The sequence below is a fragment of the Thunnus thynnus genome, chromosome 6 (genome assembly GCF_963924715.1).
Source record: "Thunnus thynnus chromosome 6, fThuThy2.1, whole genome shotgun sequence".
NCBI classification, from domain to species: Eukaryota; Metazoa; Chordata; class Actinopteri; order Scombriformes; family Scombridae; genus Thunnus; species Thunnus thynnus.
In genome coordinates this window covers 17850865-17960443 of record NC_089522.1, presented here as the reverse complement: position 1 = coordinate 17960443, position 109579 = coordinate 17850865, and the positions used below count along the sequence as shown (strand labels likewise).

The 109579-nt window shown below is 40.3% G+C and overlaps 1 protein-coding gene across 1 annotated transcript; it reads left to right on the top strand.

Moving 5' to 3' along the window:
* Positions 1-15330: 15330 nt before the first annotated feature.
* LOC137184524 (chemokine-like protein TAFA-2) lies at positions 15331-88008 on the top strand. Its single transcript, XM_067592288.1, has 5 exons — positions 15331-15883; positions 48748-48848; positions 78810-78959; positions 83307-83431; positions 87067-88008. Exons 2-5 carry the CDS (start codon positions 48749-48751, stop codon positions 87076-87078), a joined length of 387 nt encoding a protein of 128 aa, XP_067448389.1. The 5' UTR covers positions 15331-15883; position 48748; the 3' UTR covers positions 87079-88008.
* Positions 88009-109579: the final 21571 nt, after the last annotated feature.

Genomic DNA, 109579 nt, shown 5'->3' with positions numbered 1-109579 from the left:
CCTTTGAAGGACCAGAGAAACCAGTGAATATAGAGAGAAAAATATCATATTAACTGTGACACATCCTCCAATTTAAAATACTTTCCTCTGCCAGAGTGTAAACTGCTCCACAACAGAGATGTGGCATAGTTTGCAGTCAATCATGAGACAGGAGTAGATGGTACCAATACATTCCTTTGAATTAGACTAACTATGGTAACTTGATGTCTGATTAGCAACCTGGGAGCACAAGTTGTGTCAACATCAAGCTTCCAGTATCACTTATTTCACATAGGAACTGCCACTTTCTGATGTAACCGTGCACTTAACCCTTAAATTTGTGGGGATTTTTTTCTGTTAAGATTATTTTTTGGGGGAGGGTTTGCCTTTATTTGACATTGAAGAGAGACAGGAAACACAGGGTCTGCTGGCAAAGAGTCAAACTGCGGACGTTGTGGTTATGTTGTATGGACCTTAACTGTTAAGCACACACCTTTAATTTCATGCTTTGTGCTGCTGGACAACACAGAAGAGCTGTTACAACAAAACTTATAGCTTTAAAAAACATCTCTATTCACATCTAACCACTGTTATTTCTTTATACTTAAATTATAATCTGAAATGGATGATTGATGATGAGCTGACACTGTTATTCTGAATCATTTAAATAAACAAAAAGACCCAAAATTCTTCATCTGTTATATCCAGTATCACCAGCATGTGTTGTGAGGGGTTGATTTTCTAGTGTGGGCTAAGGAATACTTAACTGTTGCAACACCCGAGAATGTAGCGGAAGTACTGAAATGATCAGCATCCGCAGTGACATCTGCATGTGAGTAAAGTCGAGTACACAGATTTGTCTGTAATAATGAACGGTCTCAGCGGCTACAGTAAGCCTCAAGGGGAATACTTGTCACCACCCACACTGCTAAAAGTAAGCTAGACTTTGTCACAGGAAGAGAGTGAGTTGGTGTTTTTTTAATTCGATGAAAATCTGATGTGAGAATCAATGCACAGATTGATAGAAATGATTATTAAACCACTACAGATTAGATGGTAGTAAATCATCAGAGTGTCAAGTGTTTTATGTGTGTCTTTCTAAATCTTCTAAATCTAAAACACTGGTGCTTTTCAAGGGAAGTTAGCTACTAGTTGTTTTTTTTTTAAGTATGAAGACACCCACACAAAATGAGATGAGAGATTAACATACCACAAGTACCACTGTGAAAGGACCGCTTGTGCATCAAAAGTTGAACACACAATGACCTAAGCCTCTTATCGATTTATCAGTGTTTATGTAACTCAGTGTTGTGGTCGTACACCCTCACTCACCCTCAGGACAAAACATCAAAATATCAATAATATCTCTGTGAAACCCAGACTTGGCATTTCTCATCATTTTCCCCATGCCGGTCATCATTGTGGATCAGTGAACACAGAAAAAACAAGAGAACAGGCTTAAAGTTGTTGTGAGCTACTGAGTCACCCATCATGTCCCAGTGGAAGTTTACTCAAGAGAGAGGAGGTGGACTAGATGTCCTCACTTCACCTTTACGCCACCAACACAGCTGAAATATAAGCACACAGTGACACTTAGTGGTGTTACTTAGTCAGTACAACCTGCGTGAACATTATTATCTCTGCATGCTCAATGAATAGAAAGAGAGTGGACATTGAGGAATGCTGAAGGAACCGAAGGAAATCAGCTTATCAACCTCTGTTTGATGCCGCTCTCAGTCTTTTGTTTGATGGTTGATGAAATCATTAGACAACCATCTGATGTGGTCTGGTTAAAAGAATAGAGATGGCCATCTGGGCTCCTTTTCATGAGAAAAAGTTGAATTCCCCCATATTGCTGGTGAGTTTATTAAAGACAAAACAAATCAGAATTCAAAATGTGAAACAAAAAATGTTTATACTAAAATTACAGGCTGTAACAACCAATCAGAGAGGGGAGCCAAACACCTGAGACAAATAACAGAAGCCAAAAAAATACATATCAAAGAATGTGAATGAAAATAGACAAAAGAAAAGAAAAATAAGAAATATTTTTTTTGGATAAAATATAAGACTAGACTGGCAAGGTAAATTAATGACTTTTATCAACATAAAAAGTTTAAAAGGGCGATATGATAACCAGACAACATGTCTCATATTCAGACTGGGAATATCTTCACAGCCTTGAAGAAAAACAGATCATACATTAAATACATACTTTTCATTAGGACAGGGACAATGGAATAGTTAGGAGATATGAAGCAAATACTCTACGAAACAATATATAAATAATTCAATTGATAACTTTCTAACACAACAAAAAAATCAATTATTGATGTCTTAATTGTCTCAGGAGTTTAAGATATGGCTCCACTTTTTGATTGGTTGTTACAGCCTTTGGCTTTAGTATAAAAATGTGTTGTTTCACACTGTGAATATGATGCCTGATGAAAGTCCATGACTGAAACTTTGAGTCTGTCATAAACTTTTTCTTTCACATTATTTCATATGCTTGTTCACCCCTGCAGAAGATAAGTTTGGGATTTTTTAAACTAGGCCAAAACCAAATAATAAGATATTTCTCCACAAGATGACATTTATAACCACCGCCCTCGTCTACCTCCTCCTACTCGTGCTTGGAGCAGATTTTTCTTCAAAATAGTGCTATTAGTAGCAGAGAATGTGGGCTCACTGTTTGCGTCTTTCATCTTGGCTCCCTCTGCTGTCTTTTTCCTCAGTACGCTGGAGTCAGTTGAGTAAAAGATACTACTGGGAACAGAGAAAGAGGGAGTTAATATTCCCCCTGCTGCCTCTCATATAAAATGCTCCCGAATCGCAGCCGATGGCCAGCATGGATTATCATTAATCATGTGTAGGTGTTGTCATCAGAGGGGAAATGAGGAGGTCGCAGGAGAGCAGCGAGGGGAAAGGGAGAAGCAGGTGGAAAAGGAAGGGTGAGGGAGGGGTGAGGCGGATGAATGAATGCAGTGTGGTCCCACTGGCAGCGTACACAAACGGACTGAATTGCTTTCAGTGGCCGTGCTTTGCACAGTGATGTCTCTGCGGGTTATAGACACACATTTGTATGGGCGGGATGTTGTTTGAGTATCAGGCAATTTAAACCTGTGTGAGTATGATCCAGGCTGAGCAGACTTTTTGTTTGGCGGACTGTGTTCACAAGGACTTTAAAAACAATTGCCTCCTTCATTTAAGGCTTTACAGGGATGAGCGAGCCACGTGGACATGAAAGAAAACAACAACAAAGAAAACAAGAATTGAGGAGACAGTAAAAGTTTTATCACTTGGGCCACATAGCCAGCTGTGCTGCTCAAATATGTAAAGCTAAAGGCGTGCATCCATGCTTGTGTTTGTGTCAGACCTTCTAATCCAGCTTATGTACACTGAGCCATAGTGAGGCAGGGTGTTGGATGCAGGGATGGGTTGAGGGCATATAAAGTAGTAGCACAATTTTCTTCATTTCCTCCTTAGAGACAAAATACATGGCACATTTGATGTGTTTATCAAAGTCAGGCTGCTGCCTGGGATGAACCTGTATGTGTGTGTATGTGTGTGTTGAGAAGAGGATTCACGGTTACGTTAAGATAACTGAACTTAAGAAAACAGTTTCTCATACCATTTATTATATTGTTAAATATGATTTGTTTTAAACTCTAAAGCATGTTTAAAGCTGCACTAATCAATATTCTTATTGCAGCAACAGACAACAGACCTTGTGTATTGTGATAAGTGTGGCTCGTAGTGATGAACCCACATCTCCACAGAGTGTTTTAATGTCTTTCAGCTCATTGTCTTGATTTTTGGTTTAGTCCATTGTTGCTGTCATCATCCTAGTTCCCAGCAGGCAGCTGTTTTCAGCAGCTAATAAACCCACTATATGCTACCTGTTCAGCACCAAACAGCTGGCAGACAAAGTTAGCAAAAAGGTCAAAACAAAAGCCTTGTTGTTGAGAGGTTGGAGCCGCAAGCTTTCACAACAAACTGAATGTATTTGACTTCTCTGCATCCTGGCACTTTGACAGTAATTTGGACAGTTCTCTGCAGTTTCCATGGTAATAACCACATACTGTAGTTTGAGATAAAACGGTGCACAGTGGCACCTCCCAGTCCCATAGAATACTGATGCTATTTCTGTAAGCTGCCGGGGAAGCGGGAGCTGCCGGCTGATGTGTGTTGACTGGAGAAAGATGAGTGTTTGAAGTGGAGCCAGAGTTCAGAGGGAACGTAACCCTGCATATGGATTTACAACTCTCCAATACTCTCTCTAACCCTCTATAGACAAGGTGCCTCTGCTTATTTCTGTTTATTTGAGAGACAGTCCAGTTGCATTAATTACAGAGAAATCAGTGCAGTGCTTTTAGGTAGAGTTCAACTTTAGCAAGATGTGAATTTGTGTCATGTCAACCAGTTGTAGTTCACCTTGACAGTACTGACCTTTGAAGGACCAGAGAAACCAGTGAATATAGAGAGAAAAATATCATATTAACTGTGACACATCCTCCAATTTAAAATACTTTCCTCTGCCAGAGTGTAAACTGCTCCACAACAGAGATGTGGCATAGTTTGCAGTCAATCATGAGACAGGAGTAGATGGTACCAATACATTCCTTTGAATTAGACTAACTATGGTAACTTGATGTCTGATTAGCAACCTGGGAGCACAAGTTGTGTCAACATCAAGCTTCCAGTATCACTTATTTCACATAGGAACTGCCACTTTCTGATGTAACCGTGCACTTAACCCTTAAATTTGTGGGGATTTTTTTCTGTTAAGATTATTTTTTGGGGGAGGGTTTGCCTTTATTTGACATTGAAGAGAGACAGGAAACACAGGGTCTGCTGGCAAAGAGTCAAACTGCGGACGTTGTGGTTATGTTGTATGGACCTTAACTGTTAAGCACACACCTTTAATTTCATGCTTTGTGCTGCTGGACAACACAGAAGAGCTGTTACAACAAAACTTATAGCTTTAAAAAACATCTCTATTCACATCTAACCACTGTTATTTCTTTATACTTAAATTATAATCTGAAATGGATGATTGATGATGAGCTGACACTGTTATTCTGAATCATTTAAATAAACAAAAAGACCCAAAATTCTTCATCTGTTATATCCAGTATCACCAGCATGTGTTGTGAGGGGTTGATTTTCTAGTGTGGGCTAAGGAATACTTAACTGTTGCAACACCCGAGAATGTAGCGGAAGTACTGAAATGATCAGCATCCGCAGTGACATCTGCATGTGAGTAAAGTCGAGTACACAGATTTGTCTGTAATAATGAACGGTCTCAGCGGCTACAGTAAGCCTCAAGGGGAATACTTGTCACCACCCACACTGCTAAAAGTAAGCTAGACTTTGTCACAGGAAGAGAGTGAGTTGGTGTTTTTTTAATTCGATGAAAATCTGATGTGAGAATCAATGCACAGATTGATAGAAATGATTATTAAACCACTACAGATTAGATGGTAGTAAATCATCAGAGTGTCAAGTGTTTTATGTGTGTCTTTCTAAATCTTCTAAATCTAAAACACTGGTGCTTTTCAAGGGAAGTTAGCTACTAGTTGTTTTTTTTTTAAGTATGAAGACACCCACACAAAATGAGATGAGAGATTAACATACCACAAGTACCACTGTGAAAGGACCGCTTGTGCATCAAAAGTTGAACACACAATGACCTAAGCCTCTTATCGATTTATCAGTGTTTATGTAACTCAGTGTTGTGGTCGTACACCCTCACTCACCCTCAGGACAAAACATCAAAATATCAATAATATCTCTGTGAAACCCAGACTTGGCATTTCTCATCATTTTCCCCATGCCGGTCATCATTGTGGATCAGTGAACACAGAAAAAACAAGAGAACAGGCTTAAAGTTGTTGTGAGCTACTGAGTCACCCATCATGTCCCAGTGGAAGTTTACTCAAGAGAGAGGAGGTGGACTAGATGTCCTCACTTCACCTTTACGCCACCAACACAGCTGAAATATAAGCACACAGTGACACTTAGTGGTGTTACTTAGTCAGTACAACCTGCGTGAACATTATTATCTCTGCATGCTCAATGAATAGAAAGAGAGTGGACATTGAGGAATGCTGAAGGAACCGAAGGAAATCAGCTTATCAACCTCTGTTTGATGCCGCTCTCAGTCTTTTGTTTGATGGTTGATGAAATCATTAGACAACCATCTGATGTGGTCTGGTTAAAAGAATAGAGATGGCCATCTGGGCTCCTTTTCATGAGAAAAAGTTGAATTCCCCCATATTGCTGGTGAGTTTATTAAAGACAAAACAAATCAGAATTCAAAATGTGAAACAAAAAATGTTTATACTAAAATTACAGGCTGTAACAACCAATCAGAGAGGGGAGCCAAACACCTGAGACAAATAACAGAAGCCAAAAAAATACATATCAAAGAATGTGAATGAAAATAGACAAAAGAAAAGAAAAATAAGAAATATTTTTTTTGGATAAAATATAAGACTAGACTGGCAAGGTAAATTAATGACTTTTATCAACATAAAAAGTTTAAAAGGGCGATATGATAACCAGACAACATGTCTCATATTCAGACTGGGAATATCTTCACAGCCTTGAAGAAAAACAGATCATACATTAAATACATACTTTTCATTAGGACAGGGACAATGGAATAGTTAGGAGATATGAAGCAAATACTCTACGAAACAATATATAAATAATTCAATTGATAACTTTCTAACACAACAAAAAAATCAATTATTGATGTCTTAATTGTCTCAGGAGTTTAAGATATGGCTCCACTTTTTGATTGGTTGTTACAGCCTTTGGCTTTAGTATAAAAATGTGTTGTTTCACACTGTGAATATGATGCCTGATGAAAGTCCATGACTGAAACTTTGAGTCTGTCATAAACTTTTTCTTTCACATTATTTCATATGCTTGTTCACCCCTGCAGAAGATAAGTTTGGGATTTTTTAAACTAGGCCAAAACCAAATAATAAGATATTTCTCCACAAGATGACATTTATAACCACCGCCCTCGTCTACCTCCTCCTACTCGTGCTTGGAGCAGATTTTTCTTCAAAATAGTGCTATTAGTAGCAGAGAATGTGGGCTCACTGTTTGCGTCTTTCATCTTGGCTCCCTCTGCTGTCTTTTTCCTCAGTACGCTGGAGTCAGTTGAGTAAAAGATACTACTGGGAACAGAGAAAGAGGGAGTTAATATTCCCCCTGCTGCCTCTCATATAAAATGCTCCCGAATCGCAGCCGATGGCCAGCATGGATTATCATTAATCATGTGTAGGTGTTGTCATCAGAGGGGAAATGAGGAGGTCGCAGGAGAGCAGCGAGGGGAAAGGGAGAAGCAGGTGGAAAAGGAAGGGTGAGGGAGGGGTGAGGCGGATGAATGAATGCAGTGTGGTCCCACTGGCAGCGTACACAAACGGACTGAATTGCTTTCAGTGGCCGTGCTTTGCACAGTGATGTCTCTGCGGGTTATAGACACACATTTGTATGGGCGGGATGTTGTTTGAGTATCAGGCAATTTAAACCTGTGTGAGTATGATCCAGGCTGAGCAGACTTTTTGTTTGGCGGACTGTGTTCACAAGGACTTTAAAAACAATTGCCTCCTTCATTTAAGGCTTTACAGGGATGAGCGAGCCACGTGGACATGAAAGAAAACAACAACAAAGAAAACAAGAATTGAGGAGACAGTAAAAGTTTTATCACTTGGGCCACATAGCCAGCTGTGCTGCTCAAATATGTAAAGCTAAAGGCGTGCATCCATGCTTGTGTTTGTGTCAGACCTTCTAATCCAGCTTATGTACACTGAGCCATAGTGAGGCAGGGTGTTGGATGCAGGGATGGGTTGAGGGCATAGTATCTACTAATACTTTTCAATGCAAGAGGAAGAACAGTCTCTAAACCCTCAGAAACTATATGCTCTCTGCCTCTCTCTCTCTGTGTGAGTCTCTCCTAACTGTACTGTTAGTACAGTATAAACCTGACAAATGCATTTACAGAAAACTTTTCTCTTCAGTCCCCAAATAGAGCCTTTTCTGTCTGATCCCATCCTGATAAGAACTAAAGCCGTTTATGAGATTTAGAAAAGGAGGGAGAGAAAAGCTGTAAGAGAGAAAGACAAAAAAAAAACTGAGAGTGAGAGAGGATTTAAAAAAGAAAGACAGAAGGAACGACAGATATTCCTGTCCCCGAACCAGCAGTGCGGAACAACATAATCCCGGATTTTTATGGGCGTTGTTTTTCCTGAAAGGCTTTTGGATTATGAGTGGCTGTTGCATTATAGCGCCTGTATCTCATTGTGCTCAGCAGATTATAAACATGACCCCACGGCCCTGTTGTTCAGATGAGTGGAGCTGAGAAGTCAAGGCAAAAGAATCGGAGACTGGGAGAAAAGATGAAGAGGAGAAAGGAGGAGGAGCTTTGAGTGTTCCTAAAGATTTGGTCTAAAAATGATAAGATGACTTCAATAAAAAGAAAATTCTCTCTCTTCCCTTTTCTCTTTATTGGTCCCCGATAACTGTAAAAGAAATTGGCTGTCAGACTGCGGTACAAAGAAATACTACTTTTATTTGCGCTATCTAAGCCAGAGTGCCTCACAAACCTGTACCATCATCTTCACCTTCACCACTGAATATTTTAAAAAGCCATGGAAACAAGTCTCTCTGCACCCTCTCCTGTTGCACTCAGAGAGGTATCCGGCTGGTGTGCATATCATCCTACATGTATGGGATAACTGACTCCCAGCCACACATGGATATCTGATAAGTTAAAGGATCATCACTCTGGGCACTGTTTTTGTTGTGAGACAGCAGATGACTCTTTCAACAAGCTCATAACTACATTAATGAAAGAAAAAAATGGTCTTTGTGTTTTCCTAAACAACACATATGAGCATTTCCCATCTACTACCCACATCAGTTAATGTATGATCAAATAAAACACCAGCTTAAGTAAAAAGACACCAACATTAACAAGGTAAGTGCCAAAGGTCAAACCCTTTGAAAATGTCACTAGTTCCAAGTTTGGCACCGAATCAGCACATAAGGACCTAAAAAACCTTTTTTTCTTTCTGTAAAGGACAGTTTGTTCCTGCAGAGGTGTCCCTGTTGCACCCCTGTAGGGTCACTGACAACATTAATGAACAACCCGCTGAGTGGGAAGATGGCGTAAAGATGTGACATTTTGAGAACAGAAGAGAAATCATAAAGTAGTAGCACAATTTTCTTCATTTCCTCCTTAGAGACAAAATACATGGCACATTTGATGTGTTTATCAAAGTCAGGCTGCTGCCTGGGATGAACCTGTATGTGTGTGTATGTGTGTGTTGAGAAGAGGATTCACGGTTACGTTAAGATAACTGAACTTAAGAAAACAGTTTCTCATACCATTTATTATATTGTTAAATATGATTTGTTTTAAACTCTAAAGCATGTTTAAAGCTGCACTAATCAATATTCTTATTGCAGCAACAGACAACAGACCTTGTGTATTGTGATAAGTGTGGCTCGTAGTGATGAACCCACATCTCCACAGAGTGTTTTAATGTCTTTCAGCTCATTGTCTTGATTTTTGGTTTAGTCCATTGTTGCTGTCATCATCCTAGTTCCCAGCAGGCAGCTGTTTTCAGCAGCTAATAAACCCACTATATGCTACCTGTTCAGCACCAAACAGCTGGCAGACAAAGTTAGCAAGTAGCTGGTGCACATAATGGAACATTTAGCAGCAAAAGAACCCAAAATTTCCCTCAGGAGATGCTCAAGACTAAGCAGCTTAAAGGTGAGTGAAAAAACTGGATTTATATTAACCAGATGGCCAGAAACACAGCTTCAAATGAATGTTAATTATGCTCTGTATCTGCTGGCTGTGAAAATAAACTCTTTGCTAAAGCATCTGCCATAACTTTATATAGTCAACACTGACAACATGTGTCAAAGTTGTATTTATGTATTGTTCTGCTGTGCCCAGTGGCAAAATAATGAATTACTCCTCATAAGAGAAAGTTTCTTTACTTTTACAGCTTCATCTGCATTTATCTGTCTATTTTCCAGCGGTTCCTTCAGGTTAAGGGTGCAGTGGCAACAGAGGGCAAGCGCAGCATCAAAGACATCCTCCAGCTCTCTCTGGAGGATCTCCAGGTGCTGCCATACCAGCTGGGAAATGTTGTCAGTCACTCTGTCATGTCGCTGTTGTGTCTGAGGTTCAACAACTGCCTAGAGCCAAAATCTAGCATCTACCAGATTTCCCAGGGGAAAGGCACAATCTGAAAAAGAAGAAGCATGCTCTTTTGATTCGACCAGTCACGAGACAGTAAAGAGCTGTGCTTGATGCTTATGTTGGACAAAATGCAGATGTCGAAGAGAGTAAATATTTTTTTTTGTTTGAAACCTCCTTCATGATCAGAGCATATTTCTTTTATCACACAACCTTCTTCTATTTATTAAGAGCGTGTCTTTACTGTTATGTAAATGTAAAATTAGTGAGACCATATGAAAAACAGTGGGGACATCCTTCCATTTTAAGCACAATAGGATCATTTAGCTTGCTTGCATGTGCTGTAAATGACATTTAAAGTGAATGAATAAGACTGAAAGGAGATCACTATAAGGTGTGTCCAGGATGTCTGTAATGTAATTTTAATGGAGCTAACTGTAGTGTAGTTACCACTAATGAGAGTCTCAAGCAAGGCTCATCTAGCTTTCATGCTGAGATGCAAGGCCATCAATTAGCAATGAGGGCGGAGACTGGTCTTTCATGCTCATCGTTGCTTTGAAGGAATTAGTCCGTTTGAACATTTACATCTTTGAGTGAAAGAGAGAGACAGAGAAACAGACACGAGAAGAGAGTGTTGAGTCGGTAGGTTGCACCCTGCTGTTATCTGAGATAAAGTGTTCTTTGCTGAGGGCAGCTCTGTCTTTCAACTCAACTTACAGCCTGTGATAAGTGATCTACTGTAACTTCTTTTTTACACCGTAACTCGCATTATTCGGGGGTTCTGAGGAATCGCTGCTCAAGTAAAAAATGATTTCTTCAGCAGTTTCAATTTAATAAATGAACGCACCAATTTCTAGATTAGAGGGAAAAACTTTTAGGAAATAACTTTTGGGATTTCCTGAAAGTCAGTATTGTGACAGAAAGATTACACAAAATATACAAAGCAAAGCCTGTTTACACCATATTTGTCAGATCTGTCTGTAATGAGTGTCCACTCTTTATACATACTGTACTGTATGTCCCTTACGTTCCCCGAGGGATGTGATCAGTCATATAGTCAGAAAAAAAGGAGCATGACTGACACACAGAAAGATAGGAGGTAGTGCAACAGTGAACGTTAGTAAGACGAGGGGATAGCAAGAACAGAGGATCTGCCGTCCAAATGGATAACACAAGCAACAACAACAACAACAGTGACAGCTACACCTTCCAGCTGCTTGCTTTCATATGCTAATACTGGTATTACTGCCTGCCAGTGCAACACAGAAGACAATGTGTGTGCGTGTGTGTGTGTGTGTGTGTGTGTATTCCATAGTGATGTGCTCAGCACTCTTGTGCCACATGGTATTGATAATAAGAGTCATCTGGCAAAGGCTTTGAAACATGCACATGTGCTCACGTTATGCTGCAGCCTTCATCTTTACTTTGATGTTTTACATGAAATTAAATGTTACACAGAATTGTACTGGGAAAGTTTTGTGATGTGAGTTAGAATATGTTGTAACAGGTGGCAGCCATGGTAAAGTATGGATGAAGCGATACTAACATGCTCCTTCAATGTGAAGATCATGGGCACTGTATTTTAGTTTGATACCACACACACTGTCTGGCTGCTGTAAATAGTAGGGATGTGCAGAGAGCCCAGTATTTGTATCTGTATTTGTTGAGGCAGCAAAAATATTTGTATTTGTATTTGCATAAAAGTGGAAAGAGGCTTAAAAATCCTGTTTTTGTTTTTATTACACTTTTAATTTTAGAAAATTAAAGTGTTACAATAAGTGTTCATGAATAAACTACCTTATGAAGGAGGTCCCCACACTGGGTCTCGAACTGGAGTCTCCCAGATCATAGACCACTACGCTGACTACTGAGCTAAAACTTTTCTCATCACCTCATGGCAGACAGACCTCTACCTACCTTTGTGGAAAGAAGAAGGGGAACAAAAGGTTATGGAGAGTCCCTTGGGGGCACTTCATGTGTGTCAGTAGCTCGGCTTTATCTCTGGGGAACACCCCCAACTCCTAGAGTGATGTTCAAATAAGTAAATGTTTGTCATGTAGCAGGTGGATGTGACTCCCCTCATTGAGACCCGCTGGTGGACGGGTTTTTTTTTCTTCCCGGAAAGAATTTTTAAAAAATATTTGCATGGAACAAATATTTGTAAAAGACCCATTATATGCTTTGCTGAATAACGTTTTTGTACTCGGACACACCCCTAATAAATACTCACTAGTGTACCAAATCTGTGGCTGAAAATAGTCTCTAACAAAGTGCCCAGCTGTTTATGGGAAATTACTTAAACCTGCATTAACTGTTTTTGGCCACTTGTGAACACAACACTGACTATTACCAACTTTTAAGTTGATGTGTTGAACTTGTTAGCAAACTGTTGCTTATTTACACATCAAGCACTTACAGAGCAACATCATCATTCATTTGGAACCGTATTTCTTTTCCAGAATATAAGTCTAATATTAACTCCCCTTTAGCTGTTTTACCATCTCTTGAAGGGAACATCTGGCTATTTAGCTGCTAAATGTCACACTGTGTTCACCAGCTAGTTGCTAAATGTGTCTGTTTGCAGTTTGGTGCTGAGCAGGTTGTGTATAGTCAGGTTTTAGAGATTTTTCTCTAAAAACAGCTGCCTACTGTGATTGAAAACGACACTAAGAGTGAACCAGCCAGACAGCTAAACAATGAGCTGAAATTTACCATTAAGCTCCGTAAAGCTGAGGGAAGCTGCAGATTCAGGTGATAATTTTCTGTAGGTTCATCACTACAAGCCACACCTCTGACATTACATATTGTCATTTGATTCAGTTTATTATGGAAAATATTGATTATAGCTGCTTTAAACTTTAAAAAAAAATGAATGTATATACACTTGTTTTTAAAGATGTACGTCCTCAGTGGGAAGGAGTGCCACAGACAGGCTGGAGGAGTCTTGTGGAGGAGTATTGTGTTTTTTCATGGGATTTGTGGACAATAAAGACATGGAATGGCAGCCTTGTCGTTTAAAACCTTTTCATGATGAGGTTTTCATGTAACAGCTGCCACATGGTACATTGTCCACGCTCATTAATAGCTCTGATTATTATGAATATGAGCCATGTGGCAAACTCCTCATGTTCGTAAGGATTATCTCATGGTCCAGCAGCATTTGTCTCCATTTCAGCTATTTTGTTGAGCTGATTTATCGTTCAGTCCAGCGACTAAAAGAAATGTCTGACAAATGAATGTGATTAGACTATTCTGATCTGCTCTATTCATAAGTCCATGTGGCTGTGGTTGTGTGTGTGTGCTACTCAATGTACACACAACATGCTTCTTTGAGGCTGTCATGTGGTCTGAAAAGCTTCTCTCTATGGGAATTGACTATCTTTTCCGTGACAGAAATGCACCAGAGTCTCTGATTGGCACATTTTAAATCCCTCGCTGTGGCATTGGGAGGCCACCAACTGGAGTGTGTATGTGTGTGTCCAAATGTGTGGGTGAGGATGTTTGTGTGCAAAAGCCACACATCCCAAAGGAATGAGGTTTAGTTTTGAGGGCTTCCAAAAGGCCCTGGGACCTTTACATGTGTGTGTGTCTACTTGTTATCTTGCTGTCCACACACTGAGTTCAAGTGTGCTGCAAGAGAGCGATGCAGAAGACAAATCCCATGGCTAGGTTACCCATGATTCACCTGTGAGAGAGAGAGAGAGAGAGAGAGAGAGAGAGAGAAAGAGGGAGGGAGAGAGAGAGAGAGACAGAGAGAGAGAGAGAGAGAGAGAGAGAGAGAAAGAGAGAGAGAGAGAGAGAGAGAGAGAGAGAGAGAGAAGGAGTATGCTTTGGTTTATTAAGAAGATGATATGAATGGATCAGAAGATGAAAAATGCAAACACAGAGGTAGGCAAAAGGTGAAAAAAGAGAGGAGAGGAGTGTTGAAGGCTGAAGGAGGACAGAAAGCAGAGGAGAGATCAGTAATCTGAACTCTTTGTCAGAGTAACAGATTAGCTCACTGGGTGAAATGATATATGACTGGCACTGGGCCTCCTCACATGCACACGCGCACAATCACACCCCCACTATGGATCAATTACCCTGTCATCCATGTGTGCAACCATACATCATCACCTCGATTACATCTCACACACACACAAGCACACACACAAAAACTCTGACACTTGTATGCTGACTCCTATATATACTATACACACACACTGCTGGAACTTCAGCTGTACTTTGTTTCATTGACTAGGCTGTGTGTTTGTGTGTGTGTAGTGTTTTTTAGACCAAGTTTCTCCACTGCCTGGCTTCTGTGACCTTAATACCTACTGCTGTCGATCTGTTTCTCTTGCCACCAGAGGAGAAAACTGCACACGCCCCATGCATGCACACACAGACACACACACAAACACACACACACACATATACATGCACAGTCAAACATTGTTACACCCCTGGAGCCTGCAGGGCTGCTTCCTTAAATGAACTGCACTGGCCAGAGTGACTGAGTCTGGACAAAGTCATTTGTTGTGAGTAAACTTCTTTGGGCAGCTCAGGTCATTTCATGCAGTGGAGAGACCGGGACCACACACACACACACACACACGCACACACTCAGGTCAGTTTGGTTGGGCATGGTGTCGATCACCCCTCCGTGTTGGTGTAGTCTACTGGGAAATGCCCATAGCTCAGCTAAAGTGAGTTCAATTTAATTTGAACTTCACACAGTCCAGAGAGAGAGATATAGAGCGGGGGGGTTGAGAGATAGAGGGGGGGAAAGAGTGTGAGAGCCAATATTGTTTTGTCCTTCTTGAAGTGACACAAACATTTCAGACTTTTTCAGTGTCCAGCATCCAGCCCCTTGAGAGGCATTGCTGACGCATCTTGAGTTGTGTGTGTGTGTGTGTGTATGTTAGTGATGTTAGTGCCTGCCTGCCTGTGTGTCTGTGTTGATACATTTATTCTCTATTTGTCTGCCAGTCTAGGCTGACAAGAGAAGACTAATATCATATATCCAACAGGTCCTGGCACAGTCCATACAGCCTTCTTCACATTACTGTACGGTATCATTTACATTTATTGCATGCGCCTCTCTAGTCAGCTGATCCCTCATCGGGCCGCTGGGGAGCGCTGCTCCACTTCGGAGCTGACAGTCAAGCAGCGCTCTTCGTCTTCCAGGCGGACAGACAGGAGCGCAACAACAGTCTGCCTGACTCCCCGACAGCATCGCACCTCTGTCCCGCCACGCAGGGCTACTTTCTCATCACCTCCATTAAAGAGGATAAAGAAAGGACAACAACAACAACAAAAAAAAAAAAGCCTGATGAGGGGGAGTTAAGTTGGATGTTTCCTCCATGTCGGTATGGCCAAATAACTAAGTTTCCTGTGCAGAAGAGGAGGAGAAGAGCGGAACTTTCAGAGGACCTTTTTCTTGCTGGTTTTTATCACAGGAGGTCACATCTGCCACCGGCTCCGTTTCTCTACTGCCCGGGTCCGGAGGTGGATGGTATGGTATAACTTTTCCGCTCCAGTGGAACCTGAGCGGCCGGTGTGAGAGAGGAGCCGTTTTGACGGTGTTAGGAAGGGGATGCGAGCCTCTCCTCCGTCTCGGATAACGGAGCGGCTATGAGGAGAGAAGTCTACCTGCTGGGCTAACAGAACAAGACCACACCGACATACCAACAGGTATGGATCTCTGGATAGCTTTTACACCTGCACAGAACATCCTGGTGCACATCATGGGTATAATGCGCTTTTTGTTAACTGTATGAAAAGTGTGCGTGATAAAGACAAAAGTAAATTAATGATTGTATAACGGGCTGCTGGTTATCTCGTCTTTGAAAACCATTTCCGCACAGAATGGATTACTCTTCATCTGTTTGATTCAAGGGAATAGACAAAGATTTGGTTTTATGAAGGCATGACAGTTATGCAAAAAGATTGCTCATGGGAATATCCCATCAGCCTGCTCTGATACGGTAGCCTATTAGTTTTATTTATCACGGTTGTGGTTTTAGAGCAAAGACAAATGATTGCGGTTGTTTCAAGTGTTGCACAGCCTATATGTGCTTCTCTCTCTCTCTCTCTCTCTCTCTCTCTCTCTCTCTCTCTCTCTCTCTCTCTCTCTCAAACACACACACACCGCAGGTCTTAGTTGTGCGTATATATGGGCATATGGCGCAGGGTTCAGTGCGCTTTAGGCAGAGCTGGTGTTCAGCGGTGGCAAACAGCTGTCTTGCCTCGTGTTGATTGATTTTGGGAGCTCTGGTATCTCCAGAGGTGCTAAATGCTTTAGTATCTAGATCCCGACCGATATATCGGTCAGCCGATATTATCGGCTGATATTGGCCTATTACAGATACATCGGTATCAGCGTATATGTTATCCGATATGTGCCGATATATATTTTTTATTTTTTGAAGTTACATAGGCAGCATTTTATGTATATTTGATCCTTTTTCTTAATATATACTACATATGTTTTTTGTTCTGTTTTTTTTATCTACAGTTATTTATAATAATTAAATTCCCAGTGAAGTTTACTGTTTCAGTGCACTGATGTCATTTTATACAATAATGTTTATTGTTAAACTGTAAAATATCATGCCTCCATTATATATCCTTGTCAAAAGTGTTTCATAACCATATTCAAGGGATCTTTGCAAAAAATGGGCGTTTATATATATGTGTTCTGTATATATAAGGTTATCAGCCGATATATATTAGAATTATTTTACTTTCTAATATTGGTATTGGCATCGGCGCTAAAATCCAGTATCAGTCGGGCCCTAGTTGTCACCTTATTTCACAGGGAAAGACCAGATAACGAATGTTTCCCTTCGCTGTGACGCACTGCTACTTGTCTGCCATTTAGAAATAGTTGCACTCAACAGTGGTTTATATTCTTTAGATGAAGGGAACATGAAAAGATTAAAATTGTGAATATGTGAGTTGAGCATATAGAAAAACTCATCACCCTGATAGCAGTGGCACATCTGCGGGCGTTATTTGCGCAGCATGGATCACCTTGTGTAAATGGCGATTCATATATGATCATCTTTATTGGTGACTTAGTTCGGTGGCAGAGTAGAGGCTGCAAGGTGTTGGGGGTGTTAGTGGCTGCTTTTTTAGCTCTGGATGTGTTAACAGACAATGAGAAAGGTGACAAGTAACATTTGCATCTCCTGATCATGTTCATTTGTGGCCCATGATGGTTTTATCATGACCTTGAGCTGTTTATAAAGCTCCGCAAGCTGGTTTGATTTAAACAAAGATGGTCATTCCAACTGTGAATATATCTTTGATATCCTCCCGCTCCATCTGTCTCTCACCCTCCCTCTGTTTTCACAAGCCTGTGTGAAGAACAGAGAGGAGACGGGGCAGAGAAACAGAGTGAGGAAGTTACAAAATAAGGAGGAAGGGAGCTGACAGTGAGACGCGATTGACAGGAGAGAGAGAGAGAGATGCAGGGAGGTGGAGAGTGGAGCAAGCAGGAAGATTGGATGTTGCAGATACGGGAATAGATTGAGAGAAACAAATATGTGGTCACTGATTAGTTGCTCCAAGAAGTGGATGTATGTATTTTTAATGTGGCCACAGGCAGATGAATACCGTTGTGAAATATAACATCACCAGTTTATTCAATAAACACTTTCTGCACAGATTACTCTACAGATCTTTGCTTTTGCGTGGCGTCTGCAGATGTTTAGGCTGTATCTAACTTCCTGGAACATATTTTTCATAGATGGATAGATTAAACAGCGAGGAGAGAGGGACACTGACAAAAGAGGAAACATTAGGCCATGAAGAGGGAAGAATAGGAATAAAAATCAGCATGAGATAATGACATTATTGGTATCTTTTTATAAAGCAGCAGTACACACACACACACACACACACACACACACACACAATCAAAAATACTTCTTTATGTCTCCCAGTACAATTTTAGCACACTCTCTCCCTTCTCCCTGCACATTTCTCACTTACTTCCTTTATCCTCTTCTTCTAGCAATAAGCCCTCTGGGCCATGGGACTAATGTTAAAGTCCAGAGAGAGAGAGAGAGAGAAAGAGAGAGAGAGAGTGAGAGTGAGTGAGCAAGAAAGAGAGAGAAAGAGACAAAGACAAAGAGAGCAACCAGCAGAAATGACAAGTACAGTATGTGTCCTATAAAAAGGTGATCTCTTTTTTATTTGCCACCTCCTGTAGCTGTGCATGATGAGAAGAGAAAAGGAGAGAAGTGAAAAAAGGACAAGGAATGAGAGAGATGAAGACCTCAACTGAAAGAGAGAGAGAGAGAGAGAGAGAGAGAGAGAGAGAGAGAAGCAGAGGGGAAAAAAGAGAAAGCTACAGGGGATAAATAAAAATAAATAAAAAGCATGTGTCCTATAAAAGGTGTTCTGTATTTCATTGGCCATCTCCTGTAGCTGTGTGTGGTGTGCTGAGGCCCAGGGGGGACGAGTAGCCACTCTAAATGTGTGTAACCCACATAAAGAAATTGTTTCTGGGAGATCGGGCCCTGTAAATTCATTCCTAGCCGCCAGCCCCGTTCTTATCCCACCTCCCAAAGGTGAACTATAACATCCAAACACATATATTTTTTAGATTCTTTCTACACACACATACACACACACACACACACACACACACAGACCCAGACTTGTTCCACCAAACATGCACACATCCAGACACCAGACCCTCCCCCACAGACACACATCTTTCAGCAGAATCTCATTTATCTGACACATACACAATACACACGCATATATTTTATGAAATACACACTTTTTTTTTCTTTTTCAGAAAATACACATTCTCTTACACAAACACACACACACACACACACACACACACACACACACACACATTTCTTTGCTCCCAAATGGCTTGTGTGAGACAGTAACAGTGACAGCTACAACAGCATCAGTACCTGCTGTGGAACAGAGCAGCGTCAGAGAGAAACAGCAGCAGATGCTGCGCTCACAGCTCCAGGATTACCTTAGCCTGAACAAACTCCATTACTGCCTCTATTACCCAGGTATACACACCCCGGGAAAAAGCACTTTGCAGAGCCACTGTTTACCCAGCACCTCGGTGCCCCACACACTGTTTCCCATGACTACAGAGCAAAGAAGGGGTGAAGACCAAAGGGTGAGGAGAAAGGGGAAAGTTGCACGGGAGGAAAACATGAAGCGTGACTGTCTTTGTCTCTGCCAGAGGAGTGTAACACTAAAAGTTGGTTAATCCAAATGAGAGAAAATAATTGATTCTGTCGATTAGATGGAAAATTAATCGTCAACTACTACAACTGTGATAATCGACTAATGGTTTGTCCTTTTTTGTAGCAAAAATTCCAAACCTCAATTGTTTCCATGTTTCAGGTTTGCTCCATTTTATTTGTGTCTTCGTAGTTTCAATAATTACGTAACTTAAATTTGCAGCACTGAAGTACAATATCAACTATGACAGGTCCTCTATCCTTCATCTTGTGGTCCTGCTCTTGAAGAGGGACTAGATTTTGACTAATTGTTTTAGTTTATACTGCATTAATTTGTTGTTGTTGTGTTTTATCAAACTGAGGGTAAGGTACAATTATTCCATCATAGCAGTACTGTAATGCAGCAACCAACAATTATTTTCATTATCAGTAGGTCTGACAATTATTTTCTCTAATAATCAATTGATTATTCAGTGTATAAAAAGTCAGAAAACAGTGATTGATTATTCCCTGAAGCCCAAGTTAACAGATGACTTGTTTTGTGACCAACAGTTGAAAACCCAAATGATGGTGAGTTTACTATCATGTCAAACTGGGAAAACTATCAAATATTTACATTTGAGGAGGTGGCTTTAGTGAATTTTGACAATTTTTGCAATATAACATGAATGAATGAATGAAAAATGACTTGAATGATTAATCGGTTATCAAAGTTGTTGCCAATTAATTTTCTGTAACTTGACTAATTGATAAATCATCTATCAGTTTCAGCTCTAGGGGCCCAACAACAAACTTTTGCCCAGGGGCCCCGTAGAGGGTGAATCCTGCCATGTGTCTTGCTGCTTTTTGGTGTCATACATAATATGAAATATGAATATTTTGGGGTTTTACACTGATCGATGAATCAAGAAAATAATCAACAGATTAAATGATAATGAAAATAATCTTTAGTTGCAGCCCTGGATTAATCAACTAGTAGATCAAAAGAAAATGAATGCCAATAATTTTGATAATCAATTAATCTTTTAAATAATTTAACAAACAAACATGCCAAATATTTTCTGGTTATTCAGCTTCTCATATGTGAGGATTTGCTGCTTTTTCTGTTTACTCTACTTTTATATAACTATATAGCATTTTATATATACTGGTATATAGTAATTGACAATTATAAAATCATTAAATTATATTAAAGTAATTAGTCATTCATCAAGTTTAAATACCAAACCTTTGCTGGTTGCTTTACTTGGGGATTATTTTTTACTATTGGTCACAAAAACAAGACATTTTAGAACATCACATACAAGTCTGTTAATCTGTGACTGTTATTTTCTGACATTTTGTAGCAATTCTCTACAAGATTCATCAATTTACTGAAAATAATAAGCAATAGCTATTAGATAATAATGACAATAACAGAGAGACAGACAGAGATGACAAGGGAATACTATGTGGCAGTGCTCTCCCTCTTTGACTAATGAGGGTATGTGATAGGGCAATGGGGTGTGTGTGTGTGTGTGTGTGTGTGTGTTTGTGTGTGCATGTATACATGAGTGTTTTCCAAGGCTATAGATGTGATTGCAGTATAATGCTGAATGACTTGTGCAAAACACCGTACAGTAAGTGGATGTGCAGAAGGTTAATAATGTGAGAGAGCATGAGTGAGTGTGTGTGAGAATATGCAGTGTAAGAAAATGTGTGTGTGTGTGTGTGTTTTTGTCTGAGGTGAGTGATGAACTGCCATGTATTTGAGTCGAAAGCCATCCATCACCCTCATCAGTGACTCTATGTTTCCCTTCATTTACACTGTTAATCTCATCTCTCTCTTGACCAAACTCTCCTGTGCTCTCTCACATTTTTCTCTCTTAAATTCAAGTATTGGTGCAAATCAAACATCACTTTGCTGATTTTTCTTCATGTTGTCCAGTTTAGTTCAAAGATTTGTAGTCACTGATGTAGCTTTTCTTCTAAGCTAAGCAAACACATCACTGTAAATGCACTTCAGTATTTACAACATTAAGTGAACTCATCACTCCTCACACTGCCGTGACGTGACCAGTCTGTTGCTGGTTTAAAACTAAGTCTGTTAAGAAGGTTCAGCAGCCAACTATTAGCAACAGTTACCACATCATGACTGTTTATGTGACTTTCACGGTCTTCCAGTAATCTTTTAACGACAAAGTAACGTTCTGTGAATCACACAGCTGACAACAGTGCTGACAACCAGTAAGAAGAGCTGCTAAAAGCTAGTGATCTGGTCAGTAACAGTGATGATTCAGTACTGTCTAAGATTTGTTTGTGCATGTACTGAACTCCTCTATGTTCAGACTTACCTTACTGGCACAACTGTAATCAAGTATTTCCAGAGCATTTTGTACAAGATTTATGATTATAACAATTCTGAATTTTTCAGAAAAGTATGCTATAATAAAAGAAGAATAGTTGAAAATAAGTAATTAATGTAACAAAATGAGAACTATAACATAAACTGCATTACGGCCTTGCTGTGTAGTTTCTCTACACCATTGTCTCTTCACTCACTACTACATCCTGATGTAGGCTGGATTTGACCTTTTCCCCCTGCCTGGACATGTTCTATTTTCTACCTCGATTGAGCTCAGAATATTTGGAAACCATCCTAAATATCAATAAATTGCATAGTGTAGTGTTACTAGGTAAAGCCATGTTTTACTCTGAATGGAAAGCAAATGATTTGCCTCGTAATCAATGGTGCGATTGACACCAGTGTTGTGTTGCAGAACTGTAAAAGCTACAGGCTCACTGATCAGAAACATTAGATTGTGGAGGATGCCATGGCAGGTAAATTGATGGTGTGTAAGTGAGCTGCAACTATGGTTGCTGCTACTGTAGCACCCAACTTGCTGTGACATGTTGCAACTTGTTAAGAAAGCAATTTGATTAGTTGATTTTAGCTCAGCTTTAGCTTCTGCTAATGAGTGTGCAGTGACAGGACTCTCCACCATTGTGTGGGCTGGGAGGTGGTATCACATTCAGCAGCGGTTATAAACGGACCAACACAGACACTGTAGCTTTGGCGGTGTCAGGGCTGACTCATTATGGCTGATGGCAAAGAGGAGCTGTTAGCCAGAAGTCAGAGCTACACCACACATACAACCCTCCGGCTGCGGCAGCTTTCTTCATCAACAACAACTAGACAGCAATCACTGTGGTCATTAGCCCAGCATAATTAGGCCTGGCCTCGTGTGTATTTGTGTGTGTTGTGTGTGTCTGTCGGTGTGTGTCCTATCTCTGCTCTCTTGAGGCCTGTGTGAGTCTGATTGGAGCTTGGCTTGGTCATTCCTCTGGCAATGATGAAGAGTAAGGAAAGGTAGGGAGCAAATGACGTCCCAAAGGCTGTGACATAGGAACCGCAGACACACTCACAGTCATGGCAGACTGTTGACAGAGTATAATGAGAGCAGTAAACTCACTAACTCACTCTGTCTTTTCTTTCCTTTAATAATTTCTTTTCTTTTTTTTGCCTGTGTGTAGCTCTGGGCCTGTCCTACCGCCTGCCTGTGTTTGTCTGTGTATGCCCTTTTATCTTGTAGTCTTTGATTATGTTCTTGTAAGTGGAACCCTTAGCTATTTTATGGCTGCCTCATTAGGTTGTCAGGCAAGCTCACAGCACACACAATTATACCTAATTATGCAATTATGCATTATGGAGCTTTATAGACTGTAGATTCTTATGTTTGAGCACAAACACAACAGTAATTAGTGCAGTTTTGCGGGTGGTTGTGGTGTGTTTGAGGTTTACAAGAAGCTGAAGCTCATTGTTGTTAGAGATGAAAAAGGTGATAGAGGAACACACACATATTTTAAAGGGGACATATCACACACATTACCAGGTCCATATTTTTTTTTTCTGAGCTCAAATATGTTTGAATGATTTAAAAAACTCCTTATTTATCTTATACTGGACCTTTACACAGGCCCTCAGTTCAGCTTCTGTCTGAAACTTTTTGCTACTGTCTCTTTAAGGCCTCCCTACCGAGGAGCCCACTCTGTTCTGATTGGCCAGCTCCCGGAAGCAGCCCCCTGTCAGACATCCGCTGGCTCTGTAGGCTATGTAAGCAAACAATAGCAGTCTTTTCGTTCTTTACTCAAAATGTCAACTTCTGTACATATTCAAGCCTGATCTGGACAATGCGAACAGCCCATGAAACAACCATGTAGCCTTGCAAATGAAGGTTCAGAGCAGGCTGAAGCCCTGGGTTTTGACTTTCAGGGAGCATTTTTACATATGTTCACCTCATGTTTTGGAAGTTTGACCATGTTTAATGTAGAGAACCGACATTATAAAGGTATATAAATGACAGAAAATCAGAAATGAATACTTTTATGTCCACATATCAACACCACATATTCAGGAGCATACTGTATCGTATATGTGCTTGCTTGAGCCACCAACCAATTTGTCACTTTGTCACACCATAAATGACACGGCCTCCCCGGGTAAGAGGGAACACCTTGTTAAGAAGCTTGAGAGTGCATAGGACTGCTTCTCCTAATCCGTATGCTTCACCTTCCAACACAGCTAGAGCATTTCTGTTTTTCTACGAGACATGTTTCACACCAGCACTTCAATAGATGAGATACAAAAACACAGTGGAAGAGGGGAATGAGCTACAGTAGGTGGTGCGCTTCAGTATGTCATGTTTCTCTACAGATCCTATTGAGGAAAGCAGGCGAGGCTGCTAGGCTCCCAGTGTGTGTGCGAGACAGGGCTGACAGTAATACAAGCAATATCTGGCACCCCCTCCCAGGGATCACATCCTTAAGACGGTTTCTGTTACTAATCCCCTCCTAATATGACTAATATTATGACACTGCCATTAGCCACAGCACTCTGAGGGCACATACAGGGAGAAAACTATAGCCGTACTCATGTGCACGCACACAAACAGCGTCAGCGGTGTTTGGGCAGGTTTTAAGTTTTAATCCTCAACATTTTCATATAAATAAAAACAGCAGTTTTAATGCCCTCTGTATCTGACTGAAACAACACAACAGCGATCTAGCTGTTGGTTTGGTCATTTCTGGAGAAAAAAGAAATGTGGTGGACAGATAACAATGCAGCAGTTGTTCATTACAGGAACATGTTGCTGAGCTGGACTCATGATAGCCCCCAAAGCTGAAGAGAAAAAAAGATACGTGTCAGTGCCTACAGAAAACAAGACTTAATCAACAAATGGCGTTAGGAAAAAGCAGCAGTGACTGCAAAAAGATGCTATCTAGGAAATGGAACAATGGGAGTGCAGTGTCCATTTAGCACCAAAGATTGTGTTACAGTTAAAAAAAAAGAAAAAAAAAGAAAAAAAATGTTTTTAAGTGTTTACGCTTTTGTATGATTAAAGGCAAAAAAAATGCCTCGCACGTCCTTCTTGTCAGTAGATAACACAGCATTCTTTCAGTTCGAGGTAGGATAAGACTTGGGCTGTGTGGGAGAGACAGAGAGAGGCTCTGAATGCAGAACAAGAATTCTAATTTTAAAGCCATGAATTACCAAAAGACTGCTTTCAATTTGATTGAATCCAACTTTATTAGCATTCCGCCTGCCTTTATGTGATGAGGCTGAGTCGGCCTTGTGTCCTCTCCCAGGCTGCAGCTGTGGCAGAGAAGGGCACAAAGAGGACCTTAATTTGTGATGCCACTGGCTTTATGGGCCTTCAGTCACAAGGAATTACATTGACAATTATTTTGTCAATATGTTTACTACATGTTTTCTCCTCTTATGCCACATAGGAATACCTTGGATTTGACTTATTTAGCATGTCAGTCATATTGTGTAAATTTAAACAGTAGCAAAGTTATATTTTTATTTCATGTATCATCATCTACAATCTATTAAAGATCCCTGATTTCATTTTGACTTTTTGAGCAACATAAAAGTTGATGACTGTGATATACATTTTACATAAAAGAGATTACAGCAGTGGATTAGCGAGAGAGTCAGAGTTAAGAGTATGACAATAAAGTTTTTAAATCTCATCACCATGAGTATGCCATGTACTGTCCTGTATACTTGTTTTACACTTTAATCCTGTTGGATAGGCTCATTAATCTTTCTTGAATTTCCTCAACTGGAAAGGTGGTAATGGAGGAGGTGATAGTGATTTTTTATAAGGTGAGACATCAGATAAGATTTACCATCCATGTTGTATGCTGGAGGCATTAGTGTCTGACTGAGTTGAATACTCTGCACAATCTGCATACCCCTGACTATACTAAAAAGGCCTCTAAAGGTCCTTGGACCCCTATTTGAGAATTGCTGTCCAGTGTCAGGACTGCTAGACTGGGGAGCTGTCTGTGGTGCTGATCAGTGCAACGCAACTCGCTGACTTCTCCTCTGAGGGAGCTGTCTGTGGTGCTGCAGGAATGATGTGCAGCTAGGAAGCAAGCAGCAACTACCATGGCTTGAGGCTGAAGCGCCTGCGGAAACACCATGAAGTGCAATGCCACCGACAGCCGCTAGATGCTCCAACTGACTCCAATTCAGAAAGTGTCAACTTCTCTTGCTAGAAATACTAAGTCATAAATGTACTGGTGGTAATTTTGGAAATAATTTCCCTGTTAATAAATTTATAGTAGGCTTTGATGTCTGCCGTGATTGACAACTCGCTCACCTGCTGCTCTCCTGGACTCTCTGACTGACTTTTGGAGCTTTTGTTTAAAGAATAAACAGTGATGTCTCTCCAAACACACAGTCCTACTGTGTTTGTGGTGAAGGTGTTACACTAACAAGACCCTAACAGGATGCTGTCATGCAATATTTCGGTAACTTTAATGTTATTTGACAACGATACCTGCTCCGTTAGCACAGTTTAGCTGAAGTAGCTAATGTTATTCCAAGTGTGCACCGGTTGGTGTTGCCAGCAAGCTGGTGTTTGCTTTGGTCCAAGGTAGTGGTGTGTGTTTCCAGAGCGTGAAAGGCAACACCCTGCACTCCTTATTTGGAAAATAAGGGAAATAAAGACTTTACCAGTGGTCATTGCAAACCACTTGGTATGCATCACAGCAGTTCATCAGATCACAACCATTTCTTGCTGTGAATGTGTCATTCTCAGAGTTCTGGCCACCCACATGATGATGACAGTGCTGCCCTCTGGTTACCTCTCCAGGGCAGAGGTGGGAGAGAGATTTGTTCACAGTTGAGACTTCTCTGCATGTGGATGGTGATCTTAAGAATCTCCTTGACATGGCACGACCCCCAAAGGTGTTTGTAAAAGAGGAGATAATGCAATGAGGCATGGTGTAGGGAAAATCCATCTGACGCAGAGTTGTTTATTCATGGGGAGAGAGAGGTGAGCGGAGGGCAATGGGTCGCTGCGAAAGAAGAACAGCTGCCTAAAAAAAACAAAAAGGAATGCCCGAAAGCGAGCAGACAGAGGATAAACAAAAGATGGAGATTTGTGACGGAAGCATTGTGTGGTTTCCCTCTGAGTTTCATGCAGTATAAATATCTGCAGAATGCAGAAGGTTTTAGTTTTTTTAAAGGGAACTCTTAGCATCTCCCAGTGCCACCCTAATTCAATTTCAACTTTAAAGCATCCTGTTTAAATATTAAACCCCTCTCCAACTCTCTCTCTTCTTCTCTTGAATGTGTGTGTGCTTGCTAGTGCAACTGAGTGCATATGTGCATACTGTATACACGCATGCATGTATGAACTTGTGTCTTGCATCTCATTAATAGATTATAACCGTGGCTGGACAGAGCTGTTCTAATGCACTTGTTGTCCATCCGTCTTTTTCCTCGACTCTCTCAAATTAACCGCAACTACTTTGGACTTGGGAGAACTGTGAAGGCTTGAAATGGGAGTTGGGGATAGGGTTGATGTGAGGCTCCTGTGTGTAAGTATATGTGTGTGTGGGTGTGTGCGTGCAGGGTAAGCCTAGGGGTAAGCTTTTAGAGGTCTGAGCAGAAGGGTGTGAGTGAGAAGGAGAGGACAGATTTGAGCAGTTATCTCTCCCTGCAGACCTCCTGTCCTGCCTGCCCACATATCCGCACACACACACCACACACATCACACAGACACACACAAATATACACCATTCCCATCTGTAATCATGTTTAGCATGGCTCTCTCTCTCTCTCACACACACACACGCACACACACACACACACACACACAGAGTCCAGCCGGAATGGGCTATCACATCCTGCTAGAACAGAATGCCTATGCAGACTGAGTCTGGCTGTTCTGTATTTGTTGTGCAGCAGCAGCACAAAATCTCTCCACTGTACCTCCTATTGCTCACTAGAAACAAGTCCTGAGCTGAAAGCAGACAGAAGATTGCCTGGGATTGTGGGGTTGATGCTATTTTTACAGCCAGTGTGATGAGGGGTGTGCTGAAAGAAAGCTGGGCTCTCTCTTCAACTCCCAGATACTTTAATTAGAACACTTGCAGTCCCTGCTGTCTCACCTGTCTCTTTGTTACCAGGAGTGAATGCATGTTTGGAAGATACAGGTAAATGGATAAATAGATAGATAAATTGACTGAGAATACAATTTGCACTTGCTTTGTTTCCTGTGAAGGCAGATTTGCAAAGAAGTGGCGCTTCCAGGGCGACTGTGCATGCATGCGTGTAGGTGTGTGTGCATGCGTGGCACAGAGCATTGCAGTCGGAGTGGAAATCAATGCAGAGAATATAGTGGCAATTACTACAGCAGCCTGCAAGTGAACCTAGTGGAACAAACTAACTAATACATGAATAAATAAGCATAGTGAAATGGAGATGTGAGTGTGTGTGTGTATATGTGTGTGTGTGTGTGTGTGTGTGTGTGTGTGTGTGTGGCAGACTGGTCTGTAGATGTTGGACAGTCCTTTGCTGTGCCAGCCAATTAACGAAGTGTGTAAACCGAGCTCATTAAAGAAACACAGCTTTGGCCACACACTAGCACACACTTTCATACACACAGAGTCTCAGTATCAAGACAGACTCTCTATCCTTCAGACTGTATGCATAGGAAGTGAAAAGCTTTTGTTCCACAACACAGGTCTACTACAAAGTGTCTGGTTATTTGTGGTTGCTATTGTGTGTATGTGTATGTGTCTGTGTGAGTCTGTTTGGACAAGCTGTAAAAGATTGATTCAGAGTCTGTTGCTTTGAACCAACTGCCAATTGCTGTCTCACTAACCCTCCATGTTCGGAGAACAAAAGCTTTTCAAGGTCCCCACCTACTAACCATTCCTCTCTCTTCCTCTGTGTCTCTCTGTCTGTCTGTCTTTCTCTCTACATGACTCCGTGCCTCTTGGCTTCTTTTCTTGTCTTACACTCATCTATTTCAGTCTGGGTCCTCCGTTTCTCTGACTCTATCCGTTTGCTTTCAAGTGGTGGACTTGTGCCATGCAAATATAACCTCTTCATTTGCTTCTCTGTGTAATAATGCTGAGTCATAGAGATGCTTTTTTTTTTGTTGGTGAGTGAGTGTTTGGTGCCTGTGTCTCTTAACTTTTTCTGCTTAATAAGATCATGAAATATAAGCAGAGCGGAGATGTATGTAGGTGAAATTATTTTCTCTTACTGCACTTTATAAGCGTGATTACATAGAACAGTGTGGACTATTATTAGTCCCTCAAATGAGGGATACATAATACAGTGGGAAAACAGAAGTGTGACTAGATCAGGCGGTGCGGTTTGTGTTATTCCTTCAGGGTCTGAGAGGTGAAAGCGTGTTTCTCCTGTTTCTGCACCACACTCTGTGTCTTAATTTAAATCGACTCGATTTAGTTTAATTCAATTCGGTGAGATGTTAATGGAATATTTAATCATCTATTTAGTTAGTTAGTTAGTTATGTTAGGAAAAAATCATAAAAAAACAAAAATTGTTTTGGTTTTGGCTTCCGAAATGTAAAGATTTGTTTCGTTTTCTCTGTTTCATATCATTATAAGTTGAATGCCTTTGGGGGTATTGGTTGTTGGGCTAGGATAATTTAATTTACAACTTTAAATTGGGTTCACTGGTAACTCTGGTAATGGGCATTTGTCTTTGTTTTTAACAGTAAATAATTATTTGATTAATTAAAAAATAAGTAGGTTGATCAATAATGAAACTGGTGATTAATTGCAGTCCTATGTAATATCCCTGCTCTTTTGTGCATGCGTGTGTCTCAGTGTGTTGACAGGAGCTTGATTTGATTTTTCTTTGTTCTTACAGCAACTCAACAGATGCAGCTTATTTGATGAATTCATGTTATCTGTTTGCTCGACTGCATGCAGCGTTGCTTCTTGTGTTAGCAGAAATGTGAAGTGTTGACATGCATATAGACACACACAAGTTTCTAAAGAGTACAGATTCAGCCTTTAGTTAAATCTCCTGCAAAGTGACGTGTGTACTGTATCTCTGTGTGGGTGTTGGGGAATGGAAGAAGAGTGCGTGTCTGTGTGCATATCTTTGGTTTTTTCATATGTGTACAAAGGCTGATAATGTGCTGAGCAAAGGATTTGGAGGATAGAGAAATGAAGCTGCTGTGTCCAAATTTTGTCACAGATTCCAGTTTCTTATGCAACCCAGTGCAGCCAGTTACACTTCTAAATTACTGGCAATACGAAATGTGATCATCTTTACTATTCCACAAAACCAAGAAAAGCGTCTCTTTTCTTTTCACCAGCCTCCTTTCACAGTAAAGCCATAAATGGTTAATCTCACACCCCATTCAAAGACATAAAACAATTGTGCAGCAAACGCTCACAACAAAGACAAGAACAGCCAAGTCAAAATGCTAAGTCCTCATCCAACAGATGGGGGATTTAACCACGAGCTACATGCTATATTGCTGAAGGGGAATCTAAGAATTGTGTCATTTTGAAAAGCCTGACTGCGAAGTGGTAATCAAAGACCCAAGAGCAAATCCTCCCCTGAGGCAAAACATTCATGTATTCACATACACTGGTGCAGCAGTATAGCCTGCAGGCCACCCATGGCGCCAACTGTACCCAGCACACAGCAGGACTTATCAGAGAATGCAGTAGATGTGTTCAAACTATTTTCTTTAAGAGTTGGAGGTTCAAAAATAGGCTGCACGGCCAAGCATACACCCATTCATGAGTCCCTCCACCCATTTCCAGTTGAGTGCCTGTTGAACCCTTTGTAATATGACAGTAGGAGTTGCCAGATTGGAGGGCTGCAGGGCCTGGTATGATGCCAGTAAATCCAGGTGGTGGGAATCTGTTGGAGATTAAACTGCTTGGTAACCAGTTACCCGGCTCACCCTGGCCCTGACAGACGTTGCACCCCTGGCTGATTGACCCGCATGGCAGGTGTCAAGGGTATGGGAGTCAGGTCAAAGCCTGGCCTTATCTCTCCTCTCTTGGCTGGAGAGAAATGTGAATGTGGGAGATTGTCTGGTGGGGCTGCCTGATGATTAACACTCATCATGTTGCCATGCAACGTCAAAGCAACTTTCCCAAACTAGAAGATGTCTTATTTCAATCCGGTAACCAGACAGGACGGGATGATATTGGAGAATTTGGCAAAATCCTGGTTAATGTTCAGTCATGTTTTAAAATGTTCAGTGTGAAAGATTTTAAAATGATTCATTTCTACTCAATATCCACAAATGGCAAATACAGTTTGGTTAATTTATAGTTATGGTTAAGGAAAAATTGATGGAATATTTGCTTGACCTTACCTTAACCATGCCTTTGGTCAATGTGAGTGAAGCTTTATACTTTCAACAAAAGTGTAGAGATTCTGTAGCTAAACTATTTCTTATGATGAGTATTTTGTAGCTTCACTAGCTACATTTTCAGAGAAGCCAGAAGAAGTAGACAGAATAGTCCAGTGAATACACTGATACTCAGAAAGTGTCATACCATTTCAAGCTTTTGCTAATGTCGTCTCATGGGCACAAATCTCTATTGAGAAAAATCTGAATCTGAATGAGTGATCTTGAAAGGAAAGAGGAAGGAACATATTTCCCTTTGTAGCAAGGACTCTCCGTTTGTTCCAGTGTGCTCTCTCTCTCTCTCTCTGTCTCTTGCTTTTGCTGTTGTGTGTGCAGTATCAAACCTATGCAAGTCACTGGGGAGCTGTAGACCTTTACCTGCTCCGGTCTGGCTGTGTTAAAGGTCAGATATGAGAAGATCCCATACACTGGTCTCAGATGTCAACACCACCCACCTCACACAGCTTGGATTAAGAGGCAAGGAGACGATGGCTGCCAGGAAATCACTTGTCCTCCAGCCTGTCAGTAACAGTCTGTATCTCTGTCAGGGGTAGAGTGTGTGTGTGTGTGAGTGAGAGAGAGAGAGAGACAGAGCGAAAGTGAGAGAGAGCAGGTGTATTCATGTGTGTTTGTATCAATACCCTGCTGATCCCCTTCTCCCTGCTGTGTGTGTCTCTGCACATCTCTGATTGCCAAATGTGTTTATAGAGTGTGTATGTGTGGATTTATGTTTGTCTATGTGTGTGTGACAACCAGGTGTGTGTCTGAGTCTCTCTTGCACGCGGTGAGAGATCTCTGTGTTGACAGGGCTGATGCTGTTTATTTTGGCAATATGTTGTCAGCGGCGGTGGGACACTGGCTGTGTGTGTGTGTGTGTGTGCTGAAGGGGGTGTGCTGCTGGAGGGTTGGTGTGTGCGCGGAGTTGTACATCTAAATTGCTGTCACACCCTGAAGACAGCAGTCTGTAATCAGGCATAATCAAGTGGTGTGTATGGTTGTGCATGCTTGCGCTGTATGTGTATGTGTGTAGTTCTGGAAAAGCTCAACAGGAATCAGGTGTAATTATGGACCCACCCACGCACACACGCGCCCACAAACTCTTGACAGCTGTGTAAAAAGCCTCTAAACTGCATCTAGTAGTTTGCATTAGTGCTGCATGACTTTCCAAACTTGTAATTTTTATATCTCCTTGATCACTTAATTGTTTGTCTGCTATTATGTTTGATGTAGTTTTGTCTGTGAGATAGCACCCTACAGCTAACTGCAGCTGCTAGATAGTAAAACCAGTGAGGGGGCAAATGCAACACTATAATTTATTGGAACCATGTGGAATACCTTTCGGTGTCTAACATGGGTCTTGGGCACAAGTACACAAACACAATACTTAGGGTGTTATTTAAACCTGCAGTGCAGAACTTTTACGCATAAATGAACGTCCGTTACATTCAAGCTCTTGCCAAACGAGTTCACACAATGCTGAATAATTACTGCCAGATAACTCCCTCTGTATTTCACAGTATACCAAAGTTTTTAATCTGGTTGAATGCATAGTATGCATGCTCTATGGGCAGAGCACACTCACTATTTTGGTGAAAGTCTATGCAAATGAAAACAAATGGGCAGGATTTGATCATTAGACCCTTGCAATAATGCTGATAACAAAATAAATAAACAAGTCTTTTCTACTTCTGTTTTTCTGGGGGGAGTTTGTTATGTGCCTGTTCTGCAGCTATATGTACTGCTTCCAGGAAATAGCCAGTGCCTCGCACTCTGAGCCTGAAAATTCAGAAAAGCTCTCAACTTCTGCTACCCACTCAGTTTTTATTATATATTACCAAAGTAACTCCCAGACTGTTACAAATTGTCTTGAAAAAATAATACACAAGCACAGTGAATGGGAAATGGAGCGAATATTTGTTGACCTGAAATGAAATGTGACCGCATCTTAACACTCCAAAAACTGAAAAACTTGAAAGTTTGATATCTTTAGAGGTCTTGACCTATACTGATAACCTGATGCGCCAGATTGTTTATTACACAGAACCATCTGAGAAGTTGTCAATGGAAACTATTTGGAAAAGGACAAGCACTTTCAAAAAATACTTGGCAGGTGATTGGATGAACCATCTGTCTGTCACCGTCTTACCGTGCGACGCAGCTGGATTCGCAAGATCACACGATCATGCGAGAAATCTCATAGGACGCTGATTGGTCCTATAAGCGCATAACTTGAAGCCTGACAAGATGGATTCTCGCGTGATCTTGTGATGTCATGATCCGGGACCTGAGTACCTAATTTCATTCCCTTCATGTACCAACATGATCTGGAATGACAATAAAACTTCCTTGAATCCTTGAATCTTGCGAATCCAGCTGTCTCACAAGGTAACTATACTGAAGCAACATAACACCTACTGGCACTACCTTGCAGTGAATTTGGAGATAGTGTCAAAGCATTTATTACATGGTTGGACTGCCAGACTGCTTTGAAGGTAGGGGGACATCATATTTTTAAGGTTTCTGTTGTATACTCTGCCATGCATTGAACGTGACTTATTTTTACGACATGGCTCTCTTTTTGAAAATGACCACAGTGACCTACGAGATCCTGCAAAGTCCCGCAAGCAGAGCCATGGGTGGTAAAAATCATTCTCTCTTTTATATATCACATGATTCTCCATGTTAGAGATTCAGTTTAAGAAGTGGTTTCAGACGGCCACGTTGGCTCATGTTTTTACTTTGTGTTTCCTGTTAACTGACACCAGCAATGATGATCCATTCTCTCCTTCCATTTCTCTTCCTCCCTTTTCTCTATTTCTGTGACACAACTGCATGCACCAGATAATTTTCAAAGGTTTTTCGACCTGGCTTGAACAAACCATTGCCTTCCGCCTCAGAGTAAAACGGCTAATACGACTGACTAAAAATGAACTGTTTGAAGTCTGCCTCAAAATGTGGGGCTGTTTGACACTGAGGCTCACAGCTGTAAGTCTTTGATGAAACATTACTGTGACCCGCAACAAAAGCAGGGAAATAACTAGTTGCTTCAATTACCACACATATCACACAATACAACGTTAAACTATGAAGTGTATCTCTCAGTCTTCAAACGGATTGCCGAGCTATCTATAGGCAAGAGACTCAATGGTTTAAACATTCTGAAAATTAATCCATGCAAATTTGATTAAAAGGATGTGAAAACAAGTATTGGAATAAGAGGGGTTGTGTATGGCAAGCGTGAAGATGAATAACATGAATACATTACGGATCGGAGGGGTTGACGCATTACAAATAGCCTGTGATGTTTGAGAATTATAGATTTATTTGTTCGCCCAATTTGCTAATGCAGAGGTGCCACTTACGAGAGGTGTCATAGTGACTTGTGCTCCTGTATTCACTGACTGAGGACTAGCTCAGATCACAGGTGTGTGTGTGTGTGTGTGTGAGAGAGAGAGAGAGAGAGAGCACAAGGAGTATGTCATTACTATTTCATTATATTTGTGTTTTCTTGTTTCGGGGAAAGGTGCTTTGTCATTCTGGGTGTTATTTACATACAAGGGTGTGTGTGTGGGTTCACAACTTGCAGGTCTGAGTGACACACGTCAAATATCTAAACCCTGGAGAGAAGGAGCTGTCATGGGAAGGCAGAAGGAGGGAGGGATGTGGTAAAGGTAGAGAGAAAGACACATATAAGGAGAGAAATCCCAAGTGAGAAAGCAGCCTGTTCATTAGCAGTGTCTGTGTGTGTACACTAGGGTGCTAACTAGGACATATTTCCCAGAGTGAAGCAAAGCCAGATTTTGAACAAGATTCTTCTTATCTAAGTATTTTTCTAGTCACTTTTTTACCTCTGCATGAACTGCTGCTGTGTGCGATGCATTCCTCAGCATATCAGCATGCAGATCTGCCTCACTGCTACTGAAGTGCTGAGTTGCTTTAATGTGAGTACACAGCTTATGTACTTTGAGTTACTACACTACATCACTGGCTTGTCAATTAGACCGTTTCTTGATAAAAAGGGAGCACACACAAAGAGTGTTTGCATCTCAGGAATGAAACTGCAGGGTGAAAGAGGCAAACTCATGTACATCCTGGCAGCCATTTGCTTTTTTTTTTTCACCCCACCTTTACCCCAGCAACCAATCCTCAAAATGTCGACCTCTTTACTTTTCCCACTGAATATTACATGTCCTCTTTTCCTTGGTACTTTGTATTTGCTGCAGCATTTTTTTTTCTCTTTGTTTTCAGTTTTTCTAAGCCAGCAATTGTTTTATCCATCCCCAGGCTGAACACCTCTGCCGGTTCTGAGCAGGTCTTCCAAAGGAAAAAACTCTTATATATTCATAAGATAGACACACTCACCTCAGATTGTTCCAAATTGCATTCATGTTCTTGGTTGCACGAGTGTTTCGGCGTCGGGTTATAAGTTTAGGATTGAATTAGACTCAAGGAAGGGAATCACAAACAAAAACACAGCGATGGCTGCGTGTCTGTCTGTCCTTGTGTTTGTGCATGAGTGTGCGTGTGTCTTTGTGTGTGTCCCTGATAGTGCGAGGGAGGGATGTGTTCTATTTGAGGAGACCAGTTTTCTGTGATCACAACTCTGATAAGAACTGTGGGAAACCACACTCACCACAAGCCACCCTGGAATACCAACCAGACACGCACACACATACACTCTCTCTCTGTCTGTCTCTCTTTCTGACACACACATACAGATGCATACACATGCAGACACATACTCACGCGTACACACACGTGACAGGAATGTGTATCCATGTTTACTCTTCCTCTAGATGTAGCTCTGAATTGGATTAGGTGGTGCCTTGCCATGGCGAAAATGTCTTCTTGTGCATATGATGCATCCATGGAAACAGATGCTGGCATGTGGATATCTGAGTGTGTGTTGGTCTTGCAGGCACATGGGTGCATGAGGCCAAGCAGTATAAATTATTTACTCAATTTACATTGACAGTGAGGGAAAATGTCTGCCCAGATTAACAGGATGTGGAAAACAGAATCACTCACAAACTCAGATGCAGAAACAGTCAAACCACACACGTACCGGCAGCAAGTTCAAGAAAGACCCTCTATTAGTGGATAAAAGCCATACATTAGTCTGAGACCTAAGCTTTGACTTATGTAAATAAATGTTAATTCAACAATGCTGAGAGTATATTGGCTCAGTTTCAAGAGCATCTTGTTTGACTGTTTTCTTTCTTTCTTTCTTTCTTTCTTTCTCTCCGAGAGTGAGACAGAACAAAAAGAGAAACAACTTCGCCCTCCGGAAAAACGAAAGTCTCTGCTTGTCCGTCTGTCTGCCTCTGATTCTTGCCAGCCCAGCTGCTGATCTGCCTGCCCCAGTGGCTTCAGCTCTCCATTATTATGTCTGGTGCAGTGGATGTGTGTAAAAGTCAATAGCTCACCCTGATCTGTTGGCATAACTTGTGATGGGAATTCTGGTGTGTGTGTGTGCCAAAAGCTACACATCTGCCAGACTTATTGGCACTGTTAAGCGGTTCCTGCTGAGTTGAATTTGCTATGACAAGATGCATTATGGTTACGTGTTTAGATACTAACCTGCTTGTGTCATGAGTCTGTACACTTATGTTATAATTAGGATGAAGACAGAAGCTCCGTTGCTGCACACGAACAGCACATACGGTTAAAAATATTCTAATGGGACATGCTGTTATTTTTCGTTACTTCCTACTATGATAAATGATACATGAGACAGAGGTTTTGCATGCATGTGTGTGTAACCGGAGCCCATCTGTTGTTGTGTATGCTGATATTGCAACTGCATCTGTGGGGAGCTGACTTGCACATTAGGAAGGAACACACACACACATGTGCACACCCAACCTGCACATAGTGGACAGCCAACAGTTCATTTGACACTGTAATTACAGCCAGTGATCATAGATCCATTCATCAGCTGTTCTCCTCAGGGTGTCGGCTGACCTCCAACAATATTACCATGAGAGATGGAGGGGAGGAGGGGTGGGTGAAGGGTGGAGGGAAGAGAAGAAGAAAAATAACAGGAGAAAAAATAATGGGAGACAGTGGATGGGGAGTGATATAGAGATGGGCAGGGCACATGTTTATGGGCCTGGAGGTGTGTGTGTGTGTGTTCGTGTGGGATTCATTTATTCATAAGTCTGTCCGTGTGTGTTCATGTGTGTGTGTGTGTGTTTGGCGGTTCACCCTCTGTCACATCCTCTCGTATTGACCTTACCTGCTGCTTTTACTGTTGCATCATTAGGATGAGTTATACACCATTACTGCTCTGCTGCTATCTACGATTGCTAGTTGCAAACACAACATACACACACACACACACACACACACACACACACACACACACACACACAATGGACATACACAAAAGCACAAACCAAAACATGGCAACCTGTATGAAAACAGCATGCATAAGTTATGTGCACCAAGCAGTGAGTTGAAATAGGGATGCAAGGAGGAATGATGTGGGGAGGAGAGACAAAAGCTTTGTGTGCTGCATGTGCAGTTAGTTTATATTATTATTTTTATCCTTTTTCTTGATTTTTGTCATCAAGAGACCCACTGATCACCCCTATACGACTTAATTATAATCCATTAGTAGACCTAAATAGATTTGTTTGCTGTCACGTCAATACACCAGTTATATTATTAAAGTAACACTGACAGCGATTTTGTACAGATAAATAATGACAACTATTTGTTAGCTTTTCTCTGCAGTTTTTCCAGTGTATTATTTATCTGTATGGCACCACATCCAGACTTGCACGGAATAAATGTGCTCTTAATACGGGCCTGTCCTAATTTAGGCAAAAACCTAAATACAGACTTTGCTTCAGTTCACAAAGCAACCCACCTTCTCAGTGTTATGATTAATCATTGTAACAGTTACAAGCATATGTTATTATCAAACTCTCTTTGCAAACATCCCTCTTCTCATTATTATTGCTCCAAACTTGAAACATTAACATATGAATCTCTGTCGTTTGCTCCTAACAGAATAGGTGCTGCAATTTTTTGGGGAAAGTTAGCAAAACTATTTTTGAGTGATAGTGTGTGTGTCTGTCAGCCTCAGCCGGATACACACGGATCTACAGGGACCACCCAAGCAGATGCTTCATTTACAAAATTATGCATTTAGGGCAGAGAAATAGGTCTGAACTGGGGGAGTTTAAGAGAGTTACAAAATGAGACCAGAATGGACTGAAGCCATCAGCAAAGTCCCCTGTTGTGATCTTTACGTTTGTTCTTAAGAAACTCCTGCCCTGTGTGTCAGGGAGAGAAAGAGAGACAAAGAAAGGAGAAAAAAAAGTAAGGAAGGGAGAGAAAGAAGATACACCAATGCCCTTTCGCCATCTCTTGGGCTCTTTTCCCCCTCTTTAAGTATTCATTAAACTGAGGCAGAAGTTTCTAAGGGCAGCTTGGACACTAATCATTACCTCCTGCCTCTCATCTACTCACATCACTGATCATTAGACTCTCTCTCTCTCTCCCCCGCCCACACTTTCTCTCTAAAATGGAAAAAAACAACAGGGAAAGTAGATTGTTGACTCCTCTAATATACTTTTATCCTGCCTATCTCTTTCGCTCTCATTTTTTTTCCTACATAAACTGTAACCAGCAGTGTTGGCAGCGTTCTCCTCTGCTGACACACATGGATGAATCCAGTTCTAGATGAAGTTTTTCACGCTCGGTTTGAACATTCTTTCAGGTTCCCAAATGGCAGCAGGCTTTCTTATAACTCGACGTGACTGATTTTAAACAGAGTATTGCCAGTGCAGCGTGTCCCTCAGTGGCAGGTGTTGGTTTCAAAGTGTTTGAGACTGTTTTCCTGTAGGGACAACCTCTTAATGTGTGTGGGTGGTCCTTATAGGCCACTTCAGTTTTGAATCTCTACTGAGAAACACGAGAGGCTTCCTCTAAGCAGGACATAAAGTGGTTTAACAGCTAAGATAATGTTTTTGTGTGTTTAACAATTGGCACCCGATTGAAGTAATTTCCATAAAACAATCACATCCTTTTGAAGTCATAACTCAGTTAAATAGAAACAGGACTAACTCAGTGGCATCTTTTCCCGTGCAGCATGAGCAAAACATATTCATGAAGAGATAAACAGAGATAAACAGAAAATACAACCGGGAGCAGAAAAATCCATGAAAATTGGCTTTGTCAAAATTTATAATTGGACAGAAAATTTGATATCACAAAACATTACCACATACAACGTCCCATCAACATGTTTCCTGTACTCGAGGAACACTGACAGTCTAATTTATCCATTCATATGCATGTATTTGTCATGTGTTGAAAAACTTTAAATATACTGTACAGCTGTTAAACTTTATGCAACTTTTTATTCACATGCCTAATATGGTATTTTTGTGTAGCCTAACTTATTTTGAAAGCCCCTGAAACCTTGGCTTTGAGTATCTCTCTATAATATTAAGTAATCATGACTAGATAAACAGTGAAAGGTCGGTTTGGTGTCTGTGCATTCAGTGGACGGACTGGTCTGGTACATGCTGGTTACGTGTGGGTTCTGAAGGTGTGGGGATGCGGTTATACGGGTTATGTGGGATATTGGGCTAACATTAACCTAGCTGCTGATGTTAAATAAATACTTCTAAACTGTAGACTGGCTGCTTGTTAAACCACATTGTCTCATTTTCTTTGTCTACTTGTGTTAAGCACAGAAGATGTAACATGTGGATGTGGAGGCTTTAAAGTTGTTTAGTAGGCACCTTTGAGGGAGCTGTCGGCTGAGAAATGAAAGTAAAGTAATGAGTGATGTAACTAATTACTTTCGCTGTTGAGTAATTAGTAAGGTGATGTGATAACATTGTTAAGGCGTAATACATACTACGTAAGCAACAACATGCCCAACACTGGTGTCTGTGCATGCAAAGATACATGTTGTGGAAGTGAAGTGGAAGTGTTCATGTTAATGATAAAGAAATCAATGAGTGTTAAGGAAGCAGATGAGTGAGGTAAAGGAGGAAGGAGAGACACAATCTAAATATACCAGCTGAGGGCGGCGGAGAGAAGAAAATACACTGGCCCTCTGAAAACCACAGTACGATGAAAAATTAAGTTGGGAGGCACAAGTGAGAGGAGAGAATAGAGAGAACAAGAGAGGAGTAGAGGGGAGAGAGGGCTTTTACTGCAGCTCACTTTCACCTGTCTGTCTGGGAGATGGACGGATGAAATCAGACTCCTATTAAATGAGTTGGAAAAGTAGAAGCTGCATTCTTCCTCTGTCAGTGAGTCCAGAAACAAGGGCACAGCTGCACTCTCTTTCAGCCTCCGGCATCTTCACAGTGCTAGTGGTAATTATCCTGAAGCATCTGAGGCTCAGTGGTTCCTTATCGGATGAGACTCTTAAAAGCGCAAAACACACTGCTGCTGCAGTGCCACGGCGCGTCATATGATGTGCGTCAAGTGCCGCCCTGAGCACCAATAGGAAGCGTTGCACCGCAAGGTGTCAACAGGAAGACCAAACACAGTGCGGGACAACGAATTGCCATGGGTGAGTTGCCTGTTGTAGTGGGGGTGTGAATCTTTGGGAATCTCATGATTCGATTCCGATTCTTTGGTGTCCGATTCGATTCAGAATCGACTCTCGATTGAATGAATAGAAAAGGAGGCACAATTTTCGGTCTCTTGCTCAAGTATACTGTGTGTGAAACCATTCACTGGTGTCCTTAGTCCACTGAAATACAATATGAAACATAACTGGCAGATGAGATAAATGGTCTGCAGCTGATTTATTTTAAAAAGTTAACTGCATTAATTAATTAATTAATTTGAAAGCATCTTACAGTCTCCTGCTGTCCAACCCGCTGAGTGGGTGCACGGTTTTTGAGGTGAAACAGACTGAGCACCGAGTTATTTTCTTCACCTCAGAGTTGGTTTAAGTTGTTTAATGCTACAGTGTGTGTTGGTCAGCTGTTCTTGTTTGTTACTGCTGGAGTTTGCTGCTCTGCTAACGTTAGTTTCTGAGTGACGGTGTAGAGAATTGGTTTTTGACATTTGTGAGTTGATGCAGAATCATCCGCATCACGCTGCATCTAAGAATCGATTTTTCCCCCTAATTGTAGTTGTCTATTTTTTGATTAATAACTTGAAAAATGAATAATCTGAACATTGTGATTATGTTTTGAAAGCAGCAGATAAACCAACATAGTTAATAGGCTACCATATACCAGTTGTAGAGGAAGTCAAGCTGCTACTGGAGCTGGGATGTGCAAGCAGAGAGTAAGTGGAGTTTATTTATTTATTTTTTAAATTTTTGCCTTAGAAGATACAGGCTGAATTGAAAGTATAGTGAAAAGCAAGCAACAAACTAGTAAATAAAATGCGTTTTTTCAGGATCAGTGAGGCTGGAAATAGGTGGTGTGAAGTGTCGCGCATAGCCGCCGCTGCCGCCACTACCAGTGTGGAGTTGTACATAGACAATAATAGGGGTGGCTGTTTCGATGTGGACCGTTGGGCGGCAGTGTATTTTGGCCTTTATTGAACTGCCCAATTTCTTAAAAATGCTCGTTCAGCAACATCATCAGTTCTTTGGAGTCAGTGTTGTTCTTCTTCTGCTGTTCTTCCTACTCTGCACTACATTTGTCAACAAAGGCTTATAGTATTGGATAGATTTTCACTTTGCTCATCTAGTGCTTTAATAATCCCAGCCAAGAGGCTACAAAAGTCAAGAAACCTGGATAGAAATTGAATTAAAGAAGCCATTTCTTCCCTCTGGATTATTTTTTACGTCCGTGTTCTCCCATGCCTGACGCTCTCCTCTCTCCCTCGCGTCAGGGACCACACAGTGCAGGCCATTTGCATTTCGCTTTAATGTATTTCCTAAATTCCAAAGCTTCAAGAGATCCCTACTTTGCATTTGTTTATTTAGTTCAAAGTGGTTTTTTTCTGTTATTGCCCAAGAACCTTGCAGAAAATTGAAGTGAAGTCAAAATGTGATAGATAAATATGAAAGTGGTGCGCTGTGCATTCTATGAAGAGAGGGACTTTGATGTTATTTTTGCAGTGTTAAGCCAGCTTATAGCTATGGTGTAGCTTGCGCCTGTAGGTGAAGGCTGGCAATTCCCTTTTTCTTTTATTGTCTGATGCTGTTGGACTTGTGGGTGATAGAAAGGCTCAGACAACATAACTGCGTTTACCACCTGGATCTGCACTGTCAGCAGACTCACCGCAGTGGTGTGTTGTTTCTGTATGTGTGTGTGTGTGCATGCTCACATCTTCGTGTGTGTTTGACCTGAGGATGTTTTAGGGGTGGCTCTGTCGTGTGTGGACGATGGATTTGTAGTGACATCAGGATTGTACCTCACGGTGCAACGAGTTCTCCAGGCGAGCGACAGACAGAGACAGAGCAAAAAAAGAGAGACAGAGACAGAGAGGAGGGAGATAGATGGAGTGTGACACCCTTGGGTCGAATCGAGCTTTAGGGATGTGTTAGGGACACACATGTTGCAGCAGCAGTAGGCAAAAGCTGATTTGAAAGATGGGAATGTCAAGTCTGTGATGTGCACTCTGCTGACGTCATACTGTTAACTAGTGAGAGAGGGATAAGAAGCTGAGGAATGGAGGAGGAAAGGACCAAAAGCTTCCCACTCCTCATTTTCTCTCCCATCTTTCTCCCTATTTCCCCCCTACACACACACACACACACACACACACACACACACACACACACACACACACACACAGTATTGAGTTACCGCAATGCTTGTTAAATTGGAGGCTTAATTTGGAGCCGCTGGCTTTCTCCACAGGTCACATGGAGTGAATTTATCCACAAAGGCCAAACTGTGGATTTCATTAATGAAACGCACATGAAACACACACTCATGTACACACACACACACACACACACACACACACACACACACTCCTGGCAGGATCAGGAAGTCCTAATCAAGCTGAAATCTCCCGAGGTTGCAATTAGGTTTGGAGAACCACAGTCCTAACTCCGGCTACAAATCAAACCCTTCCATTAAGTCAGAAGAATACACAGATCTGCTCTGACGAATCATCATGCTATTGTGTTCCATCCATTCACAACCAGCTTTTTCTGTGTGCTAACTTAGCCGCTACACATTTACAGACCATTGGAGAAATAAAGTACAGGTGACACACACACACACCTGCAACTTTTCATGGCTTATTTTCTTCTGGTATTGCAATAATGTCTTCTCGTTCAAGTTACCCAAGGTTTTGACCTGAATAACCTTTCCTGTTTGGCACAACTTTGGACTATGTGTGTACAATGTGAGCTTGCATCATGGGCAGAAATATGTTTCATTTGAATCATTTATATTTGAATTTGAATTGTTTAACTTGAATAATTGCATTTAAAAACTCAATCTGAATGGCATAATTTGAAATTGTATTCCACTAATCTTGAAACTGAATGTAATATACATGTCACTGACAATTCAACTCTATATACTTTCACATTCAGTTCATGCAATTCAATTTCAGTTCACTAAGACACGCATCCGGTCGTGGAGGAAAAGGAGCAATCGAGTGCAGATTCACAGAACTCCTTTCCACTTACTGTGGATCAATGGGAGTGAAGGAAATGGTCAAAAACATAAGTGCTGATTGGCTGAAAAGGAGTTCTGTGAATCTACACTCGATTGCTCCTCTTCCTCCACGACTGGATGTGTGTCTCATTCAACTGAAATTGAATTGCAAGAACTGAATTTGAATTGCAAGTTTTAGAGAATCATCAATTGTACATAGATTGAAAAAGTCAAAATCTTTAATATCATCAGTATATGTCATCATCATTCTTCCTTCATGTCCTATAGTGGGAACCTATGTTTCCTTCCCTCTTCCTCATCCTTTCTCTTCTTCACTTCCCTTATACGATATGCACTCGCTTCCCTTCCTTTCATCTTCAACTTTCTGTCTTTCTATCATCTCTGTGTCCTTTTCGTTCCTCTTTGCTGCCTCTTGACAATCTCAGACAATATCTTCCATTTTCTTTTGACACAGTGACTTTGAATGGAACAGCAAGCTACTGCGAGTATCCTGATGACCTTAACCGCAGTGCAGCTCCACAGGAGACTGAGATAGTCATCTCTCTTAAGTTCTCTGTTGAATAAGATCCATATCTATGGCTCCTAATTCAGTCATACAAATGCTAGTTAACTTTGTGTGGGAGAGGGGGAGACGAAGGCACACCTCCTGCACAAAGACAGAAGAACATACACAAACATGGCAACAGCTTGTAGGAATCACTGATTTCACCACTAATTGGTGTTTTGCGGTGCAGAAATCTTCTCTCATATTAATACAATTTGACACAATATATCACTGGGGACATTTTAAAGTGTTTTACAGTGTAGTGGTGTAACCTGCTGCCTCAAAACGATTTATTCTCACGCAAATTTTATTTCACTGACACAGATTAAACTCATTCCTCAGTATTAAAAACCACCAATTCAGTTTTTCGGGACAAGGAGTAATGTAGTGGCGCTCTATATCTTCTGATAGCAAAATCACTTCCTGTTAATTGCCGCTGTGACTGATGTAGAGAGTAAAGGCATCCCATTTTCCAAATGGCGAATATCTCAGGGAATGGAAACTCTTTGAATATTAATGTATTTCTTCTCAACCGTTGGGAGCTCAACCAGAGCTCCTATGCCCGTGAGATGTCTGTCCGGCTTTAGCTAAGATGCATACAAACACACACACACACACATCCACGTGCGCATACACACAAACACGGACTGGGGATATAGAGGGGAAGCTGATCAGCCGCATGGAGCGGGGAGGGCATTCCAATGGGACTAATTAAAGGGATGGAACAGACTGCAGAACTCATCGGAGACCACCACTCTTTTCTCCAACTCTACCTCTTTCTCCTCTCTCTCTTTCTCTCTCTTTTGCTCCTCTGCGTTTAGTTAATAATAGCTACATCATCCAGGGTTACAGGACCCAATGCTGCTATCTTACCACTATTCACGCCGGCTGATATAATCAGAGGAGTTTAGGAATTTCTATCTGACGTCTGCAGTACCTCAAGGGACTGCTGGAAACATTTTCTTAATGCTTGTGCACTGGAGCAATAAACAAAGAGATGTAAACAAGTGGAAACATGATCGTTTACAGGCAGTTAGTATACAATCAGTTTTAAAAATTTAAAACTCCTTAACTCGCACCATGCAAGCTTTGGGTTTATCAGTGCATAAAAGCTGCTGTTGTTTGTGAGTTTGTGTATGTGACTGTGCTCAGATCTGTGTGTGTGTGTGCACATGAGTCACCGTCGGCTGCTGAGCTTGATACTGATGGAGAGTCAAGCTGTTTAGATGCTATTGATCAGAACCCCGTGTTCAAGAGCAGTCAGGCACACGCACAAACCCCCCCACCCCTACCCACCCCCCCTTTTCTCTCACTCTCTCTTTTCCTGCTCCTTTCTGAATCCATTTCTACATCACACACCCACTCATTCTGCAGCAGACACACCAAACAACCAGCCGTAATGAAGTGGCACTGCATCATCACAAACACTGTGTGTCTAAATGAGCTGGAGAGGAAGCAGGCAGCGTCTCTGCAGAGCACAGGTGAGGACAGGAGGAAGGGGGGAAAGAGGAGGAGGGGGAGGTAGAGAGGCGAGGATATAGGATATAGGAAGAGTACTGTAAAGGAGATGAGAGGTGATGAATGAGACAAGAGATGAAGTGCGAAAATAAAGCATATATGTGTATGATTGTGTGTGTGTGTGTGTGTGATGCCCTCTAACCAGAAAAAGCCTTGGCTCAGCCTGTCTGGCTTTGCAGCTTCACCCAGCTTTAGAGATGCCTGGCTACGTAGCCAGATGACTCACACACCCAGCTCAGGACTCAAGCCAGGGCTTAACACACACACTTCCTCATGGCAAAAGTGCTCACACACATGCACACAGACATATGCCCAAATACATGCGCACAAAATAAACACATCAATCAGCACATACCCAGGCCTGCTCAGGTGTGCGTGTATAATCGTGTCTGCACTGAGCTCATCTGCACAAACTCTCACGCAAACCTGGAGCCTGGAAGCAAGTTCAACATATGCAGGATATCTTTCCATTAGCTGGCTTCACTGAGCCTAACACTGGCCGTCCAGTACCTCTATGAAGCTGGTTATCAACCAGCTCAGTCAACTCTGGGTTTTCCTATCCACCTACGAGCGCGTTCATGTGAAAGAGGCGGGGTTGTTTATTACGATTGACATCATCATCGATTTTCTGTTGATTATTTTCTCGATTAAAACTCTGAAAAACACCTGTTACCATTTTGTAGAGCTCATGATGATGTCTTCAAATGTCTTGTTTTGTCCGATCAATAGTCCAAAATCCGAAGATATTCAGTTTACTATCATGTATGACACAGAAATGTATCAAATCTTCACATTTTAGAAGCTGCAACCAGCAGATGTTTGGTATTTTTGCTTTGAAAAACACTAATAAGATTGTTTAATTATCAAAATAGTTGCAGATTAATTTTCTGTTGACTGATTAATTGACTAATACAGCTCTGGTTCAAATTGCAGTTCTTGGCTTTTTTCCCCTTTTTTCTTGGCTTTATGCAGAGAAAATTGGATAATACTAGTTATAATGCGCTCTAGACCAAAAGAAAAAGTCTGTGTGATGTTGCCTTGCACTCCATGCACTGTAGAAATACAAGAAAACGACATGTTCACTTCAATCTGGACTCCCCTTTCAAGACATTATAAAACAGAAAGCAACTCTCGGTGGTGTGGAGAGTTTAGAGTTGCAAAGAGATCAAAAATGTGCAACCAAGAGTAGAAGCAGTAGTTCACAGTGTTCAAGGCAAATCTACATCTTTTCAACCACTCAGATACATCCACTTACTGTGGAACCAAAAAAAAAAAAAAAAAAAGTAAACAGGCTGCGTTCAAGCTAAAATGGGTTGTCCTCATACATTTGCTTTCGCTTTGCTAGCCTCCTGCCGTTATGCATTCACAGACCTACATACACAAACACACACACAAGCATACTCAAAAAACACAGTTTCCCTGGTGGAGAAAATGAGTTTGTCTGTTTTCATCCTTCTCAGTGCTCAGAATATAAAGTGCTTTAATCATATGCATCCCCGCTCAGCACTTCAATGTAAACACCTGGCATCATTTGGACACAGAGGAAGACACAGAACAAGAGTTTCTGCATGTTTACTCATAATTGTTTACATCCTCCCCCGGAATAATTATTACAAGGAAAGATGATCCATTATTAATAATACAACATTGCTGATAAGACACAATTGGTTTATGTAGTTTTTTATTTAATGTTTTTTTTATTATTATTATTATAAGGTTTTCCCAACAGACGTAAGGTTGTAAAAGCTTCGGACTGCTTTGGTTTGGATTAAATACTCTTCACTCAGCAGATGCCATCTGTTTGCAACCATCCAAATATACAAACACATACATAGACATGACAATGTAGTCTGTATCAACAGCACTTGGCTCATGTCTGTTTGACATTGTTTGCCTTTTGCATGACAACATGGGAAATTGAACTAATCTACATGTAATGTTGGTCTCCTAACATCTTTTTCTGTCCTTCATCCCTTTGTTTCTCTCCCTCTCTCTCTCTGTCCTCTCACCATCTCCCCTTGTATGGAGTTACTTTTGTGTCTTTATTACGCAATCAAACAGAATAGGGTTGCAATCAAAAAATAGATTTGAGAGTAAAACTATGAGCACTGCAATCAAAAAATGTTTCATTGCAAGTAAAATAAATTTGTGATTAAAATGTAAATCTAAAACTTTTCTTTGCGAATCCAAAAGTTTTGTTTGCTGTTGGGCTGAATTTCGTGGGTGGGACCTATGCTGAAACATGTAAGACATGCCTCTATTGGCCAGTCTCGAACAGAGTGACAGCTTGGCAACATCCACATTAGTAAATGAGAGACGGAGTTTTGAAGTCCATGGAGAAGACAGAGCGGGAGTGGAGGCAGAAAATCACAATAATATATATCTTTTAACCCATTACAACATCACAGATTGTTAAAAAAAAAGCAATCTACATGCACCAGCTCAAACATAACATTACTAAGATGGAAGTTATGTTTAAACATACCTGTGCATTGATTATCTGTCCTCTCCAGTCTGCGACTGGCCAGTACATCTTTCAGTGTAGGTCCCGCTCATGAAATTAAGCTCAACAACGAGCAAAAGTTTTTGATTCGCATTTTTCACAAATTTATTTGATTTGCATTAAAACTTTTGGATTGTAGTGTTGATAGTTTTTACTCTTAAATCTATTTTTTGATGGCAATCCTATTCTGTTTGATTGCATAATAAAGACATAGAAGTAACTCCATACTCTTCTGTTTGAATGTGCTTGCAGTAAACAATAGTTTTCCATGTGTAAACACTTTCTTTCTTTGGCAAGGCAAAGGTACCACTCTGTGAATGTCTTCTCTGTCTATATGTTTTACAGTTATCCTACATTTATGCATGTGTGCTTTAAAAAGGCAGAAAGGGAGAATACTGTATCTGCTACCAACAGTTAGTAAAAAAAAAAAAAAAGACGTTAAAAGACACTGTGTTTGTGTGTGTTCTCTAATGTGTGTTTTTGTTTCTATCTGGCAGAATGCGGGAACGGGGTCCTTGCATTTGCGGAGTAGGTGTGTGGAGTCTACTGCTGTCCCTCTGTCTGGCTTCCCTCACACATGCACACAGGAGCCACACAGGTAGGTGAATGCACATATGTGTGTGTGTACAGTACATATTACTGTGTACAGCAGTGTATTGCATCTAACCTAGATTATCACTGCAGCAGACTCTGCAGCCAATTTCTTTTCACATGTTGTAAAGTTTGAGTGAATAAGCCCCTGTGCCACCCGAGGCGACGAAGAGGTCAGATTCACAATGAAATACGAGACCACAGAGGCGTGTTGCCAGGAAGAACACACAAAAAAAGTTCTTTAATAAAAGGAAGAGGGAAACGAGTAACTCAACAAAAAAGGTCTTCGCAGTTCAGAGGCTTTCACGTCTTTGCAGTCCCATCAGGGTGAGGCGACTCCTGAAATTGCCTGTAGGTTACAGCGCAGACAGTGAGCAGGGAGCCTTATGGATTAGAATTCCCTGGTTGTGTGATATCCCTCCCATGTGGGCCAAGTGGCTGAGTCGCTAGCATGATTGAGCCCAGAGGCCTCTTACTACTTTACAGTTCATTTCTTGTGTGAGGGTTGGGTATCTTCGCCTCTCTGGTTCACAATGATTACCTGTGTGTGACTGAAAATTACCTCTGGGAGAAAAAGTCTTAATGGACAGAACATTGTACCTGCTACCTGTGTATGGATAAGAGTTTTTTATGTGCCTGAGGTCATGCTGCTCAGGGATGGAAATATGAATATGAACAACTTTGTGTATCATTGTAAAGCTCTTAATATTTTGTTGAGAATGTGTCGGAGATACTGATTGTATATAAAGATGGGCATCATGACAGCTCTCGAACATCTCAATCGCCCCCTGGTGGCTGGCTGCAGTATAGGTCATAAGTCCCGCCCCCTCCACATTAGCGGATGGGACATGAGCTAAACTAAAAAAAATCAAAGCTCATGTCAAAATCAAATGTTAAATTCATTTTTTCCCAAAGATGGTTTCTTATCAACATCGCTGATGTTTGTCCAAGTGCTCATTTTTCTGATAAGTTTATTTTTAATTAGTTATTTGACGATATAAAAAGGGGGTGTGACGTCATGATTGACAGCTGTGACAGCCGCTCTCAAAGCTCTGTCAGGCAGCGGGACAGCAGACACGGACACACAGACTCTGGCTCCAAATGACATCACACAAGCAAGATGGCAAAGGAGATATTTTGGTTTCACTTTTGCATAGCAGCAGGAAGTGGGGATGCATCGTCCATATTTATACACATTCAATGGTCAGAAATGTAAAACTACAGATTTAGGTTATCCGATTTGGAAGATGTTCCAAATAATTTTCCCTCCCTGTATGTGTGAATGTTAATATGCACACTAAGTTGCCAGTTTAATAGCTACACCTAACCAATACACAAATCAAAATAAATGCTAGCTTTGTGAAACTGAGACTTTTAGGGAGGTGTTGGCATTGGATTACTTTTTTAAAAACATTTTATTTATGGAGCACTATTTTAGTTACTCAAGATACTTTACATGACAAAATTGTCAATTCAAACAAGGAACAGCAGTTCTTTGAGCTAAATGTGAACATCAGGAGTTGTGCAACATTTAAATAAGCTACCATTGACTGCCACCAATAGAGAAAAAGCATTTCCCATCCACCCACTGACTGTGATGGTGCTAGATGGAAAGTTAAATGTTGGTGATAACTCAATTCATCCTCTAGGGATCATGAATGTTTGTACAAAATGTCATGGCAATCCATCCAATAGTTGTTGAGATATTTAAGTCTGGACCAAACTGATGGACCGACCAACCAACCGACTGACTTTACCAAACAAGGAGCAGGTATAAATGTTGGGGACGGGAGATTGGTGCTGGAAGAAGGCTGGTGAGGTAGGAGGGGGCCTGGTTATGAAGACCTTTAAGAAGTGAAGAGAAGGAGTTTGAAATGAATTGGTTGTGGGACAGTGAGCCAGTGGAGGTGTGATTATATTATACTGAAATGTATTTCAAATAGATAACGTCAATGGGGGTGGATAAAATCACTCTGATATAGATTAATGAAAAAATAATCCCAAACATAGCCTCAGGTGCCATTTGGGGCCTGTGTAGTCAAAATAGGCCACAAATGGGACCTGAGACTAGGTGATCCTCCTCCAAGTCCACACAGTGATAGTGTCAAAGATGCAGATTGTTGGTGTCAGGTGTTGCAAGATATCAAGCTGAAAGTTTTAAAGTGTCATGCCTGTGCTACAGACATGATTATTTAGCCAGCAAATTCAATTTCAACACTGCTCCTCCAGACTTGTGGAGAAAAAGGAAGACCAAAGCAGGGATGTGACTAATACATTAAAAAACAAATCTGACCAAAATAAGTAATTGGCAATGATAAAATCACCTCAGGATAAAATCAAGAAGTGATGATAGCGGATTTTAAGTTTGGTTTGGCTGCATATGAAAGACAGTGATGGCTTGAAAATGTTAAGCTCTGCCTTTGGCTTTCATGTAGTGATAAAGTGGTGTGCACCAGCTGCCCTTCATCTGAACTGCTTGTCTTTGTTTGTCATTGTTGTGACTGTCTAACGTCACTGATGCTGCTGCAGTCGGTGTATTGTATGACTCAATATCTGCCTCACATAGATGTTCCATTAGCAGATAACTGGACGGAAAAATGATTGATGAGTGTTTTTCTTTTCAAAGGATGCAAAATCTTAGACAGATAGTGTACTTGTCCTTTGGCCTTCTGTACAGAAATGGAAAATTGTGCATATGCTATTATTTCTTGGAGACTACAAGGTTCTTTGTGTGATATTATGTGTGTGTACAGAAAAATGTGTGTCCTCGCTGGAATGCGAGTACCTATAACGATGGATTTGTGAGTGTGTGTGGTTGTGTGAGTCTGTTTGTGTGTAAGATTGACTCTGCTGTTCTCTTGCTGCTAGGCATTATCTCCTCCTCTCACACAGAGATTCTTGACAAGGCAAGGGCAAACATTTTCATAAATGGAAGGATGGTGAAAAGACATGGAGAGAGGACGTAGGCGCACTCTTATTGTGGTGCAGCACCAGGTTTTCAGTGAAGTGCTGAGGTCTGCACAAAGCAATGAAAACACTGAAAACACAGGTTGAGAGAGATGGATAGCAAAGTCACAAGATACAAAAAAGTTTAGCAGTCGTACCTTTGTGTCACTAAGGATTCTGTCTTTTTTTTTTTAAATGTCAGACTATCCTTTACTATCTTGTAGTAGCAATAATGTGGTGGTGGTGTTTTAGCTTGTGTGTGTATGTGTGTTTGAGAAGGGGGGGGGGGTTATGTGTTCCGTCTGTGTGTTCCTGTTAATGGGTGATTGATTGTAGAGTAAGTTGTAATCAGGGAGTTACAGTGTTATCCAGTTGCAGGTTGTCTGAGTGGGGAAAAAACAGACGGGTAATCAGATAATTACTGAATAGAATCCCTTAGGTCACATCAAGCTTGACGCTCGCATACATGTAATACACATACACTGTCTCTTTCACTTACACGCACACACACAAACATGCTGGCTGGCTTGCAAAGAAAATTTGATTGTAATGTTGTTGGGTGGAGGGAGTGACTGAAGTCATTCAGTTCAGCTCTTATGAAGAAGGTGCCCCAGTGCATGATGGTTGCAATGATTACATCCTCTTCTCCTCTCTGCCTCATGGATGTATAGAGACAACTGGATATGGCGTCAGAGGTGGGGCCCTGTTCATTCCTATGAGAGTTGCTCAATGGCGCATGAAGCCAAAAAGTCACTTTCTGCTGTAAAGAAATTTTGAACATACTGCAAATGCTCTGTGGGCCCAATGTGCCCATAGAACATGCTCACTAGAGACTTCCGCCGGCCGAGACGGCTAACATCTGGTTTAGCCCTCTGGCTAATTTGAATGGGGGTAAAGCGATTCGATCGTGCAGCTCTTTTAGACTTTTGAAATGTGATCAGACTGAATGGAGGGTGTGGTGCAGAGATGGTATGCGTCATGTAGACACAAGTGTGTTATTACTTATTTCTGTATTCGTACAGTTGCAGGTGGTAAGTCAAGTACTGCAATATGTACATTATAACAGAGTAAATGTAGTGAAAGGACACAGAAAAATTGTAACATAGTCTGGGCCCTGGGAGAGAGAGAGACAGAGACAGACAGACAGACAGACAGACATCTGCCTTCAGGCTTGGTGGTGCCTTCAGTGGAGCAGCTCCCGCCATGTTTTTTGATTCAACTGAGGTTTACTAGTCTCTCACGTGGCCAGATCTTGTTGCGCTAAGAACCAAAGGCTGGCCACTGGTGAGACTAACGGGGTTAAAGCTTCATGCATCCACAGAATATATGAAAAGATCAATCTTAATGTCAATATCGGATCATTCAAATGGAGATTGATTTGAATCAGAATCTTTTTTTACTTTTTTAAACCCAGCTTTAGTGCTGGATACACCAGGCCAGCAGCATCGAGAGGCTCAGGAAGAGCTTCTACCCTCAGACCACTGGGATCCTAAATGAGGTCATGTATGAGACTGCCCCTCAATTTTTAATGCACAAATTGAAGGAACTGGCAGGATTAAATTTCACTGTGAGTGTACCTTATATGATTACATGTGACAAATCATCTTGATTGATTGATTGATTGATTGAAAAGGCTTGTGCTGACAAGACAACTGTAACGACCTAAGAAGGGAAGTCGATTGGGCTGAGAAGTGGCATAAAAAGTCTCAACGTGTGTGTGTGTGTTAGCCTAGTTTGTATTCAGCTTTTATTGTCCAGATTCGTATCTCTCAGAGAGGTGGAGGGCCAGAACAAAAAAATCATGCCTCTCCTTTGCTATTGGTGCAACTCCATCTGTTAAACCATCTATCCTCCTGTCTTCTTCTGTTATTCACACGCTTTATTATACACATCACTGCAGAAATGTGTGGAAATTACAGGCTTTATACCCAGACCACAGAGCTCTAACACTTTTAATGGACTGCGGATCTCCTGCAGTGAAGAGATCGTATTTGTCGACAAAGTCTAGGCCGTGGTGAAATGTCTCAGTGGCTTTGCCAATAGTCTGGGCGAAACAGCTTGGCTTGGATTTTGAAGTCAAGCGGAACAGCGATTATGCTGATCACTTCACCACACACTGTCGAGTCATTGATTCTCAGTCTATAGGCTGCAATCTCCATACATCGCCACTGATTAGAGGCTACTAAGAACTTCACTTACTCTGAAAAGCATTCTGTCTGCCAACAAGGGGAAATAGAGGTATAAGGACAAAGATATATAAGGGACGCTAAGATATATGTGCTTAACCTCTCTCACACACGCTCAGAGGGACATGTGCATTCAGTCAGGCACGCAGTACACGGTAAGACACACACAAACACATGCACACACACTCTTACATGCATGCACACTCATTGAGGCTCTCTAATGTGATGTGTGGAGGCAGGCTGTCTGCCCTCCGTAGAGGCTGCTCCACAGTAAAGCTACACTCTATGCTCTCTACAACTCAGTTCCATATGGCTTGTGAAAAATTCAAGCTGCTTCAAATTCAAAAGCTTCAAATTACAAATGTGAAATTTTTCATGCTGACAAACATCCCGGCATTCCGTACCACTTAGAATTCACTGGTCAAGAGACAGAAAAAGTGTGTTTATGTGTATATTTGTGAGAGAGAGATATAGAAAGACCAAGTTAATGAAATTATTAGTAGTGGGACAAATAATCAAGATTACAATTTATGATTCAGCCACATGCAATACCTTGTGGATAAATGAGCTCAGTATTCCTTGGAATTATGTTTATATTGGACAGTTCTGCACCTCATGATTTATGTCCAATGCCAATGTTCAGTGCCGAGGTAGAAAGTAGTGTTTCCTTTATTTAGTTTGTGGGGATCAGGGTGGTTGGATGCGTACAGATGCATCATCTCATCACAGACTTTTAACCACAATCTTTCCCTAACTGTAATCATTACCATAGGTGCCATGTGCAGATATTGACAAATGAAATTTGCATAAATGTTGGCATTAGCCATAAATAAACCTTGAATGTAATCCAGGGTTTTGCAGAATCTTCCAATATTGTTCTTGTCTGGTGATAGGTAAGGAATAGAGTGGCGCTGTAATTGTGTTCCGCTCTCTTGTGGTACTGCTGCAGAGGTATTTCCTTCTTTTCTTGCAGAAATTTGAACCGTGCTGCTTTCTGGCAGTTCATCCTTTCGCCAGCTCATGACTGTTTGACATTTTAGTGATTACACATATGTTAATCTTGCTGTGTGTGTGTGTGTGTTTGTTAAAAAGGCTCAGACTGTGTGCACTTTACCCACTGTTCTATGTCAACTAGGTATATAAACTGTGAAAATAAAAGCTGTAATGCACTGAATACATACAGTATGTGATTGATTCCTGCTTTAAAAAAATATAAAATGTGCTTCACTAAAATTGAGTATATGTTGCATTATGACAATATAAATATTGTCATAGTGATTGTCATACAGACAATATCATATAAAGAAATAGACCAGAAATTGCCTTCATTGAGTGATGTCATAACACCCCCCACACAGCAGACACATTTCCAAAAATAAGTAGAATATGAGAGCAGGTTGTTAATTCGACAGGGATTTGATTTGATCACTCAAAAGTGGATGTGACATAGTGAGCATGGAGTTTCACCCCTAAGAAGTGGGATACAACCGACTACACAGCTATAAAAGACTGTTCACCTCCACCCACACCTCCCTTAGATCAGGATGTAAATAAAGTGTTCGCCAATTAATTCAAACACATACCTTTGGCCCTATGATGTTGTTGTGCTAGTTTCTTATACAATCCACGAGCGAACAAAGTCAAATTTTTACAAGAGGATTTCTACTCTTGTATATATTTTTTGACATAAACTTGACATATTCCAAGAAAGGAGAATTAACGCAGGGATATAAGATAAAAACTTGGAAAAAGTAATCTTTATTCCTGTCTTCAGGATGAGTTGTATATTTTAAGGTTCATAATAATTCATCTTTCACAGTTTTATTCACATACCTCTCAAAACAGACCTTAACCCTGTGATGAAATTCTTATGTATAGAGCGGTTAAGCCTCTCACTTGCTGTTGCACTGGATGAATTTGAATTTTGAAGGCAACAGAGCCGTGTCAAAAATTGAGAGTAATATTAGACGAGATTATTGTGGCTGAGGAGGAGAAAAGGGAGGCTAGTAAGGGGATACGCCGCTGTGTGGGATGGGAAAAAAATGTAAAAAAATATAGATAAATGGTACTTTTAATGCCTTTTTCAGTCTTAACAGGTCATGGCATGTTTAAAAATTACCATATTCTTGCTCATAGGATTATCAAATACAATTTGTGATACTTGTTCCTCCTGAAGATGTCATGATCTTTGTCCTATTGCCTTACAGCAACTGAGATACTGTATCTGTTAATGGTAATCTCTCCATTTGTTCATCATTATGTGTGTTATATAGCCCCTGGCTCTTTTTTTCTCCCTCGCTCCACTTCAATCGGTGTTGTCGACAAATTCCAAGGAACTACATTTGCATATGCTCACCTTCACCAATCAGTGTGTCCTTGGTAACGCACGTGTTGTTTTAACCATGATGTATTCAGTTATTAAGGTGCCAGGAGTGTATCTGATAACTGGCTACAAGCACTTTGGCCTTTTGTGGTCTATCACAGGATAATCTTCTGTGTTTATTCCTGCTCAGACATGATTCCATCACATATTCAAGGGACAGGGAGATGAGAAATATATTTTCAAATGTCTGTCAGGCAGACTGCTGAAATATTGAACAGGGAGATCACAAAGCAGCCAAAATGGGTTTTTCTACCAGGGGGAGGTGTGTTTATAGCGGTTATTTTCTACCAAGTGCTGAAAATGAATATCTATGAAAGTAGAGAGGTGATGACAGACAGTGAGATGCACTCAGCTAGGAGGCACTATGATTCATGGCATATACCTTAAGAACCAAGTCGACAGATAAACCAAAGTGCCATCTGCTGTGCACATATCTAACAATGTATTTATGTCTTCTCCAAATATCTATTATGTGTGTGTGTTTCACAGCGTAACGGAAGTGATTCTACATGAAACGCGGGTTCATGTTCACCATCTTAGTTTAGCATGTTAGCATGCTAACATTTGCTAATTAGTACTAAACACACCTGAGGCCGATGGTAATGTCATTATAGCTTTGCAGGTATTTGGTCATAAACCAAAGTACTGGACAAATTAAAAATTTGACCTGATGATCACAGTAGATGAAAAGTTAAAAGATCATCAGAGTTATTAAACTGCATCATGAGGGGAACATGAATATCATCATCTATATTTCTCACATTTATCTCCTTACATATATTTCATTCTTATAGGCCTACATCCTAAACAACTTTATTACTTTTTGTTTCTTTCTTCGATACAGCCTCTTATGAGAAATATTATTCATGTCTCTGTCCAGTTACCACAGTTACAGTACAATCAAGCGCACCTGCAGAGCAGCTACCTCACACTAAACTGTTATAACAGCCTACATGAGTCTCATATTTTACCTGTAAGACTCACATTTTATTGCTGTTGTTCATCATTTGTTGTGTGAAAATGTCAGATTTCCACATAGTCAGAGAAATAAGAAGTGTGCATCCTGGTATTAGTTCAGTTATAGGACTGTAAGATTGAGCATCTCTCCTGCTGGTTGCTGACAGCGCTGTCAGCCGAAGAGTCGATCACACCGGATAGAGGAGGAAATGTAGAGATGCAGGAAACAATTGCTCTGTGTACCTGTTATGCTGTATCCCTGTGTGTAATGACCGTGGCCTATGAAAAGGCAGCTATTCGATGGACGCAGCGCGGGTCGACTCGGGGGCTTATCGAATGATGCATTGACTCATTGACTTTTAGGGGGCAGCTCTAGAAAAATATAAAACATACTGCGATCAGTTTAAGAAAAAAAAAAAAAAAAAAAGCACATTTTTAAATACCACTTTTCAATGGATAGTTGGTAACCTAAAGATTACCTTCTGCACTCTTGTATGAAAGTCTTGAGGTACAGGTATTTTGGCAAAGCCAGAAAGAAATAATCCTACACAGAAGCCCGCAACTACATTTTATGGACAGATTTCAACTTTCCTCAATTGTAGAGAAACTGACAAAGGCATTAGCATTATGCATTCAAAAGTTAAACCCTCCTAGTTAAAATTGAAAGCATTTACAGTGCTATGGTCACTGTGTGATTATGTGTTTGAGCTAATTGATGTAAATGAGAGTTTCCTCTGGCTGCACAGGGAGATTCCCTCATCTGGGCCTTCTCATTGCATTCATTAGTGCTAATCGTTACCTGTTAGCTCACCAGCCAACCCAGCATAGACCCAGCCTGGTACAACTGTATGGTTTCTTAAGCCACTGTGTGGAACTAGGAGGGTTACAACAGCGGTGTGGATTAACAGTTTGGCAAGAGAACTACAGGGATATACTTTTAAAACAGTAATGGCTAATTAGCCTTGATTGCAGTCTTTACAAGTAATTCACTTTCCATTAAGTCCATGTATCTGTTGGTCTTTGAGTTTCCAAGTCTCCCTCCCTCTCCATCTTTTTGCTACCACTCAGTTCCCCTCTTTTGCCCTCTGTTTCATATTCTCTCTTCCCAACTTTTACTTTATTTCACAGCTGTTAAACCAGGAAATTTCAATCAGGTAGCACAGCGTGAATTTCTGCAGGGGCAGGAGAGAAAGAGCAAACTTTTATTTAATGCAGCCATTCTTTCTTTTCTCCTCTCCACCTCTGTCTCGTCTCTCTTTTCTTCCACAGCTGAACTCAACCTTGGCTCTTTATAGTTTATGATTCAATTTCCAATTTGTCCTCCAGAGGTATTTGCCTGGTGGGTGGCGCAGCGGTTTTGTTCTTATGTGTTTGTACAATACTCGCCTTTGGTATTCATAGAACCACAGTCTTACGAATACACGCATTTGAATTTCCAATTTCTGTGTCTGCAGTTCTTTTAGCTTTATTTTACATGAAAGTCACATTGAGATGGGAATCACCCTTTCAAGTAAGCTCTTGGCAAGCAAGGAGAGATGCTCTGAAATATGTATGACCAATACATACCATTTCCTTTTATTAGAGTCAAGGATGACCAGAGGAGCTTACTTTGAGACTTGAAGGTTGTTGATTCATCTCACGCCCTCAGACAGAAAACTATACATTACATAGATTTTGGATGCACAATAGTGTTATTGAAGATCTACTAAGAAATATGAGAACATTTCCAGCCGCAGGGTTTGAATTGTTAGAAGGGTTTTAACCCCCTAACAGAAGAAAATACAAATGAAAGGGATTATTAGGGGCTGTTCTAAAATAAAAAAAAATAGTAAATATTCAAATGCCTTTTATGTTTCACAAAAACCTAGCATTTTCTAATTATTAGATTACTTATCATAATCTTAAATTTGATTGAATACATGATGCTAGGTTGTAAATTTACTGTATCATAGTTCAGAAGTTTAATGGTGAAGTTCTTTTGTTTCATTTTTGCAAGCTCAGACAGTCTGGAGTAAAAGGAATCAGTATTATTTGAGTGAACTGAAAACTGTACCATAGGTTATTATGTTCATTAGTTCTTTCTTGAGTTTTTGAATCATGTCGCCTGTGCTATATTATATCCCCATGTTTTTTTTTTTTGCCAGCATTGAAATAAATAACTATAATAAAATATGTGCTTTAATCCCTAAATTACATCAAATATCTGAGCTCTCTTTTGTTGACTGTGCAGACATGAGCAAGAATAAGGGCAGTAATACAAAAAAGAAAGTCAAAAATGAAGAGAACTAATTTTGGAATACTCAGAAACTGATATATTATCTGTTTTTGCCTGCTTTTTGCTTTAGGGGTCTTATCTTAAATTTATTCACTGTCTAACTTATTCTGTCGAGGTTTGTGGAGAGACAGACTGTCTTTCTATCAACATGACTAACAAATATAACATTAATGCACCAGGAGGACACACTGAAAACATGCAAACCATACTAGGAGATTTGTTATCGAGGCATACTGCACATATATTTCACTGAAATTCATTATTTGGATAGTTAAGAATTAACATAGAAGAACACGACTCCTTGAATGTTGTTGTATAATTTGCAAACAGCCAAGCTCTAAGCACATCAAAGTGTTTTTCTCTGCCTCCTTGGGGTCCTTTTGCCCCCATTTCCCTCCCCTTTCATTCCCCATATACACACTTTCTGATATACAGTCTCAGGAGATTCTGCAAATGACCAGATGTTTGGAAAGGGAACAAATGGCTGGATGTTACCTTTTGAACCATTTGGAAATTTGAGGCAGGCTTTAAGGAGAGACAGGAATCCATCCAAAGCTTTTGTTTTCTCGGCCATGTGTATATTTGTACCTGATAATGATTTGGAGGGATTATTGCCATTATATTGTGCTTTGTATCATAAACCAGCAACACTATTCTTTACCCATAGCTTCTGTAGGTACATGTTAATGATTCCCAAGTGTTGCTTGTCTTCTGTTGGCTGGATCTAAAGTGGAATAGCAGTTCTCCCAGTAGAGCTGGCACGCTTGGAGCTGTGTGAATAATGAATGGAACATACAGTGCTTATCCTATATAAGAGCTTCATATGTGAAAAATGTAGCCGTACAAGTTTATACTTTTATCTTCCAAAACAATCCATTAGAAGAAGACCTTCAGTGGTGTCTCTGTTTGGTTCATGCAGAGATAATTGACCGCCACTGTTATCGATGTAAAATTGCGCCCGACTGTGATTGCAACACTAAAAATATGATTGGAGAACATTTCTTGGTGATACATTGTGAACAATCCCAGCATGTAGTCTCAAATGTAGTCGAATTTCAGTGGATTAGCAGTGCCTCTATTTTGGTGGGTTTTATGCTAATGTTGATATAGTAAACAGTCTGTGTATGATTGTGCTTTTGTGTGTGTGTGTGTGTGTGTGTGTGTGTGTGTGCGTGCACCATGAAGAGCAGCTTTAGTATTCTTAACAGCAGCTCCAGAGCCATGCACTGATGGATGGGGTGCTCTTTACTTTACTGATGTACTGTGATCAATGCTGATGCAAGGAAAGAGAGATGGACAGAGAGAGAAAGAGAGAGAAAGAGAGAGAGAGAAAGAGAGAGAGAGATAGAGCAAGAGAGAGAGAGATAGAGCGAGAGAGAGAGAGAGAGGTAATGTGCTGCCTCTGCAAATCTCTCTCTTCATTCTCTCTCTTTCACCGTCTTTTTGCATTAATCCTCTCCTCTCTCTGTGAGTTTCCCACTCTGTTGATCCTGCCAGTATCTGCATATGCTGCACTCTCACCAGCATCATCGCCTTAACTAATATGACACAGTGTTTCCACGCGGAGCATATGCTGCACAGGGCAACTTTCAGCAGATTACTAGATTATAGATTAAGTACAGTTGAGTTGGCTGTGTGTGAAAGTGTGTGTGTGTGTGTGTGTGTGTGTGTGTGTGTGTGTGTGTGTTTTGTTTCACATCCCTTTTCAGCGCAGGTCTTTAAAGAGGACACAAACATCATGTTTGTCTAACTGTCCGGCCTGGCCTCTCATGTTGCCTAAATGTGGTTAAGAGGCTTTTATTTTTAGTCTTTTGCTGTTGTGAGTTAAATAAAACAGCAGTAATGCAGCTTCACTAATCCTCTCACACACAACTAATCCTAGCAGAACACCACTGTAAATACTCTGTGGGCTGCATTAAAGCAAAATCACTCAATCCCTCACTGAGTGTTTTATGCTTATTTTGGTTCAGATTAATAGAAATTCTTCTATTTTTCATCTACAACAGAGATGTCCCAGAAATAACTGGGCTTCCATTTGGACCATTTCTGTGTGGCTTTTGTGTGTTTGTGTGTGTGTTTTTATATACAATATCTTTGTACTGAAGTATGCTGTAGCCAGTACATGAGGTACTGACTGTGAGAATCAATACAAGACTCTGTGTGCTTGAGATAGACAGCAGCCATAGGAATGGATCTGAGATGACCTGTGGTTACAGCTTTTCACGGAGGTCACAATACTGAAGATGCCATTCATTTGAGGATTGCGTGGGCCGCTATAAACTGTACAATCCAGAAAGAAAGAAATTTTTTATGGTGTACAGTGACCTCTTTGTCTTACCATCTTATCTTACCATCCAAACAAATACCAAAATGCAATGGCAGCGCGAATTTCACCTTCACTCAGCGACATTTGGGCTCAGGTTGGGTTGTGTGCCAACAAAATTTGCAATTACAAGGACATGTGAAGTGCAAGGTAACCTAATTAATAGGGAAATGCCTCCTCGATAATTAAGAAAAAAACTTGCCTCTTCAAAATGTTAATTAAGAAATTGCTCTTTTGAAATTTAAATTACACATACGTCGTCAATAGATTAAAAAAAATCCCTTCCTTTGGCAAAACCTGTCTGGAAAGTGTTTTTTTGCTGATAAGTGTTACAAACAAATAACCAAAATCTGGGGATCTCACAACACCGTCCTTCTTTTTTATGTAAATAAGATGTGGCAAGAGGGACAGGACTAAGGATAAACATACAGGCATTTGCGTACACAGAGATAAATATGTAAGCCATGTAGCCCTGAGGCAATGTTTAAAGATTGTACCTTACTGAAAAAATAACAAATGCTGTTGTTAAGAAAACTGAAGAAACCTTGAAATGTGTATGAAATAAATAGCCTAAGTGTTTTTTTTCTTTCTCTCAAACTGAAACTCTGCCAATGAGTTCTTTAATGTCTCCCCTGGTGAGTCTGAAGTGAATTATACAAGCCGCCTGAAGCAAATACAGAATATCTGCTGTGCTGCAACCTTTTCTCGTGTTATTTTCTTTAACAAAAAATGAAATATTTTCAAAATGTGGAGCTGTGAGAGTCAAAGGGATATGCAAAAAGGTACAGTATTTGGGCAATGTCCTGTCTCTTATGAAGGCTGCGCACACCCACAAAGATACTTTCAGTTATTCTGCTGATGAGACATCTGCTCAGGTTAAAATTGGGTGGAGCCATGTTGGAAGTTGTTCTGCCTTAAAGGTGCAACAAGAGACTAAGGGAGATGTCAATCAAGCACAATTGATATACAATACTCTATGTATGCTTACTTAGTACTGGGAAGAGATCTACTGTTATCAGGTCAAGTAAGTGAAAACACCTGTGTGGGTTTAAAAAGGGCATATTAGGCCTTTAAAGGCTCAGCACACCCACAGAGATGTTTTTAATTACTCTGCCTAATTAGACTTGTAGTCAGGTGGAAGATGTGTCAGGAGTATGCTGGGAATTACGTCATATCACCAAACTCTATGTACTAAGAATGATAAAAGTGTAAATTGTCCTGCCCTAACATGAGCAACAACACTAACTGGAGAGTGAGGATGTCAATCACATGCACACATTCCTCAGAAGAGTCTAATCAGGCAACGTAAAGGGGGCTTTAAAGCCAATAGACCGTTTTCACAGCAGACGTTTTGACATGTCAAAGCAAGAAAAAGGACAAATGGAGTTAATAACATTAATAATGGCTCCATCATTACTGTTATTATTTACAACTGAGCTTTTACTGCTTTGACAAGTCAAAATGTCTATAGGAAGAAGAGATGCCCTATGTGGACAAAGCGAACCAATAATTGAAATGCAAAGCTTTTACAAATGCTTTTAGCTTGTGTTTACAACATAATCACTAGTGGGCAAAAAACAGTAATAACGTGCAGTCAGACAGGATTTTTCCTGATGAAATTTACTCGCAGCCTTTAACAGCAGCAGTGGACAATTCCTCCTTCTCTGCTTCCTGTATTATTTCGCCTTGCAGTTATATTACCAAGAATATAAACAAACATTATTTCTTAAATGAGCAGCTATTTAAGAATTCTCTCTCTCTCTCTCTCTCTCATGATTTTGTGTGTCATAGTTCAAACTCTGTGTGAGGTGCTGGTTTCAACATAACCACTGATGGACAAAAATCAGTGCTTGTCAACATTAAAAACAAATGAACAGGGAGAAAATGGGAGCAAAATGTCAACTGAAATGTAGCAATTGGCACTGAGCATACAGTGGGTGATTGTTCAGACACATTGGTATCAGTGGGATTTTGAAAGTTGCAGCAGTCAGACTTGGAGATGAAGTTTTATCATGCTGCGTACTAATAGCCTAACCATGGTGGTTCTTCAGTTTCCTTCCCACAGAGTCCTAACAGAGACTAATCATCCCTTCATCACAAACTCTCGTCTTCTCTCACACCATTTACAGTCAGAGCAGACTGTGCTTTTTCTCTTCTCTCCCTCTTTTCTCATTCCTCCCCTTTGCCTTCATCTCCCCTCCTTTCTCTCTTCTCATCTTTCTACCTCTGGCTCTGCTGCCAGCCAGCCTCAGACGCACCAGGGTTTCCCTTTCATTTGGTAGTGAGGGATGGGATGAGAGACAGAGGACGGCAAGAGAGGAGAGGAGTGGAAGGATGTAATGATCTGTCCTGATGAATGCAGTTAGAGAGAAAGTGCTGACACAATGGAAGAGAGGCTTTAAGAAGAGATGGGCTTAATGCACCAATCACAAAGCTCATCAGACCACATGACAATGTTCAATGACCAATAAAGGTGTTTGAAATATGAATTAAGCATCATTATCAAAGTAATACATTGAGTAATAATGTTCCAACGTAATGAACATTTGGGTGTGTTCTTCTGTTGCTTCTGTCAGGTATACACATAAATGTAATAACTTATCTTCTGACGATGATGTGTGTATCTGCCATGAGGGAAATGAAATTAGTTTTTATTTTCGCCGGAGTCATCAAACGTGCTCAATCTATACAGGACTGCGTAAACAATTAGAGACAGAAATTGGCAGGGACCTCCTGATACAATACTGCTGTATATTGATTCTTAAGGTGCTGATTCCACATGAGCTGCAATTTGTTTAATTCGTTTAAGGTCTACTGCGGCGTTAACTATGAACAATATATTTTAAATTTAGGAGGGAAGGAGAGAGGGACATTTATTTTTCTCCTGTGGGAAACCAATAAGCATATTCAAATAGTTTAAGGTGTAGACAAGATCCAAACATGAGAAGAGGACAAAATATGACGCTGTATTGTCTTGATCTATTACTGTTAAGGAAATTATTGAATAAAAGTATAGTAATTACGATGCCCAACAGTATTTGTTCATCAGCAGCTGATTAGTTGAAGCCTGCAGCTCTTCAATTCATTATGGCTGTTGATTCTTTTCCCGTTCCAATTTTGCAATAATATTCCCTGCAAAATTGATCTGCATGACTTATTTTCAAGGCGTTAGTGCCCAGTCACACCAGTATGTAGCGCCACAAATGCATCCGTATGTTAATGCTTCCAGCTTGCTGACGTAGTGACTACATGCAGTGGCTACTGCTGGTTGTGGCCGGTGTTGATGGTGGCAAAATGGATACGAGAAAGAAAGCTCTAGTGGCATCACTTTTCATTCAGCAGAACAATTTTGATGGTTTGACACAGCTAATATGATATATATAGCTTCCTCCATTTTGGACTTTACTATTTACTCTGTTTCCTCAAATATTAGCATATAGCATTATCAAGGTTTGCATGTAGTCAACAGTGCAAATTTGCATGTCAAAGTTCGTCACATTGTATCGTAAGTAAAAGCAGAAAGTACAACTGAGGTCACCTTCGCAAACAGATCCATAGTTTTAAGTTTATTTTGGTCCAAAATGTCATAGTTATAAATACTGATGAGAGGGACCCCTTACAGTGATCAGATTGCATACACTGAGCTGTAGATGCAGATGTAGGTGTGCTCTTAACAATCAGACTTAAATCTCTGTGCCTGAATGTTGATTGTATAACCACAAAACTGCAATGATTTGGCAATGAGAGAGTTTACTGACTGTTAGTCTTCAACTTATAGTTTGTCATGTAAACCTGATTCTGATTAAAAAAATTGCAATTGAATTCTTTTCCTTCTCTAAAAAAACCTTCAGTTCCAAAAAAAGTACACATTGGACTTTGGAGGTTTGCAGATGACAGCAGCATTGTGTGCTGGTAGTGTGTTTGTGGTGTAACATATGGGACTGTCCAATCATTCACAGAGAGCAAAGAGGGTGATGGCAAGCCATTTATCTAGATCTGTGAAACGACACCTCTACAACAGAGTGACATAAACAACCATAACTCACACGAACATACTAACGTATGTGTGCACACTAACACACCTGTTAAAGTGAAATACGCAGGGCTTGACGTTTACGAGTGTCCGTCATTATTCCTTTGACGGGGAAAGAATTCAGACAGAATAAAATCCTCATCAACATGGCTGCTATGCTATAGATCTCTCCTCTCCGTTCACTCACTGACAAAGAGAACGGAGGATGATAGGGGGGGGGGGGTGTTTGGAATGAACACAATCCTTACATTTCTGGCTATATACTGGTTTTCCTGAATGACACAGAGAAGGAGAAAGAGGGATTGAAAGAGGCAAAGAAAGAAAGACAGAGAGCTTCAGTTAGAGAAATAAAAGGAGACTGGCATGGCTCTGAGCTCCCTCACAACAATGCACATGAGAAACCGCTGGAGGAGGAGAAAAACAATGCAAATACTCCCGTGCGCTGGGCAGGTTCCTAACTTCAGACAGAGTGGGAGGGGAAGGAGGCAGCAAAAGTGGGACAGATGAGTAACGAGACCTGGACATTCCCCAAGGGCTCGTGAAAAGTCACCTCCAGTCAGCAGTTAACAATTAACACAGGGTTTAAAAGGTGTGTGTGCCCACGTGATGTTTCCATCACTTCAGAGGACATTTCATCGACTTATATTAATTTCCTGGAGACTTATCCTAACCTTAACCATAACCACTAACCCTTACCTTAACCTTAACATAATCTTAAACTAACCTTAACTTTAAACCAAGTGTTCACCCTAAAATTAATGATTTACATCAAGGGGACTTGCTTTTTGTCTCCATAAGGGAGGCAAGTCCCCACAACATGACTGTGTAAACAGATCTATGTCCCCACAACATGAGGAATACCTGGTCCACACACACACACACATACGCTGCCACAGGTTAATGCCTGAGTGGTAATGCTGTGTTAATACATCTGAGCATATTAACAATTTATACGCAATTCACCGCCCTAATATCTGGCCTGAAGCGCAAATTAGTACAAATTGTCTGCTGTGGGGTGGTAGCGATGGTGGTGGCGGGGTTACTAATATGTCAGGACACGCTATGTGTCACCAGGCCCGCCCTGTCGCATGAGCTAATATCTTGTATGATGTAGCAGGAGGGAAGTGTTGTTGGTGTAGGGAGATAATTCCCTTGTCTGTGCTGCTTTGGAGATAAGTGAAGGAGAACCAGAGGTGTGGTTTGGGGGAGTAGCAGACACTGCGAGGATGATCAGTACAGCGATGGGGTGGGTGGATAGGTGTTGGATGGAGCGTGTTACAGATGGTCCCGGTCAGCTTAATTCTTAATGACAAAATTATCACTTTGTTAAGGTAAAAGAGAGCCAGTTTCACACAACTGAACAAAAAATTGATTGAGTGTAATTGATAATGTTGTTTTTGTTTTCTGTGCAGTGAGTGTTGTCTAAATGGGTTGTGGGAGTTTTGGCGAGGCATATTTTCTGACAGGGATGATCCCCCTCTGTGTGGACGCCTACGGTATTTTGTTTTTCCTTTTAAATCTACATTCCGACGAGCACAATCTTTCTCTCTTTCACTCTTTATTTTTGTCACATTGTGAGGAGGAACTGATGCTGTGAGCCAAACAGTTTCCAAATGTGGTCACTCACTCGTTCACTCACTCAGAGGACGCTGAGTTGAGATGCTGTGCGTTAGGACAGTGTGGGAGAATACCGTGTAGAGTCTGCAGTCTGTGCTAAACCTGCTATTTTTTAGGCAGACTCTGTGGCTGATGTTTTAATTTTGATTGACTTCCTCAGTTCTTTCAGTGCTAGTTCAGCTATGACATAGTTCAGCAAGTCCAGCTTTGATTTACATATCTAGTTTTATTCTTGATAATTTTGTCACTTCAGCAAATGGCCTATAATGACATATATTTATGCTTAATTGCCAAGCCCTCGAGCGGCCTTATGATTTAGAGCCCTGTCTGTCAAGGAGGAAGTAGTGTTAAATTTTTATAGAGCCGCAAAGTCCACAGAAGAAGGAGGTCGGGGTGGTTTGAAGGGTCAACAAAATGTACTTTGTACTCTGACACAGGAGACCAAACATCTAAGTGACTTGGAAACCAAACGGTGGTGTCTTTTAACCATTTTGACCATCGTTTCTTGACCTTAACCAAGTGATTCATTTTGTAACCATGACAATAAAGGTCCTCTAACCTCTAACGGGGTAGTTGTTTTCACCCCAACCAAGATGTGTCCCCTAACCAAACCTTAACCATAACAGTGTGAGATCAGAAAGTCTGTTTCCAAATGAGGTCATCCTGCTGATGGAGGTATCAGATCCAAAAATGCTTATATGGGATGTTCTGGATGCAACAGACAATGTATTTTGTCATTTAATTTGATGTTGTTATATGTGAAAGGGGGCCTGTGCAGTCCAGTACTGCTGACCACCAAAACATTTAGTTAAACTATGACCAGCACTGGCATTACAACAAATTGGGGATTTGGAACTGTTAGTCCACTATTTCTTTCAGTTTCAGTAGTTGCAAGCACATGTTTTGTCTTCAGGTTTATTTCACTGGAAGAAATTCAGCCATGTGGTGAAACTTTGTTGTGCTGCTGTGACTCTGCTGGTTTTGTTTTCTTTCTGTGAGTGAGAAATTGAGAGAGAGAGAGAAAGGGGGAACAAGCTGCGCTCAAATTATTGTTCTGTTGTCTGAAATGTCAGTCGTGATGGTTAATGTCATTGTAGTTTGTTGTGTGTTGGAAATGAGGAAACATTAGAACAATTTTACAAGAAAAAAAGATCACCTCCTGTTCTGGTAACTGACAACTTGCTTTGATGATTTCAGCTGTTGGTTGTTTTTAACAGTTGTTTGTGGTGCTTTACAGCATTAAGTCAGAATTTTATGTTATATACAGTAATTTTGCCTTGTTCTCTGAGCTACCCAAGTGGAAAATAGACCTGTTATTTTGACTGTATTTTATTCTGATTCTCTTTTGCCTAAAAAAACATGTATTAAAGGCTGGTTAGTCAAAAAATATTGTTCCAGCTAGAAGATCTTTAAAAAAGAAAACAGATAAAAGGCATAATGAGATGTAAACATCTTCCAAAACCTAAAGAGGTACTATTTTTAGTCATAATGCTCATCCTTCGGCTCTTTTATCCTCATTTTTTACCCCCTGTTGTTTCAAGGGTTATATTAACAGAGGGACATTAGTATGTGAGAAGAGTCTCCTCATACAATGTGAGCATACAGTAGATATACAGCTCAGGAAGTGCACTGCTAATGTTATGTTCATATCCAAAAGGAATCCATGGAAGATTGAAAAAAGCTTCTAGTTATGGCACCTTTAACTATATCTCAAACAACATTAGAGAAACATTTGTCTCGTGTACTTGTTGTGTACCCTTTTATCCCTCTTCTCTTAATAAGCATTGCGTAGAGATGGCGTGGCAGTAGATGAGAAGAGAGGTGGAAAAGAGTTGTAAACATGCAGCAGTCATTCAGACATGGGGGAGAATATAAAACAGGGTTGAGGAAAGTGAAGAAAGTGGTGGTCGAGTGTGCGTGCCTCCCTTTCTCTCGATGCTAATTTTCTTGGCAGGCTCTTAAACAGAATTTTAATTTGCTCTGTGTTTACGATTCATAAGGAATGGTGCCATCTCAGAGGCCAATGTAATCTAATTATTAACACAAATGCATGAACGTACATGCACTGATGGGCACACACACATGCACCAAGCAACGTACATTGTAATCTAATTAACTTGGCAAGCATTCTCAACTCATTTTCCATTTCAAACTATGCTCTTTGTGAATAGAAGACCTTGGGCCTTAAGGAAACGCTTAAATATTTATACATACTAAATATGTAATTTATATAATGCATTTAATGTACATTCACCATGGATACATTTAGTAAGTTGAAGCAGACATTTCCTTCTGTCAGTTACTTAGACTTGGGCCAGTAGGTCAGGCCTGTTTATTGTATATTTCTACTACTGCATTTTTAATATACAAATTAATTTGAAATGTAGTCAGAATAAATGTATTTATCAACTGTAAAAGTATGAATGAGCCAGTACATCAATCAGACCTGATAAGGGATTGTCAGCTTCTGTCGCTGCTTTGGCAACACACTCACTTGGCCCTGAATGTGTGTCTATTTATTGTATGTGTTTTTAAAAATGAGCCAATTTGAACTGCGGTGCTTAGAAACTGTCAAGAAATTGTACTACTAGTAAAGAATTCATTCATCTACAACCCAATGCAACTATCACTTTAATAAGGGCTGGCTGCTTTGCACAACATTGATGAGGAATCCAAACATGTTGGCTCATTCATTCTAATGAAAGCTGCTAACCCAGCAAATATGATGGAAAAGCATCTTCAGCTTCCTACTTTGGGTGCAACATTCACATTAGCACCTAGCTGCACCTGGCTAACTGTCTGCACACATGAAACAAAAACAGTGTCTTTAAATGACTCTTTGTGGGTTTTAAATATATTTTTATATATATTGGATCTAACAGATGAATGGATTGAGATAATTCAAAGAGTAATTTGTAAATGTGTGTGGTGGTCAGTTGGCTTTAACATCCCATCCAACTGGTTGGAGAAAACACAACAGAGAGGAGAGTGGACTGCTGGCAGAGTTTAAGCTGCCAAAGATGATCGGCTTAGTACCAGGTCAGATCAGAAAGTGGCAAAGCAAAATTCATACGCATGTCATCACAAAATAGATGATGATGGAGGCTTGGTGACATAGTGACTACCTGCAGGTTGTCCAATGTCTGCGTTTGGTCGTGGCTAGTTTTGTTCATGGCAAAATAAAGAGAGACACAAAGAGTAAAGCTCTACTGGTGATGTTTCTCACTCTGTAGAGGAGAGTTTTATATGCCACGTAATAATGTATGATTTTTCTATTCCTCAAAGGTTAGTACTATAAAGACGGTTTGAAGTTGGTCAACAGCACCAATTATATTGTAAAGGTTTAACTTAATGCAAAAGCACCACATGGACTCACTTCAATTGGCCTATTGGCCTAAAAAGGAATCGAGGTCACAGGTGGAAGAGAGTCTCCATTACTGCGGTGGCACCTCACTAGTAAATCTGCATATATCAATGTAATGTTTATGAAGAATTTCACTTTTTAAGCACTTCTGCCAAGAAATCTGTCCAGGAGATCCTGTAGCACAGGTTATATGTTGAATATATTGTCAAAAGTAACAAGTCTCTGCTCCATGAAATCAATTTTACTTTCATAAATTTCCTTTAAATCCTCATGTTTCCAACACCAATCAGGGACTGCTAAAGACTGAGCTATCTGCCTACACATGAGCCACCATCCCACTTATCTCTTGCTAGCTTGATACTATGTTTCCTGACCAAAATCCCACTTTTAAAATAGGCTATTGTGTGTGTGTTTTGATTAAATATTGCATTTCTTCTGATTACAATGACAGAAATCATGCTGAGCCAAACCGACAATGAATTTATTCTACTTACAAGTATTGTGTGTATCCAAAGCCTGATATATCTTATTCCTCTGTGCTGTAGACCTGTTATTGTCCAAAAACCAAACCGCACTGCTGCACTGGGTGACATGTGCCCTCACCACAAAGATTATGGTCACGTTGGTTTGTTTAGAAATGGCTCCAAAGACTAATAACAGGGGGGGGCGCTTGAGAGTGCAACACATAAATCAGCTGCCAGATTCATCTGTATCAACTGTGTCAACATTTGACAGATGTGAAACAACTGGATGTATGTACATTGGTCACTGAAATAAGGTTTAGTCCTATTTTTGTTGTGTTATTTAGCATTTCTGCAGGTTCCTAATACTAAATGCACTGCATTTGTGTGTGCCTATATACAGTATGTGTGTCTGTGTCTGTGAGAGAGAGAGAGGCCCCCAGTGGTAGGATTGACATTTGAAAGAAGTACATCACTGGGACCAAGAGAGCTATCCCACTGCTTTGTGTGTGTCAACGAAATCACACACATACACACGCAGACTATGGTTGTTCAGAGTCTGGGCAATCTGTCCATCTGTTAGTCTGTCAGTAGCACGTCATCCTTAGTAAATGGGGTTAACAGCCACTGCTGTGTTAAGAGAGGCAGGGATAACAAGTCCTCATGCCACAGAGAGAGATGGGAGGGGGCTTTGAGAGGGAGAGGCATCAACAGGCAGAGAAAGAGACAGAGAGAGAGGGAGAACACATTATAGAAAGTGTAAAAACTCTCTGATTTAAGGTCTGTGATTGAGGATAATGGTTTACTACCCTGCTGAGTTTGCCATGCTGAGCTAAGAGCAAGAGAGAGCAGAGGAAAAATTGAGCGCTGGAGTGGCTAAGAGAGATTGAGAAAAGGAGGCGTCATTTATGAAATAGCAGTGGGACGAGGTGAGACAGACAAAGAAGATGAGGAGGAGAAAGGGGGAGAAAGAGGAGGAGAAGGGTGCAAGGGTGGAAAAAAGATTGTGGGGAAGGTAAGCGCCATTTATGAAATAGGAAGAGGGTTGAAAGGACGGGCAGGCAGCACAGACGTGACGAGTGGAAAAAGATGAGTTTTGTCTTTGCTGAGAACTTACAGTAAACCTGCTCACCTCGTAGGACTGAACTAAACACTTTTTTTCTTTTTGAACACACACACACATCACTTCAGAGGACATTACATTGACTTACATCAATTTCCTGGGGACTCATCCTAATCCTAACCCTAACCCTCTCCTTAACTTCGCCCTAAAATGTAATGATTTTTGTTATTTGGACTTGCTTTTTGTGCCCAAAAGTGTGTAAACAGATGAATGTCCCCACAACATGAGTAATACAAGTATACACACACGCACACAACAGTGAATTTTTATAACTTTAGAGACTGTGATCTGTCTTGGTGTTTACCGTTGTTCATATTGCGTACACAAATTATTACATAGTGTTGAAATAAATTCTTTGTGTGTGTATTTAATATGAATATTTTTGTGTGCATCCCTCTCTGTATGTCATGTGTGAATAATGCCTAATTTAGCTGAGTATTTATTAGAGTTTATTTGAGTCTGTGGGCCCCTGCTTCACTCTGGCAGATTGGTAATTATTAACATCTCAGCACAACACAGCCTCACAGTGTTGACAACTTCCCCTGTATTACAGAGTAAGAGAGCACACTAAACATGGTAAGCACATATGTACATGCCTTGTCAGTGCCATTTCCCTGTGAGTAGTGAGCCACTCTCTGTTATTATATGTCAGATATTTGTCACACAATGCTGTTTTATGGATTTTATCCCCAAATTGCTTTTTGCTTCCTGTAAAAGAGTTAAAATCTCTTATCTGATGCATCTTGGAGGCATATATAAAAATGCTATCCAATAGAAGATGATGATAGATGTAGGGGCTTGAAGGAATAGCAGCAGTAACTTACAACAACATTGCCAACATGAGCAGCTGCTCTCTGCACTGCAAGAAGCTCAGACATACAGGGTATCACATACTGATTACAGCATGATGTCGGTAAAAACATATCTATTCTTTTGTACCTCTTCCTCCGAAAGTGAGGGTGATGGAAGAAGAGAGCAGCCCTCAACAAAAGAGTAAAAAGCAAACACGGTTTGTGTTTTCTGTCTTTGTCCTGTCAATTTATTAACTCTCAAATCAAATCTCTTCCGATGTTAAGTCCAACTCCTAAATCCTCTTTTGGGAACAGGTCAAACCACGGAAGAAAATTACTGTTTGAAATGATGTGCTGTCTCAGGAGCCTTCCATTATGACTTCCATTATGTTATTGCAAACCAGAGAGGTTTACTGGAACAAATATCACCATCATAAAAATTCTTAAAATGATCCTTAAAAATATTAAGTACAAATCCACCACAAACAGAATTGTTTTCGTTGTTGAAAAATGGAACATATTGAGATTAATATTGAAGCAGCATGAACCTACATGAGGACGAATACTGCCATTTTCCATTTTATCACATGTGAAATCAGTATTGTTAATACAGCCTTTTTGGCACTGTGAGTGAGGCATCCTTTAAAAAATACCATAATAACTAAGTTGGGCCCAGATAGCGTTTTAGCAATTTTGTTTTTTTTTTATTTGGAGGATTAAAACCAAAACCAGACCTCAGGCAGATGATGACTACCATTGGCTGCATTTTATATATCCCACAAATAGCAGCTATCAAAGAAATTACAATAATCAAACAATTTTAGCCAGTAGCGCATCAGAGCTCATTTTCCTGTGTCTTCATTTTTGTTGTCTGGGCAACTAAGTGCATAATCAGAGATTTTAAAACCATTACTGTACCAGTAATGGTTTAAGAGTTGCCTGGTGGAGATCTTAAACAGATCCAGCTGGGCAGTGGTGGCCTAAAGGTTAGAAAAGTTAGCTTGTGACCGGAAGGTTGTCAGTTCAATCCCCTGACTGGCAAGATAAATCTGGGTGGGGAAAGTGAAAAAAGCAATGCTTGCCCCTCCCTTATTACCACCACTGAGGTGCCCTTGAGCAAGGCCCTTAACCCAAAACTGCTCCTGTGGAGCTGCTCAGTGGTCAACAGGTCAGACTGTGGTTGTACTGGGCAGCTTCGAGGTGTGAATGTGTTTAACTGTGTGGATGTGATCAGGGAATCCCTGCAAAAGAGAGGCAAAAGTTTCTCAGTGAAACTTCCCTGAATAAAGAAAGGTTAAAAAAAGCAGCAAATGAGTGTGTGCATAAAATAAAGCAAGACAATCAAAGTATGTAATTGAACCAATGTATCACTTCTCCTTTAAAAGTGAAAGTAATACTTAACAGAACAATTTAAAGCTTTTCAAAATAATCACTGAACCATCCTGTCATAGAGCTTTATTTTACCACATTGAGGACATTTACTGGCATCTATTAACATTAACGTGTAATCAAGTCACAATGAACTTTTACATTCCTCCAGTAAAATTCCCCCAATTCGCCTCATCATTTCTCTTCTAGGCTCAGCTCAGCGCTCTGCCTGTCTTACTAATATTGAGTCAATTACTACTGCAGGTGCTGAAGCTAAAAAAAAGGGCCATAGTGTGCCTGCTGGAGGGGTTGGGTTAAGGTGTTTACTCTGTTTGTGTTGATTTTCCTGAGTGGTGTGTCTGCCAAAAGGGTTCACAGAAAAGCTTATAAGAAAAAAAAAGTCAATTAGAATAGTGCAAAGATATATGTGAGTAATAAAGAGGTATGAGTAACAAACAAAACTAAAACTCTAGGCTGCAATGCTCATTTTAACCCAAGGTACAAGACTGGAATGAATGACATACTACACTATTGATAGTGCTAATCTTTGAGTCTCACCACAAAAGGAGATAAAAATGTCAGAGTGAACTAAGGATGAACTAAAGAACAAATTCTGAAAGCTTCTTCCTCTGGGGAGCGTAAATGTGCTCAGCAAATGTCAGTCGACTCACTTTACTACATTATGCAGTATCTAGTGTACAGTTATTTTGGTGTAAAAGTGTAACAGTTAACAGGTTAGATCATCACATGCTGTGTCTTTCAGTAAGTAGTCAATATAGTCAATATTGAGCAAATTTCATGGCAATGAAATTTTCTCAATAGAGAAAAGGTCAAGGGGTCACCATGGTCAATATGGTTCATCCTCTAATTTCACAGCATTACAGCCAGTAAATAAAGTAATGTGAGTAGTTCACCATTTGACCTGATGCTGGTCATAAAGTAAAGCTCATAGGGTGTCCAAAATGTAAAGCTCTTATCCTCTGGGAACAATGAATTTGCACAATACACTTCCTGACAATCTTCTCAATACATGTGGATATTTCTTCTATTCAAATGGAACTTTCTGCCTAATAGCGATGCTAAATGAAACGTTAGGGGATCATTAGAATCACTGGGAATCGTTCTCTGATGGAGCATAAATACACACACCGAATATCGTGGCAATCTGTCCAGTAGTTGTTGAGATATCTAGCTGTGGACCAAAGCGTTGGATAGATGGACAGACAGACGGACACATCAATCAACCAACATCACTATCCTTTGGTCCCACTGCTAGTGGGGAAAAAGGGAAATCAGAGGAAAGAACGATGAGAGACACAAACAGCGGGTGAGATATTAAAATGTGCTTTTCACCGAGATATTAATTGAACTGGGCTTTGCAGGATTCCTGCTTTGTCTTTTTCTCATTAACTGAGCAAATTAAGAACTTTTCAAATCTCTGTTAGTCTGTTTAACATATTCATACTGGGTCTTTCAGTACAGCGTGCCTCACTTTTAAATACTCTTTAGACAGAGCACAGTCATTGTTTGCTGCTTTAGTTTTCATTGCCATGCAGTGTGCACCCTTTGTTGTATTGTGGGCGGACTCTTTTGTAATGGAAATGGCAGTAACTTCAGTGTGAAAAGACGCACATACACCAGACTTTGACTTTCACAAAAACAACCCTAAACACATATGCACATGTATACACACAAACACGCATACTTGTTATGGCTCCCAAGGCTAGAACCCCAGTAACAAATGATTTCCCTGAAAAACACAGATGAAATGTTCAAAGGAATGAAGGCATTTCTCTTCCCAATTTTAATGTTGTTTATTTCAAAATTTTGAAAACATGAAATAAATATTCAAAACTTTCCCTAGTGCATTAGTGTCTCTTTGTTTCAGTGTCCATTGTTTGGTTCACTGTCCTTGCCTTGTTTCAATAAGGTACATTAGTATGTTTTGTTTTTTTTCTTTCAACTCATTGTCAGTTCCACCACACTCTTTAAACCAAATGAACATTACTATTTGTTCAAGTCCATCTTTTCAGCATCTGTACTGGTTCCATGGCTACTATCACATGATGCAATTAGATCCACTAGAAGTTACACATTACATATACTATTAATTCACTGAGCAACATAAATCAACATACTAAGATGGTTCTCATTCCAAAACATTCAACACGTCACATAAGGAATGTTAATTAACGTATATTATCAGTTTGATTCAAACTCACAAAATTGGGGATTTAAGTGCATTTCTGCAAAGAACTTGTTCACAAATCTTATAAGCATCCAATCAACAGAAATAACCTTATTCAATATATCTGTCGAGTGTTTAGGGCCTCAGCATTGAAAATGTTGCTATTCAATGTACACAATCACGCTAATAATGTGTTCAGGGACCCATAGAAATATGAATGCTGTCTGTAGCTCATAACGTGACAGTCACCATTTTCTATTTTTTTTTCTAAGAATGCTGCAATACGCAACTCTACACTTTCACACTTTTTAAACCCGATACTGAATATTCAAATCCATTAACAAAACTCATCACACTTGTGCTACATAAACTTTAGCTTTAGGAAGTAGGTAGTTTTTAGGTAGTTTTTTTTTTGTGATTTTCACAGTGTAATGACCTGAAAAACAGATAAAATGTTCAAAGGAATGAAGACACGAAACATGCATTTCTCTTCAAAGTTTTCCTCTGGGGAGAGGGTGGAAACCCTCACCCTAGGAAACCTGGGCTCATTGGTTCCACTCTTCTCTTTCCTAATAAACTAAGGCTTCTTCTCACAAGAGATGTGAAATTAATTACTTTGGGTCTCAATCTCAATACTGAAATGTTTTGCTTGTTACAACCAGCAAAAATAAAGTACTCAACAATACTTAAAATAATAGTACTAATATATAACCAATAATTCCACAAATAAATACCAAAGTGAGTGTAACACAGACGCACGCTCACTGCATTCTTGTACACAACGCTCCTGACGAGGCTTATTGTTTGTCCTTGACATTTTCATGTATTTGATGAAAGGCTGGTATGAAAGGGGCATGTGTTTACATCACAAATCTTCAAATGTAGTGTGATTTCTTTGTTCCCACTCTCTTAGCTTACTCAAGGGACTTCTATGCTTGGGGTGGACTTGTTGTTAATTAACCACAGGGCCGCCTGATTGAAGTGTGCGTATACATGTGCACCCTAAATGGTAGCTATAGTGAAAGTAGTAGAGAAGCTTCCCCCATCTACGCTTCATTAATACTGCAACTAATTCTCACTTGAAATGTTATACTATACTATATTCTCATACAAACATTGGTTGTTTTTCCTTCTTTCAATTACCGAGTTACTATTTTATTCCCTGTGTATTGAAGAAGGGCTACAAGCGACTTAACATGTATTTTCTGCACAGATCCTCTTAGTGAAGGAGTAGTTGCTGCTCAGCAGCCGTGTAGTAAAAACTGGGACTTCCAGAGAAGCTGTGGTTGTGAGTCACTGTGTGTGAGTGTCTGTAAGCCAACATTTTACATGTGTGCATAGTTTTGCTTGTGTTTTTGCACACATCAGTGCATAAATAAAGCATGAGAATACATAAAATGCTTCATTTCATTGTAAAGGAGTCTGATAATCAGACTCAATTGCCATTTCACTTATCGTTGCGTTCAGATTAGCATTTTCCGTTTGGGCATGGGGACGACTGACATACTTTTGGCTTGTCAAGGTTGATTTAAGTGTTGTGATTTATTTAAGTTCACTCACAACAAGCTGTATATCTGCACTGATGTCACGTGTCACCATTTTTGTGGTGATTTTTTTGTTATTTGTATCTGTAATTTTTATGTTATTCTGCTATTTTTCTGGCTCTGGCACAGGATGCTCAAGATGATGTATTCATTCTTAATCCCAACAACAAAGCTGTGATTGGCTCGATTGTTCTTCCAATCTTGAGTTGTGGCCAGCTATTCATAAGTCTGGAACCAGGCTAATGTCATCACAAAAATATCTGTCTGTCTACTTTCTTACTCTTTTTTATTTGATATTAGATCACATTAAAAACTGTCTTACTTGTTTATATTCGATATTAGACACTTTAAAAATTAGAGCAAGAAGTGTAATGAGTGATTTTTCTCTCTTTCTCTCTCTGTTTTGCAGTGCATGTGAAGGCAGGGACGTGCGAGGTGATCGCTGCTCATCGCTGCTGCAACAAGAACAAGATCGAGGAGAGATCTCAGACTGTCAAATGTTCCTGCTTCCCTGGACAGGTTGCCGGCACCACTCGGGCCATGCCCTCCTGTGTTGATGGTACGTACCATTGTACCGTATGTATGTTTGTGTGTATTATTTTGAACACATCTGCCAGAGCCACACCTGTTTTGAGAAGAGTGTTAAAATGCCTTTAATGGATTTTGATGATTTCATGCTCACTATGCTTTTTCTGTGTACGATAATGGAGCATAGCGTCAGTTCAGGCCAAGCATAGAGGTTTGCGCATGCATTAGCTGATTGCTGCTTCATCCCTGGTTCATTCCTTAGCTGTTTGGCTAGCACCTGACATCCAATTATGCCGTGGTACACCATGGTACAATATAACCAGACCTCTTCTCACAATTTCTCTGCTGATTCGTTCATGCTGTTTGCTGCTGCAGCCCCTTCCACTACCCCAACCTCCTCCTTGTATGCTATAATTTTTGATATTCATGATTTAGCCATTAGGTTCATGTATTTGATTGTAAAAGGAGAGGAGGGGGACTAGCATGGATTATTTGAGAGCTCCCTCTCTCTAAGAGCAGAGCCTTTTCTGCCAGATAGAACCATTTTCTATAAATGGTCAATTCACTCACTTAAGTGTCTCTGAAAATAATTGATACTCTCAGGCTGGTGCTGACACAGTAATCCTCACAAATGTGGCACTCTAAAATATAGTAAGGTGTAATTTGAGGCAGAGTTCTTAGGTGAAATAAATCCTTCCACTATAATGCATACATCTGTCAATTTTAGATAGGTGTTCAGGTACTGTACGTGCCGCTCTCTGCTGAGACTTTATATAAAAATTGATGTATGAGTGAAGTAAACTTTGATATGACAGTGAAGATATATATGTCAATATTCTTTTGGCAGTATTTTTGTATATGGGAGCCAAAACTTGTAAACTTTGCCCTGCTCTTCTGTCCAATGTTGTTTTCTGCTGGTAACTTCAGGAGCCTGATTTATTATAAACAGCCTCTGTCCATTATATTTTTGTGATGAAGAAGGGAATTAGGAACTAATGAGGAATCACAAAGATGATGGATGGCATAAGGTTACACTGCACACATCAGCAAATCAAAAATAATGAAATGCCTACTCTGCCTATTACCCAAATGAACCATAAAGGTATAAGGAACAGAAATCTGAACTATTCTGAACAGTAAAAGCAATCTGTGATTCAAAACCAAGCAAATAATTCCAATGATGCACATAAAATTTGAAAATAACAAATTCTAATACAACTTAATGGCTCCATAACTGACAGCAGAAAAGGGAAAATGCTCCATGACAAAGGATTCAGGTCTTCAGTTCACTTCTATCTTTCTGGAGCTGCTTTGTTGAGAGTGAATTAAAGGTTGATTCTGTGGGCCGAAGTGTTTACTCTAACTTTTACAAATAAATGAGCTTCATTTTGTAGTAGTGCTGACAATTCTAAGATAGGAGATGTACCCCTATACATGGAAAATCCCCCTGGCTACTGTTCCTGTGTTCACAAAATCAGTATCCTACACCCCTTGCAGCTATGAAGAGTAGCACTTGATGAAATCACAGGCTTCAGTTTCAGCGGCTCTGTTGTTTCTCGCCTTTGGGTGTGAGTGCAGCGACAAATGTGTTTTCTTGAGTCAGTTAAAAAGATTTAAAATGGATCATTGGGTCCTCCAACTTTTTAACAAGTCCAAAGTGTCCAGCTTGTTTTAACTTTTGGTTTGACTTGTGTGTTTGGGAATATGCACATATAAAGACAGAAAATCAGATTTATTAGAAGCAAACTGACATCAGTAGCACAGCTGTATAATGACCTTATTTTAAATAAGGTACATGACATTTGTGCATGTGAGCATGTGTGAGTTGATAGGAGAGGAGTGTTAATTTAGAGATGATGGGTATTTAGGGAGAAGCCAGCTGGTAGGGAGAGAGAGATACTGGACACAGTACCATGAGATGACGGTATGTAGTTTTTCTCTGGTTTATTACTTTATTTTATGTATTTTCTGTATCGTTACCTTTTGTATTCACCCCTGGATGCAACAAATTTCCTCATTTGAATAGTAGGGTTAAATTTGCCTTTGAATTTGAAGTTTATGTTTGGATTGTTCTGCAATTGGGACGTAATCAGACATAGCCATAAATTTAACATAGCCATAAATCCATATATAAAGGGAACAAATAAGGGAGTACAATCATAACTACGTAGATATTTAGTTGAAGTTAGTTGAATTGCTTAAACCACCACACAAATTTTACTCAGTAGATCAACAACCACAGTAACAGAGTGTGTCAGTGCCATTGGTTGTTAAATATTAACAACAAATTTGACTTCAGTCGTCATCATCATAACTTTATGAGAGTATCTTTTAAGTCATTGTGGTGCTTAATGTTTTCACTTAGCGCACTGTTAGTAGTAGTTCTGCTTTAATTGTGTACTGTATGATTGAAGGGAATAATTAATGGCAAAAAAGTGCTTTAATACGCTGTACGTGCTCATGGCTCTATCCACTTACAAAGGGGTTATTAACCATAAAACTCTTAAACCGCTTGCGGGCATTACGTCTAAATGGAGCTGACAGAAATTCTGACAGACCACATGAAGATGACTGGATGAAAGTCTGCTTAAGCTTTGTATACTGGGATTTCTCCGTGGAAAATGGCTGTACCATGTATGCAACATCTGATTACTAAGAAAAAATCCTTTGAAAATTTCTCTGACGCTATAGAAAAGTTGGACTATAGAAGAAAGAATCTCTCTCAAAGTGTCACTATCCCTGTGGGAAATCTGTCACTGAATGCAGGCTGTTTTTTTGATGAGGTGTTCAGGTACTGAGCAGGAGTGACAGTTACATGAATACTTACATGCTAAACATGCAATTACCTATAATTGACTGTTGGGGAAATCATATTCATAAAAACATTTTGTCACATATTCAGTCAGTAAGTCAGCTTTTACCGTGCCGAGGGTTCTTTTGTTACTTTCTTCTTTGTGATGATATTTAATCATCTTCTTGTTCTTGATGTGTTTGAGTCTTTCGGGGACTTTTTCTCTGTGATGTTAGCTAAAGGCACTTCATCAATTCATTTTTATCTGATTTGATTTGTTGTGCACAAATCTAGTCTAAACCCAAAAAGATCACAACATATCCCAGCTGTCTCATGCATATCTTGCCTTCAGTTTTGTCCTTTTTGATTCTTCTTTCTACTTGAATTGAAAATAAAATGATCCCTTATGTGCTGATTAAATTCACATGACTCTAGCGCCCGTGAAACCCACGCATACAGTAGTACTATTAGAATAGTAATAGCGTGATTTAAAAAGTAAAAAAGAATCTCCAGACTGAACAGGACCATTTTTTTTTACTGAGCTGAAATGTTGTCAAAATATTCAGAGGAAAATTCTACTTCATATTCTTCTGAGGGATAATAGAGGTGAGATATCTGGACATCATCTAAATAATCATCTTGATATTCATCAGAATCAATATCAGAAAAATATCATTGTCCATTACAAGGTGATGGAAATGTGTCTTTGATGTTCTCAATTTGGTTCGCTATATTTCTTCTCACCATTTTTCTGTATAATTTTCAAATAGCAAAGACTTAAAATAACTAACACTACGAGGCAACGTATTGCTATATATAGTAAAGTTACTTGAACAATCTCAATAGAAGATTTGTTTAGTAAGTCTATATTAATATTGATTAACCAATTACACAGTTGAGGCATGTTGACCTTTTGCCCTCACTTCACATGGCTCCCATCTCATTACTGACAGTTTTGGAGGCATTTTTGGGTAAGGCACACCCAAAAATCAACTCATAGCTCTGTTTTCCCCTTTATCACGTTTTGTTTGTCTACGACAACCCCAGATCCCTGCAGTGTAATCTACAAGAGCAGGATTTTTTTGGAAAAGAGATGGAAGAAATGAAAATTAGGCTGAAAGACTGCAGAAACCCTTTTTTCCTATTGATGGGTTAAGATGAAAGGTTGTATTTATTAAATAATATTTTTGAAAAGACGGTTGTAATATTGTATGTATTCTTTTGTATCTATGATCATAAGAAAACCAAAAACAACATCAGACACAATCCCAATTAAGGCAACATAGCCGGAAACGTTTGGTGAATTCATGATGCAGTGGAGAAGAGTTGTGCAACATTTGGTTCTGTAACCAACTGTGCAACTTCTCAACACTGGAAATCATTTATGGTTTGTGCCAGAATGTTTGGGGCCACCAATGGACAAATTTGCATTTATATGGAGTACTCTATCAGGAAAAGCTTGGCGCCGAAATTCACAAATACACAGTCTGCAAATGCATGAAAACACAGAGTGAAAACAGGCCCATCAACATCAAGCTGTGCCTTTAACAAACTAAAAAATCTGCCTCTCTCTCGTTCTTTTTCCAGCCTCTATTGTAGCCCAGAAGTGGTGGTGTCAGATGCAGCCATGTATGGACGGCGAGGAGTGTAAGGTTCTCCCAGACCTCACAGGATGGAGCTGCAGCACAGGCAACAAAGTCAAGACCACAAAGGTTAGTTTGCACACACTCTCTCTCTCTCTCTCTCTCTCTCTTATATCTCCACAGTATTTCCCTCTCTTTTATACATACATGCATGCACACACAGTCAGACCCACCACTGTGTGACCCACTTCCACCTCCATTGTGTTATATCTGTCTTCTCTCTTTTGCCTTTCTGTCTTATATGTCTCCATCCCCTACTTTTTTTCTCTTTTTCACCTCATATCATTCTTTTCCTCACCCATTTTCTCTCTCTTTCTCCTCCCGCCTCTCTTGGATCTAACATCAAACATTCTCTGAAGAAAAACAAAGCCAACAGGAACAAGCCAAAACACACACACACACACACACAGCACCACAATCCCCTTCACTCCCGCTTGCCCTGCTTCCCTGCATCTGACTGGCATACCATCTGACTCGATGCAAAAACAGCTCGCTACATCGGATACACCAGAGTGGTAATTGTCCTCGGATAGTTTTTATGCTCTGATTCTCCCATAATACAGTGTGTGCATGCTCTTTTCCCTGTACACTTTTCATGTACTGTCCATTTGTCTGTGTCTTCTGTGTGTGTGTGTGTGTGTGTGTGTGTGTGTGTGTGTGTGTAGGTGTGGGTGTACATAATGTATCTCTCTGCTTAGCCCCCGTCGGCACCTGTTGCCTTCTCTTCAGTGACTTGACCTGAGCAGGCTCTTAGCTGTCTGTCATAGGGAGGAATTTGTGCGAGACTCACCTCTTGTCACTGTATGCTTCTGTGTCTAACCTCCATCCTTCTCTCTGCCTTCTCACCTTCCATTATTCATGGCTGGGTGCAGACCTTTGTTTTCTGCCTAAATAATTGATTGAAGGTGTGGTCAGAGGAGGGAGAGTGCATCTCCTTGGGTAAAAGCTTATACACACACATGCTCTCCTCTTTTTCTGTCTCTCTAAAACACTCACAGACAGTCTCCTGTATGCCGGCTGATTAAGAATTCCTTTCCTACTTTTTCCTGCTCACCTCTCACCTGGCAAAGTGGATCTCGCCTCCTCAAGTTGCACTCTTTCCATCTTTCCTCTTCAACCATTCCTCTTCTTATTCTCACCCTTCCTACTGTGCTGGCCCAAGCCTGGATTTGCGTTCGACTCAATTCACAGCCCAATAACAGGGAAATAGAGAGACAAACAGAAAATGATAAAGTTATCTTGGAGTATGTAATGGGCATAATTGAAGAGAGGCACATGAGGGTTGATCAGATATGAAAATGATGCCATTTTTAAATATGTGAGTGCTGTTAGGAAGTAGCTTCATATATCTGATCTCATGTTTTTATCAACCCCAAAGTGCGCATTTGCAATTTCCTGAACAAGATCAAAGCAAACCAGTTTCATCCAGGCATCGTTTTATCATTGACTCTGTCATAGTTTGAAAGAGCACAAATATTTGCTGTCTCTTGCATTCAGGTCTTTGATCAATGATCTGTGTGTGTGTGCTTGCATGTGTGTGTGTTTGTGTGTGTGTGTGTGTACACTATGTGAGCGTGTTAGCTGATGTGTTTGCCTGATGATGAAAAGAGTGTTTTTTTTCTTCCTCTGGTGTGCTACGCTGAGGTCAAGATGCGCAGGCATCCAGATCAATAGCATCGAACGATCTCTTATAGTCCCATTAAGACCCACTCGTAAATCGAAATTGACAATGGAGTGAGAGAGAGAGAGGATGTGAGAGAGAGAGAGAGAGAAATGGAGAGCTGTAAAAAGGAAGAGAGAGGCAGGGTGAGATGGATTAGAAAGAAAAAATAACAACTGGAGACTGGAGAGGAAAGGCTGAAGGCAGAGGTGATAGGTAGATAAAAGAATAAAGAAAACACTTGAAAGCAAGAATATGGAAGCTCATCAGCTGACAAGGAGCGTATGCTTGTGCCTGGGTACACAGAGCAGGCAAGAATACAAAAGAGGGTTTGGCACCCTCTATCCCTCCCTCCATCCCTGGCTGGGACCTTAGGAGAGGAGGAGAGGAGGAGGGCAGAGGGAGGAGAGAGGGAGGGGATGGAAGACAGTTCGATCAATGCCAAATAATATCATATGGATGAGCAGACAGACACAGCCGGCCTGCCAAGCCACTGAGCTGTCATAGACATAGAAGTGTGTGTGCATTTGTGTAGAAGCACACGCGGTCATATACACAAATTAGCTAACAAACGACAAGGTGTCAGCAGCGTATGTTCGTTTCACTTCCTATATAACTAATTTACAATAGCACTAAACAGATGTGGCACTCTGCAAGCGCCATGAATCTCTTTCAGCAAGATGTTCTGCAAGCATTTCCCCCTTATTAGAAACAATACAAACAGTAAATCAAACATTTTGTTTAGATGTAATTTGATGCCGCTTTTAGAATATTAAAGTATAAGACAAAACAAATCAAGATCAAACAATTTAGGTAATGACTTTCCATAATTTACTCTTCTGTAACTAAGTGAGTCATAAAGAGTCTGTATAATGTACGAGTGAAGGGGACATTTGCCTCGTGGCCATATGAGCAGCCGCTATTGTAGACGGTTAAAGCTTGTGGAAAATGTGACATTCGTGGGCCTAAAAAAGGCCCATAGAGATGACACTCAACCACTGCTTGTGTGTTTTGTAAATTGAGATCAAACCACCTAAATCCGCTTTCTAATTGGGCACAGAAACCGTCACCTACAGGCATATTTAAACAGGCAAACGGCTGAACACCTAAAGGGACTTTGACTTAGCACCTAAAAGCATAGCAGGCACAGAGATGCAGCGGTGTGCGTGTGTAGTGAACTGGCATGACAACAAACGCCTGCAGACTCTTTGATCAGGCACAGGAGTAGATGCCTGAAGGCAACGGGAGCGGGCCCAGGAAGGGTGGCCTGGAGCCATTGAGAGCAGATACAGTAGAACAGTCTCAGCTGCCAGCTCGGAGGGAAGGCTGTTCTGCGCTCTCTCTCAGTGATGGCTGGCCTTCACACTTTGTTAGCTGGCACCTGGGTCGGACAAAAGACCGGCTCCCTCAAGAGGAAACACAGGAGGGGGCAGCATGTGTTGGGGCTAAGAGGGGAAGCCACTGGGAAATAAAATAACAAAGAAAGGCATGCAGGAAAACAGAGGAACCGTCTTGGAGAGTCTGGTCTATTACATGCCCAAGCACTGGCAGTTGTACAGCAATTTGTGTCTGTTTGGTCGCTGGCTGCTAGAAAATGTCTCCTAATAGCTTGAAATAAACCAAAAGTGGTTGCATGAGCAAAGAAAATGGAAAGATGGATGGACGAGATAAAGAGACCATGTGATTAGAGCGACCGTCTCGACAAAGAGACAAAATGACATGGCAGTGGGCCAGTGCTGAGAGTGAGGCATTGTGGGCCAACTGCCATGATTCAAGCTGTGTCTTATTTAGTCTCTTGCCAGAAGAGACAGAGACCATGCTAGCCATGTTGTCGGTGCTCCACCAACAAGAATCAGTTCCCATTACTTCTAAATAGTGGACTGTGCTGCGCTGTGCTGCATTATTTAAAAACCTCTGTTGACAAGTTCTGGTTGTACACTCTTTTCTTTGACCTTTACCGTTTCAAGCTACAGTACTTCCTAACTTTTTTTTGAGGGGGCTATTGTCAGCGAGTTTTAACACACTTCTTTTCTCACTGTTTCAGGTGACCCGATAGTCCTGCCCGCCTCAAGAAGAGAAGAGGTACTTCTCTCGTTGGAGGTACTTACACAGCACAATGGGCCTATCAGTAGTGAGGAAATGCACTCAGACGGACTTCTATGAGGATCCAATTGTTGTTTCGTTTTTCTGAGGACATCTAAGACATGGTGGCTGAAGAGACAGGACTCTAACACTGCCTGCCATCACTTTAAACACAACTGAGTGTCTTTGGTCCTTTGCTGCACAGGCCTGCTTCACCCACAATCCTTTACTGCTATTACAAAACAACAACTTCAACAAAGTGAACTATGACCTAAACAGCACTGGATTAGACGATAAAAAAAGCAACTTTCTTTACAACAATCTGTATTCTTCATCTCTCTTCTGTGGCTTAGTTGTGTTCCGTACGCATACCGGGAATAAAGGTGATCTGGATTTTAGACAGCGATCCTGTATTACAAACGTCACTATGAAAAAAAAAGGGAGTGGATCCAGAATGGCTGCCTCATGTCGTCTGGATGACACGATTAAATTTAACTGTGCCACATATGACACACTCGATGCTGTCGTCATGTTCCTCAGTTCTGAAACCGAAACCTTTTTCTTCTCGCAGATTTCACCTCCATAAGAATATTTTACCTTGAATAGTTTTGTGGCTTACCACATGCCATTTTTTAAAATGGGGAGACAGTTTGTCAGTCTTCTTTTTCTTTTGCTTTTTGACAAAGGACAAAATCCTTTCAGGGGTGAGGTTAGACTAATACCAAGTAGATGTTATGGTATATTGAATCATGTAAACGTGTAAAAAATGGTCCATGGAATCAACGGGGCTAAAAATAAATTGATGCTCTAATGGTTTTAATATCTGTGTTTTTAAACGCCTGTTAACCGCTATTGAGTACATGTGTCAGTATTATATGAAATGAATAAAAACCTTTCAAAAGAACATAGAAATCTCTGCATTATGTTTTAGCCTCTTTGCAAAGATTCAACTTAAATTCAAGATCAGTTGAGGTTTCACACATTCTATACTGTGCACACAATTGTAATTAAAATAACACCAAAGCACTGTATGCATTGTTGATAACATTAATGTGAATTAACTTCCCAAGAAACCTTGAAGCTACAGGAAATCATGAATTAATAACCACTGGTGTTAATTGTGTTGGCTCCAAGAAATGTTGTCAATAACTGGTAATTGCTTTTCCTGTTATCTTTGAACTTAAATTTTATTATCTTTATTTCCGGCTTCAGACAAACAGCTGTGAACATTGCAGACTGATCTGTTTTGGAAAGAAAAAGCTCCAAATATGGAATACTGTTCTTCCTCGGGTGTCGCCTGTGTTGTGTGAGTGACAAGTGATTAATGAGCTGGTTGGAGTTAAGAGAATAGCATTTACTCACCTCTGTGTGTATAGTATTGAACAATGCAAGGACATTACAGGAGAAATCTGTACATTTGGCTGGATTTTTTTTTTTTGACCACAGAAATTCCAAGCAGGTAGGAAGAAAAAGGATATTTGTATGCTGCACATTTCAGCCTTGACTCAGAAAACAAACTGGGCTGGTAAACAAGATTTAGTGCAGGATGTGTTGACTTCATTTACCTTTACTTTATTTATTACATGGCTATTTATTATTGGAGCTCAATCAATATGTGAGTTTTTCCACATTGATTGTGAATTGGCAGTGATACTTTTTTTCCTGGTTACCTACACATGTTTTACTATTAAAACTGCAGCTTTGGTCTGATATGTAACGTGAAATAACTGTTAAACGTTAAAAAAAAAATCTTACTCCCTCTGCCTCACGTAAACACACACACTGAAATACAGACCTTGATGTACTTTTCATGGCGTTGTTGAATAGATTTGGTACATGACACATGCAGTGTAAGCTGGTCTTATCTCAGGTGTACTTATACTCCGTCAGTGTTCCTCACAAACAAACTTTCTGTTTAGATACAATCCATACCGTAAGTATTTGGACAGTTACACAATTTTTTGCTCTTCAGACTTTGTGCTTTTGCACATTCAGTTCACTTCTTTACTTCTCATATTGACAGACAACTCCACCTCAATCCGAATAAAAACTCTCAATCAACTCCGAGCCATGTGTGAGCTTGGTTATGTGTGCACTAACAAACTAACATTTAGAAGCCAAGTGTCCAATTACTTTTGAATGCTTGCAATTTGGGGAAGGGTTGATATAGACCTACTCAAATTAAAGCCGAGACATGGCACTTTAACACTTTGTAGCGTCCATTATTTTACTTCAAATTGAATGTGCTGAAGCGGAGAGTCTGAAAAACAAAAAATGTGTAATTGTCCAAACACTTGCTGTCTGGACTGTTGTTGTGATTGATGTTGTGCTGACATGGCGAGGCTACTCAGCTGTATTTTCAGTTTGGGTTATTAAAAGCTCATCAGCCTGAAATTGAATGTACAAAAAACCTCTGTTACCTACAAAGTGTACATAATGAATATTGCCCATATGTCTTTATTGATGCTGTTAAACTTTCAAATATTAATATTAGTATCAACATCATTGAGGATCATATCAGTCTCTCCAGGATTTCACAGAGGTTTTTGGTGATTATTGCTGCCAAAAATGTTTGATTTTGCTGTAGCTTTTCTCAAAAATTGTGATGCAATTTGCAATGTCTCAATTGCTGTTATTGCAGTAAAATTGCAGGTAATGGGAAAGTTGCAAGCAAAGGAAAATAATATGATTTTTAAAAAACTACTAATAAAGAGTCATATATAATCACTACCTTCAATAAAAAGCATACTGCATATCCCAGAGACAACTATATTTCAGTGCTAATTTTTAAACTTGTTTTCTGAACATGAGAACCATGAGCTCAAGGTTATATAAGAAAGAAAATTATGTACTTGAGTTCCATTCATAAGCCTTTATTAAATAAACTTTCACCTCAACATTCGCAAATAAAATCAGTCAATAATGCCATTAAATAAACCCATTAACATAAAAAAAGTTTAATTTCCAAAGTGCTCATTTTTATGTTGGAGGTAGATTACATTCATCTTTGCTCACTGACCAACATCAACCTGTATTCTTCTGACTAACTGAATGCATTGGAGAATCATTTCAATTAATTTGGGAATTGTTTTGCACGATCTATGGCATCGTTTTTGTTTACAGGTGAAATTTGTCCATCTTCCACCTGAATGTGTGCTGCAATGACGTAAGTTACCATGACACAAAATGTGACAATTGGTCCAAATCACAAGCAGCCTGTTGATTTGGCCATTTCATGGTGAAAAGTTAAGGTAATTTAGCAAAATTGCAAGCTCTCGCAAATATTGCAGAGAATTGAATTTACGCTAATTATTGCAATCGCAAAATCGCAGTTTCCTGGAGGGACTGTTTTATGCCTTATACATTGGGAAATATACCAAGTTTCTTGTAGCTTTAAGACAGAGAGTACTCATGAGTTCTTTAACTTGGTCACATCAAATAAATATGGTTCTCCTAACATCCACTTCAACTGGACCAAGTAGCAGAGCACAGAAACCTGATGGAAATGCTACAGTATGACTATACTACAGCTCTCAGTCACTGACAACAGTACAATGAATCAACAACAAATGCTTGCAGGAACTACACTAGTGCCTACTTTAAAGTACTGAGTCAAAAACACTGTATACTGTATTGTTTATATGTTCTCCAATTAGGTCATGCGTGTGGTATTTCCTGCCCTTATGTCCCCATTTCTCATTCCTACTATCCGTGCAAGTCATCAAGTTTGACAAGTAGACGAGAAACTCTACTCAGTCACAACCCAGGAGAGCAAGTGCTGTCATATTAAGTATTACAGTAAGATGAGGTTAATGTAGGTTTAAATATAGAACCATTTCATGACAGTACAGGATGTTGTGGAAATATGGGATCTAAACATGGGGATGTACTGTACTGTAAGCGTGCAACTGCCCGTGATTGATGTTGATGCTGAGCGGCAGGATTGCTTCTGTTGTGAAGCAGATGATGAAGGAGATGAAACAGAGGGTACAGACTGAGAAAGTTGCAAACAAAATTAGGTTTGGGTAGGTTTGAGGCTGTGGACATCTATCTTTTCTCACCATGAGACACACACACACACACACACACACACATACACACACACACACACACACACACACACACACACACACACACACACACACACACACAAAAACACTATCTGTGTTGTGTTGCATTAAAGCTGCCTTTCTGTAAAACTCTTTTCTGATTTGGCTAATCTCCCAGTGGATCCTCTCAGGGGCTGCGGCCTTCCACTGAGCCTCACTCCTTTTGTGTGTGTGGGTGTGTGTGCGTGTGTGTGTGTTTCATGGCCTGGGCTCTTTCTGAGCTTCAACGCATCGTTAGTGCATGTCATTAAAAGATTACAGAGAATAAACCCACATACAGATTCTCACACATACACACACGAGAGGCAAGGGAGAGGAAGTGAGCGTTGAACAGACTGCTATAATTACAGAGAGACAAATGTGTAAAAGGGTTTTGACATCAGAATATGACAGCTTCCATTTTTCGGGGGGGACTTTTGTTAACTGTTCGCAAGTTGTTTCTCGAGCTGCGTCTGAATCCAATCGCAAGTCAACCATGTGAGGCTTGTTGAAATTCTTCCACAACACCAGTAATACCAAGGCGCTCTCGCTCTCACGTAGTTACACGAAACATTGAACACCGGTGCTGAAGCAAGTTATCAGGTGTAGCTCTAACTGTCTCCTCATATCTGTCTGGCAGTTCTCATCTTCAACTCTATTGCAAAGCATTAATCTCGTCATCTGTGACTATGCTCCAAATATCCAGACGATGCTGAGATTAGTCAATATGCTCTCTGGTTAGCAGCGGCAATAAAGTGGTTGCTGCTAACAGATGCCGGAGCAGGTGCTACGGCAGGCTAAACGATGAGATGGACTACACTATATGATGATTACATCACCAGGACGATGATTAAGGGAGATGACACACTGAGGGTTAAATGGCATGCGCACACATGCGTAACCAAGCCTGTATGTCTCTTAACTGCTATATTATCAAGTTTACTGAGATTGTTTCATTTTTCCAACAGGCCGTGCAGTAGACTGAGCATCTGAGATACCCTTGATTAATGTTGGAGAGCTTCTCTTTTCAAAAATAGATACACCAAAACGAGGCAGTAGAAGGATAAAACTTCAACATGTCTGACAAATATGATTGGTTCTAGTGTCATCAGGGTTTCAATCAGGCAGCTGATTAACAGATGTAAGCACTGCCTTTATTTTGACATTAGTAGGGTGATCTGTATTTCAGGTGAGGAAATAATCACATAAAGAAATTATGCAAATGGAAAATTTAAATGAAACAATAATTTGTGATATAATTAACAAATAATTAAAACTCAAATCTTTATGAACTTTTATATCATCATTCCTATTTTTGTGACAGAGTTTGATTGTATATATTTTTTATTTCGTAACAAAATTTTTGAAATTTTAAATACTGTTTTTCGAAAGTCTTTCTTTTATTTCATAATGGCATCTTCCCAGTAATACTTTCATTTTATGTCAACTTTTATTTCATAATGTCACTTTTCATGACAGTGGAAACCTTTCGGCCAATCACGTACCCTCTGCCTCTTAAGAAAGCAAGCTCGACAACTGCTACCGCATTTAGCCGATTAGCTTCTGTTAGCTAGAGCAACAGCAAAGCCATCCTGACTCCACTTTCTATCTCTTCTGGGTTGTTTGGAAGAGCTCGGCCTCCTGCACCTTCCATGCTTCCCTGTCCACCCACAGTCCCACCCACTCCAACCCCACCCTGACATGAGGTATTGGCTCTTGGCTCCTCATGATGATAAGACCTGATTTTCTTTTTTCTCTGACTTATATTCACCGGACTTATCTTATGTACTTCATAAATTGTTCTCACAAAGTCAATATTGGACTTAATCCTATAATCCTACTGCTGAACTTTGTCATGGTGGACATTTTGACTTGTCAAACACAGGTAAACTTACTATGATAATATTAACAGTGGCTGTGTTTCATAGGTGAGCCATTGCCAACAGCCCTGTACTGTGCATGCTACAGTATCTTGCTGACATGGTTAACTGGCACTCAAACAAACAGATCTCTCATTATTGTGATTATTTACACCTGTGCTTTATCTGGTATGATGTTATTCAGAGAGAAATGTCCATTATTAAAACTTTTACATTTTTTTTGTTTTTCTAATTGGCATTTTCCCACCTACAGCTCCATTTGCACTGCACTGTAGGGTTGGATATCTCTTAAGATTTCTATTTGAAAGTCTTTTTCTCATGTGCCAGGGGTTTGATGAAGATTTTCCTCATCATGAAGGCAGGAAGCTTTTGCTGGTGTGGGCTCAATGAGAAAAATAACTTTTACTTTACAAATTATGTTATAATTAACAATAATTATGTTATTAATTAATATGTAATTATTATAGATATCATAATTAGTAATAATCAGCATAATTAGGAGTCAATTAAAAGGACAGGCATGTAATTTAGTAATACAAATATTTCCATAACGCGACATGGCTGACGAGTATGAATATTAAGCCCAGTGATTTATTTCAAATGTGATGATGCATCATTTGCCAGCAGTGCTGCAGTTTACAATATAAAGCATAGTGGCAGTTGAAACAGATGAGAAAATGAACAGCTGTGTGTCTTAATTGTCCCCTCGCGCAACGTGAATCAAGCAGTCTTCCTCAAACTGTAATGATGTTCCTCTCTGCTTTCCTGCTGTGTCCAAGGCAACTCGGAAAGAAATCAAGTACGTAAGTATCAGAGTTGATATTTAGCTATTGTTTGAGCCAGCTATCATGACTGAACCTGGCTACACATTGTTGACAAAGTCATGGTACAGTATGATATGTATATATATATATATATATATATAAATATATAAAAGAAATGGTATAAAAGAGCCATTATTAGTGGTTAGGTTTACATGCACAGCCTTTTCTGGATTTAACATTTAAAGATCCCTCCAGACATGTTTTAAGATTTATATAAAATACTCTACTTTGAATAATAATTTGTGTCTCATATGGTTTTTCCACAAAAAAAGTTAAATTATCTTGTTAAAATCCTTAAAATGTCATGTACCTCTTCTATCTCATTAAAAATCCCAGAATCAATAAATATGCAAACATTTATCATTTCAGAAGTTTAACTGTTGGACACAAGATGTCTCCTACTTCACTATAAAGTCCATTCTCAGTGTCGGTGCACTGGAAGCTTTAAGTTTCCATATCATGCTTTTGCAAGTTTAATACTGGACCAGGATTGGCTTCCAAACTATTTGTGATGTCACAAATCCTGCTTGTAGGCCCACCTCTTAAAATTTGGATTTTCAATGAGCACAGAGAAACTTTCCACTTTCAGCAGATTAATGTGAAAACAGCCTTCAAGTGTCAAACTCTTCACATACATCATTCTGCATAGTGAAGCTCAAATATCCAACTGTAGGAACAAGAAGAAAAACATATTTTTGAGTGGAGGGGGACTTTAAGTAATCCAGTTTTGGTTTGACACAAATCATCATAACTGAAATAGAATTACTTTAGTTAATACCACAATAAGGAGAAACAAGATGCCTACTGTAACTGCATTTTAATAAACAGCTTTGTTAAATGCTTGTAATCACTTCTAAATTTGTCTTTTGGGGGCATTTTAATATCAGCTATTTTTTAGGTAAGAGACTGAGCAATTTAAACATGTCTGGTTGATTTAGGGATTTACAATAAAAAAATACCTGGTGAAAAAGTATGCTTTAAAAACATTATTTCATGGTTACCATAGCAAGTCTCTATGCTACAGCATGCTTGTCAAAGACAGAAATGTTAACTGGTAGCTGCACTTTTTTGATGTACTTCTCTGTTTGTGGTTGAGAAACCACAGGCGGACTGGAACAATCTTATATATGGATTTTCTAGAACAACAGGGATTTTAAATCATACATAGTCTGATGTATGCATGTACGATTTAACCACTTAAATGCCTGACCCAAATCTAGTCAATAGCTATGTCACACCATGTGTAAACAGAACCAGAAAGTGAAAAGGTGTCCCACTTGCCTGTTTGCCTTGTATGCTAACAAGACTCGTCTGCAGCTCTCCAGCTAAATGCTCACATCAGCATGCTAACATGCTCAAAATGATAAAGCTAGCATGTTGATTTTTAGCAAGTATAACGTCTATCATGTTCACTGTGTTGGTTTTACCACCCTGAGAGCTATGCAGTAAGAGTATGGCTCAAACAACAAACAAAAGCATAATTCCTATACGATTTTCCATATTCAATGTAATTCAATATACCATCCAGCTTGTGTGTTATGTAGGTATGCAGCCATAACCCTTCTCTTGTCTGATTCCTCTGATCCTGACACATAGATAAATAAAGACATGAAAGGATGGTGAGGAAAAACAGAGGGAAGCGGAAAGACAAAAATAATGGAGGGGGAATCCTGTGATGCTAGTGGGAAGTGATGGCCCACAAGTAATATGGCTTCTGTCGTCAGACTAGGAGAAACAGAGCAGATCTGAGCAGGTTACAAATAAACTCAACAGATCAGTGTGACATATAATTCATCGGGGAGAGGACATGTGTGTGTGTGTGTGTGTGTGTGTGTGTGTGTGTGTGTGTGTGTGTGCAAAGTGGATAGCATGTGAGAAAAAAAAGAGTGTGTGTGAGACTGATAAGCAGCACAGGCCCAAGGGGTTCTTCACATGGCGGTCTCAACCTGTCACTTTCCTCAAACACACTTCCTGATATCCACACACATGCACACAAAGGCAGATAACCCCAACCCTGACTGTGTCATTCATGTCAATGGAAGGAGGTGTATGCTCCCCTTTCTGTTCCCTACGAGTCGCTCCTCAATGAGCGCTAACCGCAATGATTAAGGTTGTGCTGATGACTCACACAGATAAGATGACCTCTCATCTATACTTACTGCATAATATATGTGTGTGTGTGTGTGAGTGTGAGTGTTTTTTGCTTGTGGTTTTCATTTCCATGACATCTAGACTTGCTAGCAGGCTGTTGACACATTCTGTCCACAGAGACACAAGCATAACCTTGCAAAGCCAACCCACACATTTCATTAATTGTGGGCGGGCAAGGCTCAGGAGGCATTACCCGGGGACAGGCAAGTGTCAACCGTGCCGCACAATAGATGACTGACAAGTGCTCTACTTCACTGAGACATCAAAATGAACCCTACCTACACCTGACAAATGCGCCTCTCACTACGATGTTATTAGTCTTTGCTTCCAACCTTCAAACTTGAGAAACATGGTGACAGTTTTGTAAATCTCTCCCAAATTATCCACCAAAACTGAATAATTTTGAGATGAGAAGTAGGCCATGCAGCTGGCAAATCAGCTGCATGGCCTACTTTAAATCCAGTATTTGAACCATAAGATTTGAAGGTGACAAGTCAATTGTCAGGTGGTTGTTTGGTTTAATCCTTTCTTGACTAACATCTTGGAGAAACACTGAGCTCATGACATTGATCCTGACATTGCTGGGCTAACACAAACAAGGGCAAACAATGGACTACCATACTGTTCCACCCTGTAAAACCTGTATTTATCCATCTCCTCTGTGCGGCCTCACAAAAATAATTTTCATTTAGTCAGGGGTGTCCAAACTTTAATACCAGTGATTTGACCACTGAAAACAGGTCTATAGAATAGTAATAGACTTTTAAATTTAAATAGATAGGCAACAGACCTTTAAATTTAAATTGCAAAGCTATCTCAATGAGTGAATTACAAGCAATTTTACAATGCATGCTTGGTACTGCTATACCAATAAGACATTTCATTATTGTCACTATTCACTCCAGCTATAGCTACAAAATTGATGGCAATTCTGGCTCAACAGATGACCATTCCTCACGCTCCTAAACTGACCGACCCTGCTGCTGTAAGCCGAGTGAGCCGCCATTAAAATGAACGCCAGTTAAGTAGCTGAAGCCAAAGCAACATTTGCGCATTATGGGCCCTATTTTCGTGGCCGTGCAACAACCAGCGCAAGCAGCGCTTGGTATTTTCCTGATGTCAACGCCTGTCTGTGTGGGGTTTTAGTGCTGCCCACAGTACACGCAGTGCACAAGTGGGAGGTGAGACGCAGTTAAGAGGGAGGTTCATTCAAATGAGGCTGTGCAAAGCAAATTGTTGGTATTTTGGCAGAAATTGGGTCCTAGATTTTGCGCTGAAATTAGATGTCTCAGAACCATGTCTGTTTCTGGCTCAATGTCACTTCACTGGCATCTTACTTGGACCAAACTGTCTTTATTAAACACTAATTTACAACATGAAATACAATAGAATTAAAATTTAAATCACATAAACAGCTTCATCCACATTCTTAATATATTTCTATCATCATTATATCATAACTGTTAAAAACCCACATCTGCCTTTGACTACAGCATTGTGGTGATGTGCGTTCATTTTGTGACGCTGTGCATCTTCCAGGCAACAACATGGTTCCCTGAAGAAGTGTCTTTCCATTTGTTGAGCTACTGTTGTCATGCTTCACTGTGATTGGCACAGCTGGGTCAGAGCTACGAAACCAGTGATGTGACTGGCTGAGAGAGCATTTATTGATCACTGCATCTTCTGATCTATATTCCATTTCACCCAGCCCTTTTGCACTTTGCACTGCTGAACATACACGGACCAAAATAGCAGGTGTGCTTGGAGACGCTGACACAGTCTGTGCGCTGAAGACCTACGGGTGTGCGCTTGTTGTTGCACTTGCATGATTAAAATAGGAACCTAAGTTTAATTACACATGATAAATCATGGAACATTGTTTTTAATTTACAACCACTGGAGCTGACTGACCTTAAGCTATTACATGCTGCTTTATTGAGCAGCTAGCCATTAGCTTTGCTATCAGTATTTATCTGTCTTTTTTATTATAAAGCCTTTTATTGTAAAGGCTATTGTTTTATTGTAAAAAAAATCTTGCATCATGCATCACTGATAGCTTGATTATTCGTGACTTTATTGAGAAAAGTTCATATTTATACTCCAATTAGAAATTAATTCAATAACTTAATTTTCCAGGTAAGGTAAAGCAGTTTAAAATCCAATTTTAGTTTTGAAATAACTCAAAGGCCATAAATCAAGGGGTTTCAATAAGGGTGTCTGGCCACAGATGGCTGCAGGTCATAGTTTGGTCAACTTGATTTCTGTTGACTGCCATTGCTTTCCCAGATTGAGTCTCGCAGACAGGCACCTGTATGCCTCAGTATAGCTCAGCAGTACACGGCAGAATTCCCTACTGGGTGTTAGTTTGCAGTGTCAGCTTATGTAGTAAATTATGATGTTACCATCATGGTGGGCTTGATAGAGGAGGGTTACTGGTCATGCTGTGAACCATAGGTGGGAAAGGTAGTTTTCTGTTCTGTTTTGGGGTTCTTCATAACTTTTAAATCTATTAGTATATACAATATCTGTCCCATTACTTATCTCACCACTTCCCTAAAACTCCTTTTCTCTCTCTCTCCTTTGCAAATTTGCAATTCAGAGTCTTGCACTTTGCATGTAAGCAGAGTATTTTGTGTTTAAAAATACAGTAAGAATGTAGCACCAGTTTTACATTTGGAAACTCAGAAACAACTGAGACCAATGAATCATAAAATACTATTTCAGAAAATCCGTTGTATGCCTTGAAATTAGGCAAATAAGGAGTAAAACTTCTGAGCTGTTTGAATTGCAAGGAGGGTGGAGAAGCAGAATATTGCAGGAAATTACTATTCTAATATTGGTAATTGGTAATATTCAAATCTGCTGCTAATCAGTCTGTGGAGGGAGAGAGACAAAAAAAAAATCGTCAGTCTGGGATGAGATTTAGAGAGACAGAGAGGAGGGGTGTCAGCGTTGTGATGAATATTCAGTTGTTGACATTTAGTGTGAAGCAGTTAGGATGTGAGGGAGGGATGATGCCAAGTTAGAGTAAGAGCTTTACAGAACATGGAAGAGATAGGGGGATGAGAAGCAGAGATTAGGGGGGAGGAACGATTGAGAGATATCTCTCTCTCTCACACACACACACACACACACACAGCAGACACAAGGGAGTTTGTTTCGGTCGATTTTGAGAATGGAGACCGTGAGTGTCGCCACTGTAATTAATGAGACTTGTTGTTGATGATTGTTATTGTCAGTTCGCTTTTTGTAGGCAGCTTAGTGACAGTCTAGAAACTAGATCTAGGTCACACTGCCATAGTCTACTCATTAAACCTATTCAGCTCCCATGCTGCGCCATCAGCTGTTTATTCAGCTATTGAGATAGTGCGGATGTTTTCTTCTCTCGACTTCAGACGCTTCTCTTCACCAAGACTGAAAGACCCCAGTGTTAAATTTGGAGAGGGATAAAGGGAAAGAGGTAATAGACAGAGAGACAGAGAGTGAAAGTGAGAGAGAGAGAGAAAAGAAAGGGAGGAAGTGGGGAATCTGTCTTTGTGCTGTTGTTTACAGATGCTGTTTATTAAGTTAATGACCTATTTTGCATAATTACAGTCACATACATTTTGTGCTGAAGCCAAAACTCAGGAGAGTTCCTGCTCTAAAGATAGTCTCGACCAAAGAACGTCTCTGTGTTTGTCGCTGGGAGAATGAACAAGTTCTATGGGGGGAAATAAGTCATAACACAGACCAATGCACACAGTTAAGGCTAATTTATCTGTTCGTGTTAGATGGTTATGGCGCAGCAATGAAGCCTAGGCAAACTGTATATGCGATGACAAAACATGCACCTCCTCAGAAATGTAATGAAGGTTACGGTTAAAATGTTAAAAGCGAAGGCAAGATGAAGAAATTCTGTATCATCTTACACCTCTATACCTCTCTACAGCTCTGTATCTCTCCGTATTAGCTAAGTCACGCCCACCTTTGAGCGATACAATCAAATCTGATTTAATTCCTCTTAGTAAATCACAACCCACCCACATATCCCTCTTTACTCATCAATACGCCACAGTACGAAATCTAAAAACACTCTAAATGTTTCACCATGACTTCAAGAGTTCACTCTGAACAAGAAAGTTGCACAGACACACATCCACACACACACACACCTTGTTGAATATATTGGACACTTGCACCTATGAAAAAAAAGGGAGCATGCCAAATTGTACACACTTGAGTACCTCTCAATGAACACTCTCACAGCTCCACATGCAGACTAATGAAAACATTCCACAACACTTTAGAGTCACTGCAGATAATGAAGTCTATTTGCATAATTAAAGGGGATGAATCAAAAGGTAATTTACAGTACCCTCTTGTCCCCTGCTAAAACGTAGATTGAAAAGGAGGCAGGGAAGGAGGGTGGGAGGTGTTGCATACACTTACATCCTCACCCTCGGGAGCCTTTTTGAAGTTGTGAGCAAGGTGGGGTTTTTAAATCAGGCATTAGAAGAAAATGAACCTTTGTACCTCAGCATGTCACACGTAATATCGATGGCATCACCCTAAGAGTGCTCAAACACACACACACACACACACACACACACACACACACACACACACACACACACACACACACACACACACACACACTGACATGCATGCAAAACCCAGACGAAGCAGGGGGGCGCAATTTTTCAAACGCATGAACACAAGAACAGTCCACCATTTTTCCTTCAATCAATTTTTCCCACCTTTCCTACCACTCCTTTCATTTCTCTCTCCATCCATCCATTTCTCCATCCATCCCCCTGCAAAGCCTCCAGTCAGCAGTCAGCTAGTAGAATTTCATTACAGCCTAGTGATGCAGCACTTCAAAGGGGGGGGGGAGAGCTGCACGTGTGTGTAGCAGTGGGAGTGTGTACACGTGCAATACAGTGTAAGTGGGAGATTTGTTTTGCTTTGTGCAGGGAATCTCATCATCAGGCGCACAACAGTGATGTCCTCAGCCAATATTTATCCTGCAGTGTGTGCAAACTTTTTTTTCTTAATCTGGAATGTGCTGTAAGCAACTTTGGTTTGGCTCAAAAGCGAGATGTCTTGCAAGGGTGTTTGCTTGTATTTGTGTTTGTTAGTAGGCAGCAGGAGGCACTTCTCCATTCAAATGTTTTCCAAATGCAAATTTTGAGTGAATTTCAACCAGGAAAAAGTGTTCATCAATGTGTTTGACCATGAGGGCGCATCAAGAATGCATTACCGCCGATTTCCTGTACCTCTGCTGCATCTCACCTAATTTGCCATTTATGTCCACTGCATTAATTTTTCCCCTCTATGTGCTTAAAACGTGGTGTTTTTGTTCAACACTATTTTTGTGTCTTTAGTTTTTTTCACCTCTCTGATAGAGCAGAAATGGAATCTAGCAGCCGTATGGTGAAGCAGCATCCATGTCAGAAATAAAACAGAAAGGACAAGGTGACCAGCTCCTGCATGTCATGTCATTTATGGCTTTTTTTGTATATTTTTACAGATAAAGCAACTTCTCCACCAGAGCCAAATGTAAAAATGTCATTTTTGGTAATATATTGGTCTTTTCCCTTCCATTACCATTCATTTCTGTTTTCTCATGACACTAAATTCAAGATTCACAGTGGTGGTGGAAATATATTGGTATATAGTCGCATGAACTGATTGATTAAGATTAAATATTGTTGCTTTCAGATTACAAATTGTAATTTTCCCTCAAGAAAAGTCTAGTTTGGCGATATATTCATCCCTCAGAATACAGATGGAGCTATTTTTGAAGTCTTTGTGTTCGCTCTCTCTCTCTCTTCAAATAACAAGACTCAGAAGTCATCCACAAAGGTGTGAAAATTGAAATCAATACATCTCCTATTCTATCCTTTACAGCACACCAGTGTTAATTGGCCAGATGTTTACTGTGAACAACATTTCCCTCCCACTGCCTCAGACTGCGTAAGTGACACAAACAGCCTATGAAGTAGACGCGTACTTCCTGAAAATATAAATTTAAAGATAGCACTCCGATATGTAACTTGCAGAGGAGAAGTCATTACCGATGCGGTAATTGCGGACAGCTGCAGACAGCGAGCTTTGAGAATACAAAACGGTACAGACGACGGCAACAGAATCGAACCACATCAACCGAAAGGAATTTATCTTATAAGGGGGAAAAAAAAAGCAGAGTTTCATCTCCAATGGAGTTCCCTCCTATTCAATTAGATTGTTCCTGCATTTCAACTGGTAAATAATTCACAGGCAGAGCCATCAGCAGACAGGCATGAGTGTATAAATGTTTTAGTGTGTGCGTGGGGAGGGCAGTGAGTGACGTTTGAGATGGTGGTGTGGGGTCTGACGATGGAAATAGTTTTTAGCTGTGTTTCCTGTGCTTTCAAACATTTCCTGTTCTGTCTGTCCCCCTGTCTGTCTCTCTCTCTCTCCCTCTGATGGACTAGATGAGGTGGATGAGGTTCTCTTTCCATGTTTTCCTGAATGTAAATGGAAGAAGTCAGCTTCAATGCATGTCAACTAAAAAGAGCAGAAAACAGGCGGTCAAAAATAGCTGCAACGTGGGTTGGACATCTGTGAGACGTGAAAAGACCTGCAAGACACCCAGCATTCCCTTTGCTGTTTTCTTTACATTTTCACTTACCATATGCGAGTGGCAGATTTGTTGTGCTTGTGTAACGACTCACTGGTTAACAACAGAAGTACTGGCGAGCTGGGAATAACTGTGTAAAAAAGAACACTGCGGAAAGAGATGTTCTTGTTTCGTGTGAGGATTAGTTCGCCTCCTCAATCAGATATTTCTGATGAAGAGATGAGAGGAAAAGAGAAAGTCGAGAAAAGACTGGCAGAGGGGTGATGTGATGTGTTCATACACCTAACCTGCCATGGCACCTCATGAGTCTTTTTCATGTACACAAAGTATTTGATGCTCTCTTCCTTTTTCTTAATCTCTCGTTTTATTTAGTTCGATTCATTTTGTGCAGTCAAATTAGTTGTGTGAAAGCCAGTTCAACGTTTAATCAGATTAATGGGGAAACAATTAAAGTGGATCGCAGAAGTGGTATCTCTGGCTTTTTTTCTACGATCATAATCGTAACTTCGGTGATTTTTCTCATCAAGCTACCGTGGCAGATTTAAAGAGCAAAGAGTTTGTGTGAAATTTTGTTTGTTTGCTTGGTGAAACTGCTGCTGAAGTGGTGACTATGCTTGAACAATCAAAAACATCAAAAACAAAACATCAAAAACAATGTGGTTGTTGTTTTGCAACTCCTATATTCACCGGATCTTGCTTCCTGTGAATTCTTTTTGTTTCCCGAAACTAAAATTGGGACCGAAAGGGAGAAGATTCGCCACCATGGAAGAAATCCAGGAAAAATCATAGGAGACTCTGAGCACAGTTGATAAAAGATGACCACAGGAAATGTTTCCAGGAATGAGAGAAGTGCTGGGATGAGTGTGTCGCACCACAAGGAGAGTAATTTGAAGGGGATTAGAAAGGTACTATTCAAAGATTTATAATGACAGTGTTTATAACAATTCTGGAAATTTTTGGATATATATTATTGTAAATTCAAAACTTTTGGGTTTGGGACTGTTGATAACACAAAGCAATGAACCTCAAGATTATACTTTGTGATCTGATGGCCATATTTCACAATTTCATTCATTTATTGATTAAGAAAAAAAAAAAAAGATTAATCAACAGTGAAAATTATCATCAGTTGCAGACAGATCAAATCATGTCATCAAGTAGATAAAAGTCTTTCATCATCAACACTTTACGCTTCAGTCAAGTATCACAAAACACAGAGGACTACGAGATACTGAGAAGTTGAAACTGTGAAGCAAAGATGGCTGACCGAATGCAGCTCTACTTGTGAGGCCAGAAGGCAGACCAAGAAGGCTGTAAATGGGGTCTGATTCACACATTAACAGGAACAACATTAGCTGACACCATTCTTGCCTGTTCAGCTGTAGTCATAGGACTCTCACAAGGGGAAGTTTTCTTCAGTTTGCAAGGAGAGAGAGATAGATGTTTGTCCGTTTTAGAAATGTTTGTCTACATTTATTTGTATGCTTCATCACCTTTTTGTTTCTTCTTGGTCTGTTCATAAAAAAACTACAACCTCCTAATCTCCTGATCACAGTACTCTTCATCTTTATTTACACTTCTGTGTTGAGGGGTTAGGGTGTACTTCCAGTCGCTATGGGCATTGGCTCCATATAGCATGGGCTGCTTGGTTTTTTTTTTGTTGGGATTGTTGATAGTGAAGGAGAAAAAAAAGACTCCGTTATCTACTCCTTTCAATAACTCACCCTCTGCTCACTGCAAGCCGGCTTCCTATCACAAAGAATGAATGAAACAATATAAATACTTAAGACAAACCTTCCCACCTTTGTTCATATCACAAAGTAAATAAAAGAATGTAAACAGAGCAAGAGTGGGGAATATAATTCACGCATGATACAGCCCGATCATGTATGATACATCCATCAATGTCAACAGGAGAAATCCAACGCTGAACTATAAATAGTTAATGGACTGCACTTACCTGTATATAGTGCTTTACAGCTTGCCTCTCATTCTCACATATAGACACTAATCGAGGCAGAGCTGCCATGCAAGATCCATCAGGAGCAACTTCATTGTGTTGCTCAAGGACACATTGACATATGGACAGGAGCAGCCAGGGATCAAACCGCCAACCCTGTGATTAGTAGATGACCCACTCTACCTCCTGAGCCATAACCCTGAAACAAAGTCAGAAGCTACACTGTAGGTATCAAACCCCTTGAGTTGACTATAAATCAGGCTTTACTTTATATCACACATATATCATATAGAGTACCAGTTAACACTTTTTTGTTTACTACATAATTCCATGTTATTTCATAGTTTTGATGTCTTTAGTTTTGTTCTGCAATGTAGAAAATAGTAAAAAAAACAAACAAACAAACAAAAAACCATGAATAGGTAGGTGTATCCAAACCTTTGACTTGTACTGAATACAATATATCAGATACCAATATCCTCTAAAAATCCTCTTAAAATACAGGGAACACTTGCGCATGATCAGGAACTCTTGGTAAAATCAGTGGTAGGAAGGCTTTGCACCTTTGAATCTGAAGTAGGTCAATATGTGCCAACATTAAATGTGAAGACAGCAACAAATTATGAATTTACTGAATTGGGATGAGAGATGTGATATATAGTTTATAGTGCTTGGATACTTCAACTAGAAATTACTGCAGCATGTCAAAGCGGAACCTGTCATACTAGATAGATGGAATAACGGATGGAAAAGTATACAACCTAAGTACTGCATGCACATTACATGCATGTATATTGCTGGTAAGACAAAATGTTATTTTAGTTTTTATTGACTTTGTACCCAACTGTGATCAATTTCTGCGCTCTGCAGCCTGACTGACATCTGCCCAGTGCTCTGGTTGTCTGAGAAACAGCGATTTGTCTCAGCTGACAGGAGCTCAGTGCAGCAGAGAGAGAAAACGAGAGAAAGGAAATAGAACAGGAGGGGAAAAGACAGAGGACAAAGAAGGAGTGAGAAAAGGACAGAGGGAATATTTTACTTCATATCAAACACAAAATTCACACATTTACCCATAATTCATGCAAAGAAACCGAAAAAGTAGAAAGAAAATTGTGTCAGCGTGCACCTAAAAAAAGAAAAATCAGTGTGTAGCATTAGTGCATTTCAAGCTTTCCTTCATAAAAAAGCACCACCAGACCCTCAGACAGGCAGATAGTAAAGTCACTCTGTGTATTGATGCAGCGTAATTAGAACAGACAGTTAACGGGCTACAGTTTGATTAGTCAGAGGTATGAGATGGAGGTATGAATGACTGCAATTTGCCATTTTCTCCCCATGAATTCAACATCTTAATGCCAGCTATTAAAAGAATAACACTTTAACAGGCTATGAAAAAGATTTTAGTCATTTTTAATTGCACTGTCATAAGTTATTATTATGGCTACCTACCATAGCCTTTCCAGAATTAGAGGAGGTGTTTATAGTGAATCCTCCGACTATTAATTGTGACAGATGGTTGATTCTATTTAGAGAAAGGGAGGAGGACAGGCAGTATGAGTTTAATTGACATTTTTTTTCCAAGTGAAAATAAAAAACAAGAGTTAATCATGAAGGATAGGTCTGCGAGTGTGTTAGTAACTGTCAGTGAGTGTAAATCGAAGGCATTGATTAGAGCTGCTATCTCACCTCACTGCACGTCAGCTGCCTGTCAAATGGAGATGGAGGGTATCTGATACAGTGCTGAATGAATGAGAGAGACATGCTTATATATATATTCACCCATGAACACTTCTTCAGTCAACGCCCGTACTGTAAGCGCCTACTTGACTAATTTCATTCAAGCCATCATCTCCCACATGTAATTATTTTCTACAGAGAACACAACTGCTGTTTACCTCCTGTGTATTTGTATCATATACGGGTTTACTGTATGTATGTGTGGATGTCGCCTATATCTTTGTTCCATATCGCCCATGTCCTCATCTTGTTGACATCTCATTTTCACCCATCAGTTTTTCTCTCGCTGATTGAACACAGCTGTCAGATGCGCCGCTCAACACTTCACAAACATTTGTCCTTCATGTGTCGCCTCTGTGAGTGCAGCAACCTTGAGATGAATGTGTCCCCGTCTGCTGACAGCTGAAGAAGTTTCTGTCCTTTTTCGCTCACGCGCAAACACAACAGGCACATACTGAAACTGCGCGGACAAACTCACACGTACACACAAACGCGAACTCACAAGCATCTGTCCGCCTTCTCCCTCTCAACTCGTGATCTGTGCTAAAGCCCCGAGGAGGGGTTGGTACAGTAGGTGAGGTGTCAGCAGTGATCTGATAGCGCTGAGGTGGTCCAAATGCATGATTTCTCTTAACCCTGATCCTCTCACTGCATCAATCTTGAAAATCCATCCCTGTGTTGTCCCTGCAGCTATGGAGGATGAGCTTACAATCCCAAGGCCAGAGACTTAAATGCACTGTGATTTTTTTTTTTTATTTAATTCAAAGTAATTTAGCAATTTGTGGCTAGCTGGCATAACTTTAAACTTTAAACACAGCGGTTGAACTAGAGGACCTTGTGGAAATAAGTTTTAAAAACTTCAATTAATTCTAATTATCATTCTAGCTGGGAAATTATTGGCCGGGTCGGCTGGAGCCTGCAGACACGGTCTGTTAGGCCTGGAGAATACTTAGGATGTTCGAGTTGGGAGCAGAGAGGTAGCCTGCCAGGTGAACTCTGAGATGTCATCGCCGTAAGTTTTAATGAAGAGGTAATCATGCGGAAATTACAGATGAGCAATCATTGATTAATAACTACATGTTTTACAAGGGGGTCAGGGATTGGTAAGGGTACAGTGGATCCTTCAGATTAAGCGCTGTGATTGGTTCGGTAAAACCCAGCCGACCGAGTGTGCAATGACTGGAGTTAGATAAATGGGCTCATAACTTCCCTAAAGTTCCTTTTTTCTCCACCCCCCCAAACCCCTTTTCTTCATTTGTATGCAAAGTCCAATCCCTTAGGCTCCCTTTCCTTCTCTTTAATTTTCAGCCATCTTTTTTTAATCAATTTTCTTTTATCTCGGGGAAGTTATTTTAATACTCCTACATCTTATTTCATTCTCAGCAAGACTGTGTGGGGATATCAATTATTCAATGGAGAGGGAGCTGAGGAATATGTTAATATTGATTAAGCTTTCGCCACACCTAAGAAGATTACACTCTCTTATCACTATGCTAGAGTGCTGCATTAGCCGGGCAAATTAAAGGACACATAGATACACTGTGTTAGATATACAGTGATGTAAGAACATTTTGTGTGTCTTCCATGTTTGGATCAGAGATTAAGAGCGTATTTACACTACATCAGAAGCAGTGAATAGAAGACATGCCCTGCATTCGTAATAACTCATACAATGCTTTGAAGCTTAACCCCTTAATTGCATCAAAGAAATAAACTTACAGATTAGCCTGGAGGCCAGAGGAAGTTAAATACATTGTACCAGATTAAATGAGAGAGTTAGAATTGAGGTGGACATCTCCAATTCTACAGTATGCCTAGAATCATCTTATCATGTATTGTGTTGTTTTATCCCGACCATTGTGGTGTCAGTGTCCTAGCTGCTGTTTTATTGCCACAGGCTATAGCATCGGTTTTGGGCAGTGATACCGCAGATACTGTGGCATTTGTATCTCATTTCCCCAGAGCCCTTTAGGGCGGCCAAGAGCTGTATATCTGTCAGGGTACAAAGCAGCCAGTCAGAGGGCCAAGGGAAAAGGGAATGGAACAGAGGTGGGCGTTAAGGGGACAGGATGTCATTGTGTGTTCCAACAGGGCTTTAAGATATGCAAGTGTTTAAGACACAGCTGAAGGAGGATTTAGAAGTCAAAGGTTTGTTTCATGAATACATGCGTTTCCACCCACACTGTCATACAATATGTGCACATATTTGTGTCAACAGCACATGCGCGCACACACACACGAAAATAAGTTTCCCCTTCAGTAACCCCTATCAATCCTTTTCCACTCACTCCCCCCCTTCATTCTGAACTGATCAGCTAAGCCTACAACATTTTATTTATTTAGCAAAACATGTGTTCAGATTATGCTCTCATTTGCTCTCTTTCTCTTGACCATGCACACACTCATAAACACGCATACGTAAACCTACGTTGACACACACCTCATGCAAAGTGGATATTCTCTGCTGCGGCGTAGCCTTCCTCTTCCAGCGTGGCTCAGGCCATTAGTCTGCTTAGTCATTAAATGTGCATGTGTGCATTCATGTGTTTGCTGAATAAAGAAGCCCCTGTTTTGTTTTTTTTAAATTTTATTCTGGCATTCATTCTGTTATTAAAGTAAATGCTGTAGATGTGTGCTACTTGATAAAAATTCAGGGGAAATGCGAGGGTTGTCGCTGTGACCATCAGCCTGCTGGCCGTGTTACACCAGCCTGTCTGCGGACTGTGGTGCAGATGTTGTTTTGTTGTTTTCAACAAAAAAAAAGAAACAAGGAGGAAAAGGAGAGAGAGAAGACGAGAGGGGAGGAGAAGGACATGAGAGAGACAGATAAGTAAAGATTGAGACAGGAGGAGGGAGAGGGGAGGAGAGCCCCCTGCTCTGCATTAATTCTCTGTTTGCCAGTCAGAGCATGCTCTTTCCTATGAGATTAGACTGATAAAATGCATGTGTGTACAAGCCCGTGCATGTCCACACACACTCCTCTGTGTGTATGCATGTGTCTGTGTGTGTGTTTAGGTGTGTGTGTATGCCTGTGTATGTACACTCACACCCTCCCCTGTGAGATTAGGCTGATTTGTCAGTGATGCAGGAGTTCATCCATGATTAATAGCCCAGCGTGCTGGAAACAATGTTATTCTGCATTAGCTACCTGTGGGACGCCCCGCACAACTGCATGTGTGTTTCGGTGTATGTGCGTGAAACAGCATGAATATCAATCCCAACATCTTGTTCCAG

Bases quoted from the DNA above. Each gene is read 5' to 3' on its own strand.
- LOC137184524 (XM_067592288.1), top strand. From the start codon at position 48,749: ATGCGGGAACGGGGTCCTTGCATTTGCGGAGTAGGTGTGTGGAGTCTA. The intron at 48,849-78,809 runs GTAGGTGAATGC...TCTGTTTTGCAG, and splicing joins TGCACACAGGAGCCACACAG to TGCATGTGAAGGCAGGGACG. The intron at 78,960-83,306 runs GTACGTACCATT...TTCTTTTTCCAG, and splicing joins CATGCCCTCCTGTGTTGATG to CCTCTATTGTAGCCCAGAAG.